The following is a 126062-nucleotide window of genomic DNA, read 5'->3' on the forward strand; positions in this document are numbered from 1 at the left end:
AAAATATGAATGAATCAAAACGGTTGGAGGACACACAACGTAATATCGTTTATAGAGTACTCGGAAGGCTTACCACGCAAAACTTATGAGCCTTATGTGTTTATGGTTTATACCTCCCCTCTGACTTATCTCAAAGTGGTACCCATTTTTTGGATAAAATCTTAGTAGATACAGAAAAATTATCATGTGGTACTCAAATAAAGTCACGTTATGTAATATGTTTATGTCTTATAATATGAATGGATAGTACAACAAATATCTATTTACATTATAACATATGAACGTCATACTTTCTATTCAGGCGAAGATTTCTCTAGAGAAGGATCCGTGGACCTCAACACAACTCCCCAAGGGATTGGCACTTTGGATGTGTAGTCAGGCTCTTACTTCTTGATATGCTACAAGAAGAGGACAAAGTTAGTTCTAAAATGTGCCTTTGTGGGGCCTTAGGTGTAGGTCTTGAGGCTCGCAATCAAAACTGATGCTAGGCGTGCCACTGCTATCTCAATATAGCAGATGTAGAACAAGTGTGTTCGAATGAAGGGAGTCCAGATCCCTTTAAGTCATTTACTTGGTTCTTGATTGATTTTAATGATATCATATCCATTAAACTAACCATATCTAGATGCAAGTGGAACTCTTAAAGTAGGAAAACTGATGGAAATGACTTGAATACATGCTGGAGAATGCATTAAGTAATAGATCTACAAGTTTAGAAAACAAACGAAGAGTTTCGGGCAAGATTTCACCTTGTCTGCCAAGGTTGAACTTCTTGCGATCATTTCTCTTTGAATTAACAGGGGTTTATATGCTAAAAAGGGATGGATGGTAAACAAGTTTACATAAGGGAATCGATACTACGCCACTAGGGAAGATAGCAGAGCTTTAAACTAGACAAAAGATGGCTTTTGTAGGGAATAATCCTGAAAAGGACAGAGATCTGGGCTGCTTACAGCTTTTGGATGCAAATCTAGCTTAATAGCAGAGTTTGTATGTTTGTTTGTTTAATTGGTTGAGTGTCCTTGTCTCTGGGGCCTCTTCTTCCTTTTATAGGCAAATTAGCCCGGTTGATGTAGCTTTATTCTTGCCCGAAAGCATCTGAAAGGTAGCGAGTCATCAGCTTTTTACTTGGAATGCCACTGAAAAGTGTTCTTTGGTTGGTAATAGGTTAGTCTCTATCGTCAATTCAATGGTAAACAAGTGGCTCATATTTGGCTGAGAAGGCTTCAATTTGTCTTGGGCTCGGTATTGTGCTTTGGGCAAGTCTCCTTTAATTAGGCACTCTTGGGCTTTCCTTTATTTAAGCTCAACATTCAAATATTAACCTAAACACTTTTGCATCAAGCTAATTACTCGTATGTATACAATTAATTGTATACACATACAACTATCTTATATTGCAATGTTACGTACAATTTGATCGATACATAAACTCTTTTCCACTTTTCGGTTGGTATTTAAATATGTTTACTTGGTTTCTAAACTTTATATTGTTTATTTCATTTTTGGGGACGTTTAAGCTTAATTGGATTCACTTTAAAATGTTTACAAGAACAACTTGATTCTCTGTAATCCCGAAGGGTCGTTTCTCTTTTCGTTTTCTTATTTTGTAAGGAAGTTGTATATATTTAATTTTTTTACTTATTTTTGTTGTTGTGTCCTTTTCAGTCTTTATAATATAAAGATTGAAGCTAGGCAACTAAATTCTGACTTTCCTATTAAATTCTTTGAGAAATACTAATTTCTTAAAAGTGAGACTCTTCATGAATTTTCTGTTATCTCATGTTTTTTATGCAATATTTTATAATATTGATACAAAATTAACTTAAACTGTGAAGTGACAAATAATTCATGAAGAATTTCACTTTAAGAAACTCTTCTTAGTATTTCTCAATTTAGTTTTACATATAATATATGCTCGAAGGTGGCATAAATTATAGAAGGGAAAATATGAATCTTCCAAGAAACAAATTGAAACAAATTGGATTTGCTAAGTAGTTTTACTAATATACTTTAGCTTTATCAATTACCAATTATTGGCAGCAAGATAAGGCCATAAAAGCTGCCACAAATTTACAATCTTAATCCTTTTTCAAACATGCAGAATTTATTCTTAGTCTATTACTATTGTGCTCTATATAATTTGAGGCGCAGGGTTTCATTCCAAAAGGAATTTATCTGTGACACTCCAAAAATTTGTTTTTATATTCTAAATTTTTTATAATTAGACAGAAAAATACAATTGTAAGGAATGCAGAATGAAACTTTTAGAGTGTTAATAATAGTTATCTTTCAAAAAAAGGAAAGAGAATTTTGAAATGAGTAACTCTGCACACACATCAAATTTCTTCTCCAAACTTTGTTTTTTTAGGCCAAACGAATATACAAATTTAGATATGGACATCGAATTAATTTAAGGGATTCTCAAACAAAAAGAGTTCTGAAACAAAAATTAAAGTCAACTTGACCAATTTAACTGTCATCATATTACTGTCCCTCAAAATAATGTGTTTATTTAATCCAAGACCTTACTCTGAATTTCATCGATTTGTAACGAGTATAACACTCTCATAAGTGTACAAACACATTATTTGATAAATAAACTTGATAAAAAAAAAGTTTGTGCCTTTAGTATTACTGTTATAAAAAAAATAAAAGACATTTTGTTGGCCAAACAACACGAATTAAGGGGAGTGGTTTAGATTTGTCCTTAAAGAATAAGATACCGTACTAGCTATATATTGTCTCTAAGCCAAATGGGACTGTAGGATAATGACAAAAGTGTGAGGTGGTACATTCCGTAAATCCAATATTCAAATTAAGCTAATTTTAAAGTATTAAAACATATTTAAAATATGGAAAACAAATATATTGTGAGTGTTCATTCAAGTATTAAATAAGTTTGTTACAATTGATTGAAAAAATAAAATGAAAAACCAAAAGCTTTCTACTCTATGTCTAAGTGAGATTTGCAACCTAGGTGGGTGCTTAAGCAAGTCTAAGTGGGTTAGAAGGGCGCCTAGATGGGCTAGGTGGACACCTAGGCAAGTCTAAGCGGGCATCTAGGTAGGTCAAAGCAGGCACCTAGGTAGGTCTAAATGGGTTAGGAGGGCACCTAGGTGGGCTAGGAGAGCGTCTAGGCAGGTCTATAGATTAATCGGAATAGTGGTCAGCAACCTAGCTCCTAAAAACAACTTAAGCGGCACTAAACAGAGATTTTTAGAACAGTGGATAACACTGCCCTTTTTTTCCTCCACGGAAATTAATATCAATTATCAAACGGTAGATGTTATCATATAGGTCATGAGTTAGTTAAAGTGTACAATAACTTCTGTTTCTTATGGATCTCAATAATCAACCCGACCAGCATACTGCAAGTTGTGTGAATCCTCATAAAATCTCATACGCTAAAATCCAGAATTACACGACTAGAACTAGTTTTGTGTACTTTATGTCGCTCGGATTTCATATTCTATATGAACACTTTTGTTTCATTCCAATTTTTATATTCGATTTATCTGGGGATTGAACAAAAGTTATGAATATACCTCTAGATTTGATTTCACTTGACTGAAGTTTTTAATTTTCTTATTTGTTATTGTTTTTATGTAGTGTGGAACATTAGAACCGGTATTGATCACATGTCAATGCTTATGCAATATGTAGGATCAATGCTTATGGAGAAAGCATCTTATCGGTATGTTGTAATGTGTTGGAAGATGGTTTTAGGGAAGGTCTAATCTGCCTTATACTATTTTTCGATCTTAATTTCTTCATAAGAAGAATGTTAAAGTCAGTCGTCTATAAATAAATAATTAATTGCAAAAGCGTGATTCATCAATTATAAACACTACACGTCCGTTCATCACCATTTAGAATTTGCTCATGCGTACACATCCATTGATCAATAAGTTGTGTGGCTACAAACCTACAACCCTTCGACCAAACCGATACAAATCATATAGAAATCCTTGGTTAATAGCAACCTTGGAGAGCTAAGTGGGCCTCTTGAAACCAACTGGGTCCGTGGCCAATAGTAATTAGCAATTGCAAATGTTGGTTTGGAGGCAGTTCTGATGGAGAAAAAGAACACGAAATAAGCCCAATAAGTTTTAAAACTTTCAAACTTATGTAGTTATCGAAGCTTGTCCATCACCTTAATCAACCTACGGCCACTTGATTTTTAACTAAAGAATTATTTAAAGTCAATTAGCAAAACATCCTAATCATGTTTAGTCAAACATTGATGATGACATGGCAGATATATGTAACAACCACAATAAAAATAAAGACAAAAGAGAAGTGCTAAGGGAACTCTATTAAAAGTGTTTACTCCTTATGGACTTTCTGTCGTCTTATATTTTTTATAATATTGATAGAGACGTTAAACTATGAGGTAGTATAGAATTTATAGAGAGTCCGACTTTAAAAGAGTCACCGTAGCATTTCTCAAGAAAGAAAAGAGGAACGTATTAGAAGTATAATAATGTAGGAATTATGATGGTGAGCAAAAAGAAAAATTCACTTAAATAATTAAGAGGCATGTATATGATTAATTAGTGCCACCATACACATATGATAAATTAGTATATACCATACACATATATGATAAATTAGTACCACCATACACATTTATGAAAAATTCATTGATGTACCAATCACAAAGTCTTGAAGAAGACGTCGCCGTGGTTATGATAAATTAGTACCACCATACACATATATGATAAATTAGTATATACCATATAGCACCACGTTAATACAAAGTAATGGTCAGATCAAGTATATATATATTGACGATGGTAATGTAATACCAGACAAATTATACGTGTCTTTTTTGTATTGCAGTTAAGCACACAATCCATAATTGTATAATTAGGCAACCTAATTGTGTACATCAATGATGCAATCAATCATGAGAAATGTTAAAAGAGATTTTTTCAAAGTGAGACTTTTCATGAATTATTTGTCACCTCATAATTTAACATTAATTTTTATGCCAACATTATAAAATATTGTGTAAAAAACATGAGGTGACATATAGTCTCACTTTTGAGAATCTCATTCGCATTTGTCAGCGATGATATCATATAAATTTCTTTATTTGGCTGAATTAAATGATGGCTTTCATAGGTGAAATGTCCTTATTAAACTAACTAAATACACCATATGTTTGATGATTGAAATTAGTTCCATGTGAAAAAGATTACCTTAATAATAATTTGATTTCATTTAATTGTCCACATTTTCCACTTCATTTTTTTTTTTTTGTGAACAAATAATATTATCTACACTAAGAGGATGATGTGCTTAGTCTCACAATGGGCTAGCAATAATGTAGTTCAAATTTGCCTTTAGCGAGAATCGTACCTAAGACCTCTCATTTACAAATAAAGAAGAATACCACTATATTGTAGTACTAAGTGGCATTTCCGTTTCAATTTTATCTAACCTTTTTTTTTTCACATTCTAGATGACGGAGTAGTTTTGGGTTAATTTAAATGATATTTTACTTCTTCTTTTTTTTTGGGTCAGAAAAATGATATTTTAGTAGGATATTTAAATAAAGACACCCTACAATAACATAATAAATTCTATGTATGTATGTATGTATGTATGTATGTATAACTTAATTAAAATATTTTCTTTTTCTTGTTGTAATAAACTTGATTAAGATGGAGAGTTGAGTAAACATGAAAATTTCGTTTTGGGTTTAAACGATAGTTTAATAGGGTGGGTGCATTTTCTTAAAATAAAAACACCCCACATTAACATAATAAATTCTATGTTTGCATGTTTGTATAACTTAATTAAAATGTTTTCCTTTTGTTGTTGTAATAAACTTGATTAAGATGGTGAGTTGAGTAAACATGAAAATTCAAGTCAAATAATTTTTTTTAATGAGGTTTGAACCAAATATGTGACTATGTGAGAATGCCAGGGGGACAATGATCATCCCGGGCATGCGCAATTAGACAACTTTTCAATGATGCTTAAAAACAACCGCATCATTTCTTTCTTTTCTTTTCTTTTTGTTACAAAGGGGGCTTAAAGCCCAAGCAAAGTTGCTAAATAAAGAAAGACATCAGCTCAAGGGATTTATACACACTGCTCGAGTTCTAGCAACCTCAGAAATATCATTTAGCAGTAAATCAACAATTGAAGGAGGAGGGTTATCCAATATAATACAACCTAGATCTAAAGAAAAAAAAATCAGTTTTGCCAAACCATCAGCCATCATGTTCCATTCCCTATAAATATGACTTATATCACATTGATCAAATTGAGAAATCAAGTGATGACATCCATGTAACAAAGAAGTCAAGCGATGCAAGTCATGCACACCACATTTGAAGAGTGAAAATAAAATAGCAGAGTCTATTTCGCAAGCAACCCCCTAGCACCCTTATCCAAAGCCATTTTCAAACCCAAAAAGAGACTCCACAACTCAGCCTCAAGGACTTCTCCCCCAATCCAAGAACCAATAACATTGTTTTGCCCTTGGCGAGGACAGTCAATATTCAATTTCATCTCTGGTCATTTGGGTTTTAACATTCCGGTCTAAAATTGGCAAGACTGTCAATTTTGCATATATAAAACAAAGTACACAAACCATATTAATTATATTAGATATGCTGAAGTTAATAGCTTCTTAAACAACTAGATTTTGGATTAGTGATCACATGAGCTACTATTAACATTAATAATATTAATTTTAATGACCAAATAATGCTATTTCATGTCTTGAAATGTGGACTAATTTGTACTTTAGCATCGACACAAAGCTTAAAACATGACACTGAAATAATAACCATCCATCACAAAGATTTTAATAATTTGTATAATACACACACACACACACATATATACACTTTTTCCACTAAATTACAACTAAATCCTGAGGAGATTCTCAAAGATGTGAAGCTATTACATGTATTTGTATATCTCGATGGTTCTCTTGAAACGTGCTAGGGTCATATACTCCGAATGAAAGAGGACGGTAGATAGAAGAGATCTATCTGGTTAAGGGTAGCATCATGCTCATTGTAACACAGCCACAACGACATAATATAAAATAATTCAACAATAATAATCACTAACCACCCTCCCTCCTTGTGAACTTTGAAACATTCCACACCCATATGTTTCAGTACTCTCTCATCATTTCCCACTGCCTTTAGAAAAAACCAGATCTCTCTCTCTCTCTCTCTCTCTCTCTCTCTCATGATCTTCAATGGAGCACCAAGCCATAGATGAGCTTCCCTCTGGAAAAATATGCCCACAAAAGCCACCCAAAAATTTTGTACTGCTAGTCTCTGTCCTACTTCTTCTTACAATCGTCCAACTCTATCATCCTTCAATATTCCGCTCTTTATTTTTGTCAAAAACTATTGATTCCAACCCACAAGTGCCCTCTACATCATCGCCGTCGTCGTCAGACCATTCAAATGTTCAGGAGGATGATTTGCCTTCTATTACTAGCAACTTAAAGTGTGACATATTTACCGGAGAATGGGTTCCAAATCCAGAGGCTCCCTACTATTCAAACACAACATGTTGGGCAATCCATGAGCACCAAAACTGCATGAAGTATGGAAGACCAGACGCTGAGTTCATGAAGTGGAAGTGGAAACCAGATGACTGTGAGCTACCCGTTTTCAATCCGGCGCAGTTCCTCGAATTAGTTAGAGGGAAGTCCATGGCATTTGTTGGAGACTCTGTGGGTAGAAACCAAATGCAGTCCTTGATATGCCTCCTTTCAAGGGTACGTATGCCGCCCTCTATTCTCTAGTGCCCCTCTACTATCAAATAAATTATTTATTATTTAATGTCCCCATAATTTTGTCCTGTGGTTTTCCTGGTAAATCAACCTATATACTTAATTACTAGCAAGAGAAATGACAATTACATTCGTTTTCTCTTTGACTTACTGATCAACCTGATGGCTAACTTGATCATAACGACGTTGATTTGATTAGGAAGTAATGTTTTATGAATTTTTTTAATAGTCCAGACTACTCAGTAGTACGAAAAATGAGTAGTTATAATTGAATTGAGAATTTTTTTTTTCTTACTTACTAATCTAATAGATAAAAAGCTGAATTACTCAATAATTTAGATGAATATAGGTTTTTTGATGACCTAATGGTTGTATAGATATAATATATCTCTAATTCTCTCTATATATACACTGAAGAAATCGGTATTTTTTTTTTTTGGTTAAAAGAAATTTAGGGGGAGGGAAAGTTCATCCTTAGATTATCACAAGCTTTTTTAACAACTCAACTTACAGAGAAAAACTGAGTTTTAGCCAAAAAACTCTGTATTTTTATAAAGGCACACATATGTCACAGACTCACAGCCAAGATTTTTCTGATAAAAGCTTTTTGTGGCCCCTTCGATGAACATGCATAGTAATTAAGTTAGCGACTTCGAAACTTGGAGACTAAAAGGAAAAGGTGGAGACTAAAAGGAAAAGGAGAAGAAGGTGAGAAAAAAATTATATTTTGGATTGAATCTTGAAATATAATATATAAATTCCTATAGCAACTGGTGCTGTCACGTCTAGATTAGTTAAATAATTTTGTCCTAATATGCATGAGACTTAGATCTTCAAGGGTAGTTGACCTAAGCCCTTTATGTTATTGAAGGGTAAAGGGGATTAGGTAAAAATAATACGGGCAATATAGTGTCCCTGTCATTTGCTTATGTTCGATTTCTCCTTCTTTTATATTAAAATAGTTCAGATTATCGTTTTATTTAAGAGATCACAAACCCAAATGCTTTACTTCACAAATTCATAGTAAATTGAAAGGAGTCTACAGCTTAAATGGTGTAAAACATATGTTCATGTACATAACATCTTGTTTGATTCTCTCCCTCTAATATCGCTTCTATTAAAACAAAAAAAAACTCAGTTGAAAACAAGAATACAAGCAAAATGCTTTTCTGTATCCAAGATAATTTTAATTGTCTATGGCGGACCCCCTTGACATATATTCGATGATCAGATCTAGCTTCCCATGTGCTACTGTCCATTACTGTGTCTTATTATATGGCACTCGACTTCCGAATACATAACACAAATGATTAACCCTCAATGTCTATAGAATAAAGCTTTGCGTCTCAAAATATACTTTTAACAAATATTAAGTGCATTAGGGTGCAAGCAAATCAAACTTACAATTTCAGCTAAACATGATTAACTTCAGAGCTATTGGATTTGGTTGGTTGGAACCCAAATATAAGCACTTAATTAAAAGCACATTTAAGAATTTTCTGTAAAAGTGATTCAACTTATTAATCATTATTGTATTTTATATTTTTTTGAACTCGTAAGTAACATGATTTAAATTCGAACCTCGTGAATAGGGAGTTCGATATTCCCATCTCTAATGTAATTATCAGTGTATAAAAAAATGGTACTTGCCATGAGATGTTTTATTCTCACTATAGCACTTCTAAATTTTGCTAAATTAACACTACAGAAGTTATTTTTTGCTAAACACAAATCTGTACAAATAAATGCTCGTTGGTATTTAATTTAGGTGGAATATCCAATAGTAGTTTCAAGTACCGAAGATCAGAGATTCATACGCTGGAAGTACACATCCTACAACTTCACTTTGGCCGCATTTTGGACGCCATATTTGATCAAATCCAAACAAGTAACATACACGGAGGGTCCAACCAAGAACGGCCTTTTTGAGCTCTACCTCGACGAATTTGACGAGGCATGGACAACCCAGATTGATGAATTCGACTACATTATACTTTCTGCAGGGCATTGGTTCTTCCGTTCGATGGTGTACTACGAAAATCAAACGATTTCTGGGTGCAACTATTGCCTCATAGACAATGTGACTGACATAGGCAAGCAGTATGCCTATAGAAAGGCTTTTAGGACAGCTTTTAAGGCCATCAACAGCTTAGAAAATTTTAAGGGCATAACATATGTTAGGACTTTTGCTCCATCACATTTCGAAAATGGAATGTGGAACGAAGGAGGAAATTGTTTGCGAACGAAGCCGTACAGGAGCAATGAGACACGTTTGGAGGGTTTAGATTTGGAGCTTTACAAGATCCAAATTGAGGAGTACAGGAAAGGTGAAAGGGAAGGGAGAAAGAAGGGGTTGAAATACAGGCTATTGGACACAACACAAGCAATGTTATTAAGGCCAGATGGTCATCCTAGTAGATATGGGCACTGGCCAAATGAAAATGTGACTTTGTACAACGACTGTGTGCACTGGTGCTTGCCGGGACCGATCGATACATGGAGCGATTTCTTGCTGGAGATGTTGAAGATGGAGGGTATGAGATCAGCTGAGGAGAAAAAGCTCCGGATTACAAACGACACGAGATTGAATTGATGAATGTAATTACTCGAAGTTGATACGTATTTGATCAATGAATTATTCATTTGTTTCAGAGTTTTTTGGAGTTAAAGTAATATTGAATTACTTGCGACTTTCGTACATAAATGAGATAAAATTATACAGAGACAAATTCGGACAGTTTAATATAACTGCAGTGATTTTCGGTGGACGTGAGAAAGGAATTTGCAAATATTTAATTTCGAGTCTTGCAATGTCCACTGCGATGATCCCCCTTACTTTTGTACTATAGCATCGACATAAACTACAGCAGTAAATCACAAAGATTTTAACAATTTTTATATACATATATTTCACTAATTTACAAATAAATTCTAATGATATTCTCAAGAGTAAATTGTTGTAATGATCCCTCAATTTTAACTCAATTGGAGCAATGGTCTATTAACTAAAAATTCATTAGCATTGGTCCCTCAACTCATCAAAACGTACAGCTATGGTCCCTCAACTAAAAATTCATTACCAATGGTCCCTCAACTTTAATCTAACTGGAGAAATGATCCCTCAATTTTAACTCAATCGAAAAAATGGTCTCTCAACTTTAATCCAATTATAACAATGGTTCTTACAACTTAACTCATTTTGACAAAATTCTAACAAAGTTGACGAAAATTATTATAGCTACATGTTTTGATGAGTTGAGAGACTAATGATAATTGATTTTTAGTTGAGAGACCATTACTCTAATTTGATTAAAATTGAAGAATCATTGTTACAATTTACCCTATTATCAAATATAAGAGTAGGGGTATGAGTCTTTTGGATTCGTGGATCCAGACTGTATTACTCGGCCCAATATACCACTCAGATTATCGGAGAAAGTCCTCGAACAGCCAACCAACTGGAGGGTGAGCAACTTTTCATGGGCACCAGTGCCTCCTCCCTCACTAGTTATGGTACTTTCTCATGACGGGTTGCCAAGCCCACCCGCAGTTCTCTAATTGAGGTCTTATAGTCTCTCTGTTCTATCAGCCTCACTTCTTTCACTTCTCTTTTGGTCATCGTCAGAGTGCTAGTAGCGATGTGTTGATTTCTAAGTGACTTTTCAATTGCCTAGAGTGTATCGACTTCCCTCTATCCTTTCGTCTCGGCTTGATCTGCGCTTTCTTGTTCTTGCTGCCCCTGTTGGGTTTTTTTTCAAAATAAACACTCAGGAAAAAAAAAAATGTAAAACGATTCGGATTTTACATCACTATGTTCCCTCTTGAGCCAAGTGGAATCCGGTTTTAGAATATTTGGAGGATCGACTTGGGCCAATAACCAAGGCATTGACGATCGACAATTACCAATAGTAAGTTTGCTCCTTTCGTTTTATCTATTAAATATATCTGCCTCTCATTTTATATACAATTTCGTATGCATATTACAGTAGCGAAACATGTCACCAGCCAGTAGACATGTACGAAATTGCCACAAGTAGATCTCTTTACTTACTGGCCAAGTGCTCACTTGCTTGTACCTAATTGGATGAAGAATTTCAAAGTACTTTAATTGCATGAAGAATGGCTGGTGGGTTTGCTACATTTTAGGAGTACGATTCTCACAAACCCCTCCTCTCAACACTTTCTCCTTTGTATTTCTTTTTCTGAGACAACTGGTGGCAAATTACGTTTATTCATTCTTTCCTAGCCTGGAGAGACTATGAGGAATTTTATCTTATCCGTTGCCACAGTCAAGCAGACTTACCAGCTTGGAGCATTAAACTTGAAACCTCCCACATTTTTTTGTTTATTAAGGAGCCGCAGTCCGTGTTCTTAGCACTAGATTGTCACTATTGGAAAGGATTAGTACATCCTTGTTTTTTTTAATTCTATTTAAAAATTTTCTGGATATATAGCGTGTGGTCAAGCCATTAGTGGTAGGTCCGATAGTGACCAAAATATAGCAAACCCGCCAGCCATTCTTCATGCAATTAAAATACTTTGAAATTCTTCATCCAATTAGGTACAAGCTACTGATCAGCACTTCGCCAGCTCTAAGTACAGAGATCCATTTGGGCAATTTCATACATTTCTACTGGCTGCAGGTGACATGTCTGGATATTATAATATGCAAACGAAATTGTATATAATACGATAGGCAGATATACTTGATAATCGGTGTCTTTTGGCCGTCAAGCACGAATATATTTGTTCTCAAGTTATTGGTCTCATTTGTCTGTCATTTTGTATACAGATGGATATTGTTCAAAGTTTCAGATTGTTTGTAATTTGGAAAGCATCAAATGGCTGTCATTGTCCTTTTCCTTTGCCAGCTTCCACACATCTATACTGACATAGTTGCTTATATGGTAAAAATGTTATTCTCAGGACTAGATCATGCTGATTCTTTATTAAAGGACATGATATGGATATGGTGTCGATAAACCGTCAATAATAGTTAAACAACTTTTTTTTGGGTGACAGGATGATAATGGATTAGGGAACTACATATTCCAATATATAGCAAAACATATCAACTTGTTATATCAACACGTTATGGCATTATCTATACAAATTTTTGTCTTTTAACTTTAGCAAGGATGGACGTCTTACACAACTGGTAAAACTGTGCAAAAATAATTTTGTTACACTATTACAGGGAAAACCTCTATATAATCATAATGTTGGGACCAAACCAATTTTATAACTTCAGGGTGGTTATTAGTTACCAGATGTATAGCTAAAAAATATTATTTTTTGACTTAGTTATCCTTAAAGAAAATTTTATGAATACAAAGATGTAACGTTGAAAAGAGAAAGACTCCAATCTTTAAAATCTAGTGCATATATATATGGAATGCTCTCTTTAATGCTTCTCTATAAACATGGTTGAGAAGGTAGAAAAATTATGGCTCACCAAGCAGACGTCCATGTTGACGAGGTACCACGTAGCCGCAAGCTCAAAGGCGTGGTATGAACTCTAAGGATACATTGTCCCAGTAACAATTGTAGAGAAATATTTAGCTCATCTTAAACTGTTATTTGTGACCTTGTGTATTTTTGTACTTATTAACTATTATTAGTATATGGAGACGAGTTTCCTTATACGGGGCCAGAAAAAATTATAACTTATTACAATATTAAGTTTATTCTTATACATATAACTACCCAAGTTAAGATCAAAATTCTTTATAACTATAAAGTGGTTATTCCCATACTAGAGTACTACTATAAAAAGATTTTACCGTGTAAATTTCACATAACAACATTACTAGATTACCTTGTTTACCTGTCTGCAGGGACTACCCCTTTTAATTGTTAGTCTCAATCACTTCAGAAATGGTTTGGACAGCCTGCTTGCCAAGGTAAAAGTGATAGCAACCAAGCAACTGTTTGAAAGTGGTGGCATATATGTTAGTAACTCAATCTTTAGTGCCATCTATCAGCCACTAAAGACTGAAAGTGACCACCATTTTCTTTTTATTTTTCATATGTTAATGGTAAAACACATAATCGAAACGAAATCACATTTCTACTAAATTTATTAACAGAACAAAACACGGTGACTACAAGGATGTGATTTCGGATTAGTGTTTACCCTTCAATAAACTACCGGCAGGTCCGGCACTATTTTGTGCATTATTTTGTTCCCAATGATAAGTAAAGTCCGCAGACGCGTAGCCAAAGCTGCACTATTACATTCCACTATCAATCCATACACTGACGATATGAACAGTGAAGGCTATGAGCCTAATCTGAGAACCCTTCACTTTGCAATCATTTCTGACTTCACTCTTAAGCCACTCCAGACCCAAACACTTCTGGTATAAAATACCTGATGACTATCCGTATGAAATGAGTCAAAGTACACATGCACTCAATTATTGTTGGCTAGATTTTATCCCAAGAAAGAATAAATCAAGTTCATTAGGGTCAATTCTGAACCAGACACGAGTTAAGCCAGTTGATCAAGATAGCGTACTAACTTTTGGCACCAAAATTTAAAAAATTTGTAAATGACGCTTGACCACAATAACGGAAAGCATGATGCATGTGCACTGGTTTGATCGCCCACCTCCCCTTCCCCCTAACAACTAACAATTAAAATCACTAATGCTATCGTTTGTCAAAAAAATAAAAAATAAATTAATTAATTAATTAAAAAACTTAGTGTACATGCAACTGTTTTAGAAGGTAATTATCCGCAAATAATGTGTATGCAATTATATGTAAGGTGGCTTTGCTACTTTTTGTCCAAAGTTGTTATTAATTATGAAAAAGGATGCCTCAACAAGAAAAGTGGCATCATAATTTGGGTGGTAACCATGACAAACAAGTTGCTAACTTGGAAAATTATGAATTGCTAATTTTCCTCAATTATCACATAATTATTGGACCTATATAAACATATTTCATGAATCCAATAATCTATTTCTAGCCTCACAATTCTCCACCATGAAGTTTCAAGCCATTGGTCTGCCTAATGCAAAATACACACAACCAAACAACACCTACAAAAAGGTTTTCTTCTAGCCCTCACCTTGCTTCTGCTCACCACAATCCCTCTCTGTATAAACAATAGCACAACTTCTCCATTGCCATCTCCTAACAGCAACATTACCAGTGGATTAAAAACCCTAGAAGATGAAGACCAATGCCAAATATTTAGTGGGAGTTGGATTCCATATCCAGATGGACCTGCTTACTACACAAATGAAACTTGCAATTTGATCATTGATCAGCAGAACTGCATGAAGTTCGAGAGGCCCGACACGGAGTTCATGAAATGGAGGTGGAAGCCCGAAGATTGCGAGTTGCCATTGTTCGATGCTGCTCAGTTCTTGGAGCTTGTTAGAGGGAAGTCATTAGCATTTCTTGGTGATTCTGTAGGAAGGAATCAAATGCAGTCCTTGCTCTGCCTTTTGTCCAATGTAAGCATTCAATTACTACTAGATAGTCCAGCTATGGAAATGACATCTGCTCTTTTCTTTTTCCTTTTTTGGAAAATCACCACAAAGATTTTGAAAAATTCCAAGATAGTCAGACTATGGAACTGACGTCTGTTCTATCTTTCAGGTGACTAATCCTGAGGACATTTCTCACAGTGTATTCAACAAACACAGATTACTTCAAGCGCTATGTCTACCATGACTACAACTTCACTATGGCAACTCTCTGGGCACCCTACTTGGTTAAATCTAGAGATGCCGACCCGAAAAGCCACGACGTCAACAGCCTCATGAGCCTCTACTTAGACGAGCCCGACTGAGGGATGGGAAACTGAGGTTGAAAATTTCGATTATGTCATTGTCTCTGCAGGGCAATGGTTCTTCCGGCCGCTAATATACTACGAAAATGGTAGCGTTATAGGGTGTCACAAGTGCAGGACGGGACGACATGAAATCTTTTCTCACGTACTACGGGTACAAAAAAGCGTTCCGAACAGTGTTCAGGACCCTTCGGAACCTCAAAAACTACAAAGGGGTGACGTTTTTGAGGACGTTTTCTCCGTCACACTTCGAAAACGGGGCGTGGAACGAGGGAGGGAATTGTCCGAGGACGAGGCCGTTTAGAAAGGAAGAAATGAAGCTAGATGGGTACATATTGGAGATGTATTTGGCACAAGTGGAGGAGCTTAAAGCAGCAGAAAAGAAAGGTATGAAAAGAGGCCTTGAATTTAGGTTAATGGATACAACCGAAGCTATGTTGCTGAGGCCTGATGGACATCCAAACTTCTACGGACACTCACCTCACCGGAACATGACTATTGCTGACTGTGTCCACTGGTGCTTGCCTGGCCCCATTGATACGTGGAATGAGATTTTGCTGTATATGTTGAAATCCGGGCACAAAACATCCTGACGCGAAGAAGAAGCTCCGTTCCGTGCACTTGGGATGGGATGTTACTCTTGCAATATTAAAATTCAGACACGATACATGCATGGTTGGCTTGACATATTGTCACTGCAACAACCAAGAGTAAATTATAAAATATACTTGATGAAACGTTTTATGTACACATTGTTTATATTTTATACACATTTATATTTTGTGTATTTCAAAGTAAATATATATATATATATATAATTAATCACACAAACAAAGGTTCTTGATGCATGTGGTAGAAAGAGTTATTTATTTGGGTCAGTTGTGGTGGATACATAGATTTGAGTTATGCTCAGAAGAATCATGATTATGCTAGCAGTATCTTGGTGAGAAAGACAACGTACTTGCAAAAATTTGATCTTGTTTGCTGGCTACTTGTATATTTTTATATAAAATTAGTTGAGTCGTTTACTTCGTAATATTACGAATGCGTATGGCCCAACTGAAGACGACAACAGCGAAATTTCGTTGTTCGTTACCGTGTAGTTTCGGTGCATTTGATTCTCAAATGCACCACTGTTCTTACTGAGACAAAGTATGTTATTAATTCATGTTTTATGAGATTAGTATATGAGTGTTGATGTATATTTCATGATCATAATATAAAGTACATGTCTACGGCCAAATCTGGGGGTTTAGATTGGACGAACTGACCAACGCAAAGTCTAAAACTTGGATGAAGGCGTTAGCAACGAGCGATCTACACTGAGGGAGGGATAGCCTCACAATGGACTAGTAATAATATGATTCAAATTTTCTTTCGACGAGAATCAAACCTAAGACCTCTCACTTACAAGTGAAGATGAATACCACTAAACTATAATACTAAGTGTCAACGCTATAGCAAGTTAGGGCAAATGTAAAATAATTTTTAACCCACATGTTGAGTAATCCCTTAAGGCAAAGACAGTCTTTTAAACTAGTAAAAGAATATTTATCCCTAAGGCATATGTCAAAAAATTTCTTAGTACGTTTGTTGATATAATATAAAATTAAAAAAAAAAAAGTAATTTTCTTTATTTCCATACGTTCAATATTTGAAACCAAGTATATTTCATACAACAAAGTTCTTCACACCCCCTCTCCTCTTGCGTTCTAAACTTCTCATTCCCTCCATCTTTTACAATACAAGATATATTAGGTTTAGCATACAAACAGAATTTGGAAATATCGATAGCGTCTTCATGGAACACTCTTCAAAACGAGATCTTGATGAAGACCAAGATGTTCAAAGCTAAAATGTGGAGGCACAAAACCCGACCTTAGCAGCATGAGCCCCTGCTGATTCTCTGCTCGGCCATCGGCATTTCTATGATGAGCGTCAAGGATATAATCAGACGAAGCAGATCCTTTTCCTGATCCGCTTCGTCCAAACCTATTTCTAGCAGTATTCATTTCTAGGTTGCTACTTTCAAGATTCCTCCACAACGCATTCAATCTTTCTAGCTTCATCCCTTTCAAATGAATATCATTGTCCAGGCCTTCTGCTTGTGCCTATAAACACTCGAGATAACAATGAACAAATTTATTACCATATACAAATGACATCAGAGAAATAATAAAAGTCAAATATTACTGAAAAGTTACGGAGATACCTGTTTTGCTTCTAGCTGCTCAATTAGGCTGTGAAGTTGCTTATCCTAAATCTTCTCTCTTTGCACTACACAAAATAAATTGCTCACAATTTAGTCTTTACATACCAGAATGCCTGATTTTATGCTCACAAGGGGTTTCAACTAACAATTGCAAAATTCAGCCAAGAAGCGGTTTATAAGTTTATACAATAGCCACATGGTCCACCATATGCACCACTGAGATTCCAAAAGGTAATACCATGCTAGCCATGCGGTACACACAACTAAGTTCGACTTTTTCTATACCCAACCTAAAGACAGAAGTACAGAACTCCGCTTTAATCATAAATTTCTTCGTCCTCTATGACTTGACTTGAAAACCCCCTTCCCCATTTTCTGGTTCAAAATCTTCTGTTTCCAATTTTGTGTAGACCTTATTTGCCTGAATGTTCCTAAGACCAATAATATATCTAAACAAAAACAACTAAATGGCTATTGTAAATTGTCAGTATAAATGCATTCAAGGAGCAAGCAAACACCATATAGAAAATAAATAGGATGAGTAATGTATGATATCTACCTGGCAAAGGCTGACCCAATGCATTATCTTGAATTTCTGCCCACCTTTCCTCTAAATCATTCACTACTACTTCCATTGAACTCTAACAGAATACAACATCTTTCCAGCAATCACGATAAAATTCAAAAATACAAACAAACATTTGCAAGGAAGAAGATGAAACAACTGTAAGATCAAAAGGAAAGATGCAACTGACCAAGTCTTTTTTCCTCTCCCTAACTTTTCAAGTATAGCCTTCTTTGAAGCTTCTAAGTCATTTTCAGTTTCAACTGTCGCATTTGGGTCACCAGTGGATTCATCTGATTGGCCAGATCGATGGCATCCAATGCGGTTTCTGCATTTTCAAGTTCATCTCTCAAATTCCTTTCACTCTCGTCCATCTCCTGATAACAGTAATCACCGAATTTCAGAAAGGGTGTGGCTTTCCATTAACTAAAGTTTGATGTCCTCAACATCATCAAATAAAGATCAAGATACAAGTGTAGGACTACAATACATGATAAATAAGAGCATCATGCAAAAATAAGTTGTGGGAAAAGTAAGGCTCACCATTACCTTCCTCTTAAGCAAATCCGCTTCTTGAATTGTCTCCTGTATTTTACTTTCACAATTGGATATAGCCCTTTCATATGCAGCATTCTCTTCCTGCAATGTCACCTCTCAACTGTGCCTGTCCACAAGTACAAAATGGGAACTACTAAGAAAGAAAATCAATCAAAGATAAAAAAAAAAAAACATTGCCTTTTCAATTACTCAAAATTTGAACCATACAGTTCCATAGCAAAAAATCTACATTCACCTAAACCCAGAATAGAAAGGTTCAAAATTTGAAGAAAGTGTTCAACAATTCAAAGTTGTACACAAGAATTACAATCCAAACAAAAAACCCAGATAGAAAACGACCGAATTCGAATCAGAACATCCCAATTCAACAACAATCGTAACAAATCAACGACCCAGAAAAGAAAAATCAATCGAAATTCAGACCGAACCGAACCTGTTCGCGGGTGGTGGAATGGGAGTTCAGTTGGAGAGAAAGGGCGGCGTTAGAAGCGAGGGAGTGGGCGTGGAGATCAGGGAGGCGCTGAGAGATGTCGGAAGGAGGGAGTCTGAGCCGGAGGTCATGGATCGAACGGCCGAGAGAAGATGCTTTGTGATCCAAGTCCAGGACATACTTCTGCTGGTCCTGAGTGAATATCAGTGGGATGTCTTGTTAGTTGTCTTGCCCGCCACCTCCTCCCACTACGTCTGCTGCCCATGCTAGCAGTCCCGCCATCTCTCTCGCTGTGTAGACGGCCAGGCAAGGCAGTGTCGCGGTTTCAGAATCGACCCGGAAATGAAGCGGGTTGGGAGCAATCCGGGTCCCCGTGGCGTTTATGAAAATGAGATCCAGTTTGTTTGAACAACTTGAGGCCCATTGGGCTTGATCAGCGACCCCGTTGTCCATTGGTCAGCGACCCCTTTCATATCAACGGTAGATATTGCATGAGCTCCTTCAAGTAAGTCTAAGTCAATGGAAATTGTACGATTCTCACTTTCACCTTGTCATTCAGGATGAGCTGCTTGTTCAAACGATCGATCCATCTGAAATTTTTTATGAACACAACTGGTTAGTAATGGTTCTTCTGAGATCAGCAGCTTTTAAGGATTCCATTTCTTCGTCTCAACGTTGTCGTTATCACGTGTTCTTGAGTTTCAGAGGGGAAGACACTCGCAAAACTTTTACCGACCACCTCTACACAGCCTTGATCGGTGCAGGATTCCAAACGTTCCGTGACAACGATGAGCTCGAGAGAGGAGAAGACATCAAGCCGGAACTGGAGAAAGCGATCCGGCAGTCACAAACTTCTGTCATTGTGTTTTCCAAAGACTACGCGTCTTCCAGATGGTGCCTTGACGAGCTTTTGATCATCCTCGAGCGCAAGAGGACTAACAAAGAGTTTGTAGTTCTACCTGTCTTCTACGACGTCGATCCATCCCAGCTGAGGAAGCAGACAGGATGTTTTGCAGAAGCTTTTTCCAGGCACCAAAGTACTCAGTCTTCCAGCAAGGTCAACAGATGGAGGGCGGCACTTGCACAAGTTGCCGATTTAGCTGGCATGGTGTTACCAAATCAAGCTGACGGGTAAAGTTTAATAATTTTTTCATGTGAAAATACATAATTTAATTATAACATGACTACAAGTTAGATTTAATAATTTTGTTTTAACTGTAAATTTTAGGTATGAGTCGAAGTTTATCAAAAAGATTGTTAAAGTCATAGAAGGAAAACTAAGGCGGGTCAATCCTAAGGGTGCGTTGTTGCACCGGACTATCTCGGACTGGACTAGTTGGATTAAGCTGGACTGGACTAGATTAAGCTGGAATGAGCGTTTGGTGTAGTGCGGACTAAAATAAAAATTTTAAAACTCTTAAATTTTATATTTTAAATTTTTTTAACAATCAGCATAGAAATTTTTTTTTTTAAAATATTCTGCGGCTTTCACCCTACTCTTTCTGGAAGGAGCTTCCCCTTTCTCTCTCACAATTGCTTCCCCCTTTCCTTTTTCTCACAACTTTGCAGACGACACATCTCTCCCTCTTCACTTTCTCTCACATCTTCACTTCCTCTTTCTCCCTTTAAGTGCAGAGGTATCAGTGCTCATCCCACTCGTCCTCGACAAAAACTCCCCCTCTCACAGCTAAGCAAAACGAACAAATCAAAAAATCAACAGATCCCATGGCGCGATTTGGATTTTGGTGGTACTAGAACAACTAATGCGCAGCTGATGGAATGATAGATGCACAACGATTCTGTAAATTTGTTTTTGTTTTTTGTTTCGAATTCTTGGTTGGATTTTTGAAAATGGGTTTCAAATTCTAGACTGTTTCGAATTTTGGGTCAAATTCTGGGTTTCAGACTGCGCTATCTGGTTTTGAAAATGGTTGAGCAAGTGAGGAAGAAGAAGACAGAACGGGCGAAGCGGTGAAAGACGAAGCGAAGCTCATTGGTCTTAGCAGTCCGCCCAAAATTGGGGGGTCTCGCTAAGACCCTTTAGCGAACCCGTTAGTCCATGCGAGTCCCATTTTGTCCCATTAAAGTTAGTCCCTGCTGAAACCAAACACAAGCTTACACAAAAACTTAATCTAGTCTAGTCCAATGAAAGCTAGAGAGGGCAAACAAACACACCCTAAGTGTTTCCCCTAAGTTGATTGGAATTCAATCTCGAGCGAAAAGAATCGATTCCTGGTTAAAAGATGGATCTACTGATGTTGGCATACTTGTACTTTATGGGATCAGTGGAGTTGGCAAGACGACCATTGCGAAATCTGTTTATAATGCAAACTTTAGAAGATTTGAAGGAAGAAGTTTTGTTGAAAATATCCGAGAACTTTCGGAACAACCAAATGGCTTGGTACAAATACAAAAACATCTTCTTTCTGATATTTTGAATGGGAGAAATGTGGAAATACACAGCGTTAGCGAGGGAGTATCTAAGGTTGAAGATGCCATCAGATCGAAGAGGGTTCTTCTTATCCTTGATGATGTGGATCATACGAACCAATTGGATGCGGTATTTAGGATGAAACATTGTTTTTATCCGGGAAGTAAGATCATCATAACAACTAGGCGTGCAAAGTTGTTAAAGCCTCAACAAGTTTCTGAGATGCATAATGTTGAACCTTTGAGTTACGATGAATCTATGGAACTCTTCAGTTGGCATGCTTTTGAACAAGATCATCCCGTTGATGGTTACATGAAACATTCAGAAGAGGTGGTAGATCACTGTGAAGGACTTCCATTAGCTCTTCGAGTTTTGGGTTCTTCTCTAATGGGGGAAAGTATAACTGTATGGCAAAGCACGTTAGAGAAATTAAAGGCTATTCCAGATGGTCAAATCATGAAGAAACTCAGATCAAGCTACGACTCTTTACAAGACAAGCATGATCGAGATTTATTTCTCCATATTGCTTGTTTCTTTGTTGGAAAGGACAAAGATTGCGTTGTTAGGATTTTAGATGAGTGTCAGTTCTACACTGTTGTTGGAATTCAAAATCTCGTCGACAGGTGCTTAGTGACAATTCATCAATGTGAGTGGCACAAATATTGCAAGATTCAGATGCATGACTTAGTTCGTGACATGGGCAGAGAAATTGTTCGCTCAGAATCAGAGGAGCCGGAGAAACGTAGTAGATTATGGCATCATAAAGATTCTTTCAAAGTATTGAGAGAAAAAAATGTAAGAAGCATGCTTAGCAAACAATGTTGTATGTATGTTTTTTCCATTTTGTGTAGCTTTTACTAATTTCTTTTTCTTTTTCTTTTTCTTTACATTAGGGTACCCAAACAATTTGCGGTCTTGTCCTGAATATGTTTCCTGCAGACACCTCTTCAATGAATTCGGATGAGATGGTCTTCGAAACTGAGGCATTTGCAAGGATGCACAAACTCAAATTACTCCATCTCAGTCATGTACAGTTGAATGGATCGTATGCAGAATTTCCGACAGAATTGAGATGGTTGTGTTGGCATGAATTTTCTTTGAATTCCATACCCATCAATTTTCCGTTGGAGAATCTGGTTGTTCTTGAAATGCGTCATAGCTGCTTGAGACAAGTTTGGAAGGGAACAAAGGTATGTTACGCTATACTTTTTCTCATCCTTTTCTTTAAGGATTCTCATTTTGAACATTCAATATTTGTGCACATGTAAGAAAGAATTAACGTTTCGTCTCTCCTCTTTTGTTTTCTTAATTTCATTACTTTTTTTCAACAGTGCCTTCCATCGTTAAAGATCCTTGATCTTAGTCATTCTCATGACCTTAGAGAAAGTGTTGCTGACTTCTCACTTTTCCCCAATTTAGAAAAACTGATTCTTGTAGATTGTCGGAATCTGATTGATGTCCATGAATCCATTGAAAGCCTAGAGAAGCTTGTTTACTTGAATATGAAGGATTGCAAAAGTATTAGGATGTTGAACAAGAACATTGGTAAACTCAAGTTACTCAAAACACTCATTATATCTGGTTGTTCGAATCTTAACGAGTCTTCAGTGGACATGATGAGGAACATGGAGTCTCTGAAAGTGCTTGTGTTGGTATTCACAAGAGTTTGCTAACTCAATACCAAAATAGATGTGGGTGATAAGTTTACAAACTCTATCACACCTCTCACTTTCACTCTCAATAAAATTGGACAAGGAAAGAAATAGAGAAATAGAGAAATAGAGAAATGGAGGGAAGCAACAAGCTTTGGTAAAACACTTGCACTTAGATATATGAAAAGAGAGTTTACAAACTCAATAGCTTACAAGCTGAAATTAAATGAATGGGAAATGGGATTCGGATGGGATTATCTAAAGCTTAGCAAGATGGCCTATTTATACAAAACAGAAATTAATAAACAATGCAACAACACATGCAATGAATGGGGTGTTTAACATCTTTACACCCTTTAAAACACATGCAGGAACTTTGGACAGTCTAGCACTCATATGCAGCTATCTTTCCAGCTTGCAATCAACACTCTTTCGGCTAATACATCACATGGCAGCACACTGCTGTCTTGTAATCAGCTTTCGGCTAACAGATGGAGGGAGCAATGATCTTTGTAGTTGCTGGAAACAACCTGGAAAGAAACTAACAGCTTGCTTTAACCATTAACAACCTGTTTTGATTTGATTTTCCAACACACCTCCTCAAATTAAAACGCCTTTATGCCTAGCATTTCACGTAGCAACTTGAACGGCTCAACTGACAATGGCTTAGTGAAGATGTCTGCCACTTGTTCCTTCGTGTGACAATAGACAAGCTCAATTGTCTTTTGCTTCACATGGTCCCTTAGAAAATGGAACCTGGTATCAATGTGCTTGCTCCTTCCATGTTGGACTGGATTCCTAGCAAGCTTGATAGCTGAGATGTTATCCACATGAATCACAGTCGATTCCATTTGTGGATGACACACTGACTTCAACAGATTTCTTAACCAAATTGCCTCACACACGGTTGAGGCTACAGCAACATACTCGGCTTCACATGATGACAAAGCAACAATTGATTGCTTCTTTGAAGTCCATGAGAAAGCCGTTGATCCTAGAAAAAACACATAGCCAGTTGTGTTTTTCCTTTCATCTTGGTCACCTCCCCAATCACTATCTGAATAACCAAATAATTTTGCATCTTCACCAAAATTATAAAACAGACCATAGTTTAGAGTACCTCTTATGTACCTCAAAATTCTCTTGGCGGCCAGCCAATGAGACTCCCTTGGTGTTTCCATGTATCGACTCACGAGTCCAACACCATAAACTATATCAGGTCTTGTGATTGTAAGATACCTTAGGCTTCCAACCAAGCTTTTGTACACGGTTGAGTTTACAAACTCACCTTCTCCTTCCTTAGACAGCTTCAATCCAGTTGCAACTGGAGTGTTGACAATATTGCACTTGTCCATATTGAATTTCTCCAATATATCTCTCATGTACTTTTGTTGAGAAATGTAGATACCATCACTTCCTTGCTTCACTTCTATGCCAAGAAAGTATGACATTAATCCATTGTCAGTCATCTCGAATTCACTGAACATGGATTGCTTGAACTCACAGAACATTACTTCATTGTTTCCTGTAAACAACAAGTCATCTACATAGAGACAAATAATTAAGAACTCCCCTTTTGCACCATTCTTCATGTAAACTGAATGCTCGTATGGACATTTCTGAAATCCATTTTGGTGAAGGTAGTTGTCAATCCTTGAGTTCCAAGCTCGTGGTGCTTGCTTGAGGCCATACAAAGCCTTCTTTAAACGATACACCTTATCTTCTTTTCCCTGTACTTGGAAGCCTTCTGGTTGTTCCACGTACACTTCTTCCTTAAGAACTCCATTAAGGAAGGCTGACTTGACATCTAATTGATAAATTTTCCATTTATGCTGAGCGGCAAGAGAGATTAGTAATCTTACCGTGTCAAGTCTTGCAACTGGAGCATAGACTTCATCATAGTCCACTCCATACTTCTGTTTGTAGCCCTTTGCTACAAGCCTTGATTTGTATCGATCCACACTTCCATCTGCAGTGCGTTTGATCTTGTAAACCCACTTGACACCAATAGCCTTCTGATTTGGTGGGAGCTTTGTCAACTCCCAAGTGTCATTCTTCTCGATGGCATGGATCTCTTCTTCCATGGCCTTTTTCCAACAATTTTCTTCCACAGCTTCATTGAATGAGAGAGACTCATGGTCTGCATAGAAGCAGAAAAAATTGGTTTCTTCTTCTTCTTGTCTATAAATCTCTGTGAGGAGCTGCTTTCCTCACTAGATGTAGGACCACTCCTTGCAATTCTGTGCACTGGAGTTGTTGTGATTGTTTGAGCAAGTTGTTGCTCAACAGGTGGTACAACTTCTGGTTCTTCAAAATCAGTGGAGACGATCTTCTCTTTACTGACTTCTTTGTTGTTCCACATCCATGCCTCTTCCTCACTGAAGATGACATCTCTACTAACCACTAGTTTGCCAGTTAGTGGGTTGTAGAGCTTGTACGCCTTGGACTCTTCATTATAGCCCACAAACACACACTTCTCACCTCTATCATCAAGTTTCCTCCTCTTGGCTTCTGGAACTTGAGCATATGCAACACACCCAAAAATTCTTAGGTGTGTAACATTCGGCTTGTATCCACTCCAAGCCTCTTGTGGTGTCATCTTCTTGACACTCTTTGTTGGACATCGATTCAACAAATAAATCGAACAAGCTACAGCTTCTGCCCATAACTCTTTTGGCAAATTCTTCTCCTTAAGCATGGACCTTGTCATGTCAAGGATGGTTCGATTATTTCTTTCGGCTATCCCATTTTGCTGTGGGGTATAGGCAGCAGTAAGTTGATGCCTAATTCCTTGCTCCTTGCAGTATGCTTGGAAAGCATTGGAGGTGTACTCTCCACCTCTATCTGATCTTACAGCCACAAGCTTGTGGTTGCTTTCAGCCTCTGTGAGTGCCTTGAACTCCTTGAAGATTCTTAGGGCAACCGACTTCTCCTTGAGAAAGTAAACCCAAGTCTTCCTACTAAAATCATCAATGAAAGTAATAAAATACCTATTACCTCCATAAGACATGGGATCCAATGGACCACATATATCTGTGTGCACCAACTGCAGTGGTGCCCTTGCTCTCCATGTATCACCAACAGGGAATGATAGTCGTGCTTGCTTGCCAAGCACACAACCTTCACATACTTGGCGTGTGGCTTCAATCTGGGGTAGACCACGAACCATTCCTTCATTTGACAGCAACTTTAGGCCATTGAAATGAAGATGGCCATACCGAAGATGCCATTTCCATGACCCATCTTCCATTACACCGATGTTGCAACTCCCAATCTTTGTGTTCAACTTCAACGGGAACATTCGGTTTTTTGACATTTGAACACGTGCAATAAGCTTTCTTCTTGCATTCCTGAGAGTGAGAAACATATCCTCCATATTTATAACATACCCTTTCTGGAGCAGTTGACCAATGCTCAAAATGTTGCTTTTCATACCTGGTATGTAGTAGGTATCAGAGATGTATTCTTCTTTACCATCCTTCTGGATGATTTTGATCTTTCCTTTGCCTTCAACTGGCAACTTTGAGGAGTCACCAAGACTCACAGATCCATAAGGCCCATCTTTGAGTTCGGCAAAAAACTCTTTCTTTCCACACATGTGGTTGCTTGCACCAGAGTCTAAATACCAGACATCTTGTTGGCTACTGATATCATGGTGTGCTAGTAAGACTGTAAGTTCTTCACCAGCATTTCCACTTAATTCTGCCATGTTGATATGCTCACGATTTTTATATGAACATTCATTTGCATAATGTCCATACTGCTTGCAACTGTGACACTGGATATGCGCCTTTCCTCGAGTAGATCTCCACTCCTGAGACTGACCTAGATTTTGTGCATAGCCTCGACCTCTTCCTCGGGCTCGTCCTCGGCTACGGTTGGATGAACTCCCACGACGTGAGTTCCACTGCCCACGACCTTTATTTGGTTTGTCAATATTCAACTTTGACTCCAAAGCTTGCTCTAGCGTTGTGGGGCTTGCATTCTTCTGAATGCGTTGCTCGTGAACTATGAGGGATCCTAGTAGCTCCTCTACGCTCATCGCCTCCAAATCCTTGGAGTCCTCAATTGCAGTCACCACATGCTCAAACTTATATGTGAGTGACCGGAGTATCTTCTCCACAACTCGTACTTCATCGAGTCTCTCGCCATTTCTCCTCATCTGATTTACTATCACAATGAGCCTTGAGTGATAGTCGGAGATGCTCTCTCCTTCATTCATGTGAGCAGTTTCAAAATCTGCTCGAAGTGACTGTAATCTCACTTTCTTGACCCGATCTACTCCTTTGTAGATTGTACTGAGTGTGTCCCATACTTGCTTGCTCGTTGTTGCTTCTGCAACCTTCTCGAACGTTGAATCTTCTAATCCTTGATAAAGAAGATACAACGCCTTCTGGTCCTTCTTTCATAAATCCTTGAGAGTGTTCCTTTGATCTGCAGTATATGTGGCTTCTTGCTCGGTAGTGGGTACAACATACCCATTACTGACAACTTCCCATAGCTCTTGTGATCCAAACAATGCTTTGAATTGGATGCACCATCTTTCATAATTTTCTTTCTTCAATGTGGGAACTTGGAGCTGCACTAAGTTGGAAGCCATAACTGTTGCACCTGCCAGAATGGTATTCTGGCTCTGATACCAATTGTTGGTATTCACAAGAGTTTGCTAACTCAATACCAAAATAGATGTGGGTGATAAGTTTACAAACTCTATCACACCTCTCACTTTCACTCTCAATAAAATTGGACAAGGAAAGAAATAGAGAAATAGAGAAATGGAGGGAAGCAACAAGCTTTGGTAAAACACTTGCACTTAGATATATGAAAAGAGAGTTTACAAACTCAATAGCTTACAAGCTGAAATTAAATGAATGGGAAATGGGATTCGGATGGGATTATCTAAAGCTTAGCAAGATGGCCTATTTATACAAAACAGAAATTAATAAACAATGCAACAACACATGCAATGAATGCGGTGTTTAACATCTTTACACCCTTTAAAACACATGTAGGAACTTTGGACAGTCTAGCACTCATATGCAGCTATCTTTCCAGCTTGCAATCAACACTCTTTCGGCTAATACATCACATGGCAGCACACTGCTGTCTTGTAATCAGCTTTCGGCTAACAGATGGAGGGAGCAATGATCTTTGTAGTTGCTGGAAACAACCTGGAAAGAAACTAACAGCTTGCTTTAACCATTAACAACCTGTTTTGATTTGATTTTCCAACAGCTTGAAGCAGATGAAATTCCAGTGAATCAAGTACTTGCTGCTGGTGGGCAGTTGATTGAATCTTGGCCTGCGAGAAGTTCATATATTTTTTGGACCTCTTTACCATCTTCTTTAGTATCTTTAAGTCTTAGCGGGCACAATCTCTCGAATGAAGATTTTCCAATGGAACTTGGTAATCTATCTTCCTTGGAAAAATTAAATCTACAGTCCACTTCAGTTTGTAGCCTACCAAGTTGCATCAAAGGGCTAAAGAAGCTTTGTGAACTCAACTTTGGCGGGTGCAAGAGTCTTAAAGAACTTGTGGGGCTACCAAAAGTGAAGCATGTGTTTGTGACTGATTGCACATCATTGGAAAAGGTAACATATGATTCATTTTCATCCTACAAAAATAGTTTAGTCTTGTTTCGTCACAACCGCAGCCTAGTTGAGGCGGAGTATACGTTCAGACTAGAACCCATTGGAAAAGCTGATACAGAAATGATCAACCTGTTGGAATTGCGCAATTACTTGGAATCCACAGCAACCATTAAGATGCACGTCCCATTTTCATATGGAAAGATTTCGCAAGACTATGAGTCTCGTCCCATCCAGGTAAACCTCTCTCTCTCTCTCTCTCTCTCTCTCTCTAGATTTGTCTCATATCCTATAAAAGTTAAATAGTAATGATTTCCATGGCATTCGTATATAGGGACTGTATGAATATGGTATATTCAGCACATTTCTTCCAGGGAATCAGGTTCCAGGTCGATTTGGCCATAGAAGTAGTGATGCAGGAACCTCAATATCCTTTAGAGTGCCTTCACTGCCTCCAAATTATGTAATTCGAGGCTTGAACATCTTTGCTGTCTATGCACTTTCCGAACATTCTTCTTTTTGTGTATTCGATAATCCAATATTTAAGAAAGTATGGAATAAGAGCAAGAGTCTAAAGTGGATTTATAACCCACAAGTGTATGGGATTCCCAGGGAGGGAGAAGACGTGGTATGGTTAAGCCATTGGAAGTTGGAAGGTGAGTTATTAGGTGGCAATGAAGTTGTTGTTTCAGTGTTTATGCAACCAGGTGTGTTTCACTTGAACGAGTTTGGCGTCCAGCTTGTGTGTGAAAAACACGAAAATAATGGTACGAGTACGCAACACAACACGTGGACGGATCCTTATTATCCACGTGTCATCGGAGGAGACTTGTCATCACGTGAGGCGACAAAAGGAACGTATTGGCTCTGCTGGAGAGCACACTCACCTGAAGCTATTGCTTGGTTCGATTACCTCGATAGGGACTTTGATGATCATGAATTAGTTACAGGTATGTGTGTTGTTTGAATGGTAAAGCATTTGTATTGATGTACGTTATCAAAAAAGGCCTCGTTTGGTGTCAATGTATCTTGAAGGAAGAAATAAGGTTAACCTCCACTTCTACCTACAAGATACGTTGACTATAACGAGTTATCAAATTCAATCCAATCGTAGATACCAAATAAGGAGGCCGACGGTACTAATTAATCAGCATCTATCACAAGTTTATATATTTTTGCAATCCTAGTGATGCAACTTGGAGAAGAGGAAGAGGAAAAGGAAGAAGAAGAAGAGGAAGAGGAAGAGGAAGAAGAAGAGCAACTGCAGGATGATCTCATGCTTCTTCCAGCAGAAACAGGCAGACTTCCCTCAGATTCAGAAGATGAAAATAATGGCTCAAAGAACGACATAGAAATATCCGAGAGTTCAAAGAAGGGATCTCAAGGTAATGACAACGATGTTCAATCAGCTGCAAAAGATGTTGCAGATGAAGAATTGATGCAATGCTTGGAAATTTTGAACAACATGGAGGAACTTGACGATGATACTTATTCAAAAGCTTTGAAGCTTTTCCATGACGATGCAACTTGGAGAAAGCTATTTGTGAGCATGCCTGATAAGAGGAAGAAACTTTTCATCCTCGGGCTTGGTTCACGTAAAGATTCAGCAGGTACGTGTGTTTATGTTTAGCAGCGCGCAAATTTAGTTCTTTTTTTCTTTTTTTATTTTTATCTAAGCTTATTTATTTCTTTCTTAGTACGTTTGTTGATAGTATGCTTGCTGCAGCAACCAGGGCAGGTGGCCGAAACAACTCATTTGGTGGTATGAGAGGCTGGAATGTATTCATGTTGGCTTTGGCTGCCTTCTTTCTCTTCGCTCTCTATCTGCTTGCTCTCAGCTTCCTCAGCTATGAAAGAAGACGCGTCTAACAATCAACAACGTCAAAATGAACTTGTTGTATTACCGGACTAATATCTTATCCATACTCAAATTGGTTTTTATAAAATTTGCTGAATACTGTATTTAAGATTAGCAGATTAATATGCCTCAATTAGGGTTCTACTGCTCTACATGTTTTTCCGGTGATTGTGGTGTCTGCTAGAAAAATGAACGGAGTTAACGGAAAGGATCAAATGCCATGCGAGAGTGAGTTTGAGGACCACGAAAAGCAAAACAAAAAGTTGAGGGACGAAAATGAAACACGGTGGAAATACTCTCATCACACCAAGAACTGACAGTTACAAGGTATTTAGTTAAAAAAAAAAAGGTAATTTTCTTTATTTCTATACGTTCATTATTTGAAACAAAGAATATGTCAAATATGGAAAAATAATTATGGCTCACCAAACAGGACTTCCATGTAAACAAAAAGGTATAAACATGCTTGAGAAGGTAGAAAAATTATGGCTCACCAAGCGGACTTCCATGTTGACGAAGTACCACGTACCTGTAAGCTCAAAGGCGTGGTATGAACTCTAAAGATAAAATATTGTCCCAATAACAATTATAGAGAAATATTTAGCTTATCTTAAACTGTTATTTGTCACCTTGCGTATTTTTGTACTTATTGACTATTATTAGTATATGGAGACAGGTTTCCTTATATACAGAAAAAATTATAACTTATTACAATATTAAGTTTATTTCTATACATATAACTACCCAAGTTAGGATCAAAATTCTTTATAACTATAAAGTGGTTATTCCCATACTAGAGTATTACTATAAAAAGATTTTACCGTGTAAATTTCATATAACAACATCACTAGATTACCCTGTTTACCTGTCTGCAGTGACTACCCCCTTTAATTGTTAGTCTCAATCACTTCAGAAACGATTTGGACAGCCTGCGTGTCAAGGTAAAAGTGATGGCAACCAAGCAACTGTTTGAAAGTGGTGGCAAATAAGTTAGTAACTCAATCTTTAGTGCCATCTATCAGTCTCTAAAGACTGAAAGTGACCACCATTTTCCATATGTTAATGGTAAAACACATATTTGAAACGAAATCACATTTCGACTAAATTTGTTAACGGAACAAAAGACGGTGACAACAAGGATGTGATTTCGGGTTAGTGTTTACCCTTCAATAAGCTACCGGCACAATTTTGTGCATTATTTTGTTCGCAATGATAATAAAGTCCATAGACACGTAGCCAAAGCTGCACTACTACATTCCACTATCAATCCATACATTGACGATATGAACACGAGCCTGGTCTGAGAACCCTTCACTTTACAATCATTTCTGACTTCACTCTTAAGCCACTCCAGACCCAATCACTTCTGGTATAAAGTACCTGATGACTATCCATATGAAATGAGTCAAAGTATACATGCACTCAATTATTGTTGGCTAGATTTTATCCCTTTCATTTGGGCCAATTCTGAACTAGACACGAGTTAAGCATAGTGTACTAGCTCTCGGCACTAGAATTTGAAAAATATGCAAATAGCGCTTTACCACAATAATAGAAAGCATGATGCATGTGCACTGGTTTGATCCCCCACCTCCCCCTTCCCCCTAACAACTAACAATTTAACCCACTAATGCTATCATTTGTCAAAAAAAAAAGAAAAAAACTTAGTGGACAAGCAAACTGTTTTAGAAGGTAATTATCCCCAAATAATGTGTATGCAATTATATGTAAGGTGGCTTGCTACTTTTTGTCCAAAGTTGTTATTAATTATGAAAAAGGATGCCCCAACAAAAAAAGTGGCATCATAATTTGGGTGGTAACCATAACAAACAAGTTGCTAACTTGGAAAATTATGAATTGCTAATTTTCCTCAATTATCACATAATTATTGGACCTATATATAAACATATTTCATGAATCCAATAATCTATTTCTAGCCTCACAATTCTCCACCATGAAGTTTCAAGCCATTGGTCTGCCTAATGCAAAATACACACAACCAAACAACACCTACAAAAAGGGTATTCTTCTAGCCCTCACCTTGCTTCTGCTCACCACAATCCCTCTCTGTATAAACAATAGCACAACTTCTCCATTGCCATCTCCTAACAGCAACATTACCAGTGGATTAAAAACCCTAGAAGATGAAGACCAATGCCAAATACTTAGTGGGAGTTGGATTCCATATCCAGATGGACCTGGTTACTACACAAATGAAACTTGCAATTTCATCATTGATCAGCATAACTGCATGAAGTTCGGGAGGCCTGACGTGGAGTTCATGAAATGGAGGTGGAAGCCCGAAGATTGTGAGTTGCCATTGTTCGATTCTGCTCAGTTCTTGGAGCTTGTTGGAGGGACGTCATTAGCATTCCTTGGTGATTCTGTAGGAGGGAATCAAATGCAGTCCTTGCTCTGCCTTTTGTCCAATGTAAGCATTCAATTACTATTGGATAGTTCGGCTATGGAAATGACGTCTGTTCTTTTTTTTTCTTTTTTTTTCTTTTTTTAAACAAATAACCACAAAGATTTTGAAAAATTCCAAGATAGTCCGGCTATGAAACTGACGTCCGTTCTATCTTTCAGGTGACTTATCCTGAGGACATTTCTCGCAAGTATTCAACAAACACAGATTACTCCAAGCGCTATGTATACCATGACTACAACTTCACTATGGCATATTTCTGGGCACCCTACTTGGTTAAATCTAGAGATGCCGACCTGAATGGCCACGGCCTCAACAGCCTCACGAGGCTCTACTTAGACGAGCCCGACGAGAGATGGGAAACTGAGGTTGAAAATTTCGATTATGTCATCGTCTCAGGAGGGCAATGGTTCTTCCGGCCGCTGATATACTACGAAAATGGTCGCGTCATTGGGTGTCACAAGTGCGGACGAGACGACATGAAATCTTTTCTCACGTACTACGGGTACAAAAAAGCATTCCGAACAGTGTTTAGGACCCTTCGGAACCTCAAAAACTACAAAGGGGTGACGTTTTTGAGGACGTTTTCTCCGTCACACTTCGAAAACGGGGCGTGGAACGAGGGAGGGAATTGTCCGAGGACGAGGCCTTTCAGCAAGGAAGAAATTAAGCTAGATGGGTACACTTTGGAGATGTATTTGACACAAGTGGAGGAGCTAAAAGCAGCAGAAAAGGAAGGTATGAAAAGAGGCCTTGAATTTAGGTTAATGGATACAACCGAAGCTATGTTGCTGAGGCCTGATGGACATCCAAACTTCTACGGACACTCACCTCACCGGAACATGACTATTGCTGACTGTGTCCACTGGTGCTTGCCTGGCCCCATTGATACGTGGAATGAGATTTTGCTGTATATGTTGAAATCCGGGCACAAAACATCCTGACGCGAAGAAGAAGCTCCGTTCCGTGCCCTTCGGATGGGATGTTACTCTTGCAATATTAAAATACCAACACGATACATGCATGGTTAGCTTGACATATTGTCACTGCAACAACCTAGAATAAATTATAAAATATACTTGATGAAACGTTATATGTACACATTGTTTATATTTTATACACATTTATATTTTGTATATTTCAAAGTGTCTATATATATATATATATATATATATATATATATATATTCTCATCCCTCTTTTTCCTACTTTATTGATTAAAATCTTATTCCTTTTCAATTTTTGATCAAGGTCCTTAGATCTCAACAAACGTCATTAATTATTTTAATATTTTTTTTTTTCTAAATATTTTCATTTAGTGTTAGAAACGTTACATTTTGTATATTTATATTTATAGCTAAATTTTTTATCATACATTTTTGTTTTTAGTTTGTACCCATTTTTAATTTGCAACCCTTTTTTTTTAAATTCGTACGAATTTTCTTTTCAATTTTTATTTGTACCCATATATTAATTCATTTTTGTGCCAATATTTTTTAAACTTTTATTTGTATTTGTACCTATATTTTTTAATTTATTTGTACCCATTTTTAGTTTTGCTAAATGTCACATCCTGGCCCAGGGTGGATCACATCCTAGGCCCGCTCTACCACCGTAGCACGATATTGTCCGTTTTGGGCTTACCATTCCCTCACGGTTTTGTTTTTGGGAACTCACAAGCAACTTCCCAGTGGGTCACCCATCACGGGATTGCTCTAGCCCCCTTCTCGCTTAATTTCAGAGTTCCTATGGAACCCTAAGCCAGTGAGCTCCCAAAAGGCCTCGTGCTAGGTAGAGATGAGAATATACATATAAGGAACATGGAGTCTCTGAAAGTGCTTGAAGCAGATGAAATTCCAGTGAATCAAGTACTTGCTGCTGGTGGGCAGTTGATTGAATCTTGGCCTGCGAGAAGTTCATATATTTTTTGGACCTCTTTACCATCTTCTTTAGTATCTTTAAGTCTTAGCGGGCGCAATCTCTCAAATGAAGATTTTCCAATGGAACTTGGTAATCTATCTTCCTTGGAAAAATTAAATCTACAGTCCACTTCAGTTTGTAGCCTACCAAGTTGCATCAAAGGGCTAAAGAAGCTTTGTGAACTCAACTTTGGCGGGTGCAAGAGTCTTAAAGAACTTGTGGGGCTACCAAAAGTGAAGCATGTGTTTGTGACTGATTGCACATCATTGGAAAAGGTAACATATGATTCATTTTCATCCTATAAAAATAGTTTTAGTCTTGTTTCGTCACAACCGCAGCCTAGTTGAGGCGGAGTATACGTTCAGACTAGAACCCATTGGAAAAGTTGATACAGAAATGATCAACCTGTTGGAATTGCGCAATTACTTGGAATCCACAGCAACCATTAAGATGCACGTCCCATTTTCATATGGAAAGCTTTCGCAAGACTATGAGTCTCGTCCCATCCAGGTAAACCTCTCTCTCTCTCTCTCTCTCTCTCTCTCTCTCTCTAGATTTGTCTCATATCCTATAAAAGTTAAATAGTAATGATTTCCATGGCATTCGTATATAGGGACTGTATGAATATGGTATATTCAGCACATTTCTTCCAGGGAATCAGGTTCCAGGTCGATTTGGCCATAGAAGTAGTGATGCAGGAACCTCAATATCCTTTAGAGTGCCTTCACTGCCTCCAAATTATGTAATTCGAGGCTTGAACATCTTTGCTGTCTATGCACTTTCCGAACATTCTTCTTTTTGTGTATTCGATAATCCATTATTTAAGAAAGTATGGAATAAGAGCAAGAGTCTAAAGTGGATTTATAACCCACAAGTGTATGGGATTCCCAGGGAGGGAGAAGACATGGTATGGTTAAGCCATTGGAAGTTGGAAGGTGAGTTATTAGGTGGCAATGAAGTTGTTGTTTCAGTGTTTATGCAACCAGGTGTGTTTCACTTGAACGAGTTTGGCGTCCAGCTTGTGTGTGAAAAACACGAAAATAATGGTACGAGTACGCAACACAACACGTGGACGGATCCTTATTATCCACGTGTCATCGGAGGAGACTTGTCATCACGTGAGGCGACAAAAGGAACGTATTGGCTCTGCTGGAGAGCACACTCACCTGAAGCTATTGCTTGGTTCGATTACCTCGATAGGGACTTTGATGATCATGAAATAGATACAGGTATGTGTGTTGTTTGAATGGTAAATATATTGATGTACGTTATCAAAAAAAGGCCTCGTTTGGTGTCAATGTATCTTGAAGGAAGAAATAAGGTTAACCTCCACTTCTACGTACAAGATACGTTGACTATAACGAGTTATCAAATTCAATCCAATCGTAGATACCAAATAAGGAGGCCGACGGTACTAATTAATCAGCATCTATCACAAGTTTATATATTTTTGCAATCCTAGTGACGCAACTTGGAGAAGAGGAAGAGGAAAAGGAAGAAGAAGAAGAGGAAGAGGAAGAGGAAGAAGAAGAGCAACTGCAGGATGATCCCATGCTTCTTCCAGCAGAAACAGGCAGACTTCCCTCAGATTCAGAAGATGAAAATAATGGCTCAAAGAACGACATAGAAATATCCGAGAGTTCAAAGAAGGGATCTCAAGGTAATGACAACGATGTTCAATCAGCTGCAAAAGATGTTGCAGATGAAGAATTGATGCAATGCTTGGAAATTTTGAACATGGAGGAACTTGACGATGATACTTATTCAAAAGCTTTGAAGCTTTTCCACGACGATGCAACTTGGAGAAAGCTATTTGTGAGCATGCCTGATAAGAGGAAGAAACCTTTCATCCTCGGGCTTGGTTCACGTAAAGATTCAGCAGGTACGTGTGTTTATGTTTAGCAGCGCGCAAATTTAGTTCTTTTTTTCTTTTTTTATTTTTTTATTTTTATCTAAGCTTATTTATTTCTTTCTTAGTACGTTTGTTGATAGTATGCTTGCTGCAGCAACCAGGGCAGGTGGCCGAAACAACTCATTTGGTGGTATGAGAGGCTGGAATGTGTTCATGTTGGCTTCGGCTGCCTTCTTTCTCTTCGCTCTCTATCCGCTTGCTCTCAGCTTCCTCAGCTATGAAAGAAGACGCGTCTAACAATCAACAACGTCAAAATGAATTTGTTGTATTACCGGACTAATATCTTATCCATACTCAAATTGGTTTTTATAAAATTTGCTGAATACTGTATTTAAGATTAGCAGATTAATATGCCTCAATTAGGGTTCTACTGCTCTACATGTTTTTCCGGTGATTGTGGTGTCTGCTAGAAAAATGAACGGAGTTAACGGAAAGGATCAAATGCCATGCGAGAGTGAGTTTGAGGACCACGAAAAGCAAAACAAAAAGTTGAGGGACGAAAATGAAACACGGAGGAAGTACTCTCATCACACCAAGAACTGACAGTTACAAGTAAAAAAAAGGTAATTTTCTTTATTTCTATACGTTCAATATTTGAAACAAGGAACATGCCATACAACAAAGTTCTTAAAACCCCCTCTCCACTTGTGTTCTCTCATTCCCTCCATCATTTACGATACAAGATATGTTAGGTTTAGCATACAAACAGATTTTGGAAACATCGATAGCGTCTTCATGGAACTCTTCAAAACGAGATCTTGATGAAGACCAAGATGTTCAAAGCTAAAATGTAGAGCACAAAACCCGACCTCAGCAGCATGAGCCTCTGCTGATTCTCTGCTCGGCCATCAGCATTTCTATGATGACCGTCAAGGATATAATCAGACGAAGCAGATCCATTTCCTGATGCGCTTCGTCCAAACCTATTTCTAGCAGTATTCATTTCTATGTTGCTACTTTCAAGATTCCTCCACAACGCATTCAATCTTTCTAGCTCCATCTCTTTCAAATGAATTTCATTGACCAGGCCTTCTGCTTGTGCCTATAAACACTCGAGATAACAATGAACAATTTTTTTACCATATACAACTGACATCAGAGAAGTAAAACAATTCAAATATTACTGAAAAGTTACGGAGATACCTGTTTTGCTTCTAGCTGCTCAATTACGCTGTGAAGTTGTTTATCCAAAATCTTCTCTCTTTGCACTGCACAAAATAAATTCCTTTCAAATTAGTCATACAAACTAGAATGACTGATAGCATGCTCACAAGGGGTTTCAACTAACAATTGCAAAATTCAGCCGAGAAGCAGTTTATTAGTTTATACAATAGCCACATGCTCCACCATATGCACCACTGTGATTCCAAAAGGCAATACCACGCTAGCCATGCAGTACACACAACTAAGTTCGACTCTTTTATGCCCCACCAAAAAGCAGAAGTAAAGAACTCGACTGTAACGATAAATTGCTTCATCATCTATGACTTGATTTGAAAACCCACTACCCCATTTTCTGGTTCAAAATTTTCTGTTTCCAATTTTGAGTAAACCTTATTTTCTTGAATGTTCCTAAGACCAATAATATATCTAAACAAAAACAACCATATAAATAAATAGGATGAGTAATGTACGATATCTACCTGGCGAAGGCTGACTCAATGCATTTTCTTGACTTTCTGCCCATCTTTCCTCTAAATCATTCACTACTGCTTCCATTGAACTCTAACAGAATACAACATCTTTCCAGCAATCAAGATAAAATTCAAAAATACAAACAAGCATTTCCAATGGAAGAAGACAAAACAACTGTAAGATCAAAAGGAAAGATGCAACTGACCAATTCTTTTTTCCTCTCCTCGAACTTTTCAAGTATAGCCTTCTTTGAAGCTTCTACGTCATTTTCAGTTTCAACTGTCGTATTTGGGTCACCAGTGGATTCATCTGATTGGCCAGATCGACTGGCATCCAATGCAGTTTCTGCATTTTCAAGCTCATCTCTCAAATTCCCTTCACTCTCGTCCATCTCCTGATAACAGTAATCACCGAATTTCAGAAACGGTGTGGCTTTCCATTAAGTTATTAACTAAAGTACGATATCCTCAACATCATCAAATAAAGATCAAGATACATGCATAGAACTACAATACATGATGAATAAGAGCATTAAATTGTGGGAAATGTAAGGCTCACCATTAGCTTCCTCTTAAGCAAATCCGCTTCTTGAATTTTCTCCTGTATTTTACTTTCACAATTGGATATAGCCCTTTCATATGCAGCATTCTCTTCCTGCAATGTCACCTCTCTCAACTGTGCCTGTCCACAAGTACAAATGGGAACTACTAAGAAAGAAAATCAATCAACGATGAAGAACATCGCCTTTTCGATTACTTAAAAGTTGAACTATACAATTCCACAGCAAAAAATCAACATTCACATAAACCCAAAATAGAAAGGTTCAAAATTTGAAGAAATGTCCAACAATTCAACGTTGTACACGAGAATTACAATCCAAACGAAAAACCCAGATAGAAAAAACCACCGAATTCGAATCAGAACATCCCAATTCAACAACAATCGCACAACGACCCAGATAAGAAAAATCAATCGAAATTCAGACAAACCGAACCTGTTCGCGGGTGGTGGAATGGGAGTTCAGTTGGAGAGCAAGGGCGGCGTTGGAAGCGAGGGAGTGGGCGTGGAGATCAGGGAGGCGCTGGGAGATGTCGGAAGGAGGGAGTCTGAGCCGGAGGTCATGGATCGAACGGCCGAGAGAAGATGCTTTGTGATCCAAGTCCAGGACATACCTCTGCTGGTCCTGAGTGAATATCAGTGGGATGTCTTGTTCGTTGTCTTGCCCGCCACCTCCTCCCACTACGTCTGCTGCCCATGCTAGCAGTCCCGCCATCTCTCTTCCTCTCTCTCACTGTATGGATGGCATCATGGCAAGGCAAAGGCAGTGTCGCGGTTTCAGAATCGACCCGGAAACGAAGCGGGTTGGGATGTTGCGTTATGAATATGAGATCCAGTTTGTTAAAACAAATTGAGGCCCATTGGGCTTGAGAAGCCCAATTGAGTGGACGAGGGCGAAACGGGTTTCTAGCTCGGAGACTAGATTTAAGTAATGGGAGTGACCACATTGTCGTGACTAACGGATTTAATCTCAAGCAGAAAAGATTTGGATTCAACTAACCAGCTAACAAACTCTTAAGTATTTGAATTCGGTCGAAATATAGTCATATTTTGAAATAATTTTTTATAGAAAATTTGATGCTAACCCAATGTCATAAGCAACTTTCGAGAAATATGAATTGTATGTTCTTTACTCATATTTTTTGTTGGTTGATGCTTTGATATTGTAAGCTAATCTTGCATGGATGCTTGTGTTGCTTCTTATGTCGTTTTGGGCATCTTTTGCAAGTGTATTTATTAAAGAAGGGCTTTACTTGATATTATTAGAGATGTGAAATAAAAGTCATGGAAGGTGATCCTAATTTTCGACTGGTGACTACCGTCTTAAAGTTTTAGCAACGACTTATTTTCCAATATTGAATCCGTAGTTTACCTTAACCAAGTAAGGTATTTAGAATCAAAATAGCCTCAAATATACAAAAAATTGATAATAAGACATAGCTTTATGATCAACTCGGGTCACAATTACAAATATAGGCTCCAACACTAAGCAACATTTTTTCCCCCAAACACCTAGATCATGAGGGGAAGAAGATGCTGGAACTGTCAATGCACAAGAAAATCATGTTAATGGAAAAATAATTGGGCAGATGCATTTGTTAAAACTTCCTTACCATTGACCAAAAAAGATTTGGAGAATAGAATTACTAAGTCAACTGAGAAGCGATATAACAACTTTGCAAGGCTTCCACTCATAGTAATAGTTGAATGTGGTATTTACGAATCTCTTTAGGCTCTTTAATTGTTCATTTTTTTATCGGTTGTGATTGGTTGGCTGGATCTAATTTAATCACTGTAACACTATCAACTATTGTGCCTTTGACATTCCCCACAACACTAACGACGATCTAAGTATTGGGCAATTCAAGACACAAAACAATGAAAGAATACTCAAAACACCCCAAGAAATTGAAAATATGCGCATTTAGAAAACTGCAATAGAGCAAGAACAAATCATCGAACTATAATCACGCAGACGTCAAGAACACATATGAGGTCATTTGTTAATGCCTATGGTTTTAATCCGAATGGACATATATATTTGATATGTAAGATGTGTGAAAGGAAGATTATTGTCAAAGTAACTACATATGAATAGATTATATTAGTTTCCTCCGATGTCTTAATTCATTCTAATTGCAAAATTTGTAAAACATTTGTAACAATGTACTAGGGTAAACTCCAACATATATATATATGTGCTCCAAAACCCTAGACCACAACCACTACTCCAAATGTTTCATGTTGTTCCTGTTTTCGTCATAGAAAATGTGATCTCAACATCACGCATATGATATGATGTTCAAATGAAATACATGTTTCATGTTGTTACTGTTTTTACAAAAAAAATTATACACATTTTGTGGAGCCAATTGCGTAATGTATTTCAACAATCCGAACCGTCTCTCTTTTACTTAAGATTGTGGTTGGATGAAAATCGTATTATTACTTCAGTTGAGTGTTTACTTGTTAATGATTATGAAATATTGCTAGAATACTATTTGTTGAGAACATAAATGTGATATATGGGAACAATGAAATGAAATTATTTGTGAATCATTCATGATGTGTCATGTGGTTAGAGCTTCCGGAGTTGAAAAAATGAATTATGAAAATGAGGGTAATTGAAAGGATCTTTTGGGTCGTTGAGCCAAATTCTTAGTAGGTATCATATCTCACGCGAGTTCACAAGTTTCTTTTAGGGTAATTCGGGTTTGGGAACGAAGAGTTTAAGCAAGATGACTAACAAAAGCGGAAATTGGGTTGTTGGCTAACAAGAGGGATACCGGACTTGGGTCCACCATACCAAGCCCAAGTCCTGCCCGTATTGCCGACCACTGAAGCCTTGTTCTCTGATGTTGGCTATGTTAAGGAGCTTGTGAAATGGACATCGCCGGCACTGCATATCGAAAAATGGAAAAGGTTTGCGTATGGCTTGGAAGGGATTTAAGACAAAGAAAACGCAGTGAAAAAGATTTGCAAGTTTGAAGGTTTTGATGATGGGAACTCCCTCACTAATCTCTTATGGTGGATTCATAGTAGAGGTGATGGAAAATGAGAGTATCGCGGACATAGAAATTATTAAGAGTCTTATGCACAAAAAGGAGAGTTTTTTTTTCATCCAACTCATAGTCTTAGCGATGTTACTTGTCAAGTGAATATTTGGTACGTGTTTAAGAACGAAATTACTTATCCAATAGATGTTTGCAACATGGCGTGTTTTTTACACTTCTGTAAGAAAGGTTTCTGGACCTGTGTGCTTTGAGAACTGAACCGGAAACGAACCGGGTTGGGAGTAATTTACCAATTTTTGGATGGCTTCAAATTTGGGCCTATCAAGATGAGATCGGGTATGTGAGACACCTGTGAATTCGTAAGTTTTACTGGGCTAGCCCAAGCCAGCAGTTTTCAAGTCAAAGTTTGACCCATTTTTCTGATTTTATTAATAGGTAAATTACACAAAATTACTTTAATTATAGGTCGAACTACGATCTCATACCTCATTTTTTAAACATTACAATGTTATACATCAACTTATGAATTGCAATATTAGACATCTGTTAAATTTTCTGTTAATTTAGCTATTAAATAAGGATGTGGCAGTAGGAGGATCCACTCATTCTCCAACTAAAATAAAAAACTAATTAATTATTAATAATTTTTTTATTTTTTATTACAATTAAAGTTAATTTAAAATAAAAAATAAAAAATAAAAAATAAAAACTATTTCCTCACCCAGTCACTCTCTCTCATCTCAATTGTCCCCCTCACCGACTCATCAATTTTCAGGTCAATGTGTTTTAAATAACTTATCTTTCTTTTTTAAGTCGCCACACTTGAAATTATGAGTCTAATGACCATGCTACTCATTAGTTTAGTTCTAATTTTCTTTTCAGTGGCAAAACGAAATCTATATTTCTACTAACTGATTAAAAAAGCTGATTTCTGCACATTATTTTTCTCTTTAGATATATTTTCTCTTACTTCTACTCTTAGAATACATTTTGATTTGTTTAATTTGATTGTTAAAAAAAAATTGAGTACGTTAATGGTAAAAAAAAGTGTGCACAAATTAATTTCCCAAAAAGAAATGATTGCCGAGTATAATATCCTTAATCTAACTAGGCAGTTGAGGACTGGTGTATTCTTATTCACCCTACACTCATGCAAGAGTCATGCACTTAATCATCTATTTTGTCAGTCGACATAAGAGTAAATTTAGCTATGATAAATAACTATGTTAAAGGGTAGATATATTTTTACGAGCTCTTTATTGAAAAAGGATCCTAGCCGGATCCTTTTCCTAGGATCCGGGAATCCTATAATCGTGATCGTTCAGCATACATCGTGCAATCATAAATCATTTTAAATTTAAAACTAAATATAAATACTATCTAACGAAAACTAACCGTATGATGTATGATGAACAATCATGATCACGGGATCCTTCGAATCCTTTTCCGTCTTTATTACCCAAGGAAATAAAAAAGAGCACATTCTTCTCTCTTTTGAATTACAATTCTTAGAGATGTGCAAAGTTTACAATAAAACCAGAATCAAGACCACACCATAAGTCATATGATTGCTTGCCTATGAAGCATTCTAAAATCCCACCTTCCTTCCTCCAAATCCAAGTACTTTTGGATATCTTGCAAGGAGTCATGTGGGGATTCCAAATTTCCCACATATACATACACCAGAGTTCTTCCTCCTTGTTTGCTAACTAACTGCTAAAAAATCCCCAACCATTTACTCCTAGCTTCCCTCTTGGCTCTTCCCCAATTCCCACCGAATCACCCAAAAAAATCAATCAATGTTAATTGTTTTCCGCTCGAGCGATATTTTGATTTAATCTTATGTTATCAAAATCGTGATCCGAACTTGGTGAGTAGGAAGGACAGATCCGCTCCGATCGACTTAACTTCGTTTTGGTACTCTTTATAAATTATTTATTTTATTTTATTATTATTTATTTCTGACGCGTTCAACCTTGTTTGCATGCGGCCTTAACTAACTCATTGTCATTACCAAATCCAATGTTGAAAAAAGTGAGAAGAAAAATCAAAACCTTAATCACCAAGAGTTTCAAAAAACCCAAGAAAAATCCCTATAAACCGCCACCCCCTCCTCCATCTTCATTTCCATCACCACCCCCTCCTGGAGAAGAAGAACCCCAAACTATGTCGCCACCACCGCAGCAAACTCTCAGGCCACCCGCCACCGCCGGCCCATTCCTTTTCCCCCAAACCCAATCCACCGTGCTCCCCGACCCTTCCAACTTCTTCTCCCCAAACCTCCTCTCCTCCCCTCTCCCCACCAACTCCTTCTTCCAAAACTTCGCCCTCAAAAACGGCGACCAACCCGAGTACTTCCACCCCTACGCCGTTAAATCCTCCTCCGCCTCCCTAACCATCTGCTACCCATCTCGCTTCTCCACCTCCGCCTTCATATATCAAGTCTTCATCGCCGATCTCGCCATCTCCGCGGCCCAAAAGCCCGATTCCCCACAACCCCACAAAATCTCCTCCTTTAACGACCTCAGTATCACATTGGATTTCCCCTCCTCCAACCTCCGCTTCTTCCTCGTCCGCGGCAGCCCATTCATCACCTGCTCTGTTTCCAACTCCACCTCTCTTTCAATCTCCACCATCCACGCAATCCTCTCGTGTGAATCAAACGGCTCAAAGACCAAATACACCATCAAGCTCAACAGCAACCAGACATGGCTCGTATACACTTCCTCCCCGATCGATTTGACCACCAGCGGCCTTTCACTGATCACCTCCAATGGGTTTTCTGGGATTGTTCGGATTGCGATATTGCCGGATTCGAACCCGAAATTCGAGGCCAGCCTTGACCGGTTCAGTTCTTGCTACCCGGTTTCCGGAGAAGCGGTTTTCACAAAGCCGTTTGTTTTGGAGTACAGATGGGAGAAGAAGGGATGGGGCGATTTGCTTATGCTTGCTCATCCTCTGCACCTCCAGCTTCTCTCCGGCGAGGATTCTCACGTCACTGTTTTGGAGGATTTCAAGTTCAAGAGCATTGATGGGGACCTTGTTGGCGTTGTTGGCGATTCGTGGGCGCTGAAACCCGACCCTGTTTCGATCACCTGGCATTCGAGTCAAGGAGTTAGGGAACATTCGTATGAGGAAATTGTTTCTGCGCTTGTTAAAGATGTTGGGGATCTGAATTCGAGTGGGATAGCTACAACATCTTCGTATTTTTATGCGAAATTGATCGCGAGGGCGGCGAGGCTGGCTTTGATTGCTGAGGAGGTGGCTTATTTGGATGTGATTCCGGCGATTAGGAAGTTCTTGAAGGAAACGATTGAGCCGTGGTTGGACGGAACTTTCCCGGGAAATGGTTTCTTGTATGATAAGATTTGGGGTGGCATTGTCACGAAACAAGGGGCGACTGATTCGGGTGCAGATTTCGGGTTTGGTGTGTACAATGATCACCATTATCATCTGGGCTACTTTGTTTATGGGATTTCAGTGCTTGCGAAAATTGATCCTGCTTGGGGGATGAAGTATCGGGCTAAAGCTTATTCGCTCGCTTTTGATTATATGACGGTAGGCAGGCGATCGCATTCACATTATCCACGCTTGAGGTGCTTTGATTTTTACAAATTGCACTCGTGGGCAGGCGGGTTAACTGAGTTTGCAGATGGTCGTAATCAGGAGAGCACAAGTGAGGCAGTGAATGCCTACTATTCAGCTGCATTGTTGGGATTAGCTTATGGAGACACGCATCTTGTGGCCACGGGATCACTGCTTGCAGCTTTGGAGATTCAGGCGGCGCAAATGTGGTGGCACGTAAAAGAGGGAGGTAACATGTATGAGGAGGATTTCACAAGGGAAAATCGTGTGGTTGGAGTTTTATGGAATAACAAGAGGGACAGCGGACTTTGGTTCGCTCCCCCGGAGTGGAAAGAGTGCAGGCTTGGAATTCAGTTGCTACCGCTACTGCCGATCACTGAGGCCTTGTTTTCAGATGTTGGCTTTGTTAAGGATCTTGTGAAATGGACACTACCGGCTTTGAGTAGGGAGGGAGTTGGGGAAGGATGGAAAGGATTTGTCTATTCCTTGGAAGGGATTTACGACAAAGAACACGCTTTGGGGAAGATAAGGAATTTGAATGGTTACGATGATGGTAACTCGCTTACTAATCTTCTGTGGTGGATCCACAGCAGAGGAGAGGCAGGAGCGGTATTCGGACTTGGACATAACGTTTGTTGGTCTAGGCACTATCATTAAATTTCGTTGCACTATAATTTACGATTGTGATTTCGTTCTCCGTTGTATTTACTGTCATGTTTTGATTGACATACACTTGTTCTTTCTACTGAATTGCGAGCTTTCTATCTATTTTGATCCGTTGTATTTACCTGTTATTGTTGAAACCATCTGCTTTTCTGAAATATATCACATTTTATACGACTCTCACGTCAAAAAACATTGACACAACGAGGGGAGGTCTCGAATTCTGAAATTTTAAACATTCACAACGACGTGTTTCTTTCACAGCATGAACTGAACCGAACCCAAACGCCATTGGAAACTCACTGAGCCTGAACAAGGTCTCGGATGAGAAATCGCCCTACAAACGCCACACTAACCAATTCTTCGCCGTTACGCACTTGATTACATAGTTGAGCAGTAAGGTCACACAAACGCCTGACGAGAATCAAGACCTAACTACGAGAAAAAATGCAGACCAGAATAAGAACATAATAATAAAAAAGAACCAGAATTCTTCACTCAGTGAGAAGTCATCCTCCGAATCTTGGTCATCTTCCGAATCTGGTTCACCTTTCCAATCCGGGTCATCTTCCGAATCCGAGTCATCTTCTGAACCTTGGTCATCCTCCATGCCTCCTAACACTGCTCTAGCTCCATCCCTTGGTTCTTGAAGTTGGGCTATTTGTTCTTCAACTTGGCGAATGAAAGCATTCAGTGCTCTGCGCACTTCAAGACTCAATGGTAAATCATCTTCCCGGCATGGACACATTTTGATTGTTTCTGGTGGCTCCTGGCATGATATAAAATCCATCCATCGGACAATATATGTCAAAAACAAGTACTGAAAGCTGTAGACTTGACGCGAAATGATGTTGGAAGAGGAGGCATTCCATTGAATCGCTCATCCATCTCACACACACATACTATAGCTTTCCTATGTTCATTTTTCCCTCTGGTGGACTGCATTGTTTATATTTTGGGCTCATTTTCTCCTTGGGACATTTTCTCAGCAACCAAGCAAACAAAACGCCTCGAACATAAATTAGACATTCAACGAAAACAAACGAGAAACTGTATATCGAATTCGAAAGCAGATTACAGAAAATGAGGTCGAAATTAGTGAATTAGATGACGGAGGAAGAAGAAGAAGGGCGTACCTCAGCTGAGAAATCGGAGTTGGAGTTGGAGAGAGGGAGAGGAACAAATTTGAAGTGCGCGCGCTTACGAACGCGGTTTGTGCCGTTGGGAATGGGATTCCGCGGCCGTTTGGTCATTAGCTGCGGGTTTATATGAAACAAATATGTTTGTTGGAGCCTTGGAGGAGTCCAATACTGCTAAAGCCCATTTTTCTATTAGCCCCTAAGAAATTTTCTTTTTTTTAGTTAAATACAGTAATCTCGAGATGTATATTTAAGCTAAATCAAACACTGATTAACCCTATTCAAATATTGAACTCGTCGTTCATAAGCCAAAACTGAAACCTCCCTAAAGAAAGGAATATCATTACTATGTAGTGCTAGTTGTAGAAAACTTTTTAAAATGTCATAGTTCAATGTTTTTATTCTATTACGAGAAAGATCAGCTTTCAATTTTTGAGATAAACTTTGACATTTGAGATTTTAGAAAAGTTTGTATTTTCCTTTTCTTATATGAGCAATAACGGGAGAGGAGAGTTTGAACACATGACCTTAAGCAAGAGTGAACGTTTTATTAACTAATTGAGTTTACATATGACAACCAATCTCTAATATCATCTAAATATATTGTTATTTTTTGCATATGGGGGTTAGAGAAGTTGGTTTGGGTAGAATACGTCTCTCAGTGCACTCCAGTTTAAAATCATTTTCATGAATTATAGTAGTATAAAATATCACACTATTCAAAAAAAAAATATCATTAGATCCTAAAATAGTTAGAATTCTACAAGGCTAGTGTCATCGTCTCACCCTCAAATCCATTCACAATTATTTTTCAAATAAACGTATGCAAAAACCATTATTTTAAAAATAAATGCCAGCCACTCAACTTTAGAATTATCGTCATCTTACAACCACCATCGTTCAAATTAACAATCAGCACTCATCATTATCACTATATTTACACTCGACAAATTTCATGATTGAATGTCATAGTCATAGTCATAGTCATAACCATAAAGTAAGAGTATGAATTCATGAAATCTAATCAAAACTCTAAATCATATCCTTTTCCTTGGCTATAAAAAAACATCACACCCCTATTAGTTTCCAAATCTCAAGTGCCATATTCAAATGCTAGTTTATATGTTTTTCACATACTATATCATATTCATAGAAAGGCCTGGCCTTGTTGCAATATTTTAGGTCAATGCCCTTGTTACACTATAGGACAAAGCAAAAGCCACATTAAGTTGTACACCAACATAAAATAATTAGAGAGAGCTTGCATGCCATATATTCTATCATTACCTCAACCAACAAACCTCTCATTCAATCAAAGCCTTTGAGTTGAAGATTTCAAGATTATGAGATGGATTTACATTAATTAATTTAAACGACCTTATAAAACAACTCAAAGACAAAAGCCCTCCTCCTTCGTAACTTCGAGGGCATATATATAGGTTTATCATTATCGCTCTGTCAACGCATAAGTGTGAATATAATCTATGCAAGTCTTTTTCATTTGGGATTTTTTTTTAATGTGCTGGAAACATGATTTAGTACACCAAGCGTCATAATACAATTGTATTATTACAGTTAGTGTACTAGACAGTGTTTTCGACACCCAAAAAATCTCTCCTCACTTACTTGTAGTTGGAGAGCAAATGAAACAAATAAAACAAGTTAAAAGCTGGGTTTGTCACTTAGTATTACAGTCTGGTGATATTTCTCTTAACTTGGAAGCGAGAAGTCTTAGGTTCAAATCTCGTGGATGACGAATTCGATACTAAATTAGATTGTCCATTGTGTGGTTTAACCAAACTCCCTCTTTTCTTAATGTAAAAATTTCGATGTACTAAAAAAAAAAAAAGTTGAATTTTGTAGAATTGTTTAGTGCCGTTTGATCAACATGCGCACATTCGGAGATCATGGCTGTTGGGAGACTGTTGGCAGTGAGAGAATGAGATCTCACAGTATTTGTTTATTAATTGATTTCAAGTCCTACGCGGCCTTGTTATTTGACTATTCTGTTTTGAGATGTGCTATCCACACACTTTATTTTACTTTTTACACATTCTTGATAATTTTCGGCCGTCTTCATACAAAAACTTTGTTTATTCACCTCCCCTTGATGCAAAATTAACACAACCACGCAGTGCTTCAACTGCAAAAGTTTTTAAACTAACAGAGTGAAAGCCTTGTTGGTCAAGCAATGTAGCTTTTTACATGTTAGACCTGAAAACCCTCTCAATAAGATTTTTCATTTTGCTTTTAGCTTATTAGGTATTAGCCACCGTTGCCAGCATTTGTTTCCACATACGGAACATGTTCAAGAATGAAACTCAAAAGATTTGACGGGAGCCCACACAAGCGGTGAATCATGCGATTTAATTCAATGCAAAGCAAAGAAACTTACTAGGGCTTAACATGCTAAGAATCCTCTTGAAAGGGAGGGGCGCCTTTGGCAACGCAAACACAAATAGTGCACATTGTGGATGCAAATTTCTTCCTTCTTGTTCTTGGACGAAAATGCTCCTGGAAAAACAATTAATACCTTAGCTCAAGGCCAAGAGCCTCACAAGCCCACGATGATTTTTTTTTTGGGGGGGGGGGGGCTTTGGCTGAAGAACCTCTGATGCCAAAGTTAGAATTTTGTGGGAAAAGTGTTTGGAGAATTTAGAGAATTTTGCAAGATGATTCAACTTAGGTTTTTAGAGGAATGAAGTGGTATTTATAGGGGTGTGGCCGGCTCCCTTTAGAGAGGTGGGAACCGGCCACATTTGGTGGTTTTTTGGGTGTAATTGCAAGATATTATGTCACCATAATATCTTGCAATCAATTAGGAAATCAATTAGAAAATCAATTAATTAATTTAGCTAATTAATCATATTTTGAATGAATATTTGGAGGTTACCTTGTGGGGAGGATGGATGAAATAGGTTTTGAATAAATACCTATTTTGATCACTTTTGACCTTGATTTAGTGATGAGTGTTCGCTGCTCACCATAGGAGTTCTGATATGCCTCAAGGGTAATCTTGTCTTTTAATACCCAAAAATCCACGCGTCGCCTCGATATTTTTCTTAATTATTTTTGACTTCACACACACAATAAGTTTTACCTAAAATCAAGTTTCAAGCTTGGAACGGTTTCTATGGAAAACAACTTGAAAGGGTTGTTCTTTAATATAATTCAATAATTTAAAAGAAAAAATTGTGGTTAGTTGCCCTCAAATTTGTATACTTTTGCTTTACAAAGAAAATATACATTGAATATAAGTTCATTTTAATTTTAACACCTATGATAGTACGTGGGGAAACTGGACATGGAACATCAAGTTTAGAAGTAAACTTGCACATCAAGTAAGAGTAGTTTTTTTTTTTTTTTTTTTTCCAACCACATCAAGTAAGAGTTTGAATAATATCTTTGTAAAAAAAAAAAAAGAGTATGAATAATATCTGATGAGAACATTACTAAAATTCAATTAGGAGAAAAAAATGAACAAAAAATAAAGGGAGTGTTATTGGCACTCCAAAAATCTCATTCTACACTCCTCACAAGTATATTTTTCTTTCTAAATATGAAAATTTTGAAATGTAGAATGAGATTTTTGGAATGCCAATAACAATTCTCTTAAAAATTCAAAACAAAAAGATATACAGGAAGGAACAGCTAGGAGCCAATGAAGGCGTTACATTATGCTAAGCATAAAATTTGTGATCATGCTGTGAACTAATTTTGCAATCATTGTGCAACTCTGCATGTGGAGTCTCTCACTGGTCACGGAGAGATAGAGACAGGCAGACACTCTACTTCTGAAGTCGCCCCCACGTTAACTAGCGTATTTTGTGGGTTTTTAACTTTTTTTTCTCCGGCTCTTTTACCTTTTTCTACAAAACTATCAAATTTTCCTGGGAAAACATTGCGGCATTGCGGCAATTCCATCATTTACGAGATAGGTACGAATTTGCTCGAACTTTTAGCTTCTGGATTTGCTCGAGCTTTTAGCTTCTGGGTTTTGTTTTTGAACTGTTTTAAAGATCTGGGTTGCTGCATTTGCCCAGTAAAGTTATAAACTTTGTAGTGTAGATCTGGATTTTAAGGCTTGAAGCTTGCAGATGGTGGGTTTTTTTGATCTGATTTGTGCTCAAATTTTGGGGATTTGGTTGTTAAATTTGTTCTTTCGGGGGTTCTGTGAACTGGGTAGTGCTTAGATTCTGTGAATTTTGGTTGATCTGAAACTTTCCGGGGTTTTGGGAAACAGTGAAGGAGTTAGAAGAAGACATTGGATTTTGCCTGGAAATTTTGAATTAGGGTTTTCTGACATTTGGGGATTGTATTTTTGTAATGTAATGGCATCTGTTGTATAATCATCAGTGAAAGTCACTATTGTGTCATTGAATTTGGAAAGTTTAGTGATGGAATTGATATAATAAGCCAAAAAATAAGCAAAATTTAGCATTCAGTTCCACACAAACATGTCTTCAACAACCTCACCTTCTCCAAATTCTTCCCCTTCTGCGGTCCCACCAACTTCACCTCATACCTCGTCACCACCCCCATCAAATTCTTCAACTACCCCAACTAGTACTGCAACCCCTTCTGACGCTTCACCTCCCCCTGCCCAATCTCCTCCTCCAGCATCATCAGCTACTCCCACTCCAAAATCGTCACCACCGCCGTCAACTCCACCACCAACTTCACCACCGCCTTCCACGCCGCAGGCTCCACCGCCTTCCACGCCGCAGGCTCCACCGCCTTCCACGCCTCAGGCTCCACCGCCATCCCCTCCACAGTCTCCACCCCCATCACCTCCGGCATCACCCCCGTCATCACCTCCTCCAGCATCACCACCACCTTCGCCACCAGCTGCCTCTCCTCCGGCTACGTCTGAACCCCCACCACCTGCATCAAAGGGTTCTCCCCCTCCCCAATCTTCCCCACCTCCAGCAGAAGCCTCACCTCCACCTAAGTCCACAAAGTCCCCACCTCCTCCAGCTGAGGTCCCGCCCCCTTCGTCCGCTTCTCCACCACCACCACAAGGAGAGGCACCAAAAAAATCTCCTCCATCCCCGACCGTCACACCTCCTCCATCTGGCTCCAAATCTGCTCCTCCACCAGCTGATAACTCTCCCCCTGCACCCACGGTGCAATCACCACCTCCTTCGGTCCCTTCATCTTCTTCACCTCCTGTTACTTCTCCTACCGTGCCTAGTAGTAATTCGTCAAGTCCCACTCCCTTACCACAGAAGCCAACTGCAAGGTCAACCACTGGTGCCAATGTGACGTCAAATGCCACATCCGGAAAGAAAGGAGGGTTAAACACTGGAGGAGCTGTGGCAATTGGAATTGTAGTTGGATTCCTGGTGCTCAGTCTTGTTGTCATGGCGGTGTGGTACAGAAAGAAGCAGAAGAAAAGAAGAGCTGGAGAAAATTTTTCCTACAACATGCCTTCCCCCTTTGCTTCATCCCAGAATTCAGGTAACTCATTGAGCATGGACTACTTGAATGATATCATTTTCATTTTTGTTCGCTGACACTTTTTCAAACTTGCTTCATTGACAAGGAACTGTAGCAGCTGTTTTATACGAATTGGATGAGCTTGCTTATTAAAAATTGCTTTATTTTCTTGTTGGTTTCTGCCATTATACTTTCTTTTAGCGCCATTAGTTCTTATACGACCTTTAGCCTTTAACATTGTAGAAAATCATGTTAGAAGTAAGCTTTAGTTGAATGTGGGATGAGGTAATTGGATTCAAACTAATGAACTTTTTTCTGCTCTCCAGATTCGGTATTTCTTAAGCCCTATTCTCCAGCTCCTCTCGTAGGAAATAGTTCTGGCAGTGATTTGATATATGCACAATCAGATGGTGGTGTAAACAATTCAAGGTCATGGTTCACATATGAAGAACTAAGCAAAGCCACAAATGGGTTTTCGAAACAGAACCTTTTGGGCGAAGGTGGATTTGGTTGTGTATACAAAGGTGTTTTGGAAGATGAAAGAGAAGTTGCTGTAAAACAGCTCAAAATTGGTGGGGGACAAGGGGAACGTGAGTTTAAAGCTGAAGTTGAAATTATTAGTAGAGTACACCATCGCCATTTGGTTTCCCTGGTTGGTTATTGTATATCTGAGCATCAAAGGTTGCTTGTCTACTGACTTCGTTCCAAATGATACCCTTCATTACCATCTTCATGGTGAGTCTTCTGATTATGAAAGCAAGACCAATCTAATATGTTCAGGAACAAAATTAGGGGGCTTGTGTTATATCCTGTTGGGTTTGATATAGATGTCTTTTAATTGAATTATTAACTAGTAGTCTTATAAGTGATGGCTGCGTTAACCTGTGCCAAATAACTTGCTAATGCTGCAAATGGTGCTTGGTAATTTATGCTTCAAAGTCACTGCATGTAGTTCTCTTGTCTACATTGGGGTAAATGTGGAGCATAATTTTGAAGTGTAATTCTCGTTTGCGTGTAAGTATCTTGTGAAAAATTGTGCCTCGTTTAGCTTTCCTCTATTGAAAACTGCAGGTGAGGGCATGCCAGTTCTGGATTGGGCAACCAGAGTCAAGGTTGCTGCTGGTGCAGCTCGTGGAATAGCTTACTTACATGAAGATTGTGAGTTTATTCTTCTGTTCTCGACCTCCCAATTTCAGATTTGACATTTCTAGACCTTGGTTTGTTCGAGTACAAACACTGGCAACTGTTCTATTATTTGTTAATTCAATGAACAGTATCCTTTCCTTTTGCCATAAATTTCCATTCAGTACAAACAGTGATTGATTCTATGCGACAGCCATTAGTCAATAATCATACAGAAACTAAGCGTAAGCGAGGGCCCTGTACATGAGAGTTTATGGTTCACACTAATTTCCAAGGCCTTCAACTCTCTGAGTAATATTAACAATTGGGAAAGAATTTCTTTGCTGTCAACACAATGACATCTTTCATACAAACAAGCTTCATTTCTGAATTTAATTGTGCTCTATGCTTTAAAGTTTTTATTTCCAATATGGTAACCCAAAGGCTAGTTATATAAATGAAATAAATCTTTATACATATAAAATTAGCTATTTTCACTCAAAGTTGTGCAAAGTTTGTTTATCCATCGCTGTATTTATTGTCAGGCCTTCGAGCATCTTATTCTCTCTTTCTCATTATTTTGTTTTGATGTGTTTATCAGGTCATCCTCGCATTATTCACAGAGATATTAAGTCGTCAAACATCCTTTTGGATAGCAACTTTGAAGCTCAGGTATGTCTGTTTATATAACCATAATTTTCATGAAAAAAAGCTTGTATTGGGTTATAGTGGTTGCTTGTAGTGCTTGTAACACAAACCCATTTCCATCTACTTCTAAGCAAGAGCCGTTTAGTAGCCTGATAATCATATATTCATGGAATGACTCCTCTAACAATAACTGGCAGCCAGAGCTTGGTTTTTCTGTTTCCGATTGCTAGTCATTTGATAGCAATTAATGTTCTAAAGATGAATTTTCTCTTACTAAAAGGTTGCAGATTTTGGGCTTGCAAAGCTAACTTTGGATTCAAATACTCATGTGACCACAAGAGTAATGGGAACATTTGGGTAGATTTCTTCACTTTATTGGATAAGGATCCTCCCCATTTCTTCAATCTTTCTATTCATGGCATCACTTGCTGTTCATACGTTCTGATGAATGGAATTGTGTGATTTTAGATACATGGCACCAGAATATGCAACAAGTGGAAAGTTGACGGACAAGTCTGATGTTTACTCTTATGGTGTTGTGCTTTTGGAGTTAATTACAGGTCGCAAACCTGTGGATTCTTCTCAGCCATTGGGTGATGAGAGCCTAGTTGAATGGGTAAATTCATAATAATTGTTGCTATCTCCTTGTAGGTGGTGGGAGTTATTTCTTTTCAAAAGTGCATCTATGCATATCATTGCGATACTGTTTTTTGCCAAATTCCGGATTTTTCTTTTTCCATCAATTATGGAGGGGTCAAATTGTGTTTAGAATTTTAAAGGGATCAAGTCCAAAATTTTTATTCTCAGTTACGCGTGTCATTACTGAGAATTCTCAAATGGCTCAAGTCAAAAGTTTTAATTCTTGCAATTCTCAAATGGTGCGTTTAGATTACTGCTTTCTGTTGGGCATGTTTGCGGTGGAGATTTTACCTTTATTGTGCTTACACTTTGATGGATTGTTACGGATCAATCTGGCAAAGTTAAGTCCTAGATTATAATAGCTAATTTTTCTTCCAGGCTCGGCCTTTGCTTAGTCAAGCACTTGAAAGTGAAGACTTCGAAGGGCTGGCAGATCCAAGGCTGGACAAAAATTACATCGAGAATGAAATGTTTCGAATGATTGAAGCAGCTTCAGCTTGTGTGCGCCATTCAGCTGCGAAAAGGCCACGGATGAGACAGGTATTTACAAAATATTGCATGACACTCACCCACATTTACATGTACAGCAGATAACTAATAATCGTCGTTACTTTCCTAGGTGGTAAGGGCTTTCGACTCCTTAGATGAATTATCAGATCTCAGTAACGGAATGAAACCTGGCCAGAGCGAAATATTTGATTCTGCAGAACACTCTGCACAAATTAGAATGTTTCAGAGGATGGCATTCGGCAGTCAAGACAACAGTACGAGTTTTTTCAATCAAAGTCAGAGTAGCTGGAAAAGTAGAGACTCCCAAGAGCAAGGGTCCCAGAATCAGAGAAGCTGGGCGAGTAGAGACTCCGGGAGCACGGGCATCAAACTCAGAGCAGCTGGAGTCGAGACCAGAGAGAGCCAAGAAACCCGAGTACTTCGATGTCCATAGATAGATCTGGGATATGGAACAACTGAGAGTTCAACCAACTGTTTGAGCCAGGCTAGGCTGTGTTGTGTTGCTCATTACTTGTAAATCCTACACATATCATATCATTTTTTCCATTTATTTTTTGTATTCTCTGCTAACATGATTTTGTTGCCAGGATCCCAATTTCTGTATTCTTTTTGTAATTTAGATTCATTGATACAGTATATTGTATCTGTATTTGTTGTTTTAATAGAAATATAAAATTTTATTATTCTGAATTATCTTCTCTCCAAATTACTATGCATTAAAGTTTTTCCGGCTCTTAGAAAAGCAGCATGCCCTTATACCTTTCTCGGCCGTATGACTAAGATTAAGATAAGATAATATGCAGGCTCTACATGCAATAACGGTGAAAGCTGTATCCGTATCTCCTATTTGTAGATGACTGACACTTGTATACCTTTCTCCGCCTTTAAGCTAAGATCAAAATAAAATGCAACTGTGTGGGCTCTATATGCATTAACGGTGAAAACTCTATTTCTAGCAGTCTCCGTCAATCTCAAGCAGTTAATCTTAATCTAATTAAAGTTTTGTGTTTGATCCTCTTACCATTAAACATTTCGTGTATCAAAAGCAAAAACGAAAGGCAAACATGTCAACCACAAACTAATAAGGGTCTTTTCATTCCAAGTATAAAGGGATGGTTGGTCCTGAGTCCTCATTCAAAGGGTAAACTGTTATTTAACTTATTGAACTATTCCTCCAGTTGCAATTGATCCCATGAACTATTTTTTTGGTAAATTAACTCCCATAACTATTTGAAATAAGCTAATTGTACCCATTGTCGGTAGATTTCATCCACTACTTCGTCAAATTCAAAGGAAAATTAGTTTTTTCTTAATAAATTCTTACTAGTCAACTATAACCAACAATGTAATTATGACATGTGAAAGGAAAAAAAAATAATGTGTAATGACAATGTGAGATGGTCCTTTATGTAAACGTTTGGTTTTTTATGTTTTCTCATTATGCTATATACTTTTGAATTATTTTGTGTCCATGTGTCAAAATTTTATTGGTAGTTATAGCTAACAAGTAACAATTAATGATGAAATGACTAACTTGCCCTTCAATTTGACGGAATTAATTCCGCAATTTAATGGCAAGGGTTAATTGACTATTTTAAATAGTTCAGGGGGTTAATTTACCAAAATAATAGTTTAAAGGATCAATTTTCAACTGGGTTGATAATTCAAAAGGTACATACTAAATTAAGGTTCTCACAGAGTTCCCGAAATTTCATTTTTGGTTACCGTGTTTAATTTTGTTTATCAAACTGTGTGTTATGGGCAGTGGATTTCGAGGACATGAAGAAGCTAATGAGAGTTGAAGAAATAAGCCAATTGGAGTGTGTGGTTGTTGCAAAGATTGGCGATATGGACGGTCCTTGTGATGCTTTTAGAGGTTGCCATGGAATTTTCCACACCTCCTCCTTTATTGATTCACATGGTATCTCCAATTAGTCAGTGAGTTTGTCAGGACAGTGTGTTCGTTTACTTGCACCAGAGTTTGATACTCCTTCCAGTGGATGGACTAGTTTAGAATAATTTTCTAAAATTTTGTGCATATATATGAAACTCGGGAACAAATGACATTTCTTGAAACTAAAGGGGCAAGAAATGTTATTGAAGCTCGTTGGAGGGCAGCCTATGCAAAAAGATGCATCGACTAGTCACTTCCTCTCTTCTGGCTGCCATTTGGACTTGAAGAAGCGAGTCAAGCGACTATGAAGACAAGAATATCATTTTGATGAGTTTAGCTGGACCAATTAGGAATTCTGCAAAGAAAATAAGGTATACAAATATAAGTATATAAATATTTGAGGCCTTTTGAGTGAAATTTGTATTTGATAATTAGTCACACCAAATAAGATTTCTAACAAATTCATAATTTTATTGTCATCGCCATTCTAAGGAAGGTATCTTGCAATCTAAATATAATTAATTTTTTTTTTTTATAGAATTAATGCATGATGAATTTTTTCGAGTGTCAAGAAGAGCTTCTAATAAATAATCATGACAAAGGGAAAGAAAATATTCAAAACAAATTGGTAAAATTAAGAGCTCGTTTGGATGTGCTTTTATAATGACTAAAAACGTTTTTAGAACCAATTCTTAGTAAAAATGCAAGTAAATCCTGAAAGCACTTAAAGTGCTTCCTGGAAGAAGAACATAATTGATACTTCTTGCAAAAAGCACTTCAAGTGTTTTTGAAACCTAAAAATTTTTTTCTAAAAACGCTTTCAATCATTCTAAAAACACATCCAAACGAGCCATAAATCTGGAAATAATTGGGCTTTCACTTTTGTTTTCGTGAGATCCAAAAATTATTGGACCTAATAGAAAAACATCAAACCCAAAAGGCCAACTAACCTAATAAAATTAAGAAACCGTCCTCCAAACGACGTCGTCGGGCATCGAAAGAAAGGAATAGGAGAGTGGAGAGTTCGGTTGCGCCGCAAGAAAACTAACCAGTACAAAACGACTCTTTCTCTCTCTCTCTCTCTGTGTGATCGGAAGAACGAACGAACGGAATTAAACCAATCAATCAAGCGATCGAGAAATCAAGAAGTGAAGAAATGGCGGAAGAGAGAGAGGACCCACAGCAGCTGAAGAGAGTGGCGGCGGCGGCCTACGACTACGAGAACGACCCCAGATGGGCCGACTACTGGTCCAACATCCTCATCCCTCCTCACATGTCCTCCCGCAGCGACGTCATCGACCATTTCAAGCGCAAGTTCTATCAACGCTTCATCGTCCGTCCTCTCTCTCTCTCTTCTTTATGCAGTTTCTTTAATTTCAGTGATTACCCTGTATCGATTGGTTGTTAATTAGCATTTGTTTCTTCGGAATTTGGACTCTGAACACTTGAATCTCAATTGGTTTTCTTTTGTTTTGTGTAATTGGGGTCGGTTTTCCATTTGGGTAATTGTGGGTTTTGTACTCTGTTTCTTTGTTTGATGATAAGGGTTATTGGTTTTGCTTTCTTCGAGTACTCGATCTTTACTGCTGGGGTTTTCTTTGAATGGCAAGATTTTACGTTTTGGGAATTCGAATTCGAGGTGCTTGAATGCATGCTGGCCCTCTATAGAACCTCATTTGAATGTAGGGGTTCGATTTTGGAAAGTTTATGCAGGATTCAGTAGCTCGTTCAATTGTTGATTCAGTTGACTTCTTTTCTTTTAGATTTCTGAGTATAAGTGAGATCTTGCTACTTCGAAAGGAATAGTTTTTGACACATAGTGCAACATTAAAGTCAACATTTGGTTGAAGAATTATGCTTTAGGGATTTCCGTTTGTAGTTTTATCGTAGATTAAGAGCGCCTTGTTGGTATATGCTTTGGGGGAATGTAATTTGGTTGGAGATGCATGGATTTTGTTAGATTTTTCTTAATTCCGTGCATCTTAACAATGTTTGTACTTGGATTTTGTGAATAGGATCCTGAGCTTATGGTAGATGCGATGTCGTCAGGCAGTTCTTCTCAGCCAAAGAGACCATCTGCATCGTCCCGGACAACAAATGACCAAACTCAGCCCCGTAGTGCAGGTTGGAATGCTTTAATTTTTTGGGTACAAAAGTTAGATTTGCCTAAATTGCTGTTTCCCTTGGAAGAAATGAAATTTATCTCAAAAGAAAACTCTAGTTGCCTTCAGTAGCCTGGAATATGTTGATTATAGTGAATTGACCTTGAATTGGTGCTTGTAGGTTCAACTCCCAGAACTCCAGGGACAGCAGCAGCAGCTCCTCCAACTTCTCTGCGTTGGGATCGAAAAACCATTCAGTTTTCTGTAAACGCTTGGGTACTGTCAAGTGTACTCATGCATTGATAGATAGACACAAGTAACCTATATAAACACGCGTTTATATCCATGTATATACATAGAGAATCAGCTTTCTTTTATTTTCTTATCTATCTGTCAGTGTATGATGTTTATAAATCAGCCTGATTTGAAGAAATGTCATACGACTTCTCGTAGTTTTTTTTGTTTGTTATTGACCATTCACAGTTTATCTTGTTCCCTTGCAACCATGTTTTCTATTGACAGTGTCAATAAACAGTTTTCTATAGAGTTTACGTTTTACTTTTTATTAACTGCTTATTCACTTCTCTGAGCCTGAATTATTCTATCTTTTGACTCTATGGTTTTTCAAATGCAAATAAACTGCTGTAATGTCATTCTGGTTCAGTTGGGCAAGGGTCTTTCTCTGTGACAACTATGTGTGCTTCTTTTGAATCCAAAACTTCACTAATTTAGAGAAAAAAGTTCAAACTATTCATAATTTAGGCGTTAAAAATGGCCTCGTGCTACGTTCTGCTTAGAATTTAATAGTTCTCTGTTGTTATTGGTTCAGTTTGTTTGTCTTTCTTCCCTGCAGGTGTTTCTTGTGGCTGTGCTTGCAATTTTCCCACTGGTGCCTAAAAACCTTTCAGATAGGGCGTATCGGCTTTCCTTTATGGGCACTGCATGTTCGTCTCTGTATTCCTTGTATTCGCTGTATGGGGTAGATATACTTTCTCATATTCAGTTGCTTTCTTACTTCATTAATTTGGATATGCTGCCCTTGTTCATATTTTATTAACGCACCCTTTACTTTTCAGAAACCAAGGGCTTGGAACTTGCAGGCTTTGCAAGTTTACTTTCAGCCAATAATCACGACTAAGGATTTTATCTACTTGATATACTGCATTACCTTTGTCACATCACATCTTTGCCTAAAATGTGAGCATTCCTTAAATCCTCAAGTTTCCTTCTCTATTTTCTTCTTTCTATGTTTTCAACCTAAGTTAGCCTCATTTTCTTGTTATGTCTAGTTTAATGGTGCAATCTTTATTGCAGTTGCACTGATTCCCATTCTCTGTCGGGCTCTTGAACATGTTGCCAAGTTCCTTAGGTGCAATTTTAGTCAATCCTCATTGTACAGGTAGAAGAGTTGATGTTTAACAATGTTGCTTGATATTTTCTTGTGGTGTTTGAATCCAAGTTTATTAAGTTGAGAATTGGTAATTCTGAGTGCTGGGCATGAGGATTGTATTCAGGATTCTTGTAGTACTTTTACTTTTGGTTTGATGTTCAATCCAGTCTTACTAAATAATACCTTTCCGACGATGAGTTGAAATCTACTTGTGTTCTTTACTGAGCAATCTATTTCTCTTTCTGTCATGGTGAACAGGAAGTACCTGGAAGAGCCTTGTGTTTGGGTGGAGTCAAATACAACTACCCTCAGCATACTCTCTTCACACGCTGAGGTTGGAGTTGGCTTCCTTCTGATTATATCATTATTCTCGTGAGTTGCTTGGAACCGTTTTCTCTGCTGCTTTTTTCTAGTCACAGATACATTCTTATTCCATTGTTATTGCTTTTGACTTCAAACATTTCGTAATTTGTGATGTATATTTGTAGGTGGCAGCGCAACATTGTACAGGCGTTCATGTACTGGCAGGTGTGTTTCTGTTCTTTTCTTCATCATTATGGTTATGGAATGGCATCTTTGTTCCTGAAGCTAAATTGTTTTCGATTATATTGAACACACACACACACACACACACACACCACATACACACAAATGGATACAAGCACATGAAAGTATGCACCGAGTTAGTGCCCCTTGCGTCACATTTCAAACATTGTTCTTCTCAATAATTATAGATATGAAAATATCATATTCTGCAAGAGTACGGTCAGTTGGCAAGTATTTTTTGGTCATTTTTGGTCAAAATCTTGGTAATTTTGGAGTCAAATAAGTGTATTAGTGATGTAAAAAATTGATTTCTATATTCATTTTTTGCAATATCTCAACTTCATATCAGAATTCAGAGCCTAATGAATTTCCTCCCTCCTTGCCTCCTTGGAACACATTTTACAGCTATTGAAGATCATGTATCATGCCCCAGCAACTGCTGCCTACCATCTGAGCGTGTGGACTAAGATCGGACGGACAGTTCATCCCCTCATCCACCGCTATGCTCGGTTCCTGGAAACTCCTCTTTCTGCTGTTCAGAGATGGTGGTTAAGGTAGAGAGTACTCGGAGACTCGGAAGAAGAGGATGAGACTCGGAAGGACGTCGATGGAAATTTCCTTGAATTCCGATACAGGAGAAACTGACGTCTGATACACTGAATTTGTCGAAACTGTCATTTGGATTCTAGATGGATAAAAAGTATATCTACCGAGGCGGTGTCGATTCTCTTGTTTTACTTCGAATTAGGGTTCTCAGTTCTTCCTACAAGTTTTATAATGCTCCGGAGTATACGATACTTTGAGATTATTAATCATTAAATATTGTTTTTCGTGTGTGTTTAACTAAAATTTTAACCATAGAAGGGTTGAAGCTGGAGCGGGGATGCTCTCATCGTTTACATAAAGAGAAGCGAATCTTTGATCTAATTCTTTTTTTTATTTATTATTATTTATAAATATTATCTTGTATGTTAAATAAATATATGTTATCCAATTGAAATAAATGAAGTGGAAAATGAAATAATTGAGCAGCAAACTTGATTACTTCTTACACGACTTGTTAGATCGATAGAAAACGATACAAAATTAACAGATTTCTGATTAACCTATAAATGAGTAGGATTGTTATTGGGGGATCATCAGTGAAGAATCTAATAAGATAACGTTGTCAAATCTAAACATCAAACATGATAATTTTTTGCAGGTTTTATCCGATACAAAACAACACGACTTGTTAACAAATTGGATATTTAACGTATCAACTGTTAAGAATCTGTTAAGAATATATTAAAATAACGAATTTAACATATCACATCTAGTCATATGACATAAAAACCACACTAACACGACAAATGCTTTCGCCACTTAAGTACAAAACTGTAAATCGTGGGCCTGAATATTTATTTCATCGTTACTTTTTATGCATCTTTAGTTTTTAATTTCTGGTACCTTCCAGGTTCCAACGGTTCGAGGCTTCGAGTTCTCAACCGCAAGCTTCCAAATTAATGGTTTAACGGTAACTTAGTGAAAATGTTGCCAACCGAAATTAGCAACCAATCACAAAAAAATCCTAAAAAACATTTTCAGATCCAAAAAAATATTGGAGCTATCATCCAGCAGCTATGGCATCGGAAACCGATCGTCTTCTCCGGCATTCTTTCACTTCCGAGGCAGACTACATGGCGGAAGATGCGCACGCAGCGACGCCCTTCCTTTCTGGGTTTTTGAGCTATCCTATTGCTAATACCAATACATCAAGCCACAAGAGGCGTCGCATGCTCACCAAGAAACAAGCCTCCGCCGAGCCTCCGCCTCACCGGCAGCAGTCGTTCAGCCACGACATTGGCCACGCTGCCAAAGAGACTTACTTGATTACTAGCCTCAGCTTCACGCTCCTTCAATGCCTCGGGTACCTATTCTTCTTCTTCTCCTTCTTCTTTAGCTCCTCCTATCTTCACCTTGCTCAATTATTGGACTTCAGCGCTGTTTGGTTGCCGAGAAAATTGTAGGAAACCGAAAGAAAATTGAAATGTAGGACAAAAAATTAACCAGTCTAGCAAATTTGTGAATTATATCGAAGTTTTGTGTTGGATTATTTCTAATCATTTATTTTCATTCAGGCTAGGCTATCTGTGGATCACAAAGTTACTTGCTCTTGGTTGCTATGCTATGTTACTTATGCCCGGATTTCTTCAAGGTATGTGTGTTTATGTAACTACTTGCTATTACATATTCATTGCCCGTATAGCATCGTTCCCCTTTTCGTTATCCGTTTTAAATTTCGTCAAATAATAGTAAGAAAATTGTCGGTTATCCTGCGTAAAATCAAAAAGCTTCCGCTCGGATGCTACCACATTTGATGAGCTTCACTGTCGTGATTTGTTTGGTTTGTTGCTAATCGATGAAAGAACTTGCCACCTGGATGGGATTTTGCACCATCCAGATCATCTTTCAGAAAAAGCTCCAAGTTTGATTACTGTTATTGATGTATCTCAATATTCTCATCTCTAAGACTTCAGTAGAGTCATCTCCGTAGATTTCACACTACCGTGCCATGATATTCTTTGACGTGACCTACTTCCTGAACGTAGATTTGTCTGCTTAACATGATGAGAGTTTCTGTTTTTATTTGTTTTGTTCTTTTAATGTAGTGAATAGTCAGCTGTGCATTTGACCGGAATATAACTTGTTTGTTGATTTTTCTTCAGTTGCTATATGGTATTTCTTTTCAAGCCAGGTCCGGCGTAGTATTGTGTATGGAGATCAACCAAGAAATAGGTAGGTTGATTTTGTGGAAGGAATTTAAACAGTTGATTGCGATTTTGTCAACTTCTGTGCACTCATTTATGTCATGTATCATTTACAGGTTGGATCTATATTTACCTGCAAATAGTGATGGAAAAAAACCGGTAGTAGTATTTGTAACTGGTGGGGCCTGGATTATTGGGTGAGTGATTTTAAATAGATGTGAGCTGTTAGCTCATCAGTTCTTATGAGTTTTGTTCTTGAATTAGTACAATGGCCTGGAGATGATATTCTCTTCGTTTTTTGGGGTATCATGCAAAACATTTTTAGTTGAAGTTTCTGGTTATATATATGTGGCCATTTATTTAGTTGTTTGACATTAAGTTTCTATAGTTTCATGCTGGTTTAGGTATAAAGCTTGGGGTTCTCTTTTAGGTCTGCAATTGGCAGAAAGAGATATCATCGTGGCATGCGTTGATTACAGGTAATTTGTTTTCGTTAAAGCAGTACAAATTGTAATGCACGATTTCATTAACTTGCATATGGTGATCTATATGAAGTATTTGAAAAAAAAAAAAATCTTGGGCAGTGAATCAATGATAGACTCGTAAACACCATGTTCACTGTGTCTGATTATTAGACTGATACATTAGCACATTAAAGTATTATTTTCCGTTCAACCAAGCTGATCAATCATGGCTAATTGGTTAATTTATGTCTTGTTTTCTGTTTCCCATATAAAGAACCAGTCACTGAAGCTTGAGCACGTTCCATGATCTAAAAGTAAAATGAACCTTTGGTTTTTTATAGTTCATTGTGTACGCATTGAAGACTTGAATCATGTTACTCAAACGAACAGTTTACACATCCGTTATGTCCTTTACCCTATAAGTGTTGATATGCAATATATGATTCTTGCAGAAACTTTCCCCAGGGTACCATCAGTGATATGGTGAAAGATGCTTCTCTGGGGATCTCATATGTCTTCAACAATATAGCAGATTATGGAGGTGACCCTAACAGGTCCAGTCTAATATTTGTTCTTTCCTTCCCTATACATCTCAAAACTGGCTGAGTACATATATTTATTTATATGTTTTGGTCCTTTTGTGGTTGTTTTGAGTAGAATCTATCTAATGGGACAATCTGCTGGTGCACATATTTCTGCTTGTGCTCTCTTGGATCAAGCAATCAAAGAATCCAAGGGAGAAAGCATTTCTTGGAGCGTCTCCCGGATAAAGGCTTATTTTGGTTTATCCGGCGGGTAAGGTTTATTTGTTGCATTATCATGAATCAAGTGAAACTTTAATGAATTTAGTTCGAATAAACTCAAATTCTAGAAACATGGATATTGGTAAGCATGGGATATGATAGTTGAAAGAAATCCTTCCATCAGATCATGTACTTTTCCGTATAAACACTACAATCTGCACTACACGCACAGCTTGTTGTAGCATTGAGCTGCAGAGACTGATGACCAGTCATTACTTTAGTACCATGTTGATAGATCTGTTGATTGACGGCAATGGATGGGTACACTAATTTTCTTATATGCTCCTCACAGGTACAATTTGTCCAATTTAGTTGACCATTTTGATAGTCGTGGACTATATCGTTCCATCTTTTTGAGGTACTTACCAAGTGACAATTTGCTAGCCACTCTTTGGTGTACTCCTATCAATTATATTGTACTTTTTCCTGTTTGTTACTTCATGATGCTATTGTGGTGATGTGTCATGCAGCATTATGGAAGGTGAAGAATCCTTGCATCAATTTTCTCCTGAAGTTAAAGTAAAGGACCCAAGCAATAGGAGTGCCGTTTCTCTCTTGCCTCCTATCACTCTTTTCCATGGAACTGATGATTATTCGATACCATCAGACGCTAGGTTAGAATCCCTTAATGTACATTAATATGGGATTTTGATCTGTATAATACTAGTTTAGGCCTCGAAGTACAGACATCTGAATACGACTTCAACTTCTCCACAGAATATATCATGGTGTGATATTTTCAGAAACTGATGCGTCTTTATATGCAGTAAAGTTTTCGTAGACGTGCTTCAAAAGGCAGGAGCTCGAGCTGACTTAATACTATATGATGGAAAGACTCATACAGATTTGTTTCTTCAAGTAAGTGATATTTCTGATGCGAGCCTTTTACAATTGTGACTGTTAAAACCTTACGGCCTCCATTTACTACTCGTATTTTAATGCACCGATGCTCGTTAAAGGTTCAAATTGTTATAAAGAGATCTGAAATAGGATATCACAAATTCCTTTCGGGGCATCTGACTCTTGGAAGCACTATGCAGGATCCTCTGAGAGGTGGTAAAGACGAACTGTTTGACCATCTAGTTTCCGTGATACATGCTGGTGATAAAGACGCTCTTGAGCAAGATGCTATGGCACCTCCGAGAAGGCGGCTTGTTCCAGAGCTCTTGTTGAAGTTGGCACGCAGCATCAGCCCCTTTTAGGCCTTGTACACTTGTCAGTGTTGATCACCAATTATCTCCATGCGAAGGAGAGGCTTCAATTTGCTCGCGGGGATCTATTTTTCAAAACACATTACGACATATTCACTTCGATGAGGTTGCTCCTTAGTAATCCAAGAGTTGAATATATGACAAACAAAGACTGGTAGCCTCAGATATATAGAGATGTCTCTCCTTGGAATCCAATTGTTTTAAATGATGGGAAGAATATGCTTTTGTTGTCCGTTAACGTAGACTTCAACGCCAAAACACGCAGATCAGCGGCCTTTACTTGGTTTTTGTATTGAACATAATCCTTTTGTTGTTCACAAAACACTTGTTGCCATTCGTCGTTGTTTTAGGCAGAATTGTAAGCTTGTCTCTCGTTTTAACATCTTGTTTGCCTTTCATCATCTTGTTGGCGATCCTGAGTCTTGCGAAGCTTTCTCCATCGGTAGGCACTGCAGAAACCAGCAGCAGATTGGGGACTTGTGGGTTGCTGCAATTGTTCTCCCCTTTCCTCAGTTGCCATTCCTCAATCTTCACACACAATCGAAGCCACACCAACAATGTGCATAGAACAGATAGCCATCTACATTACAACACCATGATACACGAGTATCTTTGAGAAAGACTCCCAAATACAGCCGGTTACAAACTTTGAATCAAATGTAGAAACACCAAACCAAATTAACCAATAATAAGTTGTATATTAATCATTAATTTTAGGCAAAATTATACTCTGTAACATATGTGATAGAATAATTGTGATACGAAATGAACTCAACGATACGTGATAGAATAACTCTGTCTCACATAATCTTTTACCCCCTAGGCCATTAACCATCTTGAATTTTTACCTTATAATTTTACTTAGAAGTGAGGGATTTGAGTTACAAATTGAAATTTTGGATTTAATAACAAAATATCTCATGTGAAGGCAAGAGTTTTGCAAGTCATTATCCAAACAAGGTAAGAAAATAAAATAAGAAAAGAAAAAACAAAAGTCAATGATTTCTCCACACTAGAAATATAGCCACAAATAGCTGCGGCGGCGAGTCCGCGTTGTTCCGTACGCCGCAGCACACCCAATCATCGCCTCTCTCTTTTTCTCACACACACTCGGAATCCGTGGCGTCTCAGGACTTCGATTGAAGCTGCGGTGCTTCTGTACAGAAACCCTAATCTCACTCAACTCAAGGTAATTGCACTCTTCAAATCCCAAATTTCGAGCCCTTTTCTATCAATTTTCTCTTTTCCGTTTGGTTGCCCAGAAACCCTGGATTTTAGGTAAGAAAGTAAATTAGCTTGAAATGGAGCTTGAATCCGTTCACAATCTTGTGTCATTGCCTACTTGTTTCCATTTCAATTAAAAATTGTTCGCAATCTTGCGTCATTGCCTACTTGTTTCCTTTTCAATTAAAAAATTTCTTACCTTTTTGTGAAATTAGTACTAATAGATTATGGTTTATGCTTCAAGATTGGATTTTTGAGTTGTGGGGGTCTGGATATCTGGTTAATTTGATTTTTATTTTTTGTATAATTACTGTATTTGGGTGGTGTTCCCGACTCTTAAAGCTCCAATTTTATTTCGTAATATTGGACATTTCAACTTAAAGATCGAATTTTTGAAATATATTTATATACAATATACATGAGTGTGTTCATGTGTTTAGTTTAATTTACTTAGTGGCGGTATTTGAGTTCAGTATCGTACTTGGTTGGTTTTCTGATCTACCAATGATTTTTTATGTAGTGCAGAGTACTTTCTGGGTGGTCTCTTACAAAAGAAGTTGCTTCTTCGTAAATATGGAATCCGAGAATTTTATTGGTCTCCTTGCTTCTGGTGATTCTGTCATTGAGAATGTGGGGCACGAAAGTGATGTTCAATATGAAGTTAAGAAAATGGGGAGGATCTGGGGCAGGAAGGTGATGTTCAATGTGAAGTTCAAGCTAACAGTGAGAACCTGAGGCATGAAAGTGATGTTCAATATGAAGTTAGCCATTGCATGCTGGAATCAAACCTTGAAAAAGAATTGGTTGAAGGTGATTCAGATATGGAAATCGAGGACATAAACAACCTCCCTGCCTTGGACAGTTCTTGTTCGGCAAATGTAGGAATCAAATTAGGGGGTAACAAGGACGGGCATGCTCATTGTATACTGTCTGAAACTGTTACAGTTGCAGGGGAGTCAAATGTTTTGTTCCCAAAGGTGCATGAAAATGGTTGCCTTCCTGTCCAAGATTCAAGTACCTTTAAGGTCCCCAAAAAGGGCGCCACTTGTATCCTTCTTCCACATTTGTTTTTTCTTAAGGCTTTCTCCTTTTTTATTTTCAAGCACTTTCCAACTGTGTAACTTTGTGGCATGTGCAAATAGGTTTACTTCTTCAACCATATAATGCAGTATGTTAAAATTAAGAATACTGAAATGTAGGTTCTCTTCATTAATACCATGATATTTGAATTTTTGTTATCCGTAATTCAACATTGCCAGCTGTATCAGGTGTTAAGAGAGCTAGAATGACAGTTGATGAACATAAAGCTTCAGTTCATGTGACATATGAGTCGTTGACAAGGTGGGGTTGGAGTAACCATTGTTGCATAATGTTTTCATATGCACTTAAGCAAAAAATACAAAGCATATAGATTATTTCCAATTGCAGTTTTCCATTTCTTAATTTCTTAATGAATTGTCATAATTTTTCTAGAGCTAGTAAACAAAAGCTTGAAGAACTATTACAGCAGTGGTCAGAGTGGCATACAAAGCATATTTCTTCATCTCAAGTAAGACTCCTCGTTTAGTTGGCTCATCATATTGAATACTATATCTTGTGACGTCACTTTCTGTGGGATGGATCATCCAACGTGTTAAGTTTTAAAGAAAGTTTAAGTTCCATTTTCTGTTTGAATGAAGACTCGCTCAAAATTCGGGGCGGGTTGAGTTTAACAATCCTAGGTTTTGGAAGTAATTTGGAACATTTGGCACAGAGAGTTGGCTTGTGAAATGCGGTAAACTTTGAAGAATGATTTTTTTTTTTTTTGGTTATAATTCTGGTTATATGGCATGAAAGCAAGAGTATCTTAGAGAATGAGAGGTCTTCAGTTGGTAGAGTCCAATCAATAAAATCGCTATTACCCTGTTTTGATTTGTTGAATAAAATTATGATGATGTGTTTTCTTGCCTTATTTTTGTTTTTCTTTTGACTGTTGGGTTTATGATTACTTGTATCATGTGATCTTTCAGGATTCTATTGAAGTAGTGGAATCAGGTGAAGAGACCTTCTTTCCAGCTCTTCATGTTGGCATAGAGAGGACGTCTGCGGTGGTATGGTCCTGCTATTGTGTCTACTTTTCTCTATATGCACTTTGTGTGCTTGAGTTTGGGTGCTTTTCTGATTACTTATCAAAATTTTGTATTATACTTAGCTGCTAAGTTATGCAGCCACTAGTTGTTATACTTGGCTGACATCTCCTGATTTAGCTTTCTTCAATTTGTTAATTTCTCTGTTTGTCACAAAAACTAGAAAACGGAATGTTTTATATAAGTTTCATTGTTTAGTACCATTTGTTAGTTTTTCTGAAGTATTCTTTCATGTTCAGTCTTTTTGGATGGACAACCAAACACGGAAGGCAGATAACAACGAATCCAATGTTTTGGATAACAATGATGTGCCCCTGTATGATCGGGGTTACGCCTTAGGTTTGACTTTGGCTGGTGGCTCAAGTAATGCAGAGGGGTAAACATTTTTATCAGTATTTTAAATATAGTCGGATCATGTTATTGGTTTTATGTTTTATGATGATGGTATTACTATATTTGTTAAATTTTTTGTAGTTGGTTCCTCATTTTTCATGTTTTGGTTTAATCCTTCTGATAGACATGTTTATGTCCTTGATCTTCTTCTGGGAGAAAACAACAGATAATTAAAAATGAATAATGAGTATCAAGAGTGAAGGGTGATTGGGCTCTGAATATTGTTAGGTGTCTAAGTAGAGATCTTCATTTAATCCTTAATCTCGTCATGACATGACAATCAGGATGCTTTGTATGGTAATCTGGTGGTGAAATGTTTGAATCCATTTCATGGTTGTCTTCAGCCTGACTTCTACGTATGAGCAAAAAGTTGTTTTGCAGATGTTTGATATCCTTCTTTCTTTATTTTTATTTATTGTTTCAGAGGCTTGGAGATTATAGATGATGCAAGTCGTTGTTTCAATTGTGGCTCTTATAGTCATTCATTGAAAAATTGTCCAAAGCCTCGTAACAATGCTGCTGTCAACAGTGCCCGTAAACAGCTCAAGTCCAAACGTAATCAGAATGCTAGTTCTCGCAATCCAACACGATACTATCAGAATTCTCCGGCTGGAAAGTATGATGGTTTAAGGCCTGGTGTCCTCGATGCTGAGACACGGAAGCTTTTGGGTCTTGGGGTAAGTGATCACTCATTGTGTTTAATACAGAACACTTGTTATTGTCTACTGGTGTTCCTTAGAATTATGAGGCAAATACTGTTAGTTGAACGTTAAGCTCCTATTCCAGATTGTATTAGTATAGAAGCTTAATGATGTGCTTGTGGTCACATGAGTCTAGAATATTAAGAACCGATTTATTATTATTTATTTTTTTTTGCTTGTGTGCAGGAGCTTGATCCACCACCTTGGCTTAACAGAATGCGAGAAATTGGTTACCCACCAGGATATCTAGGTATTTGAATATATTTTACTGAATTGGCAGTCACTTACAGTAACCGATTATAAATAATTGTTGTAGTTCCATCACAGAAGTACCAAAAAAAAAGAAAAAACTTGGTGAAGTGTTTTCAAATTTACATTCCATTTTGCCAATGACCAATCAAAGGGAGAAAGAAAGTAGTTAGGTTTTCAGCAGGGACTTGATCTGGCCCTTGTGTCCTCTAGCTTCATTTACTTTGTCAAATTTTTATTAGGCAGAAAAAAAGCTTGTGGGTCTGATTTGATGCATAATCAATGGAAAGTTGCTGAAGCTCATATGGTTGAAATGTTATTTGCGGGATTAGGCTGTGCATTCGAAACATATTCGAATAGTACATGTTGAAAAGTCAGAATTTAATATTGCAATTTAATGCTTGATTCTGGTACAGCATTGTTTGTGGCTGTGCAATGTGCATTTTGAAGAGATTACCCGGCATTTGCAAATGTTTGAGGTTTTTTGCTTTGTGATGTATGGGATTTTCATAGTGCTCAGGTTATGGAGAGTGATGTGCTAAAATCCTGGATAGCACCCTTGACCGTCCTGTTTTCTAGAAATATCAAACCTAGGTTACAAAAAACTATTTGATAGCCGTACTTTTAATTTATTGTACTTCCCTTTTCCTTTTAGATTTAAATTCTGTTTTCAAGTCATAACACCTTGTCTTGTCATTTTTAGATGTAGATGATGAAGATCAGCCATCAGGGATAATAATATATGCTGATGGGGAAATTAAGGAAGAACAGGAGGACGGGGAAATTATTGAGACAGACTTTGCTGATCCAGTAAGGAAGAAGATGGTCAAATTTCCAGGAGTCAATGCACCAATCCCAGAAAATGCTGATGAGAGACTTTGGGCTCCTGGACATTCATTTGAAGATCTCTCTAGGAACCGTTCACACAGCAGAGTGAGCCATCATTCAGAACCTGTCAGCAGAGGGCATCACCTGCGAGCAAAGGTGGTCCAGGGATTATAGAGACGATGGGCCTCCTGGCGTTGATCCAGGTTTTGCGCCATCTAGTTACCCTCCAAGATATGGTAGTTATGATTACGGGTACAACTCTCACAGTTCAAGTAGTGCTTCAGCACCAAGAAGTCCTACCTTCGGAAGGTCCCAGTCAGACAGAGGTAGAAGAATCCCGTCATTCAATGAAGGTTCTTTTCCATACTCCAATTCTCGTCATTCACCAAAGAATTATGACTCGGGCAATACTGAAAGTTGGAACGATGGAAGCAGGAATGACTACGACCTTGATCTTTCAACTTATAGTAGGGATAGGCTAGACAGGCATCGCCATCACCGCAGGAGGTAATGGCAATGACATGTAGCTAGTAGAGATGCTTACTGTGATGGATATAGGGATAGTTTAATCCAAGGAGGGAGTTGTACAAAGAACTAGATGTGATGAGTTTAGATGGCTCTGTGATCATCAGCTGCTGTTGTTGTATGTTATTCTCTAATTAAATCTACTCGAAGATTCGAAGTTTGAAAGCTTTGTGCGATTAGGCCCGAACCTGTTTCGGGCCTCATCAGTATTTAAATAAAAATAAGAAATTATGGTAGAGTGAAGTTAAGGTGCAGAGAGTTCGGGTTTTGTCAAGAACTACTATTTGTTTATTAAAAAAAAAAAAAACAAAAAACAAAAAAACAAAACTTTTATACTTTTAAGGGTTTTGTCATTAAACTCGTAGAAACTAAGGGTTTCCCTTTTCAATTATATGCCCATTTTTCTATTGTAAAAAACAATTACATGTTAGGAGATAAACTCTTCAAACCCGATACTTTAGAAAAATATCTTTTAGAATTCTAAGCTAAGAATTAATTAAAACGTGACAAGTGATTGATTGATCAAATGACCGATTGATTTTGAGCGCTATTCCACAATTTATAAATCCAATTACTAGGTTTTTATTTAATAGCAATAAATGAAATAACTTCACTCATCTGCTTCTAATCCAACTATGCAAATTATTTGACGCGCAGAAAATGGCACACATATGAGTAGCACACAACAAATGGATGGTTGTGAGATTTTTTTTTCTACAATTTTTTCTAATTCTCTGACTTTTGGTGGGTGTAAATAACCTTTAATCTAAAATATTGAGTGCTAAAACTATATTAGAAAAAAAAAATTAGAGAAAAAAAATTTAATATATATATATTATAATTTTTGGAACTAAATTATTTTGGAAATAACTTCTTCTTCAAACTTCCTCACTTATAAGATTTATTTTTTGTCATCAATCCCTATTAAGATATTTCAAACCAAAAAGAGAAATATTGGGCTTTGTTTTAGCGAAAAAAGAAATACTTGGGCTTTGAGCTTCGGTTTCCGTTTCTACTTTATTAGGGATTTCCTACCAAAACGATGGTGAAAAATAAAAGTTTACCTTACTATTTAAAATTCGATACTTGAGGACATTCAATACTACAGGTTTGATGATATTCTTCTTTATTTGGAAGTGAGATATATTGGGTTCGAATCTCGTCCAAATTAGGCTGCTCATAATGTGGCTTAGCTGAACTCCCATTCCCTTAAGTGTAAAAATATCGATGTATTAAAAAAAAAAATCGATACTTGAGGGTCAAGCTTATAGAATTGTGTATTTACTTATTGATAAAGGGAACGCCAACGCAAATTCATGTTTGGGCAAGGAGAGAGACTTAAGCACAACCGGAATCGAATATTTATTTGTTTACACTTTTTTCACATGACATTTAGATAGGCAAAGGTAAAAATGGGAATTTGGGAATACACACATCACCATTCTTCTGCTGTAAAGGTTTTTCTGTAAGTGTAGCCAGAGCCAGATATTTATCCGCCTATTATGCATCTCTTAACTCGTGTGGCGCATTAAGATGGAGCTAGATATTATACGCTTATTACACATATCTTTATCTGCGTGGCGTAACGAGATAAACAGAGGTGAAAAGTGGCGTGCGGGTAATTTGGTAATATAAAACACCCTTCTCTCCTGTGTGGGGAGTAAAACCTAGGTTTTTTTCTTGGATATTATATAAGTATTTCGACTGACTGCTCCTGCTTTGAACTTGTCTCTCTCAAACATTCACTTAAACTATTCAATAAAAAGCTTCAGTGGGCCACCACCGATGGTAACGTCGAGGACGCAAACTTCAGCTTCAAGCCAATAAAGAAAAAGAGGAAATTACAGGTCTTTTTCCTTAAACCCTAATCCCTCTTTATTTTTTCCAATTAGGGTTTTTCTCGATTTCCCTTCTTTTTGCTTCGTGCTAATTTTTTTAGGGGTTTCTGACTTCGTTGCTGATTGCAATTCGGCTGTGGCCGGCGGCGTTAAATCCCAATTCTTGATTCCGACTCGCCATTGATCGCAATTTTGTTGCGTAATTTGATGATTTTTATTTAAAAAAAAAAATTTATTGAATGGTTTTTAGTGGGATAATTTGAGCAGCGAATTGCTGAATTTTGGATTTGGGAGATTAGGGATTTTAGCTCTCGGCGGGGTAAAGATTTGTAATTTATTGAAAAAATTGGGGGATTGATAATTGTGTTTGCAAATTGGGGATTTGAGCGAATTGATGAATTTGATTATTTTAATAGGATTTTGAAATTTAATTTAGAATAATTTGATGGTTTCGCGTGGAAAATCATGATTTAAACGTGGTAATTAGTAAATTTTATCAAACAGCAGCTGCATTGTTATCGAGATTATTATTTTGTGGATGAAACTTTAATAATTTCCTGCAGTGTTGATGCACACTCAAACATTCTGTTTGTAATCTTCCATGCTAAATGTTTGGTAATTTACAGTTTCAGCATGAATGAAGTCTCATAAAATCAGCAAGATGGATGTACAAATATACAATTCAGAACAAACTCCTGGCCATATGCCTAACTACCCAAGGCTGAATTCAAGTCCTTTTTTGCCGGGAGGGGATAGTTTACGTTGTCAAGCGTTGAAATGCCCAGTAGGTTACTTGAGGGATTGGCGCAAAGGTCCTAAAGTTATCCGCTTTCGTAATTTCGTGAGGAAACTACTGTAAGTCTCTTAAGCTCGCATTTCAACATAAGCAGATACATTAAACTATTCTTGCGTAGTCTTAAGCATTTGTTTTATTTGTTCTGACTTTTGAAATTCTTCCACAGTAATGAATACTTCTTAATACGTACCAATTACGGGTGTGGAGAGATGGCATCTGATTATGCGGCTGTCATGGAGAACCAGCTATTTATGGAGGCTACTTCTGAGGTCTGCATTCACATTAAATTGAATTTAGCTTGATAAGTTTGTTATTTTATCCATGTTTTTGCTACTAAATGGGAAAAACTTAATAGCCAATCGTGGCCATGCTATTGGAAATACTTTTTGTATTCTGATGCTTGATAATTAGTCCTTGTAACATGTTTTTGAGTAACTCGGTGACCTCATCAACTAGCTTCAAATTCTTTAAAGAAAAACTTGTTACTTGAATCGTGTAGGATATATTTTTGCTATCTTGTCTGCCTGAAACTTTATGAATATGTGTTAGTTATCCTGAATTTTTCAAATTTTCATATATTTTAGGAGGAGTATGTGAATGTGGAAACATTATCTCATCGGCTGCAAAAATTACTCAACCTATATGATGCAAACTCCAGTCAACCAGCAGTTTCTGCAGAAACACCTTTCAACTGCTTGGGTGGTGCTAGTAGATCTGACTCTGCTTGTTATAATGCATTCATAGCTAATAATGCTGACGATGTTAACCTCATAAAAGGTGGGCCATTTGAACCGTCCATCATAAACATAATTAACAATTGGTTAGTTTTGGACATATTTATCTAATAGCGTAATTAATTTCTCTTGCAGGGTTCCCTTTTAATGGTGATAAGCAGGGAGATACTAAAAGATTCATTACTTCCGATGAACTGGACATGCGTTTCCTGACAGCCTAAGACAGGCTTCTACTGAGACTGTTGTTCCTCTTGAGGATGCTTCAACATCATTCGCTGCATGCTCCAATGCCAATCAAGGATATCTGAATTACATTTCTGACATATCATCTGATTGTCAGGTTCAACATCAACATCTTGGCCATGGTATGGGTTTGTTTTAGGTCCCCAAATCCATATAATCTGAATTACATTCCTGGAGATATAATTCTTGATTCCATATTTAGCTACAGGCTACAACTTAGTATCTAAATGACATAATCCTTTAAGATTTTTGATGACTTTATTCAGATGTCTTGGTTTTGCTCTGAATTAATGTAGAAGTAGTATTATTGTGTTCTTATTATGAAACAACATAGTTGGATCCAAGGCCATATTGCTACTGCTCCCCAAGTTCTCCCATTTTACATTTGATAAACTTGCTATATTGTATGTTCACTGATCCAATATGTTCTCAAGCAGACTATTTGCATCTGTTTATCAACAGGCGTGCACTTATTTAGAGTTGTAAATTATGTTATTAGAGAATTTATATTTCTAGAAGTAAATATATTATATAGGAAAAGTGTAAAACATACTTGAGTTTAACTAGTCTATTCGCTCAAACATCTTCACTAAAACCTTTATGCTGTTTGCCTGTTTCTAACAAGTTTTTTTTTTTTTTTTTTGGTGAAGTTGGATCCTCTAAATTTGAAGGTCGTTTGGGGTGTAACAAGAATGCTCGATCGGTTGTTTTTCCATCCACAGAGGGAGAGTTTTCAGTGTTTTCCTCTTCTAACTTGCTGATCCCTCAACATGTTCCAACGGATGTTCCTGTAGTCTCCAGAGAGATCTCAACTCTTGAGGATATATTGCAATCTTGCTCCCAGATGATAAAGTCTCAACATAACCGGAAACGACCCCTTCATCCATTAATGCGGTCTCAGGTTCCTCCAGTACAGTCACATGGTGCTCAACAGTATGCTTCAGATGGACCCAGTGCAGGAAACATTGAAGATATGCTGCCTTTGTCAAAAAGGTTGAAGATGGGTAACAAAAATGGAAGTAATCATCTATTGGCTCCTTCAGTTGTTCAACATTGTGTTCCTGGAGGACTTTCATATCTGCAGCAACAGTCTGAATCTCCTACATCCATTAATTCTGAGGACATAGTGCAATCTTGTTCTCAGATGATAAAGTGTCAACATAACCAAAAACAATCCTCTCATCCATTGAAGCAGCCTCAGGCTCCTTCTGAACAGTCACATGGTGCTCAACAGTATGCTTCAGATGGACCCAATTCAGGAAGCATCAAAGATTTGCTGCCTTTGTCAAACATGTTGAAGATGGATAATAAAAATACAAGTTCTCATGTATTGGCTCCTTCAGTTGTTCAAATTTGTGTTCCTGGAGGACTTTCAGATCTGCATCAACAGTCTGAATATCCTATATCTATAAGTTCTGAGGATATAGTGCAATCTTGCTCCCAGATGATAAAGGCTCAGCATAACCGAAAACGACCCTTTCATCCATATTTGCAGCCTCAGTTTCCTCCTGAACAGTCACATGGTGCTCAACAGTATGCTTTAAATGGACCCAGTTCAGGAGATATTGAAGATAAGTTGCCATCGTCAAAAAAGTTGAAGATGGAGAACAAAAATGAAAATTACCATACATTGGCTCCTTCAGTCGTTCAACCTTGTGCTCCTGAAGGACTTTCATATCTGCAGCAACAATCTGAATCTCCTGTATCTATTAACTCTGAAGTAACGCATGTGGAGATGGAACCTGTAAATAATTCCATACAAGAATCAATGAGGATCAATGACGTTACAAAATGTGATTCTGACAATATCCTTGAACTGAACTCCGAGAGTGTGCCCATTCCTTCTGGGGAAGGATCTGCTTGTCATCAGAGGGAACAGATAGACCTTACTAGCAGTAGTGAGATTATAGACAATGTGAAAGAATTTTCTGGAAGAATGGGGTCGAAGAGTTTCCAATTTTTCTCGGAAGATCTTAAAGAGGGAACTGTGAGGACTGAGTTCATCCAGACAGAGCCAGAACCAGACTCTGATTTTGAGGAAGTAATAAAGCCACAGAATCCAGAAACAAATAGTGTCCTATTGACGGAACCATTTAAAGAAGAGAAAATCAAGGAACATTTATCGAATCTTGGGCAGAGCATTGATCAGGTAATAATTTTATATTCATCATTACTACTGCTCCAAGAGTTTCAACTTTTTTTAATTGCCTAGGTTTTCATTCATGTAGCATGAAGGCGTAATATTCTTATGCATGTTGTTTAAAACAGAGTATCTTGATGGAAGACAGAGAAAACAGTGAGAAAGTGTGTCAGTTGTGCGCATTAGGAAAGCTGTTTTTTGCTCCTGCACAAATATATTGCTCATGCTGTGGTCTCCGTATCAAGCGCGGTGTAAACTATTACTGCACACTAGACGAGCGTAGTTCACGATATTGTTTTTGTAACTTGTGCTATAAGGGGTCTCGAAGAGGAAATATCTCATTTCATGGGATCCGTGTCTCAAAGGCAACACTTGGTAGAAAGAAGAACAATGAGGAAACTGAAGAACCGGTAAGTAAAGTCATACTGTCTTCTTATCTTCTGAGATCTTGAAAGTAATTACTTAATTCCTGAGGCTTTTTATGTGCTTGCAGTGGGTTCAATGTGATAAATGCAAGGGCTGGCAACATCAGATATGTGCTGTCTTGAATGATAAAAGTGCTTTGAGAGGCCAAGCTGAGAACACTTGTCTCAAATGCTTGTTAAACGAAACAGAATGTGGGGAGCTCAAGAACTTACCAAAGAGTTCTGTTTTCAGTGCAAAAGATCTGCCAACTACCATGCTTAGTGACCATATAGAACAAAGACTCTTTAGGCGCCTCAAGCAAGAGAGAGAAGATAGAGCAAAGGTCGAAGGAAAAGAGTTTTTTGAGGTAAGAAGCAACCTCCGATTTGGAATTTTGTACTTTCAGCTTATCTGATTTATTTTTCATTCTACTGAGAATTTTATTTGTTTTGAGATTTGCGCAATTTTGATCACTGGATAGGTTTCGTGAGATGAATGCCTAGCGATTAGGAATAATCAATTTAATCATGGGCTGCTTGATCTTTATTTTCTATCTAATGAAGTTGCTTGTTTTGGATAATCGTGTGTGTATCATCATACAGAAATGTTCATAATCTAAAGTCCTTTGAAGCTGCTTGTTTGTTATGTTTTTTCTTAATGGGTTGTTAGGTCCCGGGAACAGAGGGTTCTGTTGTCTAAATGGTTTGTTTTGTTGAAAGTGTAAAAAGAATATATCCAATTTAATGAGAATAAATACTCTGCCTTTAAGTCACATGCTAATCAACTCAATCACTTTGGTTCAATGTAAATTAAATTTTAACTTGAAAGTCCTGTTTTGATATTCACACAGAATGTATTTACGGTATACAATCCTTTCTGTCTACTTATTGTTTATGTTTTGTTTGATGATTGTTAGGTTCCAGGAGCGGAAGATCTTGTTGTGAGAGTAGTGTTATCTGTTCAAAAAACACTAAAAGTTAAGCAGAAGTTTTTGGATCTCTTTCATGATGAGAATTACCCTGCTGAATTCCCATACAAATCAAAGGTGAGACAGCTTTTACAATCCATAGACTTCTTTTTCCCACTGAATCTCCTCTCCATCAGTATAATTGCTTGTTTGTTACAACTTCAGGAAAACCTAATTGCACTTTTTTTTTTCTTTTTGCATCCAGGTTATTCTTTTGTTTCAGAAGATTGAAGGAGTAGATGTATGCCTTTTTGGATTGTATGTGCAGGAGTTTGGCTCAGAATGTAGTCACCCGAATAAGCGTTGTGTTTATATCTCATATCTGGATTCTATTAAGTACTTCAGGCCAGAGATAAAAACCGTGACTGGAGAAGCTCTTCGTACGTTTGTTTATCATGAAATACTGGTAGTTACCTCTTTTCCCTATCATTATTTAGTCCCATGTTATTGCTATGTAAATTGACACATGTTTACTTACATGTTCTGTTTTGCTATTTTTTCTACAGATAGCTTACCTTGAGTTTTGCAAGAAACGAGGTTTTGTTACCTCCTACATATGGGCGTGTGCCCCTTTAAAGGGTGAAGATTATATATTACACTGCCATCCAGAAATGCAGAATATGCCCAAGCCTGAGAAGCTGCGGCAATGGTTTCCCTCTCTCTCTGTCTCTCTCTCATGTGTGTTTGTTTGTCTTTGTGTATGCATTTCTGCATATTTTCCTTCTCTGATTTTAACTAATTCACTTGTGCAGGTATCAGTCAATGATAAAAAAGCAGCTGAAGAAAAAATTGTGGTCAGTCACACTAATTTATATGATCGGTTTTTTATCCCCACTGGGGAATGTAACTCCAAGGTAACAGCAACTCGTTTGCCATATTTTGATGGTGACTATTGGTCTGGTGCTACCGAGGATGCGATCAGGGCGATTGAACAAGGGATGGCAGATACGCAGAAGAAATCGAAGAAAACAATAACAAAGAGAACTTTGAAAGCCATGGGGCATACAAATCCTTCTGATGGCTCTACTAAAGATATTCTTCTGATGCAGAGAGTAAGTATTCTAAACCTTTTCCTTTCTAATTCTTCCTACTAAATTGGTGGCTTAAAAGCTATCTTCTAATTATCTACTTCTTCACTTTGCATACTCTAGATGAAGCAACCTTGGTGGCTTAAAATGTACCCTATCTAGTCAAGTGAGACCAGTGTGTGAACTCTGATAGATATGGGTACAAACAGAGCACAAACTAATGCTTGATTAATACGATCACCTTCATTTTGATCTGCTACTTCCCTAGGGTGTAAGGCGGGCAATATATTATCCAGATTCTGTGGTTTCCTGGGAAATATCTATTCCTTGATCACAATATCAATATATTTGAGTGTGTGAGTGTTAGCCTTAAATTTCAACAATGATAACAGTCAATAGGTCTTCGGAAAGAATAAATTATTTACACGAGCATTGTCAGTTGCATTAATGCTATTAATAGATTTACCCTCTTTTTCTACCTGTTATTATCTCTCGATCTTATTTTGTTGCGTCTTCCTTTTTAGATGGGTCAAACCATTTTACAGAGTAAGGAGGACTTTATAATTGTCGACATGCAGTATGTTTGCACGCACTGTCATGAAGCAATATTATCTGGACGACGCTGGTCTTGTGGTCAGTGCAAAAGTTTTCACCTCTGTGGAAGGTAATGAATCACTCTGAAGTCTCTCCTTCTCTTCCAAACTTTTTATGTCTCCTTTAATAAGAATGTTCTCATTGAAATGTAGTATTGTTCATCCTTCTTAGCTACCTGATATCTTATTTCCCATCAAGGAACGAGTGGGATGAGCACTACTACATAATTGATGTGTAACGTTTTATCTCTATTTACTTTTTGAATGTATATGTTGCAGATGCCATGACGCTGAGCGCAAAAATTGTGGACAGGACATTCACATCTCCATCAACATGGAACGACATGTGCTTTCTCAGGTGAACTTTAAACCTTATGAGCTCTATGGTATTCTATTAGCCTGCCCGGTAGATAACTAAGCGAGTGGCAAAGGAAACTTACAAGTTTATACCAGTCAATTAGGTGGTAACATCTACCAAGCTTAAAATAATATGAACCGGCCTAGGAACCAGTTTTACCAAATGCATTGTAGATTTAAATATATGCTCCCGTTAATTGTTTGAGTGATATATTTGTACTTATAAAAATTAAATCTGATTAATTCGTATGACTTTTGCTCTTTTTCAGGTTGTGGTGGAGGATATGCTTTCTGACACTAAGGACGAAGATGTTATTTCGAACAACAATTTACTTGAGAATAGGCATAGGTTTCTTGAGCTTGTGTGAGAAAAAACACTATCAGTTTGGCACACTTCGCCGGGCCAAGTATTCCTCAAAAATGATTCTGCATCATCTCCATAATGCTACTGCGCTAACTTCTGGGAATACATGCAGTCTGTGCCATAAGGATGCTGTGATTGATCAGAGATGGGTGTGTGAAATGTGCCCAGAGTTTGATGCTTGTGCAACATGCTATCGAGAGAAAGGAAGCTCTTGTCATATTCATAAGTTGACTCTAAGTTCTTCAGCTAGCCGTAGCCATACGACAGAGAGTCAACAGGCACCAAAAAAAGGATTTCTGGTATAAAAGTTATAATTTTTAATATTTCAACATTTCTTTGGACTTGCATGTAGTAGTTTTCATCTTTTCTCATGATAATATTATTATTAAAAATAATGATAAATATAATATTCATCATTCCTTCTTCTTTGCAAATAGTAATTTTAGTTGGCCAAAGGAAAAGTTGCACTGTGCATGCGTGTGTACGGTTTTTGGTGATGTTCAGTTTCTTTGTCAGGTCATTATGCTTTAGACTTATAGCGTAAAAATGTGGTGCAGATAAGGGAACTGCTAGATGTTTTACAGCATGCAACTACATGTTACCCAGCCAAGAGTCAGCCTTGCTTTTACCCAAACTGCCTCCAAATGAAGAAGTTAATCTACCATGCAGTCAAGTGCACGGTTCGGGCTTCAGGAGGTTGTCAGTTCTGTAAGAAGGCATGGTCCGGATTGATTTTGCATTCGTTAAACTGTAGAAAACTGAATTGTACCACACCGCGTTGCATGTGAGTATTCTTTGCATTTAGCCACCATCCCCTCCACACAAAAAGGGGTCTTGCTTTTTCGTTTCGTTTTCATTATCTGCATTACCATAATTGCTCTATTTTTTTGCTCATTTATTGGATTATTTGGTATTGAAGGGATCTGAAGAAGCATGCAGAAGAGCGTCGGCTGAAGAATTAGTCAGGTAGTGAGCAGTGAGGGTTGCTAAGAGTTGATAGTCTAAAGTGTATAGAATAGGGCAGGATTGTCAACAGTGGCAGCCTAATGTATAGAAAGTTGAGCTTCCAGCGTTAAGTATTGCACGCGTTAACGATGTTGTCAAATAAAAACACAGTAAAATCTGAGTCTAGTACCAACCCCATGTATACAAACTTCGTGGCATTCCTTCGGACGGGTTGTGACTTGAGGGGTTGGTACGGTTCCAAAACAAAATAGGCTTAGAAAAGGTATGCTTTTGATAACTGGTTAAGGCTCTTTCTGCAGTCCTTACCCCTTCCCTGAACAGATAGTTATCTTGGACATCAGTAGACGAGCGCATGTTTAGAATTGGTAAATCAGAACCTCTAGTTTGAGGCAATCACTGTTTTTATGTCTTCTTCTCGTTCTTTAGGTTTCTGATGTAATCTTCCGGTGACTTGATCATTTATGTACGTGTACATGTAAATTCAATGTCGTTTTTTAGTATTTACCAGAAAGAGCTTTGTTGTGCTGTGTCTTCTCTGTGCTGTAGTTGTTTGAAGGATGTTTTGAGCTTGGAATCTCTTGTTTGTCAATCAGCTAATTCTTCTGCGAGAATGCCTCGAAAACAAGATAATTTTTCATTAAACTATTGAGCGTCGAGCAATGTATTAGAAGGCCGAGGCGTGGGCTAGGCGTCCAAAGGATAGCCTCGTCTTAAATTTTTTTTTTTTTAATATATATGTTTTATATATTATACATATAATTGTATAAAAAATAATATTTTGTATAATAAACATCCATTCTCAATTTTTCATTCAAATCCATTTTCAATAATACTTTGTATCTATTTGTAGCTGTTCCTATTATTAGTGTGCTTTTACTACCTTAATGTGTTGTATGGTCTGAATATGCTTCCTATTGTTGGTACTAGTTGCCATCTTCTGCTCGGGGAAGTTGAAAATGCAAAGCAGTACATGGTGTTTATGTAGTTTTGTGTCATAATGTTACAATGTTGTTTATGTAGTTTTATATATTTTAGTATTATATTGATCATAGCCTTTGTATCTACTTTAACCAATATCAATTATTCGCCGGTAAGATCATCACACACAAACTATATAAAAAAAATTAAAATAAAGTAAAATAAAAAAATAAAATCTCAAGAGACCCTAACCTTTAAAATTGGGAATTTGTGGGCGCTTGCTGACGGCGATGTTGCTAGGTGACGTCGGTGGGGTGACAATGGCTGAGCTGCTGTGTGTTTTGGTCTGGCGACGCGAGAGGAGTGAAGAAGGCAAAGGCGCGATTGAAGAAAAGAGATGAGGTATGGTCCGTATGGAGATTGGAGATTAAAAATCCTTAACCAAACGGCATCGTCTTGAGGCGCGCCTCCGTCGCCTTGGCGTCTTCGGCGAAGCCTTCCGCCCACTCCCTCAAAACAAAGGCAGGAACCCTGACGCCCAACCTCAGAGGACACCTAGGCGAGCCTTTTAAAACACTGACGTCGAGACATAAACGTTGGTTGTGACTAGAAGCTCTTGAACAATAATCTTAGTCTATAATCTGTGAAAAATTTCAGTTAAATAAAAACTAAAATGACAAAGAATATTCTAAATTTTTGTCAAATTATTTTGACTCATTGTTTATCAAATTGGGGGTATTCTGATCATTTAAGTTTTTTTTTTTTTTTTAACAGAAGTTTTTCACAGAAGTACCAGAAAATGATTGAGGTGGAGAAACTCAACGATCGCTTCTATCAATTTCAAGTCTTAGGGATAAAAGTGAGAAATTATGTAAATCTTACTATTTTAACTAAAACGGCATAACAAAATGAATACACAAAGCAGGAGAGCAGTATGGTCGGAACCGGAACCCCTCCAAACCCGAAGAAACTGAGCTCACTCATCAAATGATCTGAGCCATTGAAATTTGATCCAACGACTACAAACAAGGGGTTCTATTAAAAGTTATAATAATTGTAGCCGTTTGATCAAATTTCAATGAGTCATGTGAGAATCCGGTTCCATTATGGTCACGAGCCAAAAAACCCAAATAAAGAAGAACGGTCCTACGTGGACTAATGGCTGGTTTGGTATTGCTGTGCTTTGAAAAAAAGCTGCTTCTGCTGTGCTGTGAGAATAAGCAGCTGTGAAATAAAGCAGCAGAGTGTTTGGTAAACTTTTTTGTAAAAGTGCTTTTGAAAAGAAAAAAAGCAGTATCAGAGTGTTTGGTAAACTTTTATGTAAAACAGATGTGAAAAAAAGCCGGTTTTTCAAAGCTGGGTTTTGCAGCTTCTTGTTTTTGGCTTTTTTTCATCCAAAACTGTGAAAAAAAGCTGAAGCTGAGTGTTTACCAAACACAAAATAGCTCCCAGATAAAGCTGACGTGTCATATCTCAGTTGAAAGAAAGCCTGAAGATCATTCGACCGCCACCACCTTCGTCGGTCCGCGCAGGAAACAGATCCAAATCCCCAAAATAAATCCCCCTTCTTTCCCTGTCAAAACCCTAAATTCTCCGTCTCTGAAAGATTTCAGAGCCTAAGGAAGAAGAAGAAGAAATGGCGGTTCCGGTGGTCCCGTTCCCGATCTTGAATGCAGTGAGGGTTATAGGAGTGATGGTGGCGGCTCTGGTGCTCACGTGGAACGTTCATTTCCGTGGTGGATTGGCTCTCATTTCCGATGACAAAAGTCTTATTTTCAATGTACGTCTCTGCCCAAATCCTCATTTTCTCTCACTTTCTTCTACTTAAAGTTCTAATCTTGATTTTTCAGAATTTCTTTTACATTAATCTGCTGGGAAATTAATTTCGAATTTTGTTTAATGGTTGATGGGTTTGCTTAGTTGACTTCGACTGGGTACTGGGTTTATCATGTAATTTGTTTTAAAGCTTAATTGTTATCGAGTTATGCAATACTATGTTTCTCTTCTTTGCTTGTATCTTCCGTGTGATCCCCGCTCCACTCAAGTTCGAATCTTCATTCTCCTAGTTTGGATTAGATTATGATATTGTCCCGATCAAGAAAGCTCATTCTATTAAATTTTTGTAGTTCACTATCATCTTGAGCTGGAAATTGATGCTTCTTTGGCCAATTTCCTGGTTGTTTGATCTAGGAGAAATTTCTCTTTGTAAATTAAGCATTTGGTGCATTCCCATTGCTCTCTCCTCTCTCAAATTTATATGTTTGTTGTGTTTCTTGTAGGTTCATCCCGTATTAATGGTGATTGGGTTGATACTGCTCAATGGAGAAGGTAAAGTTTCTGTTCTTAGGGCACTTGGCCCGGTATCTAGTTACGGATTTCTCAATGATGCGTCTCCCTCCCTCCCTCCCTCTCTCTCTCTCTCTCTCTCTCTCTCTCTCTCTCTCTCTCGTAATCTTGCATTAAAGTTATTGTGATTACCTTGGGTGATTGTGTCCCAATACAATGAGTTCCAAGAGCAGGCCAAGGATGATAAGTTTGATGTGTTTGTAGAAGTATAATCGTATCGTATGTTAAAAATGTTCTTGATGGATTTTAGATGTAATCGGGTACTTTACTTTTTCCTCCTTTCGCAAAGAGTTGTGAGAGAGCAATAAGTATATTTTTTTGTTCATCTTGTGTTTCAGTTACAGGTGGTTTTATTTCCTTTGCTTTAAATGTGAAATAATTCTATAGGGGATTCTATGGAATCTGTGAAGTTATCAACTACCTGTATGCTTACCAAAATTGCTATGAATTTGAACCATCCCATGTTTCTACGATGATGCAGCCATGCTAGCATACAAGACGGTTTCAGGAACAAAAAACTTCAAAAAATTAGTTCATCTTACACTACAATTCCTTGCCTTTTGCTTAAGCATCATCGGCGTATGGGCTGCTTTGAAGTTCCACAACGATAAGGCATTGACAACTTCTACAGTCTGCATTCCTGGTTGGGTCTAGCTTGCTTATTCCTCTTCACCCTCCAGGTACCTTTATAGTTACTGTTTTTCTTTGCCTGAGAAGATAGCTTGTACTACTTTTTTTTTAGCCAGTTTTCACCGAGGTTTTCTTTTCCCCAGTGGGCTGCTGGATTTGTAACGTATTGGTTCCCAGGAGGCTCGAAACACAGCAGAGCTAACTTGCTGCCATGGCATGTATTTTTCGGTGTTTATACTTACGCCCTTGCTGTTGTTACAGTAACTACTGGTATTTTAGAAAAAGTCACCTTCCTCCAAACCCACCAAGTAATCTCACGCTATTCGACCGAGGCTTTGCTCGTGAACTCTCTCGGAATATTGGTCGTTGTTCTGGGAGGTTTTGTTATCCTTGCCGTTATTACTCCGATGAATAATAATAGAGGTGATGTTCTGAGAGGACCAATAGAGTAAGCACAAGCTGCTCAACTGTACTGACTTTAGTTCACAAAGAAGGCATAATTGTACCCTAATATATGGATTACAAGATTTTGTTACTGTCAAAAGATGAGTGTATTAAAGTAACAATTCCTTTGGTTCTTCCTTTCTCATCTGTTATTTATTTATTTATTTTTGCAAAATGGTTATCATTATTGGTTCTTTGCAAAGCAAGGGTAAGGCTGTGTGCGAGAGAAGTTTGTCCCCTTCCCCTCGTAAATCAGGAAGCCTTGTTGGCTTGGGTCTCCTTTCTGGTTATCATTATTCATGTCTTGGTTTATTGATGGCATGATTTGGCATCTGGAGGTTCCATTTAGGATAATAGGGTGGCAATTTCAGGCGCGACTCAAAATATTCGCTGATTTGGAACGTTGCACTTTCGTTTTTAAATAATGATCTGGATTGTAAAAGAAGAAAATTGTATAATCATCCAGTTAGAGTTCTTAAGATGTAAATTGTAATCAATGGCAAGAGACTGTAACAGAAGTGTTACAAGAGCATTCATATTTACGCCTGAGGTCCTGTGGTTGATTCTCTTCCTACTCATATAGCTTTGTATAAAAATAAATGAATAGAATTGAAAATCGAGATGGTGCATTTTTTTAATTTATAATTATTAAGGTGAGGAGGAGAGTTTAAAACTAATACAATAATTTAGAAGATAATAGAGTTTCGAACACGTGAAGCATTGGTGAAACTCAACACTCCATCGGCTAGTATATTGGACCACATGCAGAGCCCGGTCATTAAAACAGACCAATACCACAACTTCCAAGTAGAGCATGCAAAACTTGTGTAACATAAATTTAAAACATCTGACTTGTGTCTCAATGACTCAATCCAGAGACGGACACAGATAAGAGTGAGTGAGATCAAAAGCTAAAAAAAAGAGGAACTTCTGGCTCTGGTCTTCTTGTTTGCTAAAGGCTGCTGACTCCGAATCCACTGATTTCAGCATGCACATATAATTTTGAAGAAAACTCGAGAACCATAAGACCATTTCCGAGAGGGGAATTTAAAATGATCACATCCACAGGTGTTCTTTTCCGTATTCGCGCACAATGACGGGCACGCTTGTGGGCGGAACCTAACAAAAGCACAAAAACATACGCGTCATCAGTCTTTTTCCTAATGAGAATGAACAGAAGTAATCTCATGAGCCATGAGTCGTCGTGATGACTTGCAAGTTCAGAATTTGTTGCAACAAGAAGAAAGGGACTTACCATGCCATAATCCGTGATTATCATTGAAATGTAATCTGATGGCAGTGCATCAGTAACTGCCAATGACAAATTAAAACAGGAGTGCACGGTTACTATAGGGAGATTAAAGCTGAGAATCGCGTTAAGTGCACAACACAACAGAATAATAAACACCTTACGTACATCAGATTCAGCGGTTGAAGATTTTCACAATTCGCCGTGACCATCCAAAGGATTGACCTCCCTCCCAGGAACCTTTAAAATGACATCTGGATCACCTGCAAGAAGAACCATTACCCGAGTAACCAAGCAAGCACTTCTTATAAAAACTTTTCAGAATGACCAAAGCTCTATGCTACGAGTGCATACCGAGCTCGTTAGAACATATCGAATCAAGCTGTACCCTTTCATGAAACTTATATGCCTCACAACATACCAATACAGGTACACGGAATGCATGAGCTACCATAGCAACACAAGCAGTCCCAACCCTTGAGTAAACTGTTCCATTAGACAGCACTGAAGAAGCGCCTAGAAAAACTCGAGTAACTTCATGCATGATATAGGAAGCAGCATTTATATGAGTGTAAGTGCAGCTGAGGCCCTTTCCCACCAACCTACGAAGTAAACGCTGTCCTTCAAGCTTTGGACGAGCGTCTACTACCACAACGCGAAACTGTTTGCCAAGCTCATGGGCATGCAATAGCAACATTTCAACTGCAGAGGATGACCCGTACGTTAGAAGAACATCACCATCCCTGATTTTGCTAACTGCATGCTTGACTATCACGTTGTCAGCAAGTATAATCTTCTCGGCTATGAACCGATCAATATCTAACTGGAGAGATGCTTTTGCTTCTGACTCGGACATAGATAAAGGTAACTTGGCAATTCGGCTCTTCAGAAACCGAATTGCATTCCCCATGGTGATTGAAAGTGGTCTGCACTCACTGAAAAATGAAACGTAACTACTTATTTTTGCTGTCAAATCCCTACTCAGGGTTTTCTCTGGTGGCGTCGAATAGTCTTTAATGGCCTCCTGAAGTGCTAGAAGCATGGCAATACAACGAGCATTACCACCCGATATATCTCCTGATAAATACTGTAACCCAACCTGACATTCGTACAAAAGCCTACAATTAGATGGAACCATAATCTCTTTTATAGTCACATTAACCTCTCGACATCATCAAGCAAAAGGCTCAAACCATAACAAGCTGACGTAATCATCTAAATACCTTATAAACAGCAGGATGCACAGGGTCAAGTTGGAAAAACTTGGACTCGAGATCAGGAAGCTGAGTTCCATGCTCGTATTGAGGCAAATGCCTGAACAACTCAACCCTGTTCCTGGCCTCAGTTTGCTTAACCACCGACCGCCTTTTCGCCTTCTCCACACGACTCTTATCATCATATTGCATTCGCGGATGAGGAACTTCTTTCTTCCTCTCTTTCTCCGGCGGACGTTCATTGCCACCACCTCCGCCACCGCCCTTCTTCTCAGATACCGCCACAGATGATTGTGACACAAGTTTCGTGGCCTTAGGCGGTTTCACATTTGCTGCTGCCGAAGCAGAAGCAACAACAGAAGGTGTTTTACCTCCATCAGCTAATAACACAATGCAAGGAACACATTCATAATCAACATACGAAATTCGAATTCTTTGAATACAATAACATTTCTATTAAAAACCACTTGTGAATCAGTAAAAGCTGGAAAAACATACCTTTCGCAGCGGCCTTAGCTGCTCGTTGAGCTTCCTGAAGGGCCCGCCTTTCGGCTTTCGTGGTTTTCTCTTTCAGTGGCTTCGAATTCCCAGCTCGCTCGCTTTGCACTTCCGTTGATGCATCAACATCTTTCTCTGCAAAAGTTTCAATCTTTGTTTCTTCAAGCTTAGCAATCACAATATGCCTGAGCTAAATTAAAATCCCAAATCAAATCAAAGTAATCGAACAGCAATCAGCAATTACCAGAAATCCCAGAAGGCATCTTAACCACGGAGACAGTCATCAACCCACTCGCGGGGACGCTACTCGCCTTCACGGCAGCCGTCAGATCGAACCCTCCACTAGGAAACGAAGAAGACGTTGTCAAACCGCCAGCTGCTCTTACTCTTCTGAATGTTCGACCCGGCGACATGACGACGTCGTTCAGGAACTCACCATTCCCCATCACAATTCCATACGACGACGACGCAGTAGGAGGCGAGGCGGGGAAGAGCTCAGAGGAGTTGTTGTAACTCTCGACGAGTACAGATTCTCGGCGGGCCGGTGAGGCGGGAACCGTAGGAAAAAGAACCGGACGGCTGGTGTCGGAGGAGTGACGTGGCGGGGGGATCATTACCGGAGAGAGGGAGTTACCGGAGGGGGAGTTGGAGACGGGAGGCGAGGAGGAGGCGATGGGGTCGGGCGAGGCGAAGAACCCGACTTGTCGGACCTTGGGGTCGCTGACTGCGCGGGGAGGCCGGCGAGGGTCCATTTGGGAATTTGTGGGTGTGGAGTGAGGGTTTTGGGGGGTGGGGAGAGTGGGTTTTGGGGTGCGGAGAGAAAAGTTTGGGGGGTTTGGATCGTTGGATTTGATTGGCGAGGGGAGGGAGAAGACGGGAAGCAGCAGAGAAATGCGGAGCGCGTGAAAAAGAAGTGGGAAATTTCCCTTTCGTAACTGTCGTTGATGTTTTTTTACATTATCGTTTGAAAGTAGGAACAAAAATGGTGACTGCTTCTGCCATTGGGCATTATGCACAGGGCCATTGACGATGACATAACAAGATTCTCAAAAGATTCTTCATCTTTTTCAAAATTTGTTACTTATGTGCCTAACAAAATAATCCGCATGTAAAACAGTATCACTAGACTGTAACGTTTGTGACATAAAAAAGCAGAGTTTAGAATGATTTTTGTAGTTCGAATAGCTTGCACGAATGATATTCATATGAAAGGCTCGAATGTCAGTGAGCACAACGACATTCATATGAAGGCGCGTCTAGAACTAGCTTGCGTGAATAGGACCAGTTTTTGTTAGAAGTGTTTTTAATTCGAAGTGTTTTTTGTAAAAACACATGGAAGTTCCTTCTAAAGAAGCATTTGACACCTGCTTCTCTACAAAATGCTTTTTACGAGCCAAAACTCTAATGTTTATCTTTGCATTTGAGATTATGAGTTTGTGTTCTCCTTCCTCTAATATCGCTTGCATCAAGCGAAAAAATGTACACATGCAATCTGGCGTTCATATTGTACCTATTCACCAATGGGAGCAGTGCAGAAGGATAAAACAGGAGTGGAAATCACAATATCGTTTAAGAATGTTTTGACGAGCAACATTTAGTAATCAAAATCCGAAGCAACGTGAATGGAACAGAGTTATAAGGATTCTGATAGAAACACACGCATGGCCACAGCCAAGATCAAAGAGGGGAGCTAAATTTTCAAAAATAAATTGAAGTGCCAAATAGAGGAACTGTTATTGGATAGAAGATAACCCAATACTACTACAGAGTACATGTAACACCACAATATCAATGCCTGGACCTTCTACTCACAGCGCCACAGACAATCAAATTTTAAGAACAACGTTCGCATCGAAGTATAAGCCCATGCATGACAACCGCCAGGTTACAATCCTCCTCTTTCGGGAAGGAAGTCTACAGGGATCACATAAAGCTTGGGGTGACTGGACCCTTTGAAAGTCCAAGGCGAACTTCCATTGCATGATGTGTGTCCACAGGCCGGAAGGTTTCAGATTCCCGGGGGTCTGCAAATAGCACAATGAAACATATAAGAAACCAAAACACCCAAAAAAAAACATCTGTATGCATTTCACTTGCTAAAACGGCTCCATAATATAGCTAACCAACCAGGCAGACCAGACTTTTCTGGGGAATGACTCAAGAAAAGGTGATTGATTTAAGGAAAATTGGACAATCTGGACTTCCTAGGTTTTACGAAGATCAACTGACCACCTTAGAAGCTTCGGCTTCTATAAGTATGCAAGTTCCAAAATATAAGCATACTAACTGCATTTCAGGGATCAGCATGCAATTAAAACAATATATGCCATCTAGGGGATAAAACTTCACTAGTTTAGAGCAAAAAGTGATAATTCCACTCAAGAAGAAGTTTCAAATCATTACTTACTGACCCCTCATTGTTATATTTAGCATCTTGAAGATGAATAGAAATTAAAAGACAAATCAAATTACAGAACACAAACTCCTAATGACATCAACACTACTTAAAAATGAATTGATCAGAACAAAAAAGGCTGCATGTTTCTAACTCATGGGGCTTACTAAGGATGTTTAAACGAGGCAAGTACAAGAGGACCCTGGTTGGTGACCTATTTACAAAGAGGAATGTAATAAGGCTCCAATTGATCATAAACATTGAAGGAGTTCAAACAAATAGTTCAAAGAGAAAACCAGGAACAGTTAAAGCTTCAGATAGCAAGATTATTTACTAGGTATAAGAAGAGTATTTTCTTACCATTCAGGTAATCCTCAAAGCCAAAATCATCCAATCTTCCAGGTCATAGCCTCCAAACCCAACATTGAAGAAGGAATTGGTCCAGCAGGCCTCTGGAATCTGCAGTTGTTTCAAAGAATAGAGGTACGATTAGTGACTCAGATTTAACTCCAGTTTACAAATTTATGCACTACCTAAACTAGAAAGCATTGGTGTATACAAACTAAAGAAAATAAACACTCAGTGTTTTAAGCTCCATGATATACAATTACATCCACCAATAATATACGGACTTCAGAGAAAACTCAGACTACAAAACAAGATTCTGTAAGTTCTTGCTTACATTCATACTCAGTCTGGATATCTGATAAAACTAAAAGCACCTCAAATTGATAGGGACCTGGTGTTATAATCAACTCAATATAGAGGATGCGAAAGAACATAAGAACACGAATTTCCATCATCTTATTCCTAATTGAATCAGTTTTTCGTCAATGAGTGAGAGATAATGACCCAAATCGGGCACAACCTAAGAGCACAAACTGTAGAAAGAGATTAACACCTACACAGACAGAACCACCAACAAAGCTCTAATGCAAAAGTTTCATACTGAAAAACCCTTCCGATACATAACCAACAATTCCACAACGATTCCAAACAAAAAACGTAACAAGGTTTCGCATAAAAAGTCGGCGTAATATACAAATACAACAAAAGAAAAAAACCCTAACTTTTCAACATAGCAACACATGTATACTTCCACTCAATCATAAAAATAAGAGGAACCCATTACAACAATTCACAAACACAAGTCAGAATTCGACAAAAACAAAAGAATCGCATACCGAGAAAGGATTTGCCTTTCGAGATCCATCTTCAGTGGAAACGCACTTCCATAAGTGTACCCCAAGATTTTCCTATTTATCTGCTCCTGAGTTACCTTCGCCTAAAACCCAACAAGTAAATTAACCCAAATCAACAAAATTTAATCACACATCTTCAATTCCAAACAAACAGCAACGCAAATCAAGAGAGATAAGAGAGCAAGAGAGAGAGAGAGAGAGGAAAAATACCGATTCCAAAGCAGATTCGACAGGGTGAGCGCCGACGAGGTCGCTCTTGACGCCGTGAAGTCCGAACCGAAGGGCGTCGTTCTGGATTCCTCCGATTTGGTGCTCGATCGTCTTCGGTGCCTCCATTTTGCTCTCTGGTTCTTCCTTCTTCTTTTACAGCAAGCAATGTATTTTGTACAGACTTCGCTGCAAGATATAGTGGGCGGGGGGGTTTTGTGGGGTGGGGGGTGTTGGGGGTTGGGGTTGGGTTTGGGTTTGTTTTCAGAATTTAACTTCAATTTTTGGGTTGGGTCAATTGGGTTTTTAGCTGTGAGCCCATGTAGTCTTGATTCAGGCCCATCATTTTAACTGTGTTGGGCCCAACGTTGGTTGTTGGGTTTGCTTATGTGGGCTGGTTATTTTATTTTATTTGTGCAATCCTTCTTCTTTTTTTATTATTTTATTTTGGGCAAAAGATTGTTTAGTACTCTGAAGTTTCGTGGTTTTCAACATTTAGTATATCAAGTTTTTTTCGTCACAGAGTCATACCTAAAGTGTTAATTTTGGAACAGTCTCATACATCCGTTAGTCAAACTGTTAAGTCTGCCGTTAATTGATGACTTGGCGCTTATGTAGACAATGATTGGGCGCCGCGTGGATTTTTTTAACAAAACCGTCTTCTCCCTCCCTCATCCCCGCACCCGCACCCTCTCCCTCCATCATCCCCCGCACCCTATCCCTCCCTTCTCTCTTCTGTAACCAGGGTCTTTGGGTTTCAGGTTCGAGTACGAAACCAAGACGTTGATGACCTGACTCGACTCATCGTACTCGATCCACAAGTTCACCAAATCGCCGCTCTTGAGATCGATGTCGACGGCATCCAGATCCAACCCGACATGGTTCCTGTTGATGTCTTTTCTCTCTCTCCGTCACATCACCTCCAAAGGGTTTCTTTTGTAGCGTAATTGAAAAGGTTGGGTACATATTGACCCATGTGCTTTTCTTTTGTTTGCTCTTGAGATCAATGTCGACGACACCCAGATCCAACTGATAGGATTTTTACCACCTACAAAAGTAAGGATAAAAACACTTAAAAATACTTGCAAGAGTACAGAGTTGTTGTAGTATAGCAGCTCAAGTAAGGTCGTTTTCCACAGGGATTGAATGAATAATTTGTGTTTAAAACCAACTCTTAATTAATTATTTAAAACAAAGTTTGGAAAATGTTGATTTTAGAATTTAATATAATGAAAACGAATTTTAAAATAAAAAACAATTAAAGAAATTAACTAGAGAACAATTTAAAGAAAATCAATTTGTAAAAGCCTAGGGTTCCGCCGTCCCCTTAACAATCCTACGCAATTTTATCAATTACTTATGAATTTCTACATACATGCTTTGAAAGTTAGGTTTTCCTAACACATATTTTCCTCGTGATGTTCAAGCGAAAACATATATCTAACATGCAACCCGTCTGTGATGTTCAGATCAAATGTAAACATGCAAGACTCATTAAGCTTTGTGAAAACCCTTTGAAAAACCATGCAACCCTTAAGAGCGTGATGTTCACCTTAAGTGAACTTACAATTACTAATCACAAGAAGCTTTCTTCAATTTCAGGGTGATGTTCCAGCAGAAATTGCATCAAATTACTTGTCTAAAAACCCTAATGGTCGTGAATCATTAAGACAATTAGATAGTTTTAATCGTGGTGATTAATAATTCAAAACAAGCATGCGTCCATTCATAAGTAAATTAATAAAATCACAAATTCATGTTAAGGCTCAAGACTTCGCCCTAACAAAAGAACTAGTTACGAACAATCATAATAAAATATTATTAAGAACAAGGATAGAAAACACGTAGAAAATAAACTTGAATTGTCAAAGGCTTATGCGTTTCCTCCTCTCTTTCCCTTCTCACCCTAACGGCTAAAAAGTCTTATTTATACTACACAAAATAAAACCCTAAAAAGTCTTAGAATAAAACTAGGAAACATAATAAAATAATAAAACAGAAAATAAAAGGTTTCCTATTTAAACTGAAATTCGAATTTTTCAGAAAATCAAACTTTTGACCGACCAAATCAACTCCGATTTAGTCCCAAAAGGTCTCTTTTGAAAACTGGAGACGTCCCCTACAAATCCTCAAAAGAAATCTTTCTCAAAATATGCCATCTCCAAAATACCCAAAATGTTCAGAAATGTCAATCTGGAAAAGCTGTGCGCTAGACCTTTATTTCATCGCCACGGTCAAACGGTTTGATAGAAAAATCTGAAATTTTGATACAATCATCTTGAAAGACTCACAAACAAGCTCCGATTGGAATCACTTCAAAATTTATCCGTTTGATTACTTCTCCAAAGGAAGTCGAATGTTCTACATTAGAAATATAACTCAAAGTATCAAAGTTCACACATAATAACCAATAAATTATTACTAAGATTAGGGCAAAATATATAGTATAATATCGACTCATCACCAACCCGATGTGCTTTTCTTTTGTAGTGCGCCATTTTCTCAAAGTTGTACTCGATCAGGTTTGGTTTGATTTGTTTGGTGGGATTCGATCAGGTTGGGTTTTATTTTACTTTTTCTTGAATTTTTTTTGGTTTTTTGGATTTGTTTTTTGTTGGGTTTAATTTGTTTGGTGGGATAAATTTGTTGGTAAATTTTTGTTCTTGGTGGTGTGCAAAAAATGATTAAACTTTAGCTTGAAAAGAATTGAAAGATGGAAGCTTGGTGAGATCGAGAACCGCGACATGGTGGGTTAGTGCAGATGAGAGAATGGAGGGATAAGGAAGGAAGGAGGAGAGAAGGGAGGAAGAAGGTGCGGGGATGAGGGAGGGAGAAGACGGTTTTTTTTTTTTTTTTAACCCCTTCTGAAAAAAGAAAAAAAAATTCCACGTGGACCCCTTGATGACATGTGGTGCCCAGTCATTGTCCACATAAACGCCACATCATCAGTAAATGGTAGACTTAACAGTTTGACTAACGGATGTATGAAACTGTCCCAAAATTAACACTTCAAGTATGATTCTGGGACGAAAAAAACTTGATGTACTAAATACTAAAAACCACGAAACTTCAGGGTAGTAAACAGAGTTTAACTCTTTTTTTTTTTACACAATCCTTGTGTGATTCACTAATTTGGGTAAACATTATCTTGACGAGCGTTCTTGCACGCGATTACTTTTTTTTCAATGACGGGTGCTACGCGCGACGTAGGGAATCAAATTTTATTTTATTCTTCGCATTTGTATTTGTGAATAGACTAAATGAATGACAACCTAATTGTCAACTTAAAATATAGTTCAAGCTCTTCTCTACATCACGCTAATCACATTGTAAAGTGAAATTTTTTGCACTCGAGATATGAACAAAGGAATCATGCAGACACCAATTTGATATGAAATCACTAAATCTAAATAACTAATGTTGTCAATGTACCATACAAATTAGTAAGCAAGTCAAGAAACTACCATTGAGAATAAAACGATTTCACTTTTATCTTCCAACATTTTGAAAACCCATAAAATAGAAGATAAATTTTCAAAATTGTTAGGAATACAAACTCCCAAAACCTGTACATGCTGATTGAACCACCAACTCACTCAAAACATTCAATTCTGATCGAATTTGGATCCTGATTTCTTCCTGGTTTCAAAAAGACGAATTAACATAATCAAACCACATCTATGGTGTTCATACTTCACAGATGTCTGTGCAATACAATAGCGTTAGAAAATCACACTTCAACACAAATCAACTGAAGAAATTATAAACTGCGCAGGCTTTTCATCAAAATCACAAAAATCCAATGCAAATCATGTATGCACATATAATATTTGCATTTTAGGACTTTCACTTTTAGCATTGCTAATATCACTTGTTATTTTTGGGTAGCAATATCACAAAACATCAAATTTTGCATCCAAAATTTAATTTCCTGCATGAAAACAGCAAGAATAAAATTTAGTCCTACTATTTTGTTTCTATTATTTTCAGCTAGTTGTAGATTTTTTTGTTTGAAGGGTTTTATAGTCTAATTATTTTTTGTGAAGCCTTGAGACACACCAAATTTGACTTCTGGCTTTCTAATATTAGAGATTAGAGATTTTGACAAAAAATAAAAAAAGCATTATGTTGATTTCTCCTATGGACGATATTTAATTCATTACTAGTTTAGATTTTAGACTCGTTTGAAAATGTTTTTTTTAAACCACTTCAATAAAGAAGTGCTTCTAATAATAGTGTTTTTATTAGAAGCCAGTTAATCTTTTTCATAAAAATGTTAAGTACTTTTGAACACAAATAGTTAGAAGAGTTTTTAGTGATCTAAAGTAGCTAGTGTCATCTATATTTCCTTACGCAATGACATAGACAAGAAGTATTATAATACATGTCATTTTTTTTTAGAAAAAACTAATGAAAATGACTTGAAAACCTAGTTTTAACGATAAGAACAAAATAAATGGTAAAGTAAATAGTACCAAGATTGATTTTTTAGTGTAAAAATGTGGTTTTTCTTTAAAGTGAACAACACCGAGAGTTTTTCGTTAAAGTTCCTTTTTTTTTTTTGGATAATAATTGCACTCCTCAATGGGGGAATGTGCGGATCCCACTTTTTTAAATAATCCTCACGGTATCAATTTTATAATCGGAATCGCTAATCTTGATAATCTTCATTTGAATATTATTCTTACAAAAAAAATTCGAATCCGAGATCGTTTAGTCATCCAAGTATGGAACAAATCAACGATTTGAGTCCCAAATAACATATTCATGATAAACTGTCATTTATTTGATATATTTGAATAACTAAACGATCTCCAATTCGAATAAGTTTTTGTAGGAATTTTCAAAAGAAGATTAAGTAGCTAAGCGGAGATTATAGAGTTTATAGAATGAACATAAGTTATTTGCAAAAGATAGAATATGTGCATTCCCTCGTGGAGAGAACACAAGTATTATTCTTTTTAACGCTCAGTGTATTGAGTTTGTCATTTTTTATGAGTGTGAAAAAAGTTCAAAATTTAAAATAAAAAAGGATACATGTTGTGATACCATTAGCCCATCTCACTGGGTAAGAAAATTGGATCATGATGACATAGTGATGCCCTCAAATAGTACTTTTATTAATGTGTTAAATTATTTAATTATAAATAGGATAAATTAAAATTAGATGCCTCATTTTAGATTTTTTTAAATTAAACATCTGTTACTTTTCAACTTTTGATTAAAGTGCTTTTATTTTTAATTAAACTGTATATTTTAGGTATATTCTTAATTTAAGTATTTTATAAATTCTTTTAATCCATTTCTATGTAAAAAAAATGCACTCAATAATATTCATTAATTTATTGCTATTTTTATGGAATCTCATCCCGTCCTCAATTTAAGGATTCAATTATATCTACTGGGGTTCAAGATTAATTGGATGAAATATAGTTTTTCCAATTTCCAACTCAACATTTTATATAGATTATAAAAAAAACAAGAGTTCGTTTATAATTAAAATTGAGATGTAGACTAGACTGCCTGTGACAACCCGTCCCTAGTTCTACAATTTTATAAATTTTAAAAGAATGAATTTACGAAAATGCCCTAGAGGCAAGGACTTTGACTCCCGTTGACCATCATCAGAGAGACGTATGACTTATTCTTTTAGCATACATTAGTAAAAAAAACACTTTGCGCGACGTAGATACTTTTGTCGCGCAAAGTCACAAATCGTTGCCTAAGGGTTTGCGCGATGCAACCTTCGTCGCGTGTTAATCGTCGCGCAAAGTCTGAGACGCTAGGGTTTGCGCGACAACCCATGGTGTGCGTCGCGCAAAGTGGGTTTGCGCGACGGAGGCTATGCGTCTTGCAAAGCGGGTTTGCGCGACTCACTTTGTGCGTTGTGCAAAGTGGGTTTGCACGACGCATGGATCTGTCGCGCAAACCCGCTTTGACGACGCATGGCCTCCGTCGCGCAAACCCACTTTGCGCGACGTAGGCATGGGTCACGCAAAGTGGGTTTGCGCAACAGATCCATGCGTCATGCAAAGTGATTGGTCGCGCAAAGTGGGGAGTAGTTTTGGTCAAACTTTTTTTTTATTTTAAATTTTTGATAAATATTGTAATTAAATTCGAAAGAATAATTAATTAACCAAGCAAAAGTATTTAATTATAAAATATATGAAAATGTACATACAAGATCCGAACAAAAAAGAAAAAACTACAAGTGAACTAGGTTTAATACATCAAGCTACTAGGTATCGACAGGGCGAGGCGGCCGCCGTGCACTGAGCTGCTCAACCAACACTGATGACGTCAATGATACGAGCACCTGGGACGCCGTAGGAGTGGCCTTAGCAAAGGGTGTAGGCTCCCTAATCAATGAAGCACTCACGGTTGGAGCAGTAGATGCTGATAATGCGGGAGGCGCATTGGTCACATTCCGACGACGAGTGATTAACTGCGACATCTATACACTTATTCAACCATAAAAAATAACATTAGAAATTAATCCTACAACATTTTTCTTAAATGCAACAGATAATGTTGTGGGTTTTATGACAAGGTAAATTGCTTATCTGTTAATATATATGATATAATATACCATATAGGGAATGCTCATCTAAGCCATATACCATGTGACCTCAGACATGGATGCTCCTATACAATTTTACCTTTGAATTAGAGATTCGTCTGTTGTACACTTATATGTTGACCTAAGAACTAGACATTCATAGCTAGTTTGATTACATACATAAAACAACAGTGAACATGAATAACAGTATGATACCTATAATTGAAGTTCTTCACAACAAAGTATAGCTTATTGGCTAAAATAGTCCACCTGCATCTGTGCTCGCATCACGTTCCTAGTACTGAGATGACTGTGATTCCTTAATCATAGAACAATAAACCCCATTGCATATATATTCTGAACTCAATCATGTTTTCAATAATGATTCTTTTGAGTCACCATTTAGTTAAATTACACAAACCATTCATTTCTGTTTCTAAATGAAGCCTCACGTTCACAACAATTAGGAACATCTGACAGCTTATTGGATCAATAGCTCTAACACTAAAGTTGTAGAGAAGAAAGCTTTCTCTTTTTTTTTTTTTTTTAATTCGTTTTTATATTTCAAAACGACAACTCTCTTTCTAGATTATGCAAATACTAAAAGCATAAAACATGGTCAGAAGAAGTTGCTGCATTTCCAACAAGGCAATATTCAAAGTGTGAAACTGTGTGTGTATGGGAAAGAGGGCAGGTGTTCATGTTCACGCTTGAGATAGAGAGAGACAGAGCAAAAAAAAGTCCAAACTTTATATTTCAAAATGACAACTCTCTTTCTAGATTATGCAAATACTAAAAGCATAAAACATGGCTAGAAGAAGTTGCTGCAGTTCCAACAAGGAAGTATTCAAAGTGTGAAACTGTGTATGTATGGGAAAGAGGGCAGGTGTTCGTGTTCACGCTTGAGATAGAGAGAGACAGAGCAAAAAAAAGTCCAAACTTTATATTTCAAAACGACAACTCTCTTTCTAGATTATGCAAATACTAAAAGCATAAAACATGGCCAGAAGAAGTTGCTGCAGTTCCAACAAGGCAATATTCAAAGTGTGAAACTATGTGTGTATGGGAAAGAGGGCAGGTGTTCGTGTTCATGCTTGAGATAGAGAGAGACAACAAAAAAAAGTCCAAACTTTATATTTCAAAACGACAACTCTCTTTCTAGATTATGCAAATACTAAAAGCATAAAACATGGCTAGAAGAAGTTGTTGTAGTTCCAACAAGGCAATATTCAAAGTGTGAAACTGTGTATGTATGGGAAAGAGGGTAGATGTTCGTGTTCACGCTTGAGATAGAGAGAGACAGAGCAAAAAAAAGTCCAAACTTTATATTTCAAAATGACAACTCTCTTTCTAGATTATGCAAATACTAAAAGCATAAAACATGGCTAGAAGAAGTTGCTGCAGTTCCAACAAGGCAGTATTCCAAGTGTGAAACTGTGTGTGTATGGGAAAGAGGGCAGATGTTCATGTTCACGCTTGAGATAGATAGAGACAAAGCAAAAAAAAGTCCAAACTTAAGACAACCAATCAAACTTAAAAGAAACCAACTTCTACAAATGAAATATTAATGAATTTCCATGAGTCATGCTTTCGGGGAAAGGGTAAAAACATTGAGCTGTCCAGATGAAAGCTTGATTAGTTAAAGTGACCAGAAATTCATAACTGGTTTAATGAGTACCACCAATTAGTGATAATAACATATACACTGTAAACCATTAGAAGAAGATGCACCTCTAACCAAAGGAAGACCAGTTATATGAGAAAACAAAGACTAGGAAGCCGACCAAGAATAACAACAACAACCATCGTTTCAGTAGTGACAATAGTAAAAGTATCGTCTATTTTTCCTTTTCGTCTACAATATGGGATTAACTAATGAAATTTAATTTAAAAAAAGGCTTAAATTACATAGTATATACCTGCTGGTAAAGCAATGTGAAGTGCTTTGCAAGTCGAACTGCAAATTCCTGCACTGAAAGTTCTTCTTTACATTCATTTGCCTTTACATACCTGTGTTGCAACTAGGTTAAATCCCAAAGGCGAATAGCAATCAAAATGATGGAAACATAGCAGATTTCCAGTACTGGGAAAGCTAACAAACATAGATGTCTAATTGTCTACATACATTTGTTTCTTTTGTGATAGTAGGACATTGTATTTCGTATCATCGTGTTAACTGGAACTTGAGTCCATAAGCAGTCATGTTAGTTGTTAAGTTCTTTAATCACTCCTGCATTCTTTTCCTTTATGCGTCTTCTATTTTTATCGATTAAACTGAGGAACCAATTTCTTCGCTCGCAGTTTCAACCGATATTTTTGCCATTTGGTGCAAAAATATGAACTTGTAAGAATACAAAATTTGTGAAGAAGTAGAGAAAAAAACCAGAAAACTAACACCATAGCAGACCAACCCACCACCCTAAAATTCAATTTAACACTAAAACCCTAACTTTCCTAACCCAATTTCTAATTTAATTTCCCAAATTGAATCTAATTACAATACCAAAATCTTCAAATTAAGGCATTAAAGCTTGATTCTGAACTTAGAAAGAAGAAAAATAAAGAATTAAGCTTGATTCTGATCTGGGTCTATACCTGCTGTGCAGTCGGGAGAGGATGAGGAGAGGATGAGGATGAAGGATGAGGCGGAAGTCGATATGAGTGAGAGGGAAGAGAGAGACCGAGTGAGCGAGAGGGAGAGAGAGGGTGATTCACCTGTGTGAGAGGATGAGGGAGACCGAGTGAGCGAGAAGGAGAGAGAGGGTGATTTGATCACCTGCGTGAGAGGATGAGGGAGGCCGAGTGAGAAGAGAGAGCTCAGGTTTATCACAGATAGCGAAAATTTAAACAAAGCGCCTAGTTTTAGCAAGTGTGCCGCCAAAATTATCACACATAGCGTGACGCAGATTTACCTTTCGACGTCGTGCAAAGGGTTTTTGCGCAAAGATTGTACAGTGGCGTCGCGCAAGGTTTTTTCTTTTTTTTTTTTTAAATTATTATAAAATGTACTGAAAAGGTGACTTTGCTACTTTCAAATTCAATTTTTTTTACATAAAACCCACAATAATATATTTTTATAACAACTGCAATAAATTTAAAGGTACTTAATATATATACATATTTTTTAATTTCTTAAGTGTTATACGTACAAAATAAATAAATTTAAATCTACTTAATATATATATATATATATACACCATTGAAATTGATGGGATAGGCATTGTACGAAACTAGTTTGAGCGATCCAACCATCAAACTTGTTTGTATATACTTCGAGATCGCATACGCCAAAAATTGCAAAAAACAAACATTCAGAGATCAAGTAACGGGACAAAACTTTGCGATTGTTATAAATGAAAAATCACGATTTAATGGTAGTTTTAACTCCGATTTTGATGATTTTTTTACAGCTACACTCCTTGATCCTATATGAATACAATGAACTAATTTGATCGTCAATTTAGAATATTTACACAAGTGGATACCACAAAATCTTTATGTTAAACCTAATGAAAGTATAAATAAACTCTAAGTGTTGGTAAATCTATCGTTTTGATGGGATACACATTCTACGAAACTAATTTCAACGATCCAACCGTCAAACTTATTTGTATATGCTTCAAGATCGCATATGCAAAAAATCTCAAAAAAAAAAACATTCAAAGGTCGAGTAACGGGACAAAATTTTTCGATGGTTATAAACAAAAATTCACGATTTAACGGTAGTTTTAACTCTGATTTTGATGATTTTTTACAGCTACACTTCTTCATTCTATATAAATACAATGAACTAATTCGATCGTCAATTTAAAATATTCTTTATGTTATACTTAATGAAAGTACAAATAAATTCTAATTGTTAGTGAATCTATCGTTTTGATAGGATACGGATTCTACGAAGCTAATTTCAACCATCAAACCGTCAAACTTGTTTGTATATGCTTCAAGATCACATACGCAAAAAATTGCAAAAAAAAAGACATTCAGAGGTTGAGTAACAGGACAAAACTTTTCGACGGTTATAAACGAAAAATCACGATTTAACGGTAGTTTTAACTCCGATTTTGATGATTTTTTACAGCTACACTCCTGGATCTTATATGAATACAATGAACTAATTTGATAGTCAATTTAAAATATTTACACAAGTGGATACCACAAAATCTCATGTTATACTTAATGAAAGTACAAATAAACTCCAAGTGTTAGTGAATCTATTGTTTTAATGGGATACGCATTTTATGAAACTAGTTTCAACGATCCAACCATCAAACTTGTTTTCATATGCTTCGAGATCGCATGCGCCAAAAATTGCAAAAAACAAACATGCAGAAATCAAGGAACGCGATAAAACTTTTCGATGGATATAAACAAAAAATCACGATTTAACGGTAGTTTTAACTCCGATTTTGATAATTTTTTATAGCTACACTCTTTAAACATATATGACTACAATGAACCAATTCGATCGTCAATTTAAAACATTTACACAAGTGGATACCACAAAAGAAAAAGGCAATGCAAGAACCCCAAAAGAAAAGGAAAAGGAACAAAAAAAAAAAAAAAAACACTTTGCGCGACGTAGGGACAACTGCGTCGCGCAAAACATCTTTGCGTGACGTACGGACGCCTACGTCATGCAAAACAGCTTTGCGCGACGCAGTTGTACCTGCGTCGCGCAAAGTTGGGGAAAAAATGGTTAATCTTTCTTGGTTTGGCACCAAAACTTTGCGCGACAAAGGCCGACGTCGCGCAAAGTGTCGTGGCGCAAAAGACATTTGCGTGACGTTTTGTTTTTGCCGTCGCGCAAACAAACTTTGCGCGACAAAATTTGATGCGTCGCGCAAGTTTCGGTCGCGCAAACATGTTTTTCTACTAATGATATCCTCGTAGTACTCGTTGGTACGAACGCATAGGCAAAAATCGTTTGAGAGTTCGGATTATATCGGTATAGTTAGAGATATTTAAAATTGGTTATTTAAAGTTTAGTTATAAATTAATTCAAACTCCCACCATGTGGGAGTGGTAACGAATCAATTTTAAGAGAAAAAAAAAATACAAAAGAAGAAAGAGGAAGGGAGAATGAGGGGCTGCCTAATGGCAACGAAAGAGAAGGGAGGAAGAGAGCACATGAGGGACAAAGATAGAGGATGGCCTAGTGAGGGAAGAGGGAAAGGAGGAAAAAGGAGGGAGGAGAAGAAGGAGGGGAACCGGATTTGTTCCCCTTGACCCGCGAAACCCACGGACCCGACCTCTATTCCGACGATTTCGATTGCCTTTCTACCATTTTTCCGATGATTTGGACCGATTTACTACTCCCAGTCATTAACTGACCTTCCCTTCTTCCATATCCACCTAAAATTTGAAGGAATTTGGGTGTAAGTTCATCAAAGGGCCAACGGCGGGGCTAAGGGTTCGTGGTGGCCATTCCTCAAATTCTGAAACAAAACCCTTAAATTAACACCACCAAAATACTCCTATGAAGCTCAGGAACAAAGCCCAAACAAGTTTAGGGGCGTCGTAGTTGCTATAGAGCCGAATTGAGGACACCAAAATTATAGGGTTTCGCCGGGTTCGTGTTAAATTGGGGCTTTTCCCAGCCAAATTGACCTTGGTCGCAGGTATGAAACTTTCTCCACTCACTGAGATCTTCATTTTTGTAAATTTTGAGAATTTTTAGAAATAGTTGGATTTTCCGACAAGTCGGGGCGGCCGATCGCCACCCACCGCAGCGCGTGCAGCAACGCGTGGCCAGGGGGCCATTGATGTCATTCTTAGGCTAAATTAGATGCCTTGAGTCAGTCTTGGTAATTGTATGTCTTAGGTTGATGGTTGGAACCTAAATTCTCTACGTCACGTTATTTGGTAAAAGTGTGAATTGACGATCCGACTCTTGGATCGTCACCAAACTTTAATACATTATAGTACGTAATATTTGTGGACCATAGGAACTTACAAATTGGGAATCCGACGTACAGATCTTCCAAAATTGGAATTGTTAGTTCATAAAATAAAGTGTTAATTGCCACTTGGTTTTGGCAATTGGCAGACATTCGACCGTTGGATCATATTGAAATACTAGGACGTGGTTCTAGGAACATAATATGAATCTTTGGAAGTAACAGATCAGAAATCCGTGATGCAGATCTTCCGGAGTGAATTACATAGGGATGTGTTTTTTTTTGTAAATTATGTATTCTATCGGTAAGAACTCTGAGACGTGAATTGATAATTGTTCTAGGCAACATTGGTTCGTGATGTCTCGATATACGTGCTAGGGAGTCGTAGCGCGGACCTGAGGTGAGTGGGTCATTTCATTTCTATCATATATATACATATGATTGATAATTCCACAAACGTGTTTAAATTGATTTATGCACGTTACCTACAAATAATTGATGTGAACTACAATTAGCTTGATCCCTATTTAAGATACGTAGGGAGTCTAATGAGACATTAGATGTAGCCATACAATAAATGAGATTAAATAATCGAGACAAAAGCCTTGTTTGGGAATTGAGCAATGTGAATGAAGTTGGTGAAAATGCGAGATTTAATCTTATGATTTTGGTGGTTAAATATTGGTCATAAATCAACGTGTGAGGAATTGAAAGATTGAAGTAAAGAATCATAAATAATGATGGTTAATTAAACTAATATTTAATTGGACTTGTTCTCGATAATTATTCCCAAAATAAATAGTTCGGGAGTAGGGTGCTACAGATTATGCATATTTCGCCATGTTATATATATATATATATATGTATATACTGGTAAATGCTATGACATGGTTGATTATTAGATTGCATCATGACATATCCATATGTATACTACCTGTAAGGAATTACTGTGAATGCTTTGAAGTGCGAAGAGGAACGCAGGACGCACAAGTAAGTTCAGGTAAGTTTATGGTGTTACTTGAAATGATCGAGTTATGGCATGACTGTATTTATACTTTAGGCAACTCCGACCTTGTCGTACAGGTTGCAATAATAGGCAACCCCGATACTGTTGTACAGGTTGCCCATGATTCGTACATGTTATAATAGATGCAGTTAGAACTCATAAACCTACATGCCCGTGTTAGTGCTCCTGCCCGTGGCCGGGGCACAGTCTTTCACGTGATGTTCACCTTCCGCACCTTACGCTTACCTTGGATCCAAGGTAGGTGCACAATCATGTCGTACATACCACTACAGGTGGTTCCGACTTGTAGGTGACCTGTGATTATTCTCATAGTCTTCACGTGATTGTAGCACTTGAGTGTACTTATTTACACCTAGTTCTGTCGTAAAGACCACTAGATGTGGTTCCGACTCGTGTGTAGGGATATGTGATAAGCTATGGGTTCAGCCGTACAAGCCACAAGAGGTGGATCCAACTGACATATTACTTGGATATTGATTGATGAGATATGGATGAGTCGTACAGGTCACTATAGGTGACTCCGACTTATGAGTTAGCATTGATTGATGAGATATGGATGAGTCGTACAGGTCACTATAGGTGACTCCAACTTACGAGCTAGCATTGATTGATGAGATATAGATGAGTCGTACATGTCACTATAGGTAACTCCGACTTATGTGCTAGTATTGATTGATGAGATATGGATGAGTTGTACAAGTCATTATAGGTGACTCCGACTTATGTGCTAGCATTGATTGATGAGATATGGACAAGTCGTACATGTCACTATAGGTGACTTTGACTTATATGCTAACATTGATTGATGAGATATGGGTGCAGTTGTACATGTCACATTAGGTGACTCCGACTTGCGTGCTAATATAGATTATTGAGCACATGATTATTTATATTACTGATGAGATGTTGTATTATGGTTATTTATGGAATTACTGTTGATATATTTTTTATTTCACATTGATACGTGATATGAGTTTCTGGAAACTATGCAGGTATTGCATCGAGGGGTTATAACGTTTTAGAAGGCTTCTATGAAAAATTTTATTTCCAGTGCCACTCACCTTTGTTTTGTTTTCACCCTCTAGGTTTTATTAGCTGAGCTTTCTTATTGACGAGGGGTCGTGGCAAATCTTAGTATTGGAGATTTCTTTCGAGGGTATGATTCTCCATCTACTCTACTGTACTTACTTGTGCTCTAACGTCACGTGTGAAGTGGGTTCATTCCCGCTCACCAGCGCACTCTGGTAACTAGGCACTCTTAGGTTCAAATTTATTCATATTTTTCCACATCATCACACTTTATGGCTTCGTCACTTTCCAGGTGTCGGCTAGTACAGCTCGATTCGAAGTCCTTGTGGACATTCCGGGTCGGGGTGTGTCAGTTTGGTATCAGAGCATAAGTTGGGCAGTATTGCGTTCATCACACGTGTGATATGAGCATTTTTTATTCTTGAACCTAATTTCCGAATCTTGCACCTCGTCGAATACGAAAAATGTGTTAATTTTTCCTAAGTTTTGGGCAGTTTTGTCGACTTGTTAACGTTTTAGAAGATCATTTTGGCGAACGCCTCTAAATCATAAGGGAATAATTTCCCTGCCAAGGAAGGATGTAAATTTGGGATAAGTTGATGGCCTTGAAGTAGGACTACTATATTGATAGTTGTGTATTCCAGGGGGGAGAAATTCCTATCAATTCTACTACTATCTAGTCATTTCTTCTAATCTTTTCGCGTTAGGAAACCATTGATAGTCTTGTAGATGACTATCTTACATATTCTATTAACGAGATTAAATTCTTCAATTATCAACAGTTAGCTTCACATAAAATTCCTCAAATATTACCTTTGTGTAAATTGGTACTTCTCTTAGGAGATGTGATTTTCAATGATATTTTTTCTTTTCTCCAAAGGTAGTAGCTGAAGAAAGTTGGAATTCTCACAAGGTATTGTGAATTTCAAGACATCTTTGGTCTTGTCGATTTATCGACAAATTGTTAGCAATTTCTCAGCTGTGGTATTTTTCTTCAAATACCAACCGAGGAAGGTCAATTTAGTTGAGATGTTGAATATGAATAAAGTTTCTAACAAAGAACTGTTGTCTCACCTTACCTTTTCTTTACATCTTTCAATGACATTGATCATTTAGAAATCCATGATGACATGTTCTTTAGATATTCTAATTGTGGGGGAGGTAACATGACGATGAATCGCTTAGACTTTCCAACGGTTAAAATTGTTCAAAATGAACCATCTTATTCATGACTAAAGTAAAGTGTTATCATCTTTATTTGAAAAACCAAATGATACTTCCTGGTGGAGAAACGTGTTAGAGACCTTTATCAATTTTGGACTTTTCAAATATATTCTCATTTGAAATAGATTAAATTCTGACAGCGGTAGTGGAAGAACTAAATCAACTTTTATGATTATCACGATTGTGCAAATGTATTACTATTTATTGCAGCAAAAGATTTATGTATACTTGGACACTTTCGCCCTGTCCTATTCTGCCTCAGTTGGAATTCACAGGTATTGTTTTGACGTTACTTGCGAAATATCAAGAAAGGGTTTGAATGGTCATAATCACTTCTTGTATATGAAGGGAGTTGAGAAATATCATTATACACCTTTGAAACGAGGTATCTTGTACATGTGGTGATGATGATGATGATGTTTCGATGTTTATAGATCGACTTGGCAAGTCAACCCATTTTTTTCATTGGTCCAAAGGGACTACATTTTTGACCACTTGGTATTATTTTTGAATTAGGCAAATTGTCTAGAGGATTGCTAGGACATTGACATTTAGTCGTGAACATTAAATTCTCAATCACCTAACAAATACTCTACTAAACGAATCTTAACCGTTGGTGATTGAATGTTCTAGAAGCTATTGTTGTAGCGAGATGTTATATATTAATTTCAATTACCTTGTATTTAAAATTTGATAGGGTCATTTGACCCTCAAATTCTCGAGTATTATGTTAGCCTTCTTGACATAATTTTTGCTAAATTCGAGAGAAATTCAATAGGAATCTGCTCATTATGGTGTTATGAATTGCATTGTTGAGTTACGTGGTGTGTATGTTGTAATAAATAGTCATTTTTTTAGTTGGTTGTAACTACGGTTACAATTTTTGGTTTCGAGTATGGCATTGTTAAGGTGTATTGTGAAAATTTTATCCATAGTTGAATGATCGAGATTATGATATAGAAAATTATGATATTTGTTGATGTTACCCGTAAGGGTAGTGCGTGAACACAATCAAGACTTGGATCAGATGATTTATGCGTATTTTCCCATTGGGGGGCACGATGGTAATAATGCATCTTTGGGAATCTGTTACTTACTTATCGGGACAATAGTGAGTTGTTGGTATTACGGGCTACTGATCATAATATTGAAAACTTAAGTATTGAATTTGTTAAACAAGTAGACATCTAGGTCCGTCTACATTTAGTTATGTAATTATTGTTTGGGCTTGACCCAAAGATAGCACACTCATCTTCGAGGCACGTGACGCCTATGGGTGTGTAGGTGAAGTTTTCTATTTTTGGTGTTGTTTTCAGTATAACTATTTTAACTTCACTTTATTATATACGTGCTTCGATATTACGTTGTTATACATCTATTTTTCTACCTTATGCTTTGTAAAGGACTGTATATTTTAGTACCGTACTAAAGGAGAAGGAAAGTTTAAGTTTGGAGGCATGAAAGAGGAATCACTGCACTCTGATCACGACGGAATGACATTCTCTGTTATGCAACCACTTTAGCTTGATTTCCTCCTTCCATATATGTATATGTATACTTTTTCCTATCTTCTGGAGTACATTATTTTTAGCTAATGATTTAAAATTTCAGGGACAAATTTTTTTAAGGTAGGTAGATTGTGACAACCCATCCCTAGTTCTATGATTTTATAAATTTTAAAAGAATGAATTTACGAAAATGCCCTAGAGGTAAGGACTTTGACTCCTGTTGACCATCGGTTAGAGAGATAAGGAGGGGCTACCTGATGGCAGCGAAAGAAAGGGAAGGAAGAAAGCACATGAGGGACCAGGAGATAGGATGTCCCAGTAAGGGAAGAGAGAAAGGAGGAAAAAGGAGGGAGGAGAAGAAGGAGGGGAACCGGATCTGTTCCCCTTGACCCACGAAATCCATGGACCCAACCCGTATTCTAGCGATTTCCATAGCCTTTCTACCATTTTTCCGACGATTTGGACCGATTTACTACTCCCAGTCATCATCTAGCCTTCCCCTCTTCCTTATCCACCTAAAATTTGAAGGAATTTGGGTGTAAATTCATCAAAGGGCCGACAGCGGGGCTAAGGGTTCGTGGTGGCCATTCCTCAAATTCTGAAACAAAACCCTTAAATTACCACCACCAAAATACTCCTCTGAAGCTCATGAACAAAGCCCAAACAAGTTTAGGGGCATCGGAGTTGCTATAGAGCCGAATTGAGGACACCCAAATTATAGGGTTTCGGCGGGTTCATGTTAAATTTAGGCTTTTCCCGGCCAAATTGGCCTTGGTCACAGGTATCAAAGTTTCTCCACTCATTGAGATCTTCATTTCTGTAAATTTTGAGAATTTTTAGAAATAGTTATATTTTCTGGCAAGTTGGGGCGGCCGATCGCCACCCACGGCGGCGCGTGGCTAGGGGGCCGTTGAAGTCATTCTTAGGCTAAATTAGATACCCTGAGTTTAGTCTTGGTAATTGTATGTCTTAAGTTGATGGTTGGAACCTAAATTCTCTACGTCACGTTATTTGGTAAAAGTGTGAATCGACGATCCGACCGTTAAATCGTCACCAAAATTTAATACATTATAGTACGTAATATTTGTGGACCATAGGAACTTACGAATCAGGAATTCGATGTACCGATCTTCCCAAATTGGAATTGTTAGTTCATAAAATAAAGTGTTGACCGCCGCTTGGTTTTGGCAATTGGTGGAGATCCAACCATTGGATCATATTGAAATATTAGGATGTGATTCTAAGAACATAATATGAATCTTTGGAAGTAACGGATCAGAAATTCGTCATGCAGATCTTCCGGAGTGAATTACGTAGGGATGTATTTTTTTTTTTTGTAAATTATGTATTCTATCGGTAAGAATTATGAGATGTGAATTGATAATTGTTCTAGGCGACATTGGTTCTTGATTTCTCGATATGCGTGCTAAGGAGTCGTAGCACGGACCTCAGGTGAGTGGGTCATTTCCTTTTTATCGTATATATGCATATGATTGATAATTCCACAAACGTGTTTAAGTTGATTTATGCATGTTACCTACAAATAATTGATGTGAACTACGATTAGCTCGATCCCTGCTTAGAGGATGTAGGCAGTCTAACGAGACGTTAGATGCAGCCATACAAGAAATGAGATTAAATAATCGAGACAAAAGTCTTGTTTGGGAATTGAGCAATGTGAAGGAAGTTGGTGAAAATGTGAGATTTAACCTTATGATTTTGGTGGTTAAATATTGGTCATAAATCAACGTGTGAGGAATTGAGATGTTGAAGTAAAGAATCGTAAATAATGATGGTTAATTAAACTAATATTTAGTTGGACTTGTTCCCGATAATTATTCCCAAAATTTATAGTTCAGGAGTGAGGTTTTACAGATTATGAATATTCCGCCATGTTATATTTATATATATGTATATGTATATACTGGTAAATGCTATGACATGGTTGAGTATTAGATTGCATCATGACATATCCATATGTATACTACTTGTAAGAAATTACTGTGAATGCTTTGAAGTGCGAATAGGAACGCAAAGTTCAGGTAAGTTTATGGTGTTACTTGAAATGATCGAGTTATGGCATAAATATATTTATACTTTAGGCAACTCCGACCTTGTCGTACAGGTTGCAATAATAGGCAACTCCGACACTGTTGTACATGTTGCCTATGAGTCATACATATTATAATAGATGCAATTAGAGCTTATAAACCTGCACCTCGGCATTAATGCTCCCGCTCGTGGCCAGGGCACAGTCCTTCACGTGATGTTCACCTCTCGCACCTTACGCTCACCTTGGATCCAAGGTAGGTGCATAGTTCTGTTGTATAGACCACTACAGGTGGTTCCGACTCGTAGGTGACCCGCAATTATTCGCATAGTCTTCACGTGATCGTAGCACTTGAGCGTACTTATTTACACCTAGTCCTGTCATACAGATCACTAGAGGTGGTTCCGAATCATGTGCAGGGATATGTGATAAGCTATGGGTTCAGCCGTACAGGCCACAAGAGGTGAATCCGGCTGACATATTACTTGGATATTGATTAATGAGATATGGATGAGTCGTACATGTCACTATAGGTGACTCCGACTTATGAGCTAGCATTGACTTATGTGCTAGCATTGATTGATGAGATATGGATGAGTCGTACATGTCACTATAGGTGACTCCTACTTATGAGCTAGCATTGATTGATGAGATATAGATGAGTCGTACAGGTCACTATAGGTGATTCCGACTTATGAGTTAACATTGATTGATGAGATATGGATAAGTCGTACAGATCACTATAGGTGACTCCGACTTATGTGCTAACATTGATTGATGAGATATGGACAAGTCGTACAGGTCACTATAGGTGACTCCAACTTATATGCTAGCATTGATTGATGAGATATGGGTGCAGTTGTACAGGTCACATTAGGTGACTCTGACTTGCGTGCTAATATAGATTATTGAGCACACGATTATTTATATTACTGATGAGATGCCGTGTCATGGTTTATTTATAGAATTACTGTTGATATATTTTTGATTTCACATTGATACGTGATATGATTTTCTAGAAACTATACATGTATTGCATCGAGGGGTTATAACGTTTTAGAAGGCTTATATTAAAAATTTTATTTCTAGGGCCACTTACCCTTGTTTTGTTTTCACCCTCTAGGTTTTATTAGTTCAGCTTTCTTATCGACGAGGGGTCGTGGCAAATCTTGGTATTGGAGGTTTCTTTCGAGGGTATGATTCTTCATCCACTCTACTGTACTTACTTATGCTCTAACATCACATGTGAAGTGAGTTCATTCCCGCTCACCAGCGCACTTTGGTAACTAGGCACTCTTAGGTTCAAATTTATTCATATTTTCCCACATCATCACACTTTATGGCTTCGTCACCTTTCAGGTGTCGGCCAACATAGCTCGATTCGGAGTCTTTGTGGACATTTTGGGTCGGGGTGTGTCACTGCCTAATTTCATGCAACTGAAAATAAATTTGAATTTTTTAGCAACTACTTATAGTAGAAACGTGAACTAAGAGTTTTCACATTTTTATTTAAAATGAGTCCTTATTCCAATAATTAATTATTAAGAGTTGACAAAATATTTTTTAGTGCAATGTTTTAATGTGAAAAGTTATCTTTTTTTTGGATTACACAACTTACACATAACGTACCATAAGTTTTGTACGTACCAAAATAAGGATAATACAACATACTAATAACTTGGTACGTACTAAATAAAGAATTGCATAACATACCAAAATACTAATACGTACCCAGATTAAATTTATATAACGTACCAAATGATTGGTACGTTATATTTAATATATGTGCATGTTATATTTCATAATTGCATGTTAATAGGATTTTATGTGTTTTTAGAATTTAAAACAACAAATTATTTGAATAAGAAAAATTCATTTTGAACGAATTATGATAAGATAAGATAGGATGTTTATGGTGATTTTAGAATATTTGTGATATTATTTTCTGAACTAGTTGGTTAATTAAATATAATAAAAATTATAATTTTTAATTAAAAATTAGTAGAAGAATGTTTGATCAAAAGTTTAAAAGTTATAGATGTTTGATTAAAAAAATTCAAATATGAGGCATATATATCAAAATGCTAGTTTAAATCCCTTCACAACTGATAATATTTGCGAGAAACACGTAAAGAAATTACAAAAACTCAGTCACCGAAAGTGCAAAAACAGTTTAGTTTTATCTCTATAAAACCAAGTTTGAAGAGTTTTGAGGTGCAAAAGAAATGAAGAACACCTAAATCCTTAAATAATTCTTAAAAGTTTATTGTAAAATATAATACTCCATTGTAACTAATTCTTCACGACTCAAAAGTTACCATAAATGCAAGATTTGGGTATTCAAATCATTTAACACCAAAACCAATCACTCATTCGTCACTATGGTAAATAAAAGAATCAAAAGAGTTGATCTGAAGGAAAGGCTGTTATATGTAAACCCTAAATAACATTATACCCCAGAAAAGAAAACTGAACATTTACTTTTGTAGTGGGAAAGGAGCACCTAAGAAATTTCATAATTAAGATCATAAAAAGTGAATGGATGAGTTTTTCTCCAATTGAGCTCTTGTATGTAATTGTCAGGGTATTTTTTCTTCTTCTGATTTTCTGGGAAAGGAGTAAATTAGTTTCTTCAGTTCAATGATTTCAATCAAATCAAACTTTCGGTGGGATTCCAATGTGAACTTTCACATGCAAACCCTAAACCCTAAAACCAGGATGGAAGAAATAAAAGCTTTCCATGAAGATATAATTTAACTAGTGACCATGATGAAAAAAAGCGAACTAGTAGCTTTTTTTTTGGTCACATAACTAGTAGCTATAGTATATGTTGCCCAGATCTCTTACCCACCTAGCTACTATATGTTAGCTGTAGCTTGGGGGTGCACCATCCTTCCATATTTCAAAATTTGAATATTGCTGTTAGGGTTTTTTAATTTAGTTTTATATGGTTTGTTTAAAAGAAGCAGATTCTGCTGGGTATTATATTAGATACGGGGTACTGTACTATGTACACTCGGTGAAAAGTTAGCAATTATAATATTAGATTTTGATATAAGTCAGTCGCTTTTCATTTGATATATGCAGAGAAATCGATAAGGTCTTAGCTCTCTGGTACCATAACCCTCTGTCTCCAGTCCCAATAGGTAGGGTTTTTTATGTTGAACTACCAGTACTGACAGTGTGTATTTACGTACGTATTGCCATGCCCAACGAATTGAAACCACGCCTCGAGCCTTGAGGCCTCAATCCGTGACCCTTTTTAATCACTGTTTGTCAAACACACAGAAAATATGTGAACAAACATAGAAGATATATAGAGAGAGATAGAAAGAAACTAAAAGGGAGAAGAAGTACTTCAGTTCATCGCCGGCCGTCACTTCCGCTATTCTATGTAACTCACTCTCTAACTCCAATGACCGTTCATTCAGGAATCATATGAAGGCTCTCTCAGTTTCAGGTATCTTGCCACATATATATATCTTCTTATTTTTTTTGTGAATTTGTTCTGTTTTTCTTTACAACCAAGATTTGAACTGAACTTGGTTCTATCTTTTTCTGTTATCTCTACCCAATTACCCGAATACAATGCTTCTTGATTTAACGAGGCGAGCTATATCATACTTGTGTTTTTTATTTGTAAATTTGATGATTTCAAATCATGGCCTTATACGATCTGTCTGGTCTCTGTTGACAAGATTTGATTTCCAGTGCTTCCACAGAGAGATGTGGTGGGAGAGAATGTAGAAATAAAAATAAAATTTTGAAAGTGAAAAAAATTTAAAGTGGTTTTTGGCTTTGTATTTTGTGTTTTTTCTTCTAATTTCTTCTACATCTCTCACACCATACTTCCTCCATTTTTTTACCTCACATTTCTCGCATAGACATCTAATCTAACACAAAAATAAAACCAATTACAAAATTGAAATGGTTATTGACTGAAACAGACACTCAGTTTTTTGTTTTTAATTTTCATTGAAAACTTGTTTGGTAATTGTTCTCATAAAAATTGAAAAACCAAAATCAAGCCAAATCGTACGCTTTTAGATTTTTGAAAGCTGACAAAAGTAGTTTTAGTTTTTAGAAAACTAAAAACAATTCCCGAACAAGTTTTCGGTTAAAATAAAAAATGAAAAAAAATTAAATAATTATCAAACAACCCCTTAAATATATACTAGTGGCGAAACTGAAAGACACTCGAACATAGACATGTTTTAACTAGAGAGTAGATTAGTTTCTCTTTCGAAAGTAGCAACCATGGTCGATAATAATTTTAAATGCATATCTAATAAATGACTAATTCTACGGAAACCACATATTTATACTTCATTGGTGTGGCAAGTGATGCATACAACAAACATCCAATGAGATAAACTCATTAATTGACATGTACACATCTTTGCCACATAAAATAGTAAACAAATGTGATACAAAAATATCGCCTCTGTTGTAGGCCTATTTGATTGAATGATCTAGGGTTTAGAGAGACAAGGGTTCGACAATATTGAGAGAGAAGAGAGATTGATTTAATTGTGAGGTATGTTTGATTCACCCCATTGTGCCTTTATTTATAGTAATAAGATAGGTAAAAATCTTTCCCTTTAGGATTATAACATTGAATAGGTAATCTACTCCTGATAGGAATATAAGATACATTCCCAGATTCCCTAGGATTTACACAATCACATTCATATTCTAAATATGATTGCAACACTCCTCCTTGAGTGTGTAAATACTCAATAAACCATCACATCATATCTTCAGCAGATAAGGTATAATAGTTGATAAAGTCATCGGCACAATAGGTGATCACGAGTCTCAAATTTAAGTGAAGTATGCATTTGTAGTAAAACTCACAAAACCTCGCTATGGTAAAACCCAAGCCATTGGGAAAACCCATAAACTAAGGAGAAAAGTGAGAAGTATGCATAATGTCTAAAAACGAACGTCAAACTGGACGAAGGTAGTAAACTTAACGGAGTATGATCATCTCAGGATGGGTGCCTCATTAAAACCTCGTTTGGTAGCAAAAACCCAGTGGGAAAAATGCTCCTAATCGTAGGAAAAAGAGTACATTAAGATCATGTGAGTATGTTTCTAGATATTATCCTAAGTTAGACATAATTTCTAAATAAGAGAACTATACGCGATTCAACTCAGACAATTTACGCGTACCGATTCCTTGGACGAGCTTTTGAAATGTAGACTTGGGCAATGACTTAGTGAAGAGATCGGCCAGGTTGTCCTGGGAACGGATTTGCTTGACTTCAATGTTCTGATGTTGCTGCTGCTAGTGCGAGTAAAAGAACTTCGACGCTATGTGCTTAGTGTTGTCTCCCTTGATGTATCCCTTCTTCAACTACTCGATACATGCTGCATTGTCTTCAAAGATCGTTGTATGAAGGTCAACAACTGATGTAAAACCACTAGTGCTTGGAATATGTTCCATAACTTCTCTCAGCCAAAAGTACTCACGCGATGCTTCATGCAGGGTGAGAATCTCAGCATGGGTAGACGAAGTCACAACTAGTGTTTCTTGGTAGACCTCCAAGATATAGCAGTGTCTCCAACGGTAAAGACATAGGCCGTTTGAGAACGTGCTCTATATGGGTCAAACAGATATCCAGCATTTGCGTAACCAATAAGGCGAGAATCAATCCGAGGGCCATAGGGGGTGGCAATACTAAGAGATTCTCAGGTATAAAACAAGCCCAAATCTGTAGTACCTTTGAGGTAGCGGAAAATGCCTTTAACACCATTCCAGTGCCTGCATGTGGGCGCATTGTTGTATCTTGCCAAAAGATTCACAGCAAATGAGATGTCGGGTCTAGTGCACTGAGCCAAGTACAATAAAGCCCCAATTGCACTTAGGTAAGGAACTTTAGGTTCCAAAATCTCTTCCTGATCCTTCTTTGGGCGGAAGGGATCTCGTTTAGCATCTAGAGTCCGAACGACCATGGGTGTACTCGAAGGCTTCGCTTTATCCTCATTAAAATGATGCAACACCTTTTGGGCGTAGTTCGATTAATGTACTAGGATTCCATCCGAACAATGCTCGATCTCCAGGCCGAGACAATATCGAGTTTACCCAAGATTCTTTATCTCAAATTTCGATTTCAAGTGTGCAGCAATTTCCTCAAGTTCTGCGGGAGTCCCAATGAGATTCATGTCATCGACATAAATTGGAACGATTGCAAATCCGAAATGTGACTTCTTTATGAACACGCATGGGCATAATTCATTGTTCACTTAACCCTGACTTGTCAAATATTCACTTAGACGGTTATACCACATCCGCCTGGATTGTTTTAATCCATAGAGTGACTTTCTCAACCTAATTGAGAGAGTGTTCCATGGTTTAGAACTATTTAAACCAGTCAATGGAAGTCCTTCTGGAACTTTCATGTAGATTTCCGTATCTAGATCCTCATAGAGATACGCAATTACCACGTCCATAAGCTGCATATTCAGTTTTTTGAAAACTACCAAACTGATTAGGTAGCGGAACGTTATAATTTCCATTACAGAGGACTACGTCTTCTCGTAATCAATCCATGGGTGTTGAGAGAAGCCTTGCGCTACGAGGCGTGCTTTGTATCGCAGTATTTCATTCTTTTCATTACGCTTCCTCACGAAAACCCACTTGTAGCCAATAGGCTTCACGCGTGGTGGTGTAAGAACAATAGGTCCAAACACTTTATGTTTCACAAGTGAATCGAGTTCGACCTGGATTGCTTGTTTCCAGTTTGACCAATCGGTTCTACATCGACATTCATCGATGAAAAGTGGTTCAATGTCATCGCTAAGCATGATGTCAGTAGCTACTGAGTACGAGAATGCATCGTCGACGATCATCTCATTCCTATTCCAAACCTCATCCAATATTGTGTAGTGGACCGAAATCTCACGATTCTTAAGAAGCCGACATGTTTCATTTGAAGCATCACTGTAATCTAGAATAACCTCGTGCGTTGGAACGAATGACTGAATGATGGTCGGATTCAAACTAGGGTCACTAGTTGGTGCCATTTTCCTCTTTCGGGGTTGTGAATCCTTTGAACCAAGGGGTCTACCACGCTTCAAGGTCGGAGCAGATGATTGGCTAACCGCCAATGTACCTTGCTGCGTGGAAGGTGCAGCCTCCCCACCTTTGAGGACGGTCCAGCCTTCCCAAACGATTTGTTGACATACGCAGGGTACATCTATCCTTGCAAGTGTGTTTGCAGCGGGTATATGTGATCTTGTCACCTTAGCTAGATCATTAAAAGCATCTGGTATGCTTTAAGCAATGCTCTGAAGATCTGTAATTCGACGCACATCAGTTTCAGACTGGGCAGTGCGGGGATCTAAATGAGACATAGTGGGAACATACCATGACAATTTGCGGCGTTCTACGGGAACGTTAGCATGCTTATCTCCTCCTAACGACAAGAAGAATGTCTCATCAAAGTGACAATTTGTAAAAGATGCGGTAAAAAGATATTTTGTCAAGGGTTCTAAGCAACGAACAATTGATGGCGAATCATAACCGATATGGATTCCCATTTTTCTCGAGGACCCATTATGGTACGTAGCGACGGCGCTATTGGCACATAAATAGAGTACCCAAACACCCGTAAATGTGAGACGTCAGGCTCATATTCAGTGACCAACTGTAACAGTGCATATGGTTGAGTAGCGGTGAGCCTCAGGCGGACCAACATAGCTGCGTGCAATATTGCATAATCCCAGGCAGATACCGGCAGTTTGGTTCGCATAACCAAAGTCAAAGCTATGATTTGAATAAGCTTTATGAAAACTTCTACCAGGCCATTTTGGGTGTGAACATGTGGCACAGGATGTTCCACACCAATCCCAACTGACATGCAATAATCGTCAAAAGTGTGTGACGTAAATTCTCCAGCGTTATCCAGTTGAATTGTCTTAATTGGATAATCAGGGTGGTGAGCCCTTAGCTTAATGATTTGAGCTAGGAGTTTAGCAAACGCGGCATTACGTGTGGATAACAAGCAAACATGTGACCATCATGTTGATGCATCAACCAACATCATAAAATATTTAAATGGTCCGCAGGTTGGTTGGATTGGTCCACAAATGTCCCCTTGAATCCTCTGAAGAAATTTAGGGGGGTCGTGAATAATCTTTGTATGGGAGGGTTGAGTATTCAACTTCCCTAAAGAACATGTTTTGCATGGCGGAACTCCCACATAGGGATGTAACTTATGCCCGTGAGAAGATTTGAGGATACGTCGCATCATGTCACGTCCAGATGTCCCAAACGGTCATGCCAAAGCAACAAAGTGTCTTGGAGCTCAGGCATAGGGCCGGCCACACTGTGGGCTTCTATGCCGCGAATGGTTGTAATGTACAACCCACTCGGTAGTCGTTCCAACTTCTTATGAATATGCTTCTGGCCATATTCATATGAAGTGATACAAAGAAATTCAGAACCATGATCTTTAATGGTTTCAAGATGATATTTATGATCTCGAATATCTTTAAAACTCAGCAACGTTCTTCCGAAATGTGGAGAATAGAGTGCCTCCTTAATGGTCAAGATTGTACCATTAGACAACATAATACGTGTCTTTCCGTATCCTTCAATCATGTTGGATAAGCCTGAGAGAGTTGTCAACAGAGCTTTCTTGGGTATTAAGTTAGTAAAATAGTGTCGTTCACGCAAGATGGTGTGCGTGGTTGCACTATCTGTCAGACAACTAACTTCCCCACTAGACATACCTAGAAATAAATTGATTGAATTGGTCACATGCATGGATATAAGTCCATTCATTTAATTAAGCAATTCAAGAAAATAATATCCATTCAAATAAAAATCCATAATTCAAAACAAACCAAAACCAAACAAATTATTCCAAATACATAGAAAAATTGTTCAAAATTAAGCCATAAACCTAGCAAAATAAGGGGGGGGTAGGGCCGGCCATAGGGGTAAACACCCTATAAAAAACATGTCTAATTTATTCATCCACAAGCGCTGACGCCTCCTGAAAATCCGATATCTCCATTGATGTAGTTGCATCTTCCGGATGATCTACGTGTGCAAAGTTAGACTCACGACAGGAATGATACTTGGCAATAGCCTCAGAAGAAGCTTGGCATACGCGTGACCAATGATCCTTGATCCACAGCGATAACACATGTCCAATTCAGGAGAAGCAGCCTGAACGGGACCTTTACCCTTGTTCTTGAAGTTTGGGACCTTAGGGACGAGTGGTAGACACTGCTGGGTCATAATTTTTCCCTTAGGTGCAGCATTCTGTTAACCTTGGGCCCGTGGTTGGGCTTGCCGCCCATTGCCACCACCACGATGGTTCTTTCGTCGTTTATAGCTGCTAGAATAGGTCGCATACGCTTCATGCGCGATGTTCGAGCCAGTGGGTCGAGCTTGATGATTCTTCATCAGAAGCTGGTTTTGCTTTTCAGTAAGAAGTAAAATAGAGATCAAATCTGAAAACTTGGTGAATTTATGTGCCCTATATTGTTGCTACAGGACAATATTGGTGGCATAGAAGGTCGAATAAGTCTTCTCCAAGAGATCTGATTCGGTTAGTTTTACTTTGCAGAATTTCAACAAATAACGGATTCTACAAACTTTAGAGTTGTATTCATTCACGGACTTAAAATCCTGGAAGCGAAGATGCTGCCAGTCGTGTCTTGCTTCAGGCAAATATATGTCTTTCTAGTGATCGAAACGATCGGCCAGAGTAAGCCAGAGGGTGTGTAGGTCATCCTTAGCGAGATACTTAGTCTGCAGTGCATCATAAATGTGTCTTCGAATGAAGATCATTGCAGTAGCCTTCTGAGCTTCGTCAACAGGTTTATCGGCGATAAGTGCCTCGATGGTGACTCCAATGCCCCTTACTGTTAAATGGAGCTTCATGTCTTGTACCCTACTTCGGATAGTTTCTTCCAGAGACTTCTAGAGCGTAGAAATCGAGCTTGTTCAAGTTCGACATGTCCCTAAAACGGAGGGAGAAAATGTGATTAGTCATATGGTAAGCCATAGACATATATGGTAGAACATACAGGTTCTATAGACATGTAGTGGTTTAATTTATGCATGAAAACTACGGGTTTCATGTGGTATGTTTTGAATGAAAACTTCAGGTTTCAAAGGCACAAAATTTGAAACTACATGTTCAATTTAATTTTTATGAACAATTAGTTCATAATGAGAGGTTCCTGTAAGAAACATAGAATGTAATATACTAATTTGGATATAGTGGATTTGAGGTTATTTGGAAACTCAAGTGTGAGAGCTTCATTACTATGAAAGTACGTGACGGTTCAAAGTATAAAAATAAAATATTGAATTGTTAATGTCCAAAAGTGATCTTTAGGTCAATAATTTTGGATTCATTATCAGATTAATGGACTGCAGGTCACTTTTAATTAATTCAATAAATCGGGCCGTACGGGGTCAATTGAAGAAGCAAAATAATATTAAAATAATATTATTGGTCGAAAAATATAGCCCCAAAATAATTTGGGCTTAGTGCCGTGGGTAATATGGCACGGGTTTAGGTGCCTTAAGCATAGGGTAAGGCCCAAAAGACCTCGAGTGATGGATGTAGGCCACGAGTGAGGAAGGGAAACCTCAGCCGCAACTGGGTTTCGAAGTTGGACCAAGGGAAAGGGCACGGGAGCAAGCTCAAAAGCTTGCGGGTTTAGCGCGGGAAGCCCAACCACGAAGGCTGGCTGCATGAGACACGTGCCGTGGGAAAATCCCAACTAACTGGGCTGGATTGGATGCAGGCTGGGGCAGGTAATAAGCCCAGCAACCATAAAGGTTGCGGCATGCAGGAGTGGACCCAGCCAATCCAGGCTGGCAGCGTTTTGGGCGTGGGGCTTCAGACCCTGCCGAATTGAAATCCAGGTCGTGGCCTGGTGCTGTGTCCATAGTGATGGTGCGATGGTATGCCGCACCATATCCCATTCCCATATAGTTTTCAAAATCCCTTAGGGTTTAGGAAACCCTAAATATGCTTCTAATTTATTTTATATATTTTGACTCACAAATTCTACATAACAATTGAATTGTGCGATGCATGAAACAAATATATATATATATATATATTGACAAATATATGAACATATACAATATATATATATATATATGTGTGTGTGTGTATATATATATCGAAAGGAAAAATATAAACATAGAGGGGTTTATACATCATGGGAATGTTTTCATGCTTCGTGGATGTTTCAAATATCTTCCTTTATTTTAAGCATATCTGATTAGCAGAAAACGAATAAGCCTTTGAATGTGGTGGATGATAGCCTCCTCCTATGACGAGTCAATTTCTCAGTTTTTGGCAAAAGCGTGCTGATAACATGTTGTAGGCCTATTTGATTGAATGATCTAGGGTTTAGAAAGAGAGAGGGGTTCGACAATATTGAGAGAGAAGAGAGATTGATTTAATTGTCAGGTGTGTTTGATTCACCCCATTGTGCCTTCATTTATAGTAATAGGATAAGTAAAAACATTTCCCTTTAGGATTACAACATTGAATAGGTAATCTACTCCCAATAGGAATATAAGATACATTCCCAGATTCCCTAGGATTTACACAATCACATTCCTATTCTAAATATCATTGCAACAGCCTCCATAATATTTTCCAAAATGAATAATATCTTTTCTTTTCATTTAAACAAAGATATTAAGAGTGGAGATTTGGCTAAAGTCATACAATGAGTTAACAATAATTAGATTTTGAACTAGTCATTTATGAGTCGAACATGAAACTTTTCATTCGCTAGTGAACCAAAAGACCACTAAACTGTAAAATTGTGACAACTACTCTTTACTTCTTAGAAGTGCTATCTAGTGACTCACTGTAGACAGTTAGATTGAAAATGAATAATGAGATGACATACTTCCTAAATATCTAGGGCTAGCTTGAGAAAGGGG

The 126062-nt window shown here is 37.7% G+C and overlaps 15 protein-coding genes, 3 long non-coding RNA genes, 1 other non-coding gene and 1 pseudogene across 25 annotated transcripts; 13 read left to right on the top strand and 7 right to left on the bottom strand.

Annotated features, from left to right (window-relative positions):
* Positions 1-7093: 7093 nt before the first annotated feature.
* LOC103960299 (protein trichome birefringence-like 19) lies at positions 7094-10430 on the top strand. The gene is made up of 2 exons (XM_009372752.3): positions 7094-7762; positions 9546-10430. Exons 1-2 carry the CDS (start codon positions 7232-7234, stop codon positions 10368-10370), a joined length of 1356 nt encoding a protein of 451 aa, XP_009371027.2. The 5' UTR covers positions 7094-7231; the 3' UTR covers positions 10371-10430.
* A 4325-nt stretch (positions 10431-14755) lies between these two features.
* LOC103960297 (protein trichome birefringence-like 19) lies at positions 14756-16369 on the top strand. Its single transcript, XM_009372751.3, is given in 6 exon segments — positions 14756-14828; positions 14831-15246; positions 15392-15421; positions 15423-15581; positions 15583-15699; positions 15701-16369. Coding segments are annotated over 6 exon segments (1257 nt in total). The 5' UTR covers positions 14756-14770; the 3' UTR covers positions 16178-16369.
* An 824-nt stretch (positions 16370-17193) lies between these two features.
* LOC103960329 lies at positions 17194-19802 on the bottom strand (annotated as a pseudogene).
* A 169-nt stretch (positions 19803-19971) lies between these two features.
* On the top strand, positions 19972-21653 carry LOC125474871 (disease resistance protein Roq1-like). The gene is made up of 3 exons (XM_048579063.1): positions 19972-20480; positions 20578-20637; positions 21520-21653. Exons 1-3 carry the CDS (start codon positions 19972-19974, stop codon positions 21527-21529), a joined length of 579 nt encoding a protein of 192 aa, XP_048435020.1. The 3' UTR covers positions 21530-21653.
* On the top strand, positions 21526-31031 carry LOC103960294 (disease resistance protein RUN1). Its single transcript, XM_048579059.1, has 8 exons — positions 21526-22575; positions 22674-22970; positions 23112-23325; positions 23389-23422; positions 28667-29258; positions 29356-29971; positions 30209-30631; positions 30748-31031. Exons 1-8 carry the CDS (start codon positions 21919-21921, stop codon positions 30888-30890), a joined length of 2976 nt encoding a protein of 991 aa, XP_048435016.1. The 5' UTR covers positions 21526-21918; the 3' UTR covers positions 30891-31031.
* A 1701-nt stretch (positions 31032-32732) lies between these two features.
* On the top strand, positions 32733-34442 carry LOC103960295 (protein trichome birefringence-like 19). Its single transcript, XM_018650651.2, has 2 exons — positions 32733-33310; positions 33466-34442. Exons 1-2 carry the CDS (start codon positions 32834-32836, stop codon positions 34246-34248), a joined length of 1260 nt encoding a protein of 419 aa, XP_018506167.2. The 5' UTR covers positions 32733-32833; the 3' UTR covers positions 34249-34442.
* Positions 34443-35116: 674 nt separating this feature from the next.
* Positions 35117-37513, top strand: LOC125468269. Its single transcript, XM_048579061.1, has 4 exons — positions 35117-35733; positions 35837-36452; positions 36686-37105; positions 37230-37513. Exons 1-4 carry the CDS (start codon positions 35506-35508, stop codon positions 37370-37372), a joined length of 1407 nt encoding a protein of 468 aa, XP_048435018.1. The 5' UTR covers positions 35117-35505; the 3' UTR covers positions 37373-37513.
* A 175-nt stretch (positions 37514-37688) lies between these two features.
* Positions 37689-40111, bottom strand: LOC103960296 (chromosome partition protein Smc-like). Its single transcript, XM_048579062.1, has 6 exons — positions 39765-40111; positions 39329-39451; positions 38976-39164; positions 38779-38860; positions 38279-38343; positions 37689-38177 (listed from the first exon to the last, which is right to left on the bottom strand). Exons 1-6 carry the CDS (start codon positions 40041-40043, stop codon positions 37881-37883), a joined length of 1035 nt encoding a protein of 344 aa, XP_048435019.1. The 5' UTR covers positions 40044-40111; the 3' UTR covers positions 37689-37880.
* Positions 40112-44085: 3974 nt separating this feature from the next.
* Positions 44086-46764, top strand: LOC103960293 (probable endo-1,3(4)-beta-glucanase ARB_01444). Its single transcript, XM_009372746.3, has one exon. The coding sequence runs from the start codon at positions 44365-44367 to the stop codon at positions 46582-46584; it is 2220 nt and encodes a 739-aa protein (XP_009371021.2). The 5' UTR covers positions 44086-44364; the 3' UTR covers positions 46585-46764.
* Positions 46765-46915: 151 nt separating this feature from the next.
* On the bottom strand, positions 46916-47841 carry LOC108868160. Its single transcript, XR_007256254.1, has 2 exons — positions 47727-47841; positions 46916-47359 (listed from the first exon to the last, which is right to left on the bottom strand). It is a non-coding gene; the product is annotated as an uncharacterized LOC108868160 (long non-coding RNA).
* Positions 47842-51508: 3667 nt separating this feature from the next.
* LOC103960292 (proline-rich receptor-like protein kinase PERK8) lies at positions 51509-56777 on the top strand. The gene is given in 10 exon segments (XM_048579060.1): positions 51509-52070; positions 52127-53189; positions 53495-53862; positions 53864-53903; positions 54240-54326; positions 54892-54962; positions 55219-55295; positions 55407-55554; positions 55956-56117; positions 56197-56777. Coding segments are annotated over 9 exon segments (2280 nt in total). The 5' UTR covers positions 51509-52070; positions 52127-52186; the 3' UTR covers positions 56521-56777.
* A 2220-nt stretch (positions 56778-58997) lies between these two features.
* Positions 58998-62849, top strand: LOC103960291 (transmembrane protein 33 homolog). Its single transcript, XM_009372744.3, has 9 exons — positions 58998-59314; positions 59997-60105; positions 60265-60359; positions 60937-61062; positions 61160-61280; positions 61398-61482; positions 61732-61845; positions 61962-62001; positions 62425-62849. The coding sequence occupies exons 1-9, from the start codon at positions 59138-59140 to the stop codon at positions 62575-62577; spliced, it is 1020 nt and encodes a 339-aa protein (XP_009371019.2). The 5' UTR covers positions 58998-59137; the 3' UTR covers positions 62578-62849.
* A 588-nt stretch (positions 62850-63437) lies between these two features.
* LOC103960289 (probable isoprenylcysteine alpha-carbonyl methylesterase ICMEL2) lies at positions 63438-67645 on the top strand. The gene is made up of 11 exons (XM_009372743.3): positions 63438-63928; positions 64140-64216; positions 64728-64797; positions 64886-64966; positions 65174-65248; positions 65686-65787; positions 65891-66028; positions 66329-66394; positions 66507-66650; positions 66804-66894; positions 67077-67645. The coding sequence occupies exons 1-11, from the start codon at positions 63642-63644 to the stop codon at positions 67236-67238; spliced, it is 1293 nt and encodes a 430-aa protein (XP_009371018.2). The 5' UTR covers positions 63438-63641; the 3' UTR covers positions 67239-67645.
* Positions 67646-68218: 573 nt separating this feature from the next.
* Positions 68219-73529, top strand: LOC103960328. The gene is made up of 9 exons (XR_007256255.1): positions 68219-68436; positions 68997-69518; positions 69731-69812; positions 69945-70020; positions 70481-70561; positions 70837-70973; positions 71415-71667; positions 71878-71941; positions 72644-73529. It is a non-coding gene; the product is annotated as an uncharacterized LOC103960328 (transcript).
* A 1454-nt stretch (positions 73530-74983) lies between these two features.
* LOC103960288 (probable histone acetyltransferase HAC-like 1) lies at positions 74984-84246 on the top strand. Of its 5 annotated transcripts, none has more exons than XM_048579064.1 (18): positions 74984-75140; positions 75758-75986; positions 76094-76196; positions 76512-76704; positions 76797-77026; positions 77555-79053; positions 79173-79454; positions 79538-79816; positions 80366-80494; positions 80622-80822; positions 80923-81065; positions 81169-81210; positions 81339-81468; positions 81969-82108; positions 82317-82395; positions 82664-83057; positions 83316-83542; positions 83678-84246. In XM_048579064.1, the coding sequence occupies exons 6-16, from the start codon at positions 77749-77751 to the stop codon at positions 82760-82762; spliced, it is 2829 nt and encodes a 942-aa protein (XP_048435021.1). In that variant the 5' UTR covers positions 74984-75140; positions 75758-75986; positions 76094-76196; positions 76512-76704; positions 76797-77026; positions 77555-77748; the 3' UTR covers positions 82763-83057; positions 83316-83542; positions 83678-84246. The 5 variants fall into 5 exon arrangements, with proteins under 5 accessions (XP_048435021.1, XP_048435023.1, XP_048435024.1 ...); XM_048579066.1 differs by having other exon boundaries at positions 77576-79053; XM_048579065.1 differs by lacking the exon at positions 74984-75140 and having other exon boundaries at positions 75158-75986.
* Positions 82687-85221, bottom strand: LOC125474872. The gene is made up of 2 exons (XR_007256256.1): positions 84895-85221; positions 82687-83054 (listed from the first exon to the last, which is right to left on the bottom strand). It is a non-coding gene; the product is annotated as an uncharacterized LOC125474872 (long non-coding RNA).
* A 1035-nt stretch (positions 85222-86256) lies between these two features.
* LOC103960287 (transmembrane ascorbate ferrireductase 2-like) lies at positions 86257-88200 on the top strand. The gene is given in 5 exon segments (XM_009372739.3): positions 86257-86422; positions 86922-86970; positions 87470-87595; positions 87598-87668; positions 87762-88200. Coding segments are annotated over 5 exon segments (699 nt in total). The 5' UTR covers positions 86257-86278; the 3' UTR covers positions 88071-88200.
* A 468-nt stretch (positions 88201-88668) lies between these two features.
* Positions 88669-91986, bottom strand: LOC103960286 (translation initiation factor eIF-2B subunit delta). Its single transcript, XM_048579069.1, is given in 8 exon segments — positions 88669-89181; positions 89318-89373; positions 89469-89517; positions 89519-89574; positions 89666-90410; positions 90535-90905; positions 91024-91158; positions 91268-91986. Coding segments are annotated over 8 exon segments (1983 nt in total). The 5' UTR covers positions 91776-91986; the 3' UTR covers positions 88669-89118.
* Positions 91987-92709: 723 nt separating this feature from the next.
* Positions 92710-95030, bottom strand: LOC103960285 (cyclin-B1-2). The gene is given in 5 exon segments (XM_009372736.3): positions 92710-93047; positions 93779-93818; positions 93820-93877; positions 94603-94703; positions 94831-95030. Coding segments are annotated over 5 exon segments (426 nt in total). The 5' UTR covers positions 94957-95030; the 3' UTR covers positions 92710-92946.
* Positions 95031-100969: 5939 nt separating this feature from the next.
* On the bottom strand, positions 100970-103729 carry LOC103935291. 3 transcript variants are annotated; one of them, XR_007256137.1, is made up of 4 exons: positions 103512-103729; positions 103306-103396; positions 101603-101687; positions 100970-101288 (listed from the first exon to the last, which is right to left on the bottom strand). It is a non-coding gene; the product is annotated as an uncharacterized LOC103935291 (long non-coding RNA). The 3 variants fall into 3 exon arrangements; XR_007256139.1 differs by having other exon boundaries at positions 101603-101705; XR_007256138.1 differs by lacking the exon at positions 100970-101288 and having other exon boundaries at positions 101297-101705.
* Between the last annotated feature and the right edge of the window lie 22333 nt (positions 103730-126062).

This window comes from the organism of the source record quoted next, unplaced genomic scaffold, assembly GCF_019419815.1.
Source record: "Pyrus x bretschneideri cultivar Hongxiangsu unplaced genomic scaffold, Pyrus_bretschneideri_v1 Contig13, whole genome shotgun sequence".
Classification (NCBI taxonomy): Eukaryota; Viridiplantae; Streptophyta; class Magnoliopsida; order Rosales; family Rosaceae; genus Pyrus; species Pyrus x bretschneideri.

Coding starts and splice junctions, on each gene's coding strand:
- LOC103960296 (XM_048579062.1), bottom strand. CDS start 40,043: ATGGCGGGACTGCTAGCATGGGCAGCAGACGTAGTGGGAGGAGGTGGC. Junction 38,861..38,975: donor AGGAGAGGAAAAAAGAATTG/GTCAGTTGCATC, acceptor GTATTCTGTTAG/AGTTCAATGGAAGCAGTAGT. Junction 38,178..38,278: donor AGCAGCTAGAAGCAAAACAG/GTATCTCCGTAA, acceptor GAGTGTTTATAG/GCACAAGCAGAAGGCCTGGT.
- LOC103960291 (XM_009372744.3), top strand. CDS start 59,138: ATGGCGGAAGAGAGAGAGGACCCACAGCAGCTGAAGAGAGTGGCGGCG. Junction 59,315..59,996: donor AGTTCTATCAACGCTTCATC/GTCCGTCCTCTC, acceptor TTTTGTGAATAG/GATCCTGAGCTTATGGTAGA. Junction 61,281..61,397: donor ATCACATCTTTGCCTAAAAT/GTGAGCATTCCT, acceptor TCTTTATTGCAG/TTGCACTGATTCCCATTCTC.
- LOC103960299 (XM_009372752.3), top strand. CDS start 7,232: ATGGAGCACCAAGCCATAGATGAGCTTCCCTCTGGAAAAATATGCCCA. Junction 7,763..9,545: donor TGATATGCCTCCTTTCAAGG/GTACGTATGCCG, acceptor TATTTAATTTAG/GTGGAATATCCAATAGTAGT.
- LOC125474871 (XM_048579063.1), top strand. CDS start 19,972: ATGGTTCTTCTGAGATCAGCAGCTTTTAAGGATTCCATTTCTTCGTCT. Junction 20,481..20,577: donor TTACCAAATCAAGCTGACGG/GTAAAGTTTAAT, acceptor TGTAAATTTTAG/GTATGAGTCGAAGTTTATCA.
- LOC103960294 (XM_048579059.1), top strand. CDS start 21,919: ATGAAACATTGTTTTTATCCGGGAAGTAAGATCATCATAACAACTAGG. Junction 23,423..28,666: donor AACATGGAGTCTCTGAAAGT/GCTTGTGTTGGT, acceptor GATTTTCCAACA/GCTTGAAGCAGATGAAATTC. Junction 30,632..30,747: donor TTCACGTAAAGATTCAGCAG/GTACGTGTGTTT, acceptor TGCTTGCTGCAG/CAACCAGGGCAGGTGGCCGA.
- LOC103960289 (XM_009372743.3), top strand. CDS start 63,642: ATGGCATCGGAAACCGATCGTCTTCTCCGGCATTCTTTCACTTCCGAG. Junction 64,798..64,885: donor GGAGATCAACCAAGAAATAG/GTAGGTTGATTT, acceptor TATCATTTACAG/GTTGGATCTATATTTACCTG. Junction 66,029..66,328: donor TATTTTGGTTTATCCGGCGG/GTAAGGTTTATT, acceptor TGCTCCTCACAG/GTACAATTTGTCCAATTTAG.
- LOC103960293 (XM_009372746.3), top strand. CDS start 44,365: ATGTTGAAAAAAGTGAGAAGAAAAATCAAAACCTTAATCACCAAGAGT.
- LOC125468269 (XM_048579061.1), top strand. CDS start 35,506: ATGATTCATTTTCATCCTATAAAAATAGTTTTAGTCTTGTTTCGTCAC. Junction 36,453..36,685: donor TGATCATGAAATAGATACAG/GTATGTGTGTTG, acceptor TTGCAATCCTAG/TGACGCAACTTGGAGAAGAG. Junction 37,106..37,229: donor TTCACGTAAAGATTCAGCAG/GTACGTGTGTTT, acceptor TGCTTGCTGCAG/CAACCAGGGCAGGTGGCCGA.
- LOC103960295 (XM_018650651.2), top strand. CDS start 32,834: ATGAAGTTTCAAGCCATTGGTCTGCCTAATGCAAAATACACACAACCA. Junction 33,311..33,465: donor TGCTCTGCCTTTTGTCCAAT/GTAAGCATTCAA, acceptor TCTATCTTTCAG/GTGACTTATCCTGAGGACAT.
- LOC103960288 (XM_048579064.1), top strand. CDS start 77,749: ATGATAAAGTCTCAACATAACCGGAAACGACCCCTTCATCCATTAATG. Junction 81,211..81,338: donor CAGCTGAAGAAAAAATTGTG/GTCAGTCACACT, acceptor GGATGCGATCAG/GGCGATTGAACAAGGGATGG. Junction 82,396..82,663: donor AACGACATGTGCTTTCTCAG/GTGAACTTTAAA, acceptor GCTCTTTTTCAG/GTTGTGGTGGAGGATATGCT.